The following is a 114,891-nucleotide window of genomic DNA, read 5'->3' on the forward strand; positions in this document are numbered from 1 at the left end:
CAGCAAGAGTGGCAAATATTAATACCACACCTCAAACGCAGAGCAAGACTGGACCTCTAAAGTTCTGCGAAGCCGTACTTGGCGGTGATATCACAGCCCCTCCATCGGAATACGAAACTTATGATTGCTGCTGGGTTGATGATTGAGTCGGGAGTTATGCATTTTGTTTAAAGATGACACCGCGGAAGCAATCGGGACACGTGCATCTTGGCGATGGCGATGAAAGTTGTATAAGAATGATTCGGGCAAATTTTACTCCATTGGATTTGCATTGTTTGCATGACAAGCTACGAATAAACCATAAAGTTTAAGTACCGTAAACTGGGGTCAATCGGGACACATGGGGCGAATTGGGACAGCATTTTTAATCATGTTTGAGCACAATATTGTGATTTTTCTGGTTGGTTTCGGTTAGAACAGACTCAGACCAACAAAATGTGTACATCCATTTCCATATTTAAAAGCTTTAAGTGCTCTAAAAACTGCTGTCCCTATTCAGACTGTAGTCCCAATTCGCCCCAGATTACGGTAACTGATTCTAAATGTATTACGAAATGAAAATTGTTTCTAATTTCCTAATATCAAAATATAATCAATTTCACAACAGTCAAATACTATTTTTATCGTTTAAAAAAGTGACTGGGGCTTGGGGATTTAAACGCAACTCATTAATTACAACCTCAACTTAATTGAGAGCATATCGATCAGATACTGGCCAATTTCAATTGAATAATAATACATTTAAATTCCTTGTTTGTCTTAACTTTCATGCGACCGATGGAATAAGGTTTGTTCTTACAAACCTTCTGGCAGCTGTATTACAAAAATAGTATGTACAAAATTAACTTAACCTAACTAAAATAGGTCTAGCAAAGCTACGGATACACAGCGATTTCCCACAAAAACAGCATGATTCGAAAAAAAAAATAATATAATTGATATCTGATATCAACATAACCCCTGTTTAGCAGGTCATTTTGAGCTTGTTTTATTCTACGTGTTACTTCGTGTGCTTTATGTTTTTCATTTTAAGTATTTTTAAATTTTCAATTCGGTTTTATTGGTGAATAATCAAGACACAATAATTTCTTTGTTATGTACCTCCATAACAGAGTTTTTTTTTACTAAAATTGCAAGGGAAAGGGGATAGAAATAAAGAAAGCTTAAAACAATATCACAGTTTTTTATCCTTTATAGATGTGCTTGATCATCAGCTCCCCAAGGGCCAGGAATTGCTCCGCCTTGTTACGGCAGGTCCGAAACCGCGTCATCATCCCCCTTGCGAGAGCAAAGAACTCTGACAGGGTAAAGCGATCTTCCCCGGTAACTACTTGCTGGGCCGTTTTGCACTGCCGACAGCGACCACGCTGGCGAACGATCGCCCCCATCCAGGAGGGAACGCTTAGTTGTCCGCTGGAACCGTACGATGACCAGCTGCCGACACGGTTACTCTCGTACTTCGCTGAGGAGGGTGAGACGCTGCTGCTTTCTTCTTCCTCTTTTCCTGCTCCTCGATGTAGTTTTTCCGTGCGCTGCATCCACGGTAGTTGCTGGTATGGTTACCTCGACAGTTGGCGCACTTAATGCGCGCCTTGGTTTGCTCTGTCTTGTCCCCCAAGTCCGCCTTGCACGGCAGTGCACACGCCTCAGAGAGGTGTGATTCACCGCACTTCACACAGCGGGGCGGGTGGTTGCAGTTCCGCGAGCCGTGGCCGAATGTCTGGCAACGGTGGCATTGTGCTGCGTTCGTCGGGTTCTTTGAGAAGAACCGCCAGTTTACCCAAAAACCAACGCCTTAGTTCGCCGCAGGTCTTGATTTTGACGGTGCCGCGGTCAAAGTACAGCAGGTAGACGGTGTGTGTACCTGTGACTGTTGTCATCCGCGAGAGGACTTCTATGTTACGCGGTGTTATGCCAGCACCCGCGAGGTCCTTCTTGAGGTCGGAGATCGGGCGGTCTTGGTACCCCTGCAAGACGACCCTAACGGCTGTCTTCTGCACGGGGTCGAATGTGTAGAACTTGAAGTTTTGACGCTTCAATTTATCCACAACCAGGTCGAAGATCTTTTCGTCAAATGTGTAAACTTGCACTGACGACATACCGATTTTCAGACAATATCCGAGGCCTTCCAGTAACTCATCAACATCGTCCGCCAACGCGTCCAAAACAAAAATTGGAGGTGGTCTACGTTCCTTTGAAGAATTGTTCTTTTTTGGCGTCGACACTTTTTTCCGTGCACGCCCGACGTCGTCGTCGTCGTCGGTGTTGTTGTTGTTGTTTTCATCGTCGCTTGGCGGATGTTGAAGTGCCACTGACTGTGGCACCAGAAGTACCTGAGCGGGTCCTCACTGGTGATCTCGGAACATATCCGGGATGTAGTAACTTTTTGTTGATTCCATCTGCGCTCACGCTCCCCTGCGCGATGGCGGCCGACACGGCGTTGGTTTGTTTACTTTTTTGCACACGGCCGGTAGTCGAACTTCGCGGGTTTTTCGAGGCCGCACTCGAACTGCCACGGCCACGGCCGGCCTTTGGCATGCAGGAGAAGCAAACTCGCGGTTAGTCACAATAAATTACGGCGAAAAAATCCAAAAAAAAACGATAGAGCACTGAGCACTTCACTGCTGGTTGTTCTCGTGCGTACACGGAGGTGTTTTTAAGTATTTTCATTTATATTAATCTTGTTTAGTTTATGTTTGTTTCTGATAGTATTTAGCTTATTCTACCAGCTCCTATCATTACCTTTTGTCTATTTAGTTTGTTTTCGTTTTACAGTCACTTTCTATTTATTTTTTTTGTTTTTACATTTTCTACTATAGAAGGATACCATTACCATTTAAATTGTAAGAAAGCTTATAGGCATAGTCTGGTACATGACAAAGATTACTGCTTTTTTCTCATAATATATAGTAAATGTTAGTAAGAAACACAACCAAAGTTGACCCCAACAAATATTAAACTTTTTTTAACATTGGCAAAAACAAATAATACAAGTCAAACTTCCAAACATCAAATTTCCTAAAAAAAATTGGGTCTTCTTTAAAATGTTTGAACATTGATTCAAAAAATTGTTTTTTTGGTAAATTTTTAGATCGAAGCCTACCTAGAGGCGGGGTTAAGTTGGGTTGTGGTCCAAAGCTCCAGCTATCAAAATACATAAATATCACGTAAGTGGCCATATCATGAGGTAGGGTTGCCAGATCTTCGGACTTTTAGACTCTATTGGACGGTCTAGCAATCAACTATCCAACGAAAGGTTTGATTGTGGATTGGGACAGAGCTTTGATACAGATAAGTATGATCCGATTTAAAAAAAAGTACATAAATATCACTTAAGTGGTTATAACTTGAGACAGGATTGCCAGATCTTTGAATTTATAGACTCAGTTGGAAGGCCTCTCGATTATCTATCTAACGATAAGTCGGATGATGGATCCGGATATTGTTAAGTTACAGATAATTGAGATCGTGCTTCAAAAAGTACTTAAATATCACTTAAATGGTCATAACTTGAAAAAGGGTTCCCAGATCCTGAACAAATTGACTGTTTGAAAAAGAAGTCTAAAATAGATATCGGGAAGAGATTTTTTGATTGATTTAGTGTTTTCAGCAAAGTTGCAGGTTATGATGAGGGCAATTCAGAAAAAAATAGTTGCATTCTTAAAAAACGATCAGCTTTGTTTTTTTTTCAATCTAAGCTAAGCATTTTTGGTGCAGGTACAATTATTCGAAAAAAATAAGTAAAAAAAACAAGTTTACAATTAAAAAAATAACAGTTTGCTTTGATATAACAGCACAGTTTCCAAGTTACAGTCACTAGAGGGTTAATTTTAAGGTAGTTAATTTCAAGTAAATAAATAAGCAATACTCTGAGACTCATGGCCTATCTACAATCACTTAGCTTAGAACATCTAAGTAAAGTAGTTACTTAGGAAAGTCTGCAACTTACGTTCGTCATCCACAATCAACTTAGAAAACTTGCTGGGCTGATATACGTTGCTATGCAGTTGTTTGTTTACCTTTGATATGGAAACGTCAACTTACCGTAGATTTTGAAATTTTCCAAACCAAACGTCAGTTTCTAATTTGATTACTTTTCCATTGTAGAAACTCAGATTCATTTCCATTGATTCAAATTCCTAAGCTATGTGAAATTTTCTAAGCTAAGTGATTGTAGATAGGCCATCATGTGCAAAGAAGACATTTTCCAGCACTGGTTCGTCCATACAAGTCTCTATACAATGTTGAAAGCTGTCCACACAAAAGGCTACTTACAGTATGTAAAAAAAGTATTTACACCCCTTGGGCACTATGCATATTTTGTGATGAAATATGTAAACAATTTAAAGTTTGACAGAAACCTAGTACTACGTTTTGTTCAGAAACTCATGCCATTTTGCTACAAAAAGCTGCAAAAAAAGTTTGTACACCTTTCGAAAAATTAACAAAAGTAAAGTTATTTGTTGACAAATCACCATGAATCCAGTCTTCCAACTCCAAATAGGCATCCTAGACTAATTAAAAAAATAATTTGGATTGAATATAAAGTTTACTAACTACTTAGTATAAAAGTTTATAAAACTCTAGAAATTCTATATAAAACTTATCTAAACTCAATTTTGCAATTTTTCAATTGAACTAAATGTCAATATATTACCACAGAATTGCTAAATAAATATTTTGAAGTGGGTATAACACCATTTTGTGGGTTTTTGTATCGATAGAATAGATTTTTCGTTGGAATTTCGTACCAACCCGGAATTACGTCGTCGGAAAATCCGCCGTCATCCGAACCGGTCCACGAATCACAAATCAACCTGTGTGGCATCGGAAATGGCATAAAATTTCCGATCTTTTGATACCCAAACATCTAGGTTTTCTATAAAACCCACGTTTTTAAATACCTAGGCAAAAAATAAGTTTGATCCGCGAGAACAAGGAAAGAGTTTTATCCTACCGCGGTCCAAACTGCTATGCTGTAGCTATCTTGAAGAGCTCTTGAAGAACTCCTGGAAAAAATGTTACTTGGGCAATTTCTATCTTTGCAAGGTTTCAGATAAAAATGACTCCAGACCTACAAGAAAGGTATCAGAAAGTTTGTTTCATGAGTCCTACATTTTGAAGATCTGTCAACTCTGCCTTAAAATATCGTCTCTTAGGTGGGATTGGTAGCAAACGATGCCACATCCCTATTGAGTTTGCTAAATTCAAAAGTTCACTTTCAGAATTAGGTTATTAAAACATGCTAAGCGAATTGATTCATATTTTCCTGCCAAACATTGCGTGTGTTTTACTCAAGTTCATTTGCGGCACGAGGAAACCCTCAAAGATCCAACAACAAAAACATCATTCCGAACAATCGAACGAACCAAAACAGTTGTGAACAATTTGTACAAAATGCATTATATGCATATTATTTATTTTGCCATTCAATTCCCTTGCACGAACGGCGGTGGTGCGTTTTGGGAGGGCGTCCGTTGCATATAAACCGATTTCAGTTTTTTTTTGTATTATTATTATTTCGCAAGCTTCATCCCAATGCAATGCAAATCGCCGTTGCCGGCTAATAAAAAATCAATAAATTCCCAGTGGGACAGAAAACGTGCAAAATTGTTAGCATAACTCTCTCGAGTCAGTTTGTCGTTCACATTTTATGGAATTTATTATTGTTTTCCAGTGAACTGAACCGGCCAAATCTCTAGTGTACGAATTTGTTCTGTTTCGAAAGAAAAACTCCGAGTTGCATAAATATTTAGCCATCGATTTGTCCGTCAAAATGTGCATACAAACATTTATTAAAACAAATTCCTCCGAAATCCTCCCCGACTGGGGCAACTCATCCGGTCCGGCCAGACTTTCTTCCCAGAAGTGGTTGTTTTGATTAGTGGCTCAAAACTGACAAATGTCCGTCCAATTTTGCATGCCCCGCTTGATAAGTTTGGTGACACTTCCGACACTCGAAAGGCATCAAATCCTAAAGAAGTGGCGTCAAAGCGTCCATCATGTAGCGCAACAAAAAATAAGGAGGAAACTTGCCTTGCGGCTTGCGATTGATGTTTGATTCATCAAAGTGGTGGGATGTTCACTGCAAGCAAATGCATCGGCTGCATTAGAATTGGCTAATTTGATTAATTTGGTGACACAAAAGCATCAAACGAACGTGGACGGACGCGCTGCAGTTTAGCCACTTTGTCAAGTGTGGGCGGCAGTGCTTTGATGTTTTGCAAGCAACTTGCATGCGATTGAGCAGGTTTGAGTGAGCAATATTTAACTATACACAATAACGTGCTATGACATCTTTTGTTGTTTGTTGTTTGTTGTTTGTTGTTTGTTGTTTGTTGTTTGTTGTTTGTTGTTTGTTGTTTGTTGTTTGTTGTTTGTTGTTTGTTGTTTGTTGTTTGTTGTTTGTTGTTTGTTGTTTGTTGTTTGTTGTTTGTTGTTTGTTGTTTGTTGTTTGTTGTTTGTTGTTTGTTGTTTGTTGTTTGTTGTTTGTTGTTTGTTGTTTGTTGTTTGTTGTTTGTTGTTTGTTGTTTGTTGTTTGTTGTTTGTTGTTTGTTGTTTGTTGTTTGTTGTTTGTTGTTTGTTGTTTGTTGTTTGTTGTTTGTTGTTTGTTGTTTGTTGTTTGTTGTTTGTTGTTTGTTGTTTGTTGTTTGTTGTTTGTTGTTTGTTGTTTGTTGTTTGTTGTTTGTTGTTTGTTGTTTGTTGTTTGTTGTTTGTTGTTTGTTGTTTGTTGTTTGTTGTTTGTTGTTTGTTGTTTGTTGTTTGTTGTTTGTTGTTTGTTGTTTGTTGTTTGTTGTTTGTTGTTTGTTGTTTGTTGTTTGTTGTTTGTTGTTTGTTGTTTGTTGTTTGTTGTTTGTTGTTTGTTGTTTGTTGTTTGTTGTTTGTTGTTTGTTGTTTGTTGTTTGTTGTTTGTTGTTTGTTGTTTGTTGTTTGTTGTTTGTTGTTTGTTGTTTGTTGTTTGTTGTTTGTTGTTTGTTGTTTGTTGTTTGTTGTTTGTTGTTTGTTGTTTGTTGTTTGTTGTTTGTTGTTTGTTGTTTGTTGTTTGTTGTTTGTTGTTTGTTGTTTGTTGTTTGTTGTTTGTTGTTTGTTGTTTGTTGTTTGTTGTTTGTTGTTTGTTGTTTGTTGTTTGTTGTTTGTTGTTTGTTGTTTGTTGTTTGTTGTTTGTTGTTTGTTGTTTGTTGTTTGTTGTTTGTTGTTTGTTGTTTGTTGTTTGTTGTTTGTTGTTTGTTGCTTTTTGCTTTTTGTTTTTATCTTTTTGCTTTTTGCTTTTTGCTTTTTGCTTTTTGCTTTTTGCTTTTTGCTTTTTGCTTTTTGCTTTTTGCTTTTTGCTTTTTGCTTTTTGCTTTTTGCTTTTTGCTTTTTGCTTTTTGCTTTTTGCTTTTTGCTTTTGCTTTTTGCTTTTGCTTTTGCTTTTGCTTTTTGCTTTTGCTTTTGCTTTTTGCTTTTTGCTTTTGCTTTTTGCTTTTGCTTTTGCTTTTGCTTTTTGCTTTTGCTTTTTGCTTTTGCTTTTGCTTTTTGCTTTTTGCTTTTGCTTTTTGCTTTTGCTTTTTGCTTTTTGCTTTTGCTTTTGCTTTTTGCTTTTTGCTTTTGCTTTTGCTTTTTGCTTTTGCTTTTGCTTTTGCTTTTGCTTTTGCTTTTTGCTTTTGCTTTTGCTTTTGCTTTTGCTTTTTGCTTTTGCTTTTTGCTTTTGCTTTTTGCTTTTTGCTTTTGCTTTTTGCTTTTGCTTTTGCTTTTGCTTTTTGCTTTTGCTTTTGCTTTTTGCTTTTTGCTTTTGCTTTTGCTTTTTGCTTTTGCTTTTGCTTTTTGCTTTTGCTTTTGCTTTTGCTTTTTGCTTTTGCTTTTGCTTTTGCTTTTGCTTTTGCTTTTGCTTTTTGCTTTTGCTTTTGCTTTTGCTTTTGCTTTTGCTTTTGCTTTTTGCTTTTTGCTTTTTGCTTTTTGCTTTTTGCTTTTTGCTTTTTGCTTTTTGCTTTTTGCTTTTTGCTTTTTGCTTTTTGCTTTTTGCTTTTTGCTTTTTTGTATGGAGCTTGGACAACCGTATTTTTTTTTTTAAATTCGAGCTTTTAAACCTGGTCAAAACTATGCCAGATTAGGAAACAGGGTTGTACCGAACAAGTATGATTCTGATTGAGTCTGCTTATACCTATGTCAACCCTATCTCTTATCTGCATTCCACCTGTATTGAGAAGGTACTCGACAAAATGAAGAAATTACTGCAACCATGCCTATAATTAGCCCCAATCCTGCACCATATCGCCAACAACACGTCTTTTGTCACCTCTCGCCGTCCGTCACAGAATGTGCGTTTCCACAGCTAAGCCACGTAACTTCCCGGAATGTGCCCCTCGCCTTCCACAAATGGACAATTGGAATTAATTGAAAACAGCTCCGGAGAGGTCCGGAGCACACAGCCAACACAGATCATATCACAGACACATCATCGCAGCATCGAGCTTTTTATGACATCGACTGCTGGGCCCAGTCAAAACTTCGTCCCAATGTCCCCCGTCCGGCATCCGCCCTTTGGACCATCGCAAGTCAGTCAGACAGACCCCAAGCTGTCTGCGAAGGTGACTTCTGGAGAAATGAAAACATGGCCCAAAGAATGTTTCGCGCTGGAACTTGGGGAACCTGGAGAACTAAGGGGCGAGGGACAGTTTATACGTTCCGTTTTCTTCAAATTCGAGTCCAGGCGCAACGGTTTTGAATAAATGTGTACATACATAAAAGACGAAATATTATTATTCATATCGGTCCGAATGTGACCATTTGCGAATCGATGAGCGGGAATAATAACGAGGAAGGTGGTATCGTGGAATTATAATCGAATCGTTATGTAGACGAATAATATACGTTTTAAGGATGCATGCCGATTTCTGCGGGACCAGACATGGTGGCTGGCTGGAGCTGAAGATGTTTTAGATGTTTTTTTTTTTTGCTCTTTTCATTCTCATTACATATTGGGAAGTGTAAAAGGTACCAAATAACAAGATACTGATAACACGATCGAAGAAATGCTCGTATAAAATTCTTTGTTCCTTTCTTGCTCATTGAATTACACCGTTCTACACGATAACCATAAATAAGAGTCCAATCACTATGAGCTAAACATTTTTCCATCATCTTGAAAACGAAATCATCCCTAGAACTAAGACCCTGTGTGTTTTGTATATCCTATACAGAGCTTTAGAAGCCACCCAAAATCAACTTTTAAAAGAAAACATTCCATCGGATGGGGAAGTAAAACGTCGGTCCGGGCCTTAGGCTTCATCCATAAAGTACGTCACGCTAAAATCAGCAAAAATTTACCCCCCCCCCCTCCCCTCCCTTTATCACGCTTCTCCTATACTTATAACATGCAATGTCTCCCTTGCTCAGACCCCCCTCCCCCCCTAGAGCGTGACATTCTTTATGGATGACGCCTTAGTTGTTTTAAGGCCGTTTGTTATGAATGCTCGCAAAAAAGTCATTCTTGTTACACTCTAGTAAATCTGTTTTTAATTCAACATCGGTCTGAAAAATCTAGAAGAAAAATTGTAGTTTATGAAATAAGGTGCAAACATGTAGATTTTTTCAGCATGAATCGTACATTTATCCAACGAGGCTCTGCCGAGTGGACAAGTCGTCGCAAATGGTCGTCAATCGCCCTTCCCATCGGCGGAACCAGGAAGTTTCCGCGAGCAGCTCGTCCATCTCGGATCGACGCCGCCCAAGGAGGTCGGTGATCAACAGTGCATCTGGCGCAGAAGACCAGACTGCCGCAGCTAGGAACAAAAGGCCGCCACATCCGGCAGCTACAACAATACACCCTCCCCTTGGGGCAGTTTCCGCTACAGAGTGAAAGTTGGACAAACTCCTCTGCCGGCCCACAATCGCCGGAGTCGAAACATCAGCTGAGCGGATCACGGTAAGTTAGCCCCCGAAAAACATACACTAAACACACTTACACCCACACGAATCAAGAACCCCAAAAATAAAGTGCTGTTGAGAAGTTGAGTTGAAAAGTAGTTTGCTGACTACTAGGTGATTCAAGGGAGGATTGGTTACAACAGAAAAACACGGAAGGATTTCCACTTCTCAAGCGTCTTATCAACAAAAACAGTTAGAAATGCATTTTTTGCGTTGAAATTCATAATAAGCATTACGAAATCGGCCGATTTCGACCATTTTTATTTTTTGTATATTTTAATTTGGCTTGTGAGCTTTGTGAGGGCCTTCCCAATGACCAAAGAAGCTATTTTGTGTCATTGGTTCACCCATACAAGTCTCCATACAATTTTGGCAGCTGTCCATACAAAAATGGTACGTAAATATTCGAATATCTGTAACTTTTGAATGAATTTTCTGATCAATTTGGTGTCTTCGGCAAAGTTGTAGGTATTGTTGAGGACTATTGAGAAAAAAATAGGTACACGGAAAAAACATTTGCCGATTATCTCTGAAAATGTGTATTATTACAACTTTGTTGGAGTAATGTCACTTTTTCAGTCTCAATTGAGATAAAATTACATCATTATAGAGGAATATTCAACCTCCCAAAATTTCACAAATTTTTACTGTGTAGCACTGAAGTTAGTTTTTTTTTTTTGAAAATATGGTTTAAATTAGTGTAAAATTCATATGAAGATATAAAATCAGTTATGTAATCGAATAAAGCTTTCCAATTTTAAGTTATAGGGACGTTCAGGCTGAAATTTTCGAAAATTGTTATTTTCTAAAACATTGTAGGGTCCCTGAACAATTTTCCAACATTTTTATTTTTTATGTTGTTCTTGCAACTTTAAAATATGACCAATTCTTTAGAATTTCGCTAATCAACTTTTCATTGTATTTTTTATATATGAGCAATTCTCTGAGATTTCGGTCAATCGATTTTTTTTTTGTATTTTTTAATCCGGCTAAAACTTTTTTGGTGCCTTCGGTATGCCTAAGGCTACCAACTCTTGCTGAGCAAAAATTGCCGATATGACACCATGGTACAGTAGTTGTTCGGTAACTGGGCTGAGAACGTAGCCCAGTCACCAAATGTTGCTCGTTAACTGGGCTGAACAAAAATTAACCAGATGAAATTTAAAAATAAAAGTTACATATGAATTATTTACAATATTTCATATTTCTTTAATTGTAAGGCCGTTGCAAATATTTTTCAAAGTTTATGTAGCCCCCCCCCCCATTCAGAATTGGTCCGAAAAAACAGGGGGCAAAAAAATATTTTTTGCAATTCCGTCAAAATTCCGTCGTAAAACTACTTACTTTTCCTGTCATTCTTGAACGACGAAATAGCCTACTTTTCTGTACCAAAAATAACAGAATCGAATAGCAACACTTTTCAAAATAAATGCTGAAAAGTTCTACTTTTCAGCACTCAATTGGGTGCTGAAAAGTTGAACTTTTCAGCACTTGTTTTGAAAAGTAACACTTTTCAACATTTTTTTGATTCAAACGATTTATTAACAAAATGTGGACAAAATACATAAAAATTTGACATAAAATTTCACTCAGTGTGTGTTTTTTGGAATTGGAAAAAATGTTGTATGGAACTCGTTGCAAAACTTGATTTTTCAGCACTCTTCGTATTTATCCAACTCGGTGAACCTCGTTGGATAAATGTACGACTCGTGCTGAAAAAATCCTCTTTTTGCAACTTTTTGCATAAACTACTATTTTTCAAAAAATATCAAAATTTTAATGGAAATAGAAGTCAAATCAACTGAGAACAATCTAAAATGCCTTTTTCTGCATTGGTTATCATATTTAACATGTTTGGACTCGTTTAAAAATATTTTGAACTTTTATGAAATTACAATGTACAGCACCGCAAAAACTTTTTTTTTCTCGCAAAAATAAAATTTTCGTCAGTATTTTGAAATTTTGGAAATGAATGATTGCAAAACAACTGGACAGGTGTATGATGCATTTTAAAACACTTTTTTCATTCAAATATTGACACCGTGGCCTGTCATTTCAATTTTTAGCTTTTTTATTTTTTTTAGTTTTGCTTTTACGAATGATATCGTTCTCAGTGTTTTCACTTTTCCAGAGTTTTTTTTATTGAAAAGGTCCTTTAACATGTGAAAAACAACAGTTTATAGGACCTTTATGCATGTTTCTGTTGCGAAATTGTCTCAGGAATAGGAATAGGACACTTATATGTACAAACAACCAATAAAATTTCAGGCCGATTGGTGAGGTCAGGGGTATGCCCTGACGGACATTTTGTTTGGCCAAGATATGATTGTTGAAAAATTAATATTGTATATCCTTGTCCATCTTTGAAAACAAAGTATTCAAATGGCTGTGAATTTTTTCTACAATTTTCCATTTTGGACATTGTTAGAATTTAATGAGAAATCAACCAGCTCTTCAACAAAATCCAAAAGAATAAAAATTACCTTCACCATTATTGATCGGATATGACAGATAGCTGTCCAAAGTTATGAATGAATTTTGTTTTCTCTCTCACACACACACACACACACACACGCGAGCTAAGCCACCATTCACACCGGGCCTTATCTGTTCCAGTCAGTGGCAAAGTTAGTTTTACAAGATCGATTGAATTGTACGACGACGTGGTACGAATATTTCCCGGAATCCGTACCAGCAGCAGCACCTTCACCACCAATTCAGTTAATCTCCGGAACGGAACGGCCACCTTCTCTATCTTCGTCCATCTTGGAGTTGGTCGCGGCAGGGATGATAAATTGGGCTGCCTGTCCCGTTCATTAATAATGAAATTCGATACGATTTGGTGGTTGGGGGTGCAGCGTTTTTTTTTCGGGGTCTCCGTTTTGGGGAAGGATTGATGATGGTCCACGGGAGACACCCATATGATCGCACGGGGTAATTGCGTTGGAAGGCGTGGAAATGGGCAAAAAATGGATTTAATTGATTAAAAGATAACACCATCAACATGGTAGTTGGTCGGGTTCTGTGTACCTGGAGATGATGAGCATCAGAAGTTGTCAGCCAACAATGACGGTATTTGGTTAAACATTGTCCGAACGCTGGTAAAACATGGGGATATCTGTACCATTAGCATCATCATCATCAGGCCGTCGTGACCCGTGGCAGGCCAACCGCCATCACTCAGATCTGATTAATTTCAATTGTTGCGCTTGGGGGAAGCTTGTCCTGCACAGAAGCAAACCGGGGTTGGATTTCAAATATCTTCACCTTTTGCTTTACTGCCAGGGAAAGAAGAATGCTCTCAACCACAATCTGCTTACCTCGGAAGAAATTGTCATCCAAGTACGACTTGTGTTTGAAATTTGCATATAAATTTGAATGCCCAACCCATTAGTTATTATCTCTCCTGCGTGCACTAAATAATTAATTAACCTATCAAGTGATATGCAAGAGCTGGACCCGAAATTGAAACAAAAGGCAATATTTCGCATCAGCAGTTAATCTCCATATCATAATCGGAAAAGATTTAGCATGCCCTACTCCAAAATTTGCCTCCCTTCACAAATCATAGCTGGGTAAGGTTGGCTATAACAAGCTGTAAATCTAAGCAGAAGCACATTATAATGAAATTTATTCGTTTCCAGATTCAGATTCGGAGAAGCTTCGGGCTGGAGGTTTCAGAAGTGCATGTCTAACTTGTATGCAAATGCATGCATTAAATTGTGCCTGACTTATCAAGCATTAAAATTTTTCATTGAGCTCTCTGTTTAGTTATATACCATAACCAACGTAAACAGAATTTTTAAAAAAAAATACTTAACAGTATCTTCAATTCAATAAAGAACAATTAATATCTGTCATGTAACGCGCTTTGTAATTCAAACAAATCCGTAATCAAAGGGTAATTTTCATCGCATTTAAACAGCAATTGGCATCTACGCATGTTATCACCAGCGCAATTAACTTGCCATTTCCCCAATCTGAGATCGTGATAACTCCTTATCGGACAGTATAAATATGTATCCTTACACCACCTCCCTCGCGGTTTCCTCCCAATCTTCTGCAACTACGTGTCCCGTTTTGGCGCGCAAATGTCATTCGCACCCCATTCCACCCACCACCACCCACTAATCGAAATCCATCGATATGCAACCCCGCGCGGAAAATGAATGCAGTGGACTCTCTCCACAATTATTGGCCCTGCAATCTCTATTGATTGATAATAATTATTTAATTATATTACTGCCACTCACACCCAACCTCTCGCGCAAAACCCGGGGATGACCCGACGAACCCGTGCAAAGTTGAGGGACACAACTAAATTTTCCCTCGGAAAGAGCGATTCGATATGCAAATTAGCCGATAGTGATCGTTAATTGGATGGGCTGTGACTTGCGGAATATTTACGCGTCTAATTAGCTGTCGAAGAGTTTTGGGAGTGTTTGAGCAATTTAATGTGCGTTGAAGTTGGTTAGTGGAATTTTTAAGTTCAATAATCATTAAATAATATTTAAGTTATTCCTCCCTAACTCACATAGCTGTTGCCCCGACCATTCTAAGATGTTTGGCAATTTTGTCAATTTTGTCCCTGTCAAATCCTATTCAGGCGTTTTTCGGAATTGCAAAAAAAAATGTGACTTGTGGCAAAATAAATTTAGCTTCATGCACAAACTACTACTTTCTAGCTGTCGATCATCTCGATATCGGGCAGTTTTGCAAAAGTTGGTCGTCATCGATCATGGCTGTTCATGGTCACCCGCAACAGACACGGACGACGAAACAAAGAGAAACGCAAAAAGAAACTTTTTCAAAACTTTTTTTTCGTAAAATCGCGATAATTCGTGACGTTTACAAGCAAACCCCTTATGTCTATAAATCAAAATTTTTGTAATTGTCTGCTCTACAGCTTTGTAGAACATTGTTACACTCTAAAAAATAACCCTACAAAGTTAGAAAAAATACGAAATTTTAAAATGAAAAATTTTGTTCTAAATGAAAAAATGACCCTTCTGGGTCAATGTAGATTCGAAAAGTACATTAAATTTCCCATAAAATAACATGTTTCAAAATTTTTTAAAATCGAGCAACGGAAAATGGGAGAATTTTTAAAACTTTTTTAGTGTTTTTTCGATGAAAAATACGTTTTTTCGGAATTCTGAGTACGCCATCAAATCGGGCGTCTAATTTTACATAAAAGTCCCTTTGACACCAAATTTCTATCTCATCACCGTTTCAGGCTGCAAATTATTGAAAAACACCTCTTTTTTCGCATGTTCAAAAATGGAAGGGGTCGTACCACCCCTTCGTCACGAGATATCAAAAAACGGACCTCGGATTCATGATCAGGGACAAAAGTTACCCCATAGGACAAAATTTCACGCAAATCGAAGAGGGGTCGGGGCAACTTTTCCCGATTTCGTGTGAGTTGGTAGAGAATTACCCATATGTTATGTAAAAATTACAAGGAACCAGAATAAAATATTTTCAGATGTGAGCTCTTTGGTCCCGAGACCTTCATATTAGAAAATTAAATTTTCATAGGACATTTTCAAATATTCAGCTAGCTTTTTCGAACCTCCACAAATTTCTCCTTAAAAGCCCAACTAATAATCTTTCTTTTTTAATTGTGGCGCTCTAAAATTGGCTCAGCCGTTCTTGAGATATGATTTTTTGAAAAATGTGCTTTTTGCGAAAATCAACGAAAAATTCCATTTTTTTGACCACCCTATTTTGGAGAGGAGCACCCTAATCGCCAAACAAAAAAATACGGGTCTAATAATTTGGGTCACAAAACTCCCACTCCAAATTTGAGCCAAATCGGAGCACTTTTGATTTGGAGACTTCATGTTTGACGTGGAATGGCTGTATATATTTTCGATTTTTTTGGTTTTTTTATTTATTATTTTTGGTTATTTAAAAAAACTTCTAGGGGATTGTTCAAATATTACGTCACCCCCTCCTCCCCTGTCACGCACTCTTCCTATACCTTTAACATGGGTTGTCACAAACCCCGCCAATTTGAAATGTTAGTCTTGATTCCAAAATTTTCAAAACATTTTTTTCGAAAAAATACAATCATTTCTTAAAATTGAAAATTGGACCATTATTTGCCGAGATATTGGCATTAGAAAATGTGAGAACGTTTGGATGAGACTTGAAAACTTCCATTTTTCTCATTTATTTTTCATTTATTTGCCGTATTTCAGCAACCAGGTGTTCAATCATTCAATGTCTCTTAAGCAATTTTATTGGAAATTTTCTGAATTTTTCGAAAAAAATATTATTCTGGAATGGACACTATTTCAAAAGATCGAAAGATTGGAATTTTCAGTTAAAAAAAAACTTTTAGATGCTATACCCTGAAAACGGGACACTTTATCAAAAAATCTGTAGGATACTTTTCGATTGCAAATCTGATTTAACATTAAAACTAAAGTCAAAAAATTGTATTGGCTAAGATTTCTTTTTTTTTAAAGACACATTTAAAAAAACACATAACTCGTCGGCATTTTTTTTCTATGGCTCAAAAGTTTAAGTTTGGCCCCTGAAACATATCAAAAAATTTCAAAAGCTGAAAAATATGGATTTTGGGAAAATTTATCATTTTTGTATGGACAGCTGCAAAAATTTAATGGAGACTTGTATGGGAGAACCAACGACACAAAATGGCTTCTCTGATCATAGGGAAGGACCCTACAAAGTTTGAACCAAATAAAATTTATTTCCGGTTTTAGTGGAGAGTTGCTCAAATTCAAAATCTTCTGATTGTAAATATTGATGTCTAGGCAGGCTCAAAGGACCAAAGTTTGACCAAGTTTAACGAAAAAGTGAGCAATTATGGGGTTTTGTTTTTCTTCACAACTTATTTTTATTACAGTATGTAAAAAACATTTACACCCCTTGGGCACTATGCACATATTGTGATGAAACATCTAAACAATTTAATGTTGACAGAAACCTAGTACTACGTTTTGTTCAGAAACCCATACCAGACATTTTGCTACAAAAAGCTCATGAAAAGATGATTTCTATAAAAAGTTATATAACAAATACTATTACAAAAATAAAAAAGATGCAAAAAAAGTTTGTATACCTTTCGAAAAATTTACATAAATAATGTTATTTGTTAACAAATCACCATAAATCCAGTCTTCCAACTCCAAATAGGCATCCTTGACTGATTAAAAAAATAATTTGGATTGAATATAAAGTTTACTAACTACTTAGCATAAAAGTATATATAACTCTGGAAGTTCTATACAAAACTTATCTAAACTAAATTTTGCAAACTTTCAATTTAACTAAATGTCAATATATTACCATAGCATTGCTAAATAAACATTCTAGACTGGGTAGAACACCGTATCGCTAGAATAGATTTTTCATTGCAATTTCGTACCAACCCGGAATTACGTCGTCGGAAAATCCGCCGGCATCTGAACCGGTCCACAATTCACAAGTCAACCTATGTGGCATCAGAAAGGGCATAGAATTTCCGATCTTTTGATACCCATACATCCAGGTTTTCTATGAAACCCACGTTTTTAAATACCTAAGCAAAAACGTTGTTATGGTTTCGTTTGAGCAACCTGCCAAAAATGTATGGAATTTCGTAATTTTTGTTCTCGTGGATCAAACTTACTTTTTGCCCAGGTATTTAAAAACGTAGGTTTTAAAGAAAACCTAGATGTTTGGATATCAAAAGATCGGAAATGTTATGCCCTTTCCGATTCCACAAAGGTTGACTTGTGAATCGTGTACCGATTCGGATGCCGGCGGATTTTCCTACGACGTAATTCCGGGTTGGTACGAAATTCCAACGAAAAATCTATTCTATCGATACAAATACCCCCAAAACGGTGTTATACCCACTCCAAAATGTTTCTAGCAATTCTATGGTTTAGTTGAATTAAAAGTTTGCAAAATTAAGTTTAGATAAGTTTTATATAGGGGTAATTCTCTACCAACTCACACGAAATCGGGAAAAGTTGCCCCGACCCCTCTTCGATTTGCGTGAAACTTTGTCCTAAGGGGTAACTTTTGTCCCTGATCACGAATCCGAGGTCCGTTTTTTGATATCTCGTGACGGAGGGCAGTACGACCCCTTCCATTTTTGAACATGCGAAAAAAGAGGTGTTTTTCAATAATTTGCAGCCTGAAACGGTGATGAGATAGAAATTTGGTGTCAAAGAGACTTTTATGTAAAATTAGACGCCCGATTTGATGGCGTACTCAGAATTCCGAAAAAACGTATTTTCATCGAAAAAACACTAAAAAGTTTTAAAAATTCTCCCATTTTCCGTTACTCGACTGTAAAAATTTTGGAACATGTCATTTTATGGGAAATTTAATGTACTTTTCGAATCTACATTGACCCAGAAGGGTCATTTTTCATTAGAACATAAATTTTCATTTTAAAATTTCGTGTTTTTCTAACTTTGCAGGGTTATTTTTGAGAGTGTAACAATGTTCTACAAAGTTGTAGAGCAGACAATCACAAAATTTTGATATATAGACATAAGGGTTTGCTTATAAACATCACGAGTTATCGTGATTTTACGAAAAAAGTTTTGAAAAAGTTACTTTTGCGTTTCTCTTTATTTCGTCGTCCGTGTCTGTCGCGGGTGACCATGAACGGCCATGATCGATGACGACCAACTTTTTCAAAACTTTTTTTCGTAAAATCGCGATAACTCGTGATGTTTATAAGCAAACCCCTTATGTCTATATATCAAAATTTTTGTAATTGTCTGCTCTACAACTTTGTAGAACATTATTACACTCTAAAAAATAACCCTGCAAAGTTAGAAAAAACACGAAATTTTAAAATGAAAATTTATGTTCTAAATGAAAAAATGACCCTTCTGGGTCAATGTAGATTCGAAAAGTACATTAAATTTCCCATAAAATGACATGCTCCAAAATTTTTTACAGTCGAGTAACGGAAAATGGGAGAATTTTTAAAACTTTTTTAGTGTTTTTTTCGATGAAAAATACGTTTTTTCGGAATTCTGAGTACGCCATCAAATCGGGCGTCTAATTTTACATAAAAGTCCCTTTGACACCAAAATTCTATCGCATCACCGTTTCAGGCTGCAAATTATTGAAAAACACCTCTTTTTTCGCATGTTCAAAAATGAAAGGGGTCGTACCGCCCCTCCGTCACGAGATATCAAAAAACGGACCTTGGATTCGTGATCAGGGACAAAAGTTACCCCTTAGGACAAAGTTTCACGCAAATCGAAGAGGGGTCGGGGCAACTGCTGTGTGAGTTGGCGGAGAATTACCCATAGAATTTCCAGAGTTATATAAACTTTTATACTAAGTAGTTAGTAAAACATTATATTCAATCCAAATTATTTTTTTAATCAGTCAAGAATGCCTATTTGGAGTTGGGAGACTGGATTTATGGTGATTTGTCAACAAATAACATTATTTTTGTTAATTTTTCGAAAGGTGTACAAACTTTTTTTGCACCTTTTTTATTTTCGTAATAGTATTTGTTATATAACTTTTTATAGAAATCATCTTTTCATGAGCTTTTTGTAGCAAAATGTTTGACATGAGTTTCTGAACAAAATGTAGTACTAGGTTCCTGTCAAACTTTAAATTTTTTACATGTTTCATCACAAAATGTGCATAGTGCCCAAGGGGTGTAAATACTTTTTTTACATACTGTAGGTCCTTTTAGGAGCTGCGACCAGGTTAGGACCGATGATCAAGAGTACAACAAATAATAAATAATAAAATAAAATGAAACCGTAACTGAATTAGATGATCATTTTCTAGATGATCGTGCTGACACATGGCAAGTGTGCGATCACGTCAATCTGTTCCACTGCCTCAAGTGAACTCTGTAAATTATGGGTTTTGAGCTGTTTTTTTACCTCTTATTTTAAGGATCGATTCGAGAATTGTTTTTTTCGTGTATTTGTATCCTCTCCTCCTTGTTGTTTAGCAGGATTATAAAAAGCTTTTCCTCAGTGAGCAAGCAAAATAAAGAGAAACAAAGCGGAAGAGCAAATTAAAAATGGGGAAATAGATTTTACGATCGTCGACGTTACTATTTGGTTACGAAAAATACACACATTAGCATCATGTTCAAAGTTTCCATAGAATGTGCAAAAATTGGAAAACAATGTCTAATTCCCAATTCGAACCACGGCACGACGTAATTGACGTTGGGCAGTGAGTGTTAAAGTACCATTTCGCCGACCAAGTCGGCACGATCTAACGGAATAGTTCGAAACTATAGGAATCAACACGTTGAAGACCTAAATTTGCCGTTCAGATCACCCACAACCCACAACTGCAACCCGGGTGTGGTACGACAACGTTGTCCAACTTTACGATCGTTGCGCCGCGCTGCCTAACAATTAGTTCCCGATTTCGGGCGGGGTTCACACCCCGGGGTTGAGGCCGCACGAGACGAGTACGTCTACGACTAAGTACTTTGGAAGAAGCCTCAGTGCACTTGTGCATGCCAAGTGTATTTGTCTCTCTCTCTGATTGGGGAGACTCACTGCACAGTATGTGGTAACCTTGTGATGGCCATCTGCCGACAAATAAATGGCCATTTGAGGAACCGCCAAATCTTTACATTCTTTTCGGACAATTAATGGTCGTAAATGCTTCTAAACAGCTGCTGTGCCGGGTTCAATGCGGTGGTGGTTTAATTTCTCGTGAACTTTTAAATTTTACGACACGGTAAATTGTTGTCAATGTTTGGCACCTGTTCGGAATTGGAAATTGTGCGGCCCAGTGGGGTATGGGTACGATTCGTGAAATGCAATTGTTTGATTTATTTGAGCTTTTACTTTAATAATTTACATAAATAAATAAATATAGAATTTAAAGAAGAAACAAGATTGCCAAAGTAGGCCTGTCACGTGTAAAGGTTCCAGAATGACATCGCACAGAACCGGAAACCCATCCAAACAGCGCAAAAAATGGGCCAACCGAACTCTTATCCTGCTGTTCATCTTCAAGATCATCAGTCTGTACTTTATGTTCCGGCAGCAGTTCAATTTCTCCCCCCGGACCTCGTGCGTGCTCTCCATCCTGCTGGGAGCACTGTTCACCGGCTTGTCCTTCGTCAGCACCGGCTTCCAGTGCATAACCCTGCTGATGGTTCCGCAAATGCTGAGCAAACGGGGCCGCATCGCCCTGATCGCGTACGTGTTCGTCCTGGCCCTGTCCGGTCCGGCCCGGAATACCGTTGAAAACATTGGACTCATGTCGGAATCGCTCATCTGTAGCCAAGCCCAGCTCAAGGTGTCGATTCATGAGACGCTGAAGGCGCTCAACATCCCGTTTGCGACGCTCAAGGAAACCGTACAGAAGTTGGTCGCCGAGGTCGAGCGGGGGTTCATGAAGATTCAACGGGTGCTGGATGGCATTATGGATGGGTTGCTGAGCACTTGTAGATTGATGGTGTTGGAAGTGTTGGCAGAGTGTCTGATTTTGTTGCACTTTCAGTAGAGACCATTCGAGCCGGATATCGATGGCTAGCCGAGCTTGTGACCATCTGTAACGGGGATGGTAAAACGTCGTTCGAAAGGTGTATTGCGACGCTGGAGACGTCCGTGTTGGATTGTCAGCGAAGATTACGATTTTTGGGATTTATGTGTAACGTTAAAAGATCCGCCAAGCTGATATGCTTCAGTGCCAAGGTCATCGATTGGTTCTGTGAATCGATAAGCTTTCTGAACAATGTCGTGATTGATTCCGTTAAAGCCAGTTGAGTTTTGTATTAGGTTAGGGTGTGGATTTGGAGATAATGCAGATGTGTTACAATTTCAGATCTGCAGAATTATATCGATGATATGTTTGTAATGTTCCACGTCAATGTAACAATCGATCACGGATACTACTACAAAATGACAATCTCGAAGACATTTAAAGAGTTATCGGAAGAAATCAAGCATGAAATCCAAAACCAAACCATTTTCAAAATATTCGGCGTTCTTGGAGTCATTTCGAGCATGTGTGTGTTTTTCGTAATCCTTAGGTAATTCTGATGTGGGTGTATTCCCTTACAAATCTTTAATAATACCTAAATCTCTCCAAGGTCAATACACTACAAGACAAACTATCTCTCCCGGAACGATTACGACAACTGTTACATCGGCCAAGAGTTCTACGCTGTTGACAAGCGCCGTGAATCCATGCAGCTCCCAAGAGTTCTCCCTCTTACCCGAAGGGAACAAAACTGCTACATACCGCTCACCTCTCTGTACCTTCTCCGCCAGGAGCGACTCCGGATCGCTCGGAATGCCTTCTTCCTGTTCCTTTCGACGATCCAAATCGCCGGCATTGTCAGTGCCGATTACTGCCTGTACTGGCTGCTCACCATAGTCGGCCAAGCTTCGCGAAAGCAAACCGATATCCACCTGCCTACTATGTTTAAAATACATGTCATCGGAAACGGAACCATAGCCGACATGTACCGAAGGATTGTCGCGGTCATCGAAACCAGCGCCAGATTGGCTGACTATCTGCGTCCGGCCAAGTGCGCTCCGGACCCGCCGGATCCCGACTACGTACGGTACTACCAGATTGGATTCCTCCTGATCAGCGCTTGGGCGTTCATCGTGCTGGAACCGTACGGACTGCGAGTTCGCCAGCTCATAATGGCCGGATACTACCCGGAAAGGGCACGCGAACGAGCCACCTGGCTGTACAACGATATCATGCTCAAGCGGGAGACGTTTGTGAAGCTGGTTTTGAAGCAGATGGCCGCGGACCTGGGCGATCCTACCGGGAAGCCGACTTGGCTGGACGTGATCCGGGCCAAGACCAATCACTACTGGCTTAGCCGTATGGTACTTGGGTCGCATCATCCGGTTCGGTGCATCCTGTGTGGGTCCGACTTGGCACGGGATGACTACGTCCGATGCTTTAGGCCGCGATGTTCCGGGATGTATTGCTACGAGTGCTTCTTGGAGATCCAGCACGTGTGCTGGATGTGTGGAGATCCGATTTTGACGGGGGATTCGAGTGACGAGTCGTTGGAACGGTAAGAAATGAGTGAAGTTGAAAATACAGTCGACTCTTTGGTTGTCGGTCTTCTAGATCTCAATATTGCTCCATCTATCGATGATTTGGTCAATTCCTACAAACTGCATGCTTAGATGCTCTTCCTTCCACGATATTTTCTTTTGCTTGAAGATTCTCTTCCGGTTGTCAATATTTTCACTTTCTCATGGACATTTTTCTGCGCGAAACTAAAATTTGAAGGGTGTTTGAGATTTTTGTTTGCTGTACGTTACCATAATTCTCTCCCATAGCTGGATATAAGCAAACAAATATTTTCAAACTAGATTTTGCATCATGTTGTAAACTGATGCTTCTCTTGCTCTTGTCCCTTCAATATTGACAACCAGAGAGTCGACTATAGTATGATTAATTTATGTCGTATTTCGCAGAGACTCCTCCGAAGAAGACGGATTTTAACAAAGGATTTTTGTATCTAAGTCAACCAAGTTAATAAATTTCTTATAAAAACGCCAAAGCATGATTACAGAGATAACAGAACTAAAAAGATGGAAAACACAAAGTGAACTTCTGGAGCCCGGGAAGAAATTCGATCACAAAAAACTCAGTCTTGATTTTGTTTCTTCTATCACGCGGTTTCCACCCCTTTTTAAGCTATCCATGAAAGCGAAAATATCTGCGTAACAGTCACGTAATTCAATGTTATGCCCCCTGTGGTACTTATGGCGCCACTGTGCTGCGAGTTTTATGACAATCAGCGGTGCCCGCCATGTACAAATGTAGATAACGGAGCATCGTCACTAGATGAAGGATGCAGTTCTGATTTTTTTTCACATTTCAATTATTAAATCTAATAGCCAGTTGAGATTATTGTTTCCTACCGATATAAAAATCAGTCATAAACATGGTTAGTGATTTGGAAAATTGTCCCTTTTATGTTGGCTAGCGTCCAACCAGAGCGATCCAATCCATGCACCGTGCACTCTCGAAAACCTCTCAACGCGCAAACGTGAAGATCTGCTCCCGACAGTTCCCAACAAGGACGACACGATCCGGAAAACACAAACGCTTTTATGATGAACAGAAAGGCAGAACCAAAACATAGCTACTTGATGCGGGTCGTATGATGTTAAGCCATGCACGTGATATTTCCTCTTTTGTGCTGTCCACTTGCCGCATTAACTGATAACGATAGAGAGTGAAAATAAATAAAAATAGCTGCAAGTTTTCCTTTGATTTGTTTGACCCTCCACTGATCTGCTGAAATTGATTAGTTTCCATATCCAGATGTAAAGATTAAGAACCAAATTGGGGATTTATGAAACGAAAGCGATTCGATCAATGACGCCAGTTTGCATCTTCTTTCCCGTTAAGAAAAATGCTATAAATTACCCTTGATCCCTCGATTCAAAAAGTAGCACTAGAGCCGTTGTCCAAACTTTTACGACGTCTAATTCAATCAGCGCGTGTGGGGGTTTGCGAGCTGAGAAAAGGGGTTTTTCTTTTATAGTGGCACTTTTCCTCCAAATCCTCAATTTCACGGTTGACCAGCGGTGTCGATGATGTCCAGAATAGAATCTTAAGGGTATGGGGCTTCGGGGTAGCTTAGAAATTTAGATTGGCTGCAGTATCGATGCAACGCATTGTCTCTGCTGGCAACCATACAAAAACAGAAGAAGTTAGTTTAATAATAGTTGGACGAAATTCTTTAAACTAAAGCTGTTTCGTTCAATCATTTTATTGGTAAATCTTAAAACATTATCATAGCTAATCTTGGAGAAAAATGTTTTATCAAATTAAAGTTGAGATTTTCGTGAATCTTCGGAGCAAAACTGCTCCCTGATCATGAGTTCGAGTCAATTTTTGATATCTCGTGACGGAGGATGGAACAACTCTTTATTTTACGTAGTTATCATAAAACCAAGTTACACGGAGATAAAAGAGTTCCCAAAATCGTGAAAATACGTTACGTTTTTGGAAATTCTACCATGGGATTTGAACACTTTGTTCGTGGTTCCCATTTTCATGAACGCTTGTTCACGGGAACTCTTTTTTGCCTTCCTCACCTCACTGAGGCAAGGCTATAAAATCACTCGAAAAATGAACTTCTTAAATACACCTTTTAGATATACCTTCACGTATACCTATCGACTCAGAATCAAATTCTGAACAAATGTCTGTGGGGATGTGGGTGGACATGATTTTTTTTTCCACACGATTATCTCAGAACTGGCTGAATCGATTTTGGCCGGATCTGCCTTATTCGTTCGTTTTGAATTCCCCTAAGACCCTATTAAATTTTATTTTGTTTCGTGAAGTACTTTTAAAGTTATGCCATGTAGCTAAAAAAAGGGTGATTATTGCATAACCTCAAAGGCCGGGTCTTTTTGCTTACGCGCGAGAGTCGCGCAGCATGCGTATCGCCTGGTTACCACATTGCTTAAGCAGTGTCTGCGTCTCTCCTGGAAAAAGTCTGTATTAATTATGTTGCTGAATACATCATTTTGTCTCGACAAAGATTTACACAAACTTTTAACTGAAATATGGGTAATTCTCCGCCAACTCACACGAAATCGGGAAAAGTTGCCCCGACCCCTCTTCGATTTGCGTGAAACTTTGTCCTTAGGGGTAACTTTTGTCCCTGATCACGAATCCAAGGTCCGTTTTTGATATCTCGTGACGGAGGGGCGGTACGACCCCTTCCATTTTTGAACATGCGAAAAAAGAGGTGTTTTTCAATAATTTGCAGCCTGAAACGGTGATGAGATAGAAATTTGGTGTCAAAGGGACTTTTATGTAAAATTAGACGCCCGATTTGATGGCGTACTCAGAATTCCGAAAAAACGCATTTTTCATCGAAAAAAAACACTAAAAAAGTTTTAAAAATTCTCCCATTTTCCGTTACTTGACTGTAAAAAATTTTGGAACATGTCATTTTATGGGAAATTTAATGTACTTTTCGAATCTACATTGACTCAGAAGGGTCATTTTTTCATTTAGAACAAAATTTTTCATTTTAAAATTTCGTGTTTTTTCTAACTTTGCAGGGTTATTTTTTAGAGTGTAACAATGCTCTACAAAGTTGTAGAGCAGACAATTACAAAAAATTCGATATATAGACATAAGGGGTTTGCTTATAAACATCACGAGTTATCCTGATTTTACGAAAAAAAGTTTTGAAAAAGTTGGTCGTCATCGATCATGGCCGTTCATGGTCACCCGCGACAGACACGGACGACAAAACAAAGAGAAACGCAAAAAGTAACTTTTTCAAAACTTTTTTTCGTAAAATCGTGATAACTCGTGATGTTTATAAGCAAACCCCTTATGTCTATATATCAAATTTTTTGTAATTGTCTGCTCTACAACTTTATAGAACATTGTTACACTTTAAAAAATAACCCTGCAAAGTTAGAAAAAACACGAAATTTTAAAATGAAAAATTTTGTTCTAAATGAAAAAATGACCCTTCTGAGTAAATGTAGATTCGAAAAGTACATTAAATTTCCCATAAAATGACATGTTCCAAAAATTTTTACAGTCGAGTAACGGAAAATGGGAGAATTTTTAAAACTTTTTTAGTGTTTTTTTCGATGAAAAATACGTTTTTTCGGGATTCTGAGTACGCCATCAAATCGGGCGTCTAGTTTTACATAAAAGTCCCTTTGATACCAAATTTTTATCTCATCACCGTTTCAGGCTGCAAATTATTGAAAAACACCTCTTTTTTCGCATGTTCAAAAATGAAAGGGGTCGTACCACCCCTCCGTCACGAGATATCAAAAAACGGACCTCGGTTTCGTGATCAGGGACAAAATTTACCCCTTAGGACAAAGTTTCACGCAAATCGAAGAGGGGTCGGGGCAACTTTTCCCGATTTCGTGTGAGTTGGTAGAGAATTACCCATATACAACTCATAAAGCATTGTTTACTAAGACTAGGGGGAAGCATGCAATTCCATCGTGCACCTAATGCTGGCATATTAGCACTTTTAAATTCAATTACAGCCTTCCTTTTCTCCTTTATTTTGGAGAGTTGGTAAAAAAAGTACTGAAAATTGCTGTTCTGGTAAAAACAATAATCATAAAAATCTTAAATTAATTTGTAAATTCTTACAACCTAAAATACAACATGAATGTGAGGAAGGCACCAACCACCTTAAGGTGGATTAAGTAACGTTTTTCTCCGTGTAGACTAGTTAGTTTCATGGTTTTGCAAAAGAAAATAATTCAAAATTAATTCAATTAAATATTAATTTGTAATTAATTTACTTTTAGAATCTGCAATCAAGACAAGACTGATTTTTCGCTTGGTACATTTTTTTAAAAATTTTAATTAAGTGATGTTGTTAATATCATTCGAAGAAGAGTAACGACATTGTAATACTTCTTCATAAATTAAGAATATGCAGAAAAATTGTTGATTGGCGTTTTTTCATGCTTTTTATAATTTTTTTTTTTTTGCAATAACCACAATTTTACAAATGTTCTATACCGCTGGGCAAAATAAAACGATTACTCATCCACACCGCTCTATTGTGCCACTGGTCACGACTCATTAAAAAACACGACTATCAAAGGTGCAATAAAAATTAAAAGTATGGAAAATTATATTTTTATCAGCTCGTTTTGGCTTTTTTTGTGTGCTGCTGCTGCTCCTAGGATGAGGTAGGATTTCGCGGGATCCTTAAAACAGGAACCAGGACAACGAATAGCGCGAATAAAAAATGAATAGGAGGAAAATGTCTCCTCCACATTCGTGCGATGGGGGGATCCCATAATGAGAGGGTAAAAATTTCGCTCGCCGCTTAATTTTATTGTTTGCAAGTCGTATATCACCACTGATAGGCCGGAAGGGCCAACGACGAGAGAAAAAAAAATCCAGCTCAAAACTGGCTCTAGTGGACATTTGAATGGGAAAAATAGCAAATTCGTTATAATTATCTGATAATTTCTCCACTAATTATACACATTCAATGGCCCCGCGTGGCACACCTTGGTGAACTTGTGGCGAACGAACACAAAAAGTGCCCTTACTGATAGGGCAAATTGATTTACGGATTCAAACGGGATCAGGTGAACCATTTCCGGCGAAAGATTAACCAGAAATGACTTTCAGAAGCCTCGCTAATTCGCTTACTAATGATATATTTGCTTTTCCCTAAATCACAACCCTGCCGCTGCACAAACTGTAAAGTCAAGGGTGGAAAAATGACGATTGCACCCCTCTCCAAAAATCCTATGATGATTCGTGGCGTAAAGCATAAGTTAACTGCCAGAGAGAGGCTATGTCCTAGGCAATAAAAAAGTGAGCAGTTCACTCGGCAGGATTTCCCCCAAACTTCTTCACCCCTCTAAAACTGGTCACGTGTTGGCGGTTTAGGAAGAACAATTGGGAAAATCTTAACCTCTCGCTCCTGCACTCACTCATAGAGGAGTACGTGCTTTCTGATGCAGTTATGAATGAAGAGAGGGTGTCACTTTGAGTTGTTGAATTATGTCACGACTGGTGTTACATATCCTCGTGGGAGCGCTTGTTTGAAGTTCATCAATCTTTTTTTATGGTGAAATTGTGTGAATTTTCGGTGTGACTATCGTTTAAATAAAACTCTTTTCCGACAATATGTTTGTAAGGAAAACGAAGCAGAGTGGTTCTCTACGATTTCAAAAATCGACATTTCATTGTATTTTTTGATTCGGATGAAACTTTGTCAACAAAATCCATCCATTTCTATGTCAAAAGAAGCATCAGTAATGTTTCCATACAAATCTTCATACAATTTGGGGGAGCGGTCATACAAAATGGGTATATAAATATGAAATTCTGTAGGTTTCGTAAAGTTGTAGGTTATTATAAGGACTCTTTAGAAAAAAAGTCTCTCTGAAATGGTTAAACCCCTGTTATTTTCAACATTTTTATTTTTAAAACCTCTGTATCTTCACAAGGATTGGACTTAGGACTATGGTCAATACGCAAACATTTATGTAAAATTGTCTGCAGTATCGATTCCCGTTATCGGTTTATGAAAATGTTTACCTTAAGACAGTTTTAAAAACCGTAGGGTTGTTATTGTGGTACAATACAGGAAGTTTAAAAAATATATTATATATATTAAATTATACGCGTTAAATCCATGCAGACCTAAACCTCAATCAGCGCCATAATTTGACCAAATATTGTACGATCAGTTCCTAACTGGAATCGGTCGTTGGAAACGGCCGTCGGCTCACCGACCGTCGAAATAGGCGGCGGGTCAGATGCGGGCATAAAAATGTCAAAACCTCTCCCCCCTCACTTCGTCTCACCATTCAGCTGCAGCTTTGTTGACAAACAAATGGAGCACGTGGTCGCAAAGTGGCAGCATTGAGCCAGAATTAGGTGAAATCATGTGCCGTAAACTGGGGTGACTTTGATAGCCCGGGGTGACTTTGATAGGTTTTTCAAATGCCCGTCAAATTAATATTTAAACATTTTTGAGAATTTTGAGTATGTAAGCATTAAGGGAAAGCTTATTATCGAACATATATGCAAAAATGTGACTGTTACATTGGATGTATCAAAAATAGTGGCCAAATCAAATTTCTATCAATGTCACCCCGGGCTATCAAAGTCACCCCAGTTTACGGTGATTAAAAATGAAACTCTTCTCGAAAAAAAAAAAATCCGACAGGATAAAAAAAAATTGCGAACATGTTCAAACAATGTCGGAAAAGTGATTTAAAATCAAAGTTTTAATCCATATTTTGTCAATGAATTGAACTTTTTCACACCGTGAAAAGACCGACAAAAGATGCCAGAAAATTCATCTACCAGCTAAATCCACAATTATTTGCGAGAGTTTAATAATAATATTTTTTTATCAAAAAAAAAATATAAAGAAAGTATTTGACAAAAAAAATCAACTCGTTTTATGTTTGAAGTACGGAGTTTGAAAGTAACGCAAAACTCCATATAAAACGCTCAAAAAACGAAATTGAAATAATAAAATTTTAAAATCTAGAATTGCCTTATGAGGCATAATCTTAAAACATGGAATTTCGTTTTTTTTTTGCTAGAAAAAAGTTGACCAGAGGGAAAAGTCATAATAATTCACATTAAATGTTGACAAAAAATAAAAATTAGGAAATTAAAAATAGAAATAGAAATCAACAATTCACACAATTATTTCATAAAATTCTAACATTATTAAATTTATAACACAAATATTCCATGATTCAAAAAACTTAAGATTTGAAAAATGTTAATACAGTTCGTACTCGTTTATCCCAAATCCTTGTCAAAGTTTTCCTTTGGAAAATTTAATCACGAAATTTAAACTTCTTATTTTTCTCAAAATGTATGCTCCAAAGAATTTAAGAATTTAAGAAAAAAAATATTCGAAAAATTATAAAATTTTGGAATTTTTTAATTTTTTAGAATTGCTGCAAATTGAAATTTTTTAAATTTTTAAATCTTCAAATTCTGAGAATTTTTAAATTATAGAAATCATTGATTTTTTTAAATTTTTCAGTTTTTGAATGTTTAAATATCTGATATTTTTTTAGGTTTTCATCTTAGGCCGATGCAAATATTTGACAATGTTTTTGTTCCTCGGCTCTGGCCGGGGTCGAGTGGGGGACAAAAAAATAAAAAATAACAAGCAATAGTTTCAACATTTGCATGGAAAAAGTGTTTTTAAATGTTTTTTTTACACTAGTTCAGTGATTTTGCCAGCATTAGTGTTAAAAAAATATAAAATTTGCCGAAAACAAAAATTTCAACGAAAAACGCCTATTTGCGATAATAAACACCGAGAATTTTCTAAAATTCAATAGATATTAAAATTTACCCAAACATGTTTAAAATGATTCGAACCGCAAGGTAATGCATTTTAAATTGATTTCAGCTGATTGCACGCATATTTTAATTGAAATTTGAAAGATTTTGAAACACCCCCGATTTTCAGGCCCACTTTGAAGGAGGGAGACAAAAGAGCAGTTCTCTAGGATTTCGGTCATTCGATTTTTTTTGTATTTTTTAATCCGACTGAAACTTTTTTGGTGCCTTCGGTATGCCCAAAGAAGCCATTTTGCATCATTAGTTTGTCCATATAATTTTCCATACAAATTCGGCAGCTGTCCATACAAAAATGATGTATGAAAATTCAAAAATCTGTATCTTTTGAAGGAATTTTTGATCGATTTGGTGTCTTCGGCAAAGTTGTAGGTATGGATACGGACTACACTGGAAAAAATAATACACGGTAAAAAAATTGGTGATTTTTTATTTAACTTTATCACTAAAACTTGATTTACAAAAAAACACTATTTTTAATTTTTTTATTTTTGATATGTTTTAGAAGGCATAAAATGCCAACTTTTCAGAAATTTCAGGTTGTGCAAAAATCACTGACCGAGTTATGAATTTTTAATCAATACTGATTTTTCAAAAATCGAAATTTTGGTCGTAAAATTTTCAACTTCATTTTTCGATGTAAAATCAAATTTGCAATCAAAAAGTACTTTACTGAAATTTTGATAAAGTGCACCGTTTTCAAGTTATAGCCATATTTAAGTGACTTTTTGAAAATAGTCGCAGTTTTCATTTTTAAATTAGTGCACATGTTTGCCCAGTTTTGAAAAATATTTTTGAAAAGCTGAGAAAATTCTCTATATTTTGCTTATTTGGACTTTGTTGATACGACCTTTAGTTGCTGAGATATTGCAATGCAAAGGTTTAAAAACAGGAAAATTGATGTTTTCTAAGTTTCACCCAAACAACCCACCATTTTCTATCGTCAATATCTCAGCAACTAATGGTCCGATTTTCAATGTTAATATATGAAACATTTGTGAAATTTTCCGATCTCTTCGAAAAAATATTTTTGAATTTTCAAATCAAGACTAACATTTCACAAAGGCCAAACATTCAATATTACGCCCTTTTAAAATGTTTGTCTTGATTTGAAAATTCCAAAAATATTTTTTTCGAAGAGATCGGAAAATTTCACAATTGTTTCATATATTAACATTGAAAATCGGACCATTAGTTGCTGAGATATTGACGATAGAAAATGGTGGGTTGTTTGGGTGAAACTTAGAAAACATCAATTTTCCTGTTTTTAAACCTTTGCATTGCAATATCTCAGCAACTAAAGGTCGTATCAACATAGTCCGAATAAGCAAAATATAGAGAATTTTCTCAGCTTTTCAAAAATATTTTTTCAAAACTGGGCAAACATGTGCACTAATTTAAAAATGAAAAACTGCGACTATTTTCAAAAAGTCACTTAAATATGGCTATAACTTGAAAACGGTGCACTTTATCAAAATTTTAGTAAAGTACTTTTGATTGCAAATTTGATTTTACATCGAAAAATGAAGTTGAAAAATTTTACGACCAAAATTTCGATTTTTGAAAAATCAGTATTGATTAAAAATTCATAACTCGGTCAGTGATTTTTGCACAACCTGGATATTTCTGAAAAGTTGGCATTTTATGTCTTCTAAAACATATCAAAAATAAAAAAATTAAAAATAGTGTTTTTTGTAAATCAAGTTTTAGTGATAAAGTTAAATAAAAAATCACCAAATTTTTTTACCGTGTATTATTTTTTCCAGTGTAGTCCGTATCCATACCTACAACTTTGCCGAAGACACCAAATCGATCAAAAATTCCTTCAAAAGATACAGATTTTGAATTTTCATACATCATTTTTGTATGGACAGCTGCCGAATTTGTATGGAAAATTATATGGACAAACTAATGATGCAAAATGGCTTCTTTGGGCATACCGAAGGCACCAAAAAAGTTTCAGCCGGATTAAAAAATACAAAAATTAAAATTGAAGAAAAAAGACCGATTTCGTAGAGAATTGCTCAAAAGCTTTAACGTGAAGACTTCCATCATTGTCATGATTTTTTGTTCAAAGATATAAATTTTGCGTCGCTTTCAATACTTTGACAAAATTCCTTCAACAATTTGTTTAGAATAGTTCCCTACACATGCTGATTCCTTTTGGTAACGATTATACTATTCCTTGTAAAGTTATGGAAATCGTCATTCTCATTAATCAATGATTGTCAACTAGGACGTCAATGACTGCGCCACAAATTATATAAATTTTGAAGCACAATTGATTTAGATAAAAAATTCCTTCAGTGGCTTCAAGAAGGCAACAACCGGCACATGCTGAATCCTTTTGGTGCTGAATTTCGTTAAATTGAATTTAATATATTAAATATACAGATACAGTACACAGAATATTTTATAGTGATGATCAATTTTCTTCGAAAATGTTCAACGGCTTCACCTTAGACAAAATTTGTACCAGCCTTATTAAACAAAAATCTTTATTCTTTCAATTTTTTCGTTATTCTTTCAATTTTGATATTTCCAGTATGACTAATTGTTAGGCAATGCAAATAGTTGGTTCTTCTACCACTAGATTGATTGGAGTTTGTTCAAATCCTTTTTTTTTCTTATAATCTTTGGAAAGTACGAAATAAAGCTTGGGGTTCGTTTTTAGGCCAAATATAGTGCTATTATGCAAATTTACCATTTAGGACTTTCATGCAGTTTGATGTGTAACATGATGGGTTTTCACCAAAAAACTCAAATCCTGATTGGTTGAAATTTGCCGGAGATGCTGTAACAGGTCGTCAAAGTTAGGGTCTCAAAAAGGTCTTTTTTTCGGTTGTAGCCGATTCCCGGTGATCAAATCAGGTTTTCCAGGTCAGTTTTGGAAAGGGCACGTCCGAAGCTTTCATTTGTGACTAAAAGAACCGGAATCGGTCAAAAAATGGATTTTTGACGATTTTTTTAATGTTTGGGGTCAAAAAGGACCCCAATACCTTTAAAGTAACTTTTTTATGGACGATCCCCTAGGGATCGTCCGGGGTTTATCTGTTTTGTGAAATGTGTATTTATACTATAAATTTAATGTCAAAAAATTTCAAGGCTCTAGGGGCCGAAAAGGACCCCAATACCGTAGGAAGGTTAATATCTAGAGTTTTTTTAAAAAAGGTCCAATAAACCAAATTTCCAGTTTTTGCTTTTTGGGTGTTTTTGAAACTGCCTTGAGTCAGGGGTATTGAAAAACACCCAAAAAGCAAAAACTGAAAATTTGGTTTATTGGACCTTTTCAAAAAAAAACTCCAGATATACTGACCAATTCTGAGGGACAAAAACCTTAAATCTGGAGGTTTTTTTTTTTAAGTCCAATAAACCAAATTTTCAGTTTTTGCTTTTTGGGTGTTTTTTTATACCCCTGACTCAAGGCGGTTTCAAAAAAACCCAAAAAGCAAAAATTGTAAATTTGGTTTATTGGACCTTTAAAAAAATACTCCAGAATTTAAAATTTGTTCCAGCCTTATTTGCAATTTAAGTATTTTTAAAATATTTTCATAGTTTAAAAGAGGTTTTTTTTTCATGCACAACAAAAAACGTTTGATTTATTTTCGATATTTAAGGGGTTACATACATGTAAATCGACAAAAATGTCAGAGGTTTGTGTGAGTACACACTTAATTTTATTTAAAATCTGATTTCAGGGTATTAAAATATACATTTTTATCTATTATCAAAACAAATTTGAAGACATTTGGTTGTATCATTGCCGAGATATAGCTATTTGAAGTTGGAAGTTTCAAAAAACGGGTGCCACGATATCTCAACACTGCCTTGACCAAATCGGCTAAAATTTCGGTGAAGACTCGTTAAACCAGTCCTGTGTGCATGACGAAGGCCGATTTTCAAAAAACTTATTTTAAAAAAAGATAAAAAAAAATCTATTTTTCATATAAAAAATAGTCAGTTTTTGATTTTCTGTATTTTTTTAAAAAGTAAAATTTCAAAATCGGGCTTCGTCATGCACACGAGATATGTTACCCCAAATTTCAGCCAATTTGGTTCATCCCATTTCGAGATATCGTGGCACCCGTAAATCAACTCGGTGTTTCGAGAAAAACACTCAGAAAGTTTGACAGTCCGCTTTGCGCACGGCAAAATGTGGAATATCTTCATGAATGTTTCAGAAGTGATTGAAAATCATCTTTTTAATGGTTTCAATATATTTTTGTAATATGAAATTTTTTGATTTTCTACATGTATGTAAACCCTTAAGTTTTCCCTTAACTGAAAATCAAACTTTAAGGATAGTTAGCCGGTGCAAATATTTTTCAAAGTTTATGTCAACCTCCCATTTTTTCCCACCCTGCGAAAAAGTGCGAGTTTGTTTGCGGTAGTGTAATAGCTCCTTGATATTGAAGTCGGTGTTTAGGAAATCTAGACTTGTTTCAAACAAAAATGAAAAACAGCACTATTTTGATAGTCATATATATAATATTTTTATTATTATTATCATATGTTGTCATTATATACAGTATAAGTTTCATTAATCAATTTATTATTAATCATATTCATTCTTAGTTACCACTTGTTTTACTTTTTTTATTCTTTCCATTTCTTCTAGTTTCATTATTCATCTACTAACTAGAATTTTGTTTTTAGTTTTTCTTCTTCTGACTTCTTACTGCTGCTGCTGTCATAATCGATTAATTTATTCGTCTTAATTTTTTGTAGTTGTGTTTTTGGTTGTTTTTTTTTTATTCTCTGTAACACACTAAACGGAAACATCGCGCGGGAAAAGGAAGTGTGTGCATTCTGAAATGGGTTAGAATGTTGAGAAGGAACAAGAAGCTAACGGTTACTTGCAGTATGATAAAGGTAAAAACGGGAACGGAACTTTTCCTGCTGCTGCTGCTGCTAATTTCTCTCTCTAAATTTCCTACCCGAGAACGTGCTAAACGCCAAACTACTACGACAGAATACGGTTGATTTTAGAAGGGATGATGGTCAAGTGAGAAAAGCGTTATTTTTTTCAATTTTCAACAAATGGCAACTAACGTGTGTGTTGGCCCAGCGGAAGATGGTTTGCTCGTTTACTTTACTTATTATTTCTTGTTTGCTTTTCTATCATTATTCAACATATCACTTCGCGAAACCTACACAATCGATTTATTTTATTGGGTTGGAACTTAACTTAAATAAAAGTGTTTTTATGTTTTCTTTTGATGATGCTCTTAAAAATGACAACCGGAAAGTGTAAAATATGATCGGAAAAACGTACACAAAATAAAAATATGAATAAAAAGCTTTTGATTAAAATTTTCATAAAAAATAAAGAATTAGTTTCGTGTGATTTCCTTGTTTACCTGCGATTAACATTGAAAATATCAGTAACGCTATAATTACGGTTGTTTTGTTGAAAGATTTAACTGTGTTTTGTTTTTCTTTTTGGGATATTTTATATACTATCAATTGAAGGTCAATTCACTCGCTCGCACAATCCACAATTACACTCGCGCGGTGCGAAATAAAAAAAACCGCGTTAAAAATCAACATTGCAACGAAAAAAAAACCCGGAAATCGTGTCACAATTGTGTCCCTAAAACCAAAAAAACGTAAAACAAACGCGACCGCTCACTCACTCACATGTTTCACACTTTTATAACAAACTGTTTGTTTTTTTCTTTTTTACTAAAAGCAGACTTTTTCGTCTATTTTTTTTCTGCCAGTGTTTTCGCGCGCGATTTGTGGAGGCTTCTGTTTAAGGTTTTTCTTTTGTTGTGATGGGGCTTGTTTTTGGCGTTTCTTGATTGGGTTTAACTCTGTATTTCACTTTCACATGATATTCAAATTCGTGTACTTTGTTAATGCATTAAAATGAACGTAAAACTTAAAACAAACTTCTTTTCGCTCCTAGCTTAATCTGCGCGCGCACTCACTTCTTCTTTCATCCGGTGTGATCCCCAAAAGTTATGTTGCTCATGTTCTTTCCTGCCTTAAAAGTTCGTTCGATTTGCTCGCCTGCTAAAATCTACGCGAATCGCACTTTCCCGCTGAGATTCGGAATCGGCCTTTCCGAGATATTTTGTGTGTGAGGGTTTGCTCTTCTGGTGGATTCCTTGGTTGGTTTGAATGATTTGGGGATATTTTTTCTCTCTCTTGTCAGTCCGATCAGTCGCACGTATGCCCACCCTTCTTTACAATTGTTTGTTTTGTTTCCAAAAAAAAGTTAACGACTTTGGCTCTTGGAGTGAGCAATCAGCCACTGCAACGTGATGTCAATGTTGTCCTTCTCCTTGCACGAGATGCTGTAGCAGCAAATCTCCCGGTCCTGTATGCTGGACAGGTTCCTAAAAATGCCCAAAACACAACATTATTTCAGTTCAATTTGATGCAAATTTCCTCAAAAAAAATCTCACATTCTCTCAATCAGTCCAGTTTCATCCAACGCTCCGGAAATGTCCCGCTTGTTGCCGAGCACCAGCACCGGAATGCCGACCAGCTGGGGCTTGTCCAGCAGCGAGTGCAGCTCGTTCCGGGACGCTTCCATCTTGTCCAAATCGGCCGCATCCACCATGTAGCTGTTGTTTCAACAAAAACCTCGAAATCATCATCTTGAACCTTCTCGAAAGAACCACTAAAGAACTTACACGATGGCGTTCACCCCGCGGCAGTACCGCTCCCACATCGACCGGAAGCGCGGCTGGCCGCCGATGTCCCACACCTTGATCGTGACGTTGCCCTTCGTCACCTTGCGCATGTTGAAGCCCACCGTCGGGATCATGTCCTCGCAGAATTGGCCCGACTGGTCGGAAGAGAACGAAAACAAAAAAAAAACAAAATATGTAAGTCAGTCTGTGAGTTTCCCAAACACCGACTTCACACTAGAGTAGCACTAAGCGATCCAAGATTTGACAGTTTTGAATAATTTGACTAAAATCTGGAATAATGAAATGATTAGGATGCCCATAACTGACGGCATTTACTGTAGCTACTTTTGTTTTGACAGATTTCATCGTTGTTGTTTATTTACGTCGTTTTTGTTTGTTTATATACAAACAAGCGTTCGTGAGAAGTATTTTACTGAATATAGTACTTGTTCGGTAATTAGGCGATGTTAAACCGTCCGAAATAAACGTCAAACTTGTCAAATGCGGCGAGGAGCGTGAATAAAACAAAACATTTTATAGAATTCAACATTTTAATTAATTTATTTCAGCTTTGTCCGCCTAGATTCCTCGCTTTTGCAGTTCCACGAACAAATATTCGGCTTTTGCCCGCAGAACGTTCGTCTGAACGATGATATTTGCTTCACGTTGCTGGAGAAGCCCGACAAATAAAGCTTCCTCCAAAAGCGGGAAACTTTGGGCTTTCATCGCCTTCCGGTTCGTCACGCCGTGCTCAGAAAACCGTGCCAATTTTTCACTCAGCTCATCTGTTTGTTGTAGGAACCAAGAATGGGAACACTGTATTTCCGTGAGAGCATTTTTGGATGAACTCAAAAATGCGTCCATTAATGATGGGATCAAGCAATCGACTGAATCTTTCATTGGACTCTCTCTTACAATTTCTCTCTTTCTTTCCTCTTTCTCGCTCTTCTTATTGAGTTCTACATATGGGAATCTCTCTCTCATGCTTTTTATCTTTCTCACCACATCCAATACAGGTTCCTCCGTTACTTTCGAAGTCATCAACAATCCAGACTTTTGCATTGTGATATGATAATCACAGTTTATAATAGTTAAACAATCGAATTATTCAAACACATATCTGGTTGCTGAATGAATTGAATTAACTGCAATGTATTGTCAACACAAACAAAACAAATCATGTGACTTGTGTAATGATTACAGGGTGACCACTCAAATTCCATTTTCAAATTCCCGACTTTTTCCCGACTTTTTTCCAGACTTTTCCAGAATGCTCAAATAATAGGCATTTCTTATCTAAAGAATGATTTCAAACAAAAAACTTTCTATAAGAACAGTCAATATTAACCAGCGAAAAAAAAATCACAATGAATTTAAAAAAAATCCAAATAAAGGCATTTTTTGTAAATACAAAAACTAAACAATAAATAAAAAAAACACTTCAAAAATGGAATTTCATTATTATGATTCAGAGTAGAAACACAAACAATTAGTCTGTTAACGCACATAAGAGCGTCTGTTGCTTGGGTCGTGGCATAATCGGATCTGGACAGAACTGAAACTCGCGGTTTAACTAGTGCACAATAATTTGTAATCAAAACTTTATTGCTCTTCGTTTCTGTCGGTTTATTGAACTGTACTGGACGGTAATTAGACGAGAAAACTGTAACTTTCTAGCTGTATTTGCTGTATTTCAGAACAGGACGGTTCTGTTCTGTCTGATCTGTTCTGTACTGTGTCTCGCGGAGCAATGACCACTTCTAGAGAAGATGCTTTTGACCAAAGCTGGTAGTTCTAGCGGGAAATTCTATAACAATGCCAAGAACTCATTTGAAGATGCTGAGAATTATTCTGTAGTACTAGATCTAGCTGAACTGATACAAATTTACAATCTGACATAACGGAAAAATAATCGAAAGTTTAACAATACTTATAACTTCCATGTTATTTTTTAAATTGGCAAACGTATAGTTTTTGATACTTCGTTTCAATTGAAAATGACAAAAAGTTAAAGATAACTGAACTTAAAATAGCGTTCCTATTTTTTCAAAACTTCATCATTATTTAAATCAAAGAATGATTGAAACATAATTGCTGTTATTATTCATTCAAAGGATTGAGAAAAATGTCAAGGAATTAATAAAAAAAATGTTTTTGACAAGTTCCCTTTTTGATTTTGTAATTTTGATATTAAATTTTCTAATCAATTTTAATTTATCTAGTGGTCAGTATTAAACGGTTTTTTTTTTTTTTTCAAAGAAAATTAAGTTTGATATGATTTTATGTTTTCCCACTTATTTTAAGCAAAATAATTGAAGAAACCATTTTTTAAACAATTTTGCAATAACTAAAAATTTCTTGGATTTTTTTTTGCAATTTCAATAGTTTCTTTACGTTTCCAAAACGTAAAAAAGTTTTTCAATTTTGGATTTAATTCGATATTTAAGTTTTCCGAAAACTGAAAATCAAGCTTTATCTACACACTAAAAAATTTGGAATTTCACATTTGACGTAATCTTTTATCAAACTGATTATCAAGTCATGTAAACGTCTTTTCCACGTAAGATTAGGTGTTTTTAAATGTAAATCGATCATATTCCCATTGGCATTCCTTTACATCGAGCGAACTCTAAAATTACATCTAAAATAACCCAACTTCACGCCTAATTAGATGCACATATCTGGAGCATCAAATTTGATGTAATGTTACATCTAATAAAACCCAATATCACGCACCTTAGCCACTACACGTTTGTCAGAATGATGAAACGTCAAAACGGCAGCAAGGGTTCACGTCGCAGCGGGAATCAATTTTTCGTTTAGATTTTTTTGCAATTTTGTCCTTTACTGACCGGAACCTACTACAGTTTTAGATAAAAGCAACCAAATCGCTGTTGGAGGTGAGTTTAATCGATCTTGAGGTGATAAGAACAGATTGCTAATATGTTATGCCGAATTTCTTTCGTTTTTTTAGATCGCGGACATCATAAAACGTGAGGGAAAATTACGGTTCAAACCAAGTTCAAGCCGCTGTTCCGATGTAGCTGGCTGGACACTTTTTGAAAACGTTTCCACATACAAAGATATTCCCGAAGTGAACCGAAACTGTAACCTGCTTGAGAGTTGGCCAACACGCTACAAATGGCTAGTGGAACAAAAACAAAAGCAGTAATTGAAATGGAGCAATTCTGGTGATTAATCGTAGCTGAAAACACAAAAAAGACAATTTTGGGCCAAGAGCAAAGATTTTTAAAATTTGTTAACATGTGATGAGTGATGTGTGCAATAAAAACGTATTGTTTTAAGAAAATTTAAACACGTGTTTTCTCGTCTAATAAGAATGATACGATTCCAGTGAGAATCATTTCCGACCAATATTGCGATTAATGTAATTTTACACGATCTTTGAAGCTCTTTGGAACGTGTAATATTACGTTTAATTTTACCCAGCTTTGCATTTTATTTGATACTCCAGTTATGTGCATCTAATTTGACCGAAAATTACACGTTTTTTCGTAGTGTATGACGAATAACACCTAGTCGTGACAATTTGAGAATAAAGTTTATTCTTAGCAGTCTTATTCGTGAGGTGTAACAGGCAGCGATTAATCGCAAAATTAATCATAGTCGTCAGATTTACAACACTGAATTTAGTTAAACAATTAAAAATATTCACCAAAAAAAAACCATTGCCAAACTCAAGTTGGAATCTGTTACCAAATATCCAATTATGTGACAAAATGAAATAGAATCATAATTCTAAGCTGGCCATTAGGCTCTATTTTTATATTAGTTTTTCATTAACTTTACCTCTTGTTTGATGAACAAAAATTAAAGCGATCATTTGATTCATAAAAAAATATTATGAAAATCTGTGTCAAAGACTCCAATATTCATTAAAATTTTGAATGCCTTTACCAGCTTTTCTATACTCAAATATATTTAAATAGTGAAAAGAACCTTAAATATAAATAAAAAGAGACGAGTTATTTCTCGACTGTCGAGAACAGAACACTGATGAAGTCTGCAAGTAGTAGACGAAATACGTATCTGTCAAGATATTAAAAATATATAGCGGAATTAAAAGGAACCACTCACCTCTTTGTATTCACAGTAATGCATTCTGCTAAAACGCTCAATCAAACCACAATTAAATATAAAGTAAGTTACTAAAGCAGAAATGAGTGAATTCAATTTGAAAATTTTACAAAATATTACAAAATTATTCAAGAGTTAAAAAATAATTTTCAATCAAGTATGCTCAGAATTCCCGACTTTTCCCGACTTTTTGGCGGATTTTTGGCGAATTCCCGATTTCCCGACATGAGTGGCCACCCTGGTGTAATTTCACAAGCATGACCAAAATGACGAAGAACGAACGAAGAAGAATCTAAAAATCCTTACTTATACAGGGAAGCCTAGTTCCCCAAGCCACCACTAGGTAGTGCATGCGAGCTTTCCAATGAGTTCAAGAGATTGGAGATCTGACAACCCTATCAATAGTTGTAAGCACATACGTGCCATGAATTATGAAGATCTGACTACCTAATCTGATGTTACACGGCGTAGTTGGAGCTAAATATTATAAACCGAGATACCCCATCCGAGATTTACACTTAGAAAGTTGTATTTTACGGGCCTGAATAAGAATCTGTATAAATCAAAAAAATCTAGAGGTGCAAATCGCGTTTTTTTATTTAAGGTTTCTGATTTTAAAAACGGAATTTTAACTGACCTGGCCTTATAGTTGGATCGATCTTTAAAAAAAAAATAAACAGATTTGTGATTTTCTCTTACCTTTAAAACCCTTTGTGAACTATGTAAATCCGTTTTGGTTGTCAACAGATATTTTAATGTTAACACAACTATATTTTGGTCGTCCTTTGAGTGACATACGCGATCCCAGAGGTTCAAGAGCTAACGAAGTTCGCAATAAAACAGAATGCTGGTTCGGAATTTGCCTAAGTCGGACCAACTTGACCATTCAGCAGGAAGTGTTTCGGGAAACTCCAAAGAAAAATTTGTTACGTGAATTTGGTGTCGGCTTCGGATAAAGCTGAAAGATTCGCTCATCGAACCGAGCGAGCACGATCGCGCTGAAATTGAGAGGTGAGCACGATGAGTTCCTGAAGGTCCAATTGTTTTTGAATCAAGAAGGAGTTCGAGAGTAAACGCTGTTAGAGTTGAATTGGAGGCAGCAAGCAACTGGCGTATACAACCTAGCGTTTGACGACCCGTGGACACAGTGTGATCAATTATCTGAATACAACCGTCGCTGTACAAGAAAACGATATCATGCAACTTCCGAAAAACCATCGAAGCCTTTATAAAGGGAAAGTGTACCAATTTTTTTTAAAAAAAAAGGCACCAATCACAAAAAAACATTAAAAGGATTCGTTTCAGACACCGCCAACGTTTTGAAGGACAAGGACAATTCTGTAGTGGCTTTATTGAATAAAAAAAGCTATCCCGATCCAAAAGTTAGTATGAATTCGTACCGTACGGCGTTGTGCACAAGTTACGCTTGTAGAGCCATCCTCGAGTACTGCGAAAATGTACTCCGAGACATCTACAGCTACATCGATATTAGTCCTCAAAGGACTATGGAATTCTAACTCATCCAGGAAAGTGTTGAGCTCAAACCAATGCGGATGTTACATCCATGCGCAACGCGCTTTCTGTCTCTAGGAAAGTGTTTGTTCAGCGTGTATTCTTGATTCCACATTCGTCAGCCTGCGTTGAGAAAGTTTTCTTTCAAAACAACAACAATAAAACCAAATTGCACCACTTTATTACAAAAACGATGCAGGTCATCCTCAAAGCTATGAACTGTGTGAAAGATCAGGATGGTTGTTCGAAAATTTTAGAAACAGATCAATTAGCGCTTTACACTTAGCTTGTAAAAACATCACAGTTCCGCCAACTAGAATTAAAATATTTTGAAAAACTACATACTTTGTCTTCCATCCTATCAAATTTTTATGCCTCCTACTTTTAGGCACTTGAAGTTCCCGTCCGTGTTTGGGAAGTGGTGTGAAGATAAATTCTTAAGTTTTTTTTTTTTTTGAAAAGGTCCTATAAACCAAATTTTCAGTTTTTGCTCTTTGGGTGTTTTTGAAACCGCCTTGAGTCAGGGGTAATAAAAAACACCCAAAAAGCAAAAACTGAAAATTTGGTTTATTGGAACTTTTCAAAAAAAAAATCCAGAATTGAAATAAAAAAATAATCCAATTACTTTTTGATTTTATCTGAAGCATGTTAAACGAAAATTACTTATTTTTTAGAGCTTTTTTGCAAAGTTCTCTGTTGATCCTATGTAGCACACAGTGGACTGTTTGTCCAGTGCGCAGTCTGATTGATCCACATCGGTAGACGATTAAGCGATGGCCTTTATTAAAGCATTGTAACAAAGGTGGTCTTCCCGGAGTCAGAGGAATTGACGACTTCGCTGACAATCCACAACAAAAATTGTGCTTGCATGCGCTTCCCTAACACGGACTTGATTGTTAAAGTACCTAAAATGTTTGTCGTTCACAGTTAAACTCATTGTTCCCAAACACCAAGTTCTTTAACTTAGTGATGATTTGGCAAGTTCCGATGGATTTTGATGCCCTTCGTGGGAAATAAAACTTGACTTTTTTTCAAAATGTATCGATTAACGGGCGGACTAGACAATACGAAAACGTAGGACGACACTGATTCCACTGATCACCTGCCGTAAATTTTTTTTTTTTTTTGAATTAAATATACTTTATTGAATCTTTCTTATAATAATTACATTTGGTTTACATAATAAGTGGTCAGCTGTGGCTCTTCAGCTTTAGTTTGCCTTTCGTGATTTAAGCACTGTTCATTTTCATAACTTTAAAAGTATATGATTTATCATTTTTGTAACTCTAGGTACAATGAGGAAAAAAAAATTAAGAAAACATAACCTAACCTAAAACTAACTTAAACTTACAATAAACTAAACCAATCCTTGAATCAAGGGGTATTCAGAAATAGCACATTTTTCCCTGAATTTCAAACATTTTTCTTGAATCTTCTGATCCAACATTTTTACTTCTGCTAATTCATGAACCTCACTTGATCTTGTCCAGCCAGGAACATTCAAAACCATTTTGAGTACCTTGTTTTGGACACGCTGGAGCTTCAACTTATGAGTTCTAGCGCAACACTCCCAAACAGGTACTGCATACTCAATAACGGGGTAAATTATTTGTTTGTAAACTGCTAGCTTATTTTTCAAAGATAGCTTTGATTTTCTGTTAATTAAAGGATACAAACACCTGATGAGAATGCTGCACTTGTTCAATATTTTATCTACATGTTGCCGAAACAATAGTTTCGAGTCAAGTATGAGACCTAAATAGACAACTTCCTTTGACCAGGGTATTGAAACATCATTCATTTTAATCAAAACATCATCCTTTGGGGCAAATCTGGCCGATTTGGAAAGTGGAAAAATGATGGTTTGAGTTTTGGCTGCATTTATGCGAATTTTCCAGTCGCCAAAGTATTCGGAAAGAACGTCAAGACCCTTCTGAAGACGGCCAACTAAATATCTGGTTATTTTACCCTTATAAATAACGGCAGTGTCATCAGCAAAAAGTGACAACACACCATTACCAGGAAGAGTAGGCAAATCAGATGTAAAAATATTGTACAGAAGTGGGCCAAGAATACTTCCTTGGGGAACCCCAGCATCAATGTTGAATAATCCAGAAGCAATCCCATTCAGAAAAACCCTGAACGATCTCTCCGAAAGATAGTGCTGGATAATTTTGATAAGATACATTGGAAAACCGTATAAATACAGTTTATGTATCAAACCATCATGCCAAACATTGTCAAAAGCCTTCTCAACATCCAACAAAGCCATAGCAGTTGATTTAGACTCAAGCTTGTTCTGCTTGATGATTTTAGTTACTCTCGTAAGCTGATGAGCAGTATTATGTCCCTTGCGGAAGCCAAACTGCTCGTTCAAAATTATATTATTATCGTTGGTAAAATCCAAAAGCCTTGAATAGATGACCTTCTCAAAGAGTTTGGACAGACTACTCAAAAGACTAATGGGACGATAACTTGTTGGCGATGTTGGATCTTTTTGAGGCTTCAAAATTGGTATGACTTTGCCCAGTTTCCAATTGGTGGGGAAGTAACCAAGTTGCAAACATTTATTGAAAATATTGGCTAGATGTTGAAAGAACTGATCACTCTGTTTTTCAACACTAGATTAAAATGTTATCAAAGCCTGGAGCTTTCATATTTTTCATTTGTTTAACTGCAACTTTGACTTCCTCACCAGAAACATGGGAATCTGCAGGAAATTCAAAGGTAGAGTCATTGATTGTTGAAATACTATTGGCAACTGATGTTTCTTTACGGCTGGTCATGGAAGCGCCAAGATTATGTGAACTAACAAAATGAAGCCCAAGTGCATTTGCCTTTTCCTCGGATGTAATCAAACGAGAATCCTCAACAATAAGAGGAGGAATAGGCTTTGGTTTGTTTTTAAGAACTTTTGAAAGTTTCCAAAATGGTTTTGAATAATTCCCAAGCTGGCTTACATGTTTTGAAAATTCTTGATTTCTGATATTGTCAAGTCGGTCTTGTATGATTTTGTTCAAATTGTTAACTGAAATCTTTTGTCATAGTCCCCAGTCCGTTGATATTGTCTCCTATAAACATTCCTAAGTCTAATCAAGTGTTTAGTATCTACGTCAATATCAGTTACCTTAAAATTAACAGGAACCTCCCGAACGTTGGCAGCCTCTGCTTGGTTGATAGCCTGCTGGATCACCTCCAGCGAACGATCAATATCAGCAGAAGTTTCCGGGTGTTGATCATAGTCGATGTTGCTGTCGACCACTTGCTGAAACTGCTGCCAGTCAACGTTGTGATAATCTTTCCGGGTTGGTTGCCGCTGCGGAGTAACGGAAGCTCCAACCTCCACAACCACCGGATAGTGATCAGAACTCAACTCTTCAAACACCTCAGGATGAGCCACGTTCTCAGCCATATTGGTAATGAAGAAGTCGATGATTGAGTGATTCCCAGACCGAGCCACCCTCGTTGGACGATCCGGACTCACAACGTTGTAGTATCCGTTTTGCAGATCGTTGTGCAGAATCACTCCGTTCCGATTCCTCCTGCTGTTGCCCCAAACTTCATGCTTCGCGTTGAGGTCACCAGCGATGATGTACTTTGCGCTCCGCCGTGTCAGCTTCTGGATATCGCTCTTCAGTTTTGCTGCTGAACCATCTCTGGCATTCACCTGACGTGGGCAGTATGCAGCAATGAAGAGTACTGGGCCAACCGAAGTGGGAATTTCCACTCCAACGGCCTCGATGATGTCCAGCTTAAAGTGTGGCAGCCGGCGTGGCTTGAGATCACGATGAACAGCGACAAGCACACCTCCTCCTCCAGAGGTGGTCCTATCGAGCTGCGTCGCGATCTTGTAGTTTTGCAGATAAACTTTTTCACCGGGCTTCAGATGAGTTTCCGTGATGGCAGCTACGTCGATCTCCTTCTCGCGAAGAAAATCCACCAGCTCTAAATTCTTCCTCCTAATGGAGCAAGCGTTCCAATTCAGCAGCTTGAGGGACCTACGATCCATACTGGATGACGAACGAGGTCAGCACTTCAATCTGCTGGGTCTTGGTTTTGCATCCACGCAGTGCAGCGGACATCTGTTTGAAAATATTGAGGAGTTCGGTTGAGGTGTAAAGATCATTACCATTTTCCTCAACTGCTGGTTCTTGGGTTGGTCTTGGCTCCTGGCTGAAGCCCGGTGGTGGCGGTCTCGGCTCCTGGCTGGAACCCGGCCGTGGATGATTCATCTCAGCTCTCTTCCTGGGATCCAACGGCAACGGTGCCAAGTTTGGGACCTGGCGTCGCGGTTGAAGAGGTGGAAAATTTTCCTCCACCAGGGCTGGAGGAGTTCTACGACGCTGAGGCTGATTCTTCGTCGATGCTTGCTGCCGAATTTTCACGAACTCAGCTCTCTTGGGGCACTTTCGGTCGGTTGACGAGTGCTCACCGTTGCAGTTGAGGCACTTCACCAGCGAATCTTGGATGCACTGGGATGTGATGTGCGCATCGGTACCACATTTGGCACAACGACGCTTCAGGTGGCAGTTCTTACCTCCGTGCCCGAAACCCAGGCAGTTGAAGCATTGTGTGACGTCACGATGCACTGGTCGGTATCGCTCCCACGACACGATAATGTTGAAAACCGCTCGAATTGCCTTCAGCTCAGGAAGCGTCGTCGATCCCTTAGCCAAATGCAGCAGGTAGAGCTGGTCACGGTACTTGATGTCTTTGTTGCGTCGGCTCATTTTGTGCACGGCCAACACATCCAGTTTCAAAACTTTTAGCTCGGCAGCTAATTCCTCCACTGGCATGTCGTACAGACCTCTGACGACGATTTTGAACGGCTTATCCATGACGACATCATGGGTAAAGTACTCCGCCTCGTTTTCGGTCAAGTAATCCTTGACCAGTTGATAGTGCTGCCTGGATTGCACCAGCACCTTAAATCCGTCCTGACACAGACGAATGTTGCCTAGGACTTTCCCAGACTAATCACCTGCCGTGATTTTCTTCTCTCCACTAGTTCTCTCAACCAAAAAACCCAGTTTCAATACTTTTGTATCGCTTGAGACTAATGACAGACTGATCAATTTCCATTCACCGCACATTGGATCGTTGTCAAAGATTTCAAATTCGTTTGATTGCTGCCTGTCAATCCGGTCGTGAGGAAACAAGAAAGCCAACCAACAAGCTCATCCGCTGTAAACAATTTGAATGTTACATGCCGCACTGCCACTGCTTCCGAGTCGGTGAATGTTACAAGAAGCTGTTACAATTCTGCGTCAAAGAATTCCAAGAATGCACCCTTCGGCCTACGGATCTACGCAGGATCGAGTCTCGATCGATGTCTCAATCCGCTTAGTTGATTAGTAGTTAGAGCTTCATCCGATAGTTCCGATATTGTTCTAATCAAAAAAGGTGGTTCTGCATTGCTTTCGTTATTCTCATTTTCAAGTTCGAAAGACAGAGGCTCGTCAATTTCATTTTTAATTTCGTACTCAATATAGCTCTACGCTCAACTACTTGCCGTCATACGAGTTATGTGAAACAGTGTATTTCAACTGGGTTCCGGATATTCCAGGGTAATATGCTTAAATCTTGCAGATCTACAAAAGACCAATGGCCTGTGATGATATAGTTACTCTTTCAAAAATCATTAGTCTTTCCAGTTCCTTATCAATCTTGTTCCACAATCGATCCAGATTAGTGCTTTTGGCCTCCAGATAGCAATCATGCTCTGTTAACACCGTAATCGCAAAGAGAACAATTTATTTCCCCAACAAAATATTTATTAACTTTTCCTCCTAGAGTTTCGGCTATTGTATTCCAACGCCGTTATCGCCGCTGTCGCTAGAACTGATAACACGCACAAACACCCAGCCTCATTTGCTGCGCTCCAAGATTAGCCTTAATTTTCAAAGCCATGCTGAAATGCACTCAACCAACAAAAAGAAGAAAAATCTAAATTCTTGCTTCAAGAACGAAGGAAACATGTTATACGGGGCATGAATCACTAGCTTTGGTGTCGCCCCCTTCCCCCTTCTAGTTGACCACCCAACACCCCTCTCGTCTTCCCCTCCCTCTACTTACGGCAATAACGTTAACAAAGGTGGTCTTCCCAGAGTACTGCAGCCCGACCAGGGTCAATTCCATCTCCTCCTTCCAGAACAGGCTCTTGAACCAGTCCAGGATCCGGTTGATGAGGGCCAACATTCCGCCGCGCTCGGTTTCTCCTAGCGCAGGTTCCCAAGGCAAATCGACGAAAAAGTGGGGTCCTTTTCTCCGCACAGACTCCTCCCAGGTAAAAAAAAAGAAGTCGGAAATCGAAAAGCTCGTTTTTTGTTTACGCCAAGCAAATCGAACGGAATCACTTGGCCCCGAAACTGCAAGCCGACGCGAACGAAGCTGGGCCCCACGGAACGGCCGGAACAGACGGGATCGAGCCGGAGAAAGGTGGTGAAAAATAGAAATTACTGCAACCAGACTGCGTTTTTCGTGACTTTTTTTTTCTTCAGCTCAGACGACGACGACGATCAGCACTTTTTTCTCTTCCTCCCTGACACTATCACTTTTCTTTGCGGACTGACTGACAGCGACGTTGACGTTTGTTGGTGGATGTAAGGTTGTGTGCGTGAGATTGCGAGCTGGCAGTATAACAGTTTGATTATTCGAACAGTTTTTGATTGCCGAGGGGTGCAACAATTAAAATATATTCATTATTAAATAATATAAAAAAACGTTACTTAATCCACCTTAAGGTGGTTGGTGCCTTCCTCACATTCATGTTGTATTTTAGGTTGGTTTTACAAATTAATTGAAGAGTTTTTTTTTTTGATATTATTAAAAAAAAAATTTCATTTAATATTTTTTTATAATTATTGTTTTTACCAGAACAGCAATTTTCAATTGGGTCCTAAAATGAAGCTTAGATTGCTTATATTATTGTTTACATCGATAAAGCTTATTTTTCTAAGTACAATGACCCTTTGTACGACCACAAAGAGTTTAAAATGGATTTTTAAAACAATTTTGAAAAATTAACCTCGCGGTCCTTTTTGACAGAAAATGTCCTACTTGACAGCTCTTTCCAAGGGGACCAAAGTTGATCCATCGAAAAAATGTTGTCTTGTCATCTTTTTTTTGCACTTAAACAGGCCTAGGGGTCGGACAACTCCGTCAATAGGCTAACAATAAATGGTTAACATGTTTATATTTCGTCAATATATTAACGCGACCTTACATTGTATTTAGGAATCTTGATCCAAGAACGTTGTCAGGTTGAAATGTCAAAATAAACGTAAACACAACACAAGCACCAGACACAGGGAGTGAATTATTTACAGTCATCCTTCATATTCGGAACAGTTTACAGATCAACCAATGTTCAAAAAATCATAGCAAATCGGTAATTGCACTTAATGATTCGCTTTTACCTTCATTTGAAAGATTTTCATGCGATCTTTCGAATGCTGTATCGAACAACTGCAAATTTTAACTTTAATATCAAGTTTTTGAAGATAAACTTTGACCCTTGAAATCCACAAATTCGGAACACTTTTTTCTTACGGATGTAAACAAATTTGGATCTCTTCAGGAGTACATATTTGTAACAAAATAAGAACTTCACTCACTGCAACCAGTGAAACTCAAGCTTAGTCTTTTTTTGTTAAAATATCAGTTAAATTCAGGTGTTCCACAATTGTGGGAGGCACAATAACATCCTACAATCATGGAACAGGCAATTTGGAGGCAGTGTTTTGTTGCTCTGGATAAAATAGTCTTGAAGTGAAGTTTTTTGTTCAAAAAGTACTACTTTTACTAGTTAAATAACCAGAAAATGTCCAAAGAAAGGTCCTAAAAATCGTAGGGTCGAGAGAAAAAGCTGCATTTGGCATGCTATTGACAAATTATCACAAAAGTGTTCCGAATTGGTGGGTGTTCCGAATATGTGGGATGACTGTTCTTCCACCTGAATCTACGGAAATTTTTACCATCCACGATGCTCGGGAACGACCTGGAATGTTCCAGCGGTGCTGGTTTGCCGTAAAATACACACCGAGGACCGAACATTGCGACACAAAATAGCAAACCGGAGAAATTTACCCGGTAATTAAAGACTTTGTGCAAATGAATGTGATTTTCTAATAGAATTTAATAAATGTTTTTTTTTCAAAAGCACGTTTCAATGAGCAGCTATCTGAAAGAATCTTGGGTAGAAATTGACAAGAAATACACAAGAAGTCTTATTTTGATTAAAAATCGTTTATTTTGCAAATTTACAACAAAAGGCCAAACTTGGTTTCGATTTTTGTTTTGAACAACATTGTGTTTGTCCCTGAGACAATCACGTGTTCGAAATCAAAACAACTCAATTTCCACATTATACCTTTGAAGCAAAGGGCCCTTATTAAGGGTCTTATTTAACATACTGTTTAAAACTTTTAAAAATTAATAAAAAAGCCTAGAATCAAGCACATTTTTCTTAATTTAACACTGTAGTATTAAATGTTGTTTATTCTTGCTATAAAAGGTTTTTTTCCAATTAAAAGTAAAACACTTTTACCGATACAACGATTTTGTTCCATAAATGCATGGTAGTATCAAAAACTTTACAACTTTTAAATTGAAAAGTTTGAACTTTCTACGAATATTCACCAATGCGAACTTTTAATCCAACGAGCGATCTTTTCAAATTCAGAGATTATTTTTTCTTTGTGTGGGTCAATGTAGAAGAAGAAAATATACAAAACGTAATAAACTTTTGCCTTTTGCAAAATTTGATTTTTTTTTTCACATAACAATATGTTTTTTATGCTTTTCTCGATATGTAGTAATAGATAAAGACCAAAGGCACCGTTTGCAGTAAAAATCCCGTTTGTTTACATTTCTTACTTTGGTCCTTTTACAATTTTTTGCTTGTTTTTCTTCTTATACAATATCTAGATCATTTTTTACATTTTTGGTACCGTCAGTGGGGGTGACATTGGGTCTGGGGGGTGAGATTGGGTCAAAGTGATTTTTTACGGATTTTACCATTTCTCAGATTCTTTTCAATGAAACTGAATTCTGTTAAAAGGGTTGTGTAGGGGACATCTTAAGATGACTTCGCTGAAAAAAATTCGTTCCTAAAACATATCCTGTTATTTTGGCAGATGTCTAAAGTTGGGGTACGTTTTTGGCCAAAAATGACCTCTCGAAAAATCATTTTTCTAATAATTTTGTTAGAATTGCTCGAAAACTACCCAAGTGTTTGAAAATCTCCACTTCAAACATTGTAGCGTGTCAATACGATTCCCTCGAACAAGAAACGCTGTTGGATGACTTGTTTTTACCATATCTTTGTATTTCAGCATCATTTTAGTTTCATTTGACCCAATGTCACCCCTCTAAGGGGTGAGATTGGGTCAATTTTCAAACAATTGGCATTTAAGGTAGTGTTCATCAAAATCGACCATATTTTGGGAAAATGTTAGTAAACTATCTAAGAACAAATCTACGTTAAAAGATTTTCGATGTTATTTAAATTGTTTTTGTTATTAAGAAATTTCGAAAGGTGTTTCGTTTTTTGACCCATAGTCACCCCCACTGACGGTATCTTCTATTCAATTGTAGAGCTTATCAAATTGAACATTTCTTTTCTTGGAAAACGAATTTTGGTCAATTCCATCAAAAGATATGGGCAAAAAACTATTTGAAAATTCTCATTTTCAGATTGCGATTAAATGAGCGAGGTCAAACTCCACCACATTTTTATGTTATTCACATTTCAAAAAGGCGTCTTTTTAGTCAACCGGTTCCGTGTTCGAACCGGTTGTTGCGTTTGAAACGGAATTCGTGTACGATTCTAATTATAATCTATAGATTCCGTTTCAGAATTCGGATTGAGTTGACTGGGCAGTCCGCTCCCCCCGCAATTGTATAACAGTTTTCTTTTCAATCCAACCTTGCTGCTGGCCCTCGACGAAACCTTGCCTTTCTTCTGTCAGCTGTCATTCAACCTTCGACAAAAAAAGGAAAACTTTTTTTCACTTCGGCCAAGTGTTTTTCGTTTTCACTTTTTTGCAACTTCAACAGGGGAGGAAGGACAATCCTCGGAACCTGGAAGTGGAGGAAAATTTTCACTTCTAAACCGTGCGTGCTGGCCATTCGCGGCGCTGTGTTGTGGACAATTGAGTGGATTAGGTGGTGAAGCTAGAATTTTGCCAGTACCGGCTGGCGCTCCAGAAAAAGTGGTTCTCTCCCCTAACGGTGCAAAGGAATTCAGCTCCGGTGGACAATGCGCGAGACAGCACAGCAATTCAGCGACGGGCGGAAGTCGTAATCAAATTGTGCAATTGAACTCCAATTTAGAGCCGAGAGGAGAAAGGAAAAGAAACAGTTTTCAGCTTGAGGTTGAATCTGAAATTTAAGCGCCGCCGTCGTCGTCGTCGATTGAAAACGGAACTTCGGAATCCATCCCGGAAGAGCGATGGCGGAAGCGACGGAAACATCCGCAAAATACCAAAAGCTGGCAGCTGAATACTCAAAGGTAAAATAAACAGCCTTTGTTTACTTGTTCACAGCAAATGAAAAAAATCTGGTTTATTATTGCACGGAGAAAGGCTGGCTTTTTGTTCCGCCTTATCAGCGCGAAAAGGGCGTTTTATTTCGTCGTGGCCGGCGTTTTCTTATCAGACGGCAGCCGGTGTTGTTGAACCGACGACGTCGGAGGTTGTGGGGGCTTTGCGAGCAGGATTACGAAACAGTGTGGTTTAGTTTGTGTGCAAGTTTATGGATAAATTTTAGCACTAAATTTGCACAATTTGAAAATATCTAATGTTTTTTTTAGGGTCATAAAAGCTATTGTGTTTTATATGTTACTCCTCACTAAGACTAAGTAGGTAGCCTGCCTCTTTCCTGAATTGCAAAAAATTGAGAAATAAATTTGAATGGATTTTTTTTTTTTAAATTTTGTTGATTCTGAAACATTTCAGTTGAAACTTTTTTCTTCTTATACAATCTCTAGATCATTTTTTTCATTTTTGGGCTTTTCTATACAATTGTAGAGCTTGTCAAATGGAAAATTTCTTTTCTTAACAAACAAATTTTGGTCAATTCCATCAAAAGATATGGGCAAAAAACTTTTTGAAAATTCTCATTTTCAGATTGCGATTAAATGAGCGAGGTCAAATTGCACCACATTTTTATGTTATTCACATTTCAAAAAGGCGTCTTTTTAGTCATATTTTGGCTAAATGTTTCGTTTACAATGTTTTAAGGCGTTTTCCGATCTCTGGGAAGAGAAATGTGTGTTTTGATAAGCTCTACAAATGTCTAGAAGACACAAACGTCGCATCCAGCGTGTCCGGCATTCTTGCCGTTCGAAAACTTCAGGCGCTTGCAGGTCCTCCTTGTGCATCGTCCACGTCTCGTACCCGTAGAGGACGACCGGTCTTATCAGCGTTTCGTACATGGTGCACTCACTCAAGGAAAGATGACCAGACCGTAGGGTCTTGTGGAGTCCATGGTAGGCACGACTACCGGTGATGATGCGGCTCCGAATTTCTCTGCTGCAGTTGTTGTCCGACGTAACCAACGATCCGAGGTACACAAACTCCTCCACGACCTCGAACTTGTCCCCGTCGATCGTCACGCGAGCCCTAAGAGACTCGGTTCCTGCTGCCAGCAGATACTTCGTTTTCGCAACATTCACCTTCAATCCAACCTTATCCGCTTCCCGCTTCAATTTGGTGTACCGCTTAGCCATCTCCTCGAACGTCCTGCCGACAATGTCCATGTCGTCGGCATAGCAGATGAACTGGCTGGACCGGTTAATAATCGTGCCCCGCATGTTGAAGCCCGCCCGTCTCATGACACCTTCAAGACCAATGTTGAAATGTCGATCGGGTCGGACATCGCTCCCGAAATCTTCACGCTGTACCGTTCTCGTGCATGATCTTCCATAGCTGTTCGCGATCGACCCAGTCGTACGCTGCTTTGAAATCGATGGACAGGTGGTGCGTCGAGATTTGGTACTCGCGACACTTTTGGAGGATTCCCACCCGCTGCTTTGTTGTTCTTCAGCTTCTTGATGGCATCCTTAACTTTTTCTCATCGTGAGTGCTGACGTCGTTTCCCCCATCGCCCTGGTACTCCGGCTCTGGGCCGTTCAGGTGCTCGTCCGTCAAGGTGTCTCCGTCCTTATCCCGGCACATTTCGGCCCGCGACATGAAGCCGTTCCGGGGTTGACTAAGTTCTTGTCGAACTTACGCGTTTCATTCGAGCGGTACAGCTGTCCTGGCACTCCAATTCTTCCAGGCGGCGCTTCTTATCCCGGAAGAGATGGGTTTGCTGGGGGTGTTGTGCAGCAGCCACTTGTCCCGCGCTGCTTTCTTCTCGTCCCAAATCGCCCGACATTCCTTGTCAAACTTGGTCCACGTACCCGATGGCGCTCCATGCCGCTGCGTTGATGGCTGCTTCCATATGGCCTCCAGAAGGGCTTCGGCGAGCTCACCCTCGTCAGGCAACGCAGCTTTGAGTTCCCGCTGCGGGCGACGGTATCGGATCGGACTGGCGCTGGCGCAGCTTCGCCAAAAAAAAAAAAATAAGAAATAAATTTTACCTGATTGTACATATTTGGTCTGCTTTGTTGCCGACGTCTTCGGTATCATGTTGTGTATTTGCTTTGGTTTCACACCTTCCAGCACTTCTAGAAAAAGGCCCGTCGATTAAGGGCATCTCCACCGCAGAGATCTAATTGCGTGGCAAACCTATCGGTTGGATCCCCAGTTTTAGCTTTGCTCCGTAGCTAATACACGTTTCCGCACCGCTGGGAGCTAATTTGGCTACTGAATCAAGCCCACCGCGGGGATCTAATTTATTCATTTTCCAATTTTAGCCGTTTTGTTGATCAAAATCAATGAAACTATGTTCTATTATGATAGAACATGCTTCCAATTGAATTATATGTCCTAATTGTTTGCTTACATCAATAAAATATCATTTTCAATTTTTTAAAAGAGTTCATCCGATTTGCTCCCGACATGTTTGCACCCCAACTTTCGCACCGCAGGTAGCGAAGCTAAAGCTAAATTAGCCTTCGAGTTCATTCAGCGAAGAAAAAGTTCATCGGGGATCCGACGAGTAGCGTAAGCGACTTTATTTAATTGAAAAATTGTGGAGTTTATCGTTTTTCGTATTTTTAAATAAAAAATAATCAGCCACCTAGGTATGTTTAATATAAGCAAACAGTCACAGAAAATTTAAACATGAAAGTTCAAAATTTAAAAATAACTTAACCGATTTGAACATTTTTAAATTTTGTATTAAAATTTAAATATATATGTAATTGGGCCAATTTGAATTTGTAAACAAAGGGTGTATCTTGCTCACGTCAGTGAGATAAAATTACGAATACGTTTTTTTTATTATTATTTTTTTATTTCATTTAAAACATATTTTGGATAGTTTTACCGTAAAGGCTGATACGCAAAACTCCATACGCGCGTGCAGGCCAAGGATTGATACCTAAGAGCATGCAATGGCACTGACCTTGTTGCGTGCTCTTCGGTTGACGTCCACGTAAGGAACATCCTGGAAGGAGCGTAACTAACTACATCCGTAGTTCTGTTAGATCATCCGAATTATCTTGATCAGAACAGTATAGCTCTGGTTCCTTGCGAGTGTCCTATTTTCTTACCTCCACGTTGGCTTGGTTTTCATGATGACCTAGCTGGTGGCCTGTGGAAACGGATCGTAAACCTTTGACCACCGCGGGTCAGAGTCGAGACGGCTAAAAGAAAAGGGCGCGACAATGTGGGAAAGGGAAGTAATTTGTGATTGTAGACGGTATTGTTTTGATTCGCAGTATGTTGAGTCAACTGCTGTGGATGTACCTGAAACATCGCACAACGGGGTTTCTCTTCTCTTCATTCTCGGCTACCACCTATCTCCTATTTTTATTTTGCTCTTCTGATTCCCAATTCTTCACTGATTCTTTTATTTAATATCCAACATTTGATTTTAATTTTACTAACTTTTGATTCTCTTATCTCTCAAAGATTTTCCACTCTTTTCTATCAATTGATACTGCTGTAACAAACTTTGTTTTGTTTTTTTTTTCCTTAAAAATATACTTTTCCTTTATGTACTAGTAATATCAAGTCTATTTATCATTCGCCTAATCTTTTTTGATTTTATTGCGAATTTATTTATTTGAATAATTCTTTATCTTTCCTATAAATTATCATTACTATAATCTAAGCTTGTTTTGTATCTCTTTTTATTAACTATTGTCTAATTTTACATCTAATACATCTAGCTTCTCATTTTTATTCTTCAAAATACTCTCATCATTCTCTTACTATTGATACTTAATTTTTATAAAATAAATTATCTTTTACTGTCAATTGTTTTCAATCTTCACCCTTTTTTTCAAACAAGTGAGGTTTGAGCCCTTACTCAATTTATGGAATGGTTAAAGGATTAACACAAATATTACTATTGTATTTTTGGTAAACTTTTATAACATGCTTAGGACCTAAAATTGTAACAAAACACCGCGACAAAAGAAATAGCAACAGATAAACAGACTCAACAATAGGGAAGATTTCAGGAGAAAATAATACACAGTAAATAACAATAAGTTTTTAAATTCAAACTAAAAACAAAACAGTTTTTGCTTTAATGGAAGTTGTTAGGCACACTATAAATGGTTAGGCGCTTATACTTACATCAAACCCTACGTAATGTACCACCCCCGGCCGAGTTAAAATGCGTAACCGGAAAAGAAGGTGTGCATGCCTGGCACGAACACTCAAAGCGTGTTCTAGCGTGCTGCTCGTACTGACTCAGAGCAAGGGTGAGATGTAGGTGTAAGGGCAGTGCGTGTTCGTCGGGAACCTAGTGCATAAGATCGGTCAAGGCCCGTTCTTACACTGAAAATTGCGAATTGCGAAAGGCTGATACGCAAAACTCCATATAAAAAAAACGCCCAAGAAACGGTCAGGGAAAGGGCCACGAAACGAAAAGTGGCGTTTGACGTTTCTTCACGCGGCGCTTGTTTGCAATATGTTCTGATGAAAAATCGAAGAATTGGAATTTTCCTTTTTGAATGCGACTGAAAATCACAAACATTTTAATAATCTTGTATTCGATATAGAGCAATTCCAGCTCAAATCAGGTTTTTTTCTGGTACTTTTGTACCCGACCCTCTTCGATTTCAATGAAACTTTGTAGACATGTTATCCTAGGCCTATATAAGTCATTTTTGTGTATATGGAGCCAATAATATTTGAGAAGGGCGTAAGGTATTTAAATATTTTTGTATTCTGTAATTTAAAAATTACTGTATCTCGAAGCCGTTGCGTCGTATCAAAAAGTGGTCAAAGACAAACTTGTAGGAAATTGGACGGGCTTTCTGAAAAAAATACACCGAAACAAAAATACACGCCACATCTATGAGATTTTTTGATTTTTAAGTCTAAAACTTAAATTTGAAGGTGATTTCACGATTTTTTTTTCGTTCAAAATTTTTGAGGAAATAGCCTAAAATGTTACTAAAAGACTGACGAAAAATGCAGGATGGTATATCTCCTAAAAAAATACTAAAATCATTTACTAAAACTGTTTTTTTGAAAAGTGGTCTAAATGTCAAAATTTTTAAAAACCGGTAGTGGGGATCGATTCCCCATATAATTTTACATAAAAGTCTCCATATTGACCATTGTCCTATGTCCAATCCTTGGGAAGATACAGCGGTTTTGAAAATAAAAATGTTGAAAAAAACGGTTTTAAAAATAAAAATGTTGAAAAAACGGGATTTTTGGTGGTTTTTGACAATTTCTATATGACAGACTTGGTTTTTCAGTCTCGTAAATATTTTTACCGGAAAGCTCCAATTTCCCATAAGTTTGCCTTTGACAGCTTTTTGATTTATATCGTTTTTATATTTACGTAATCAAATTTACTATCCTGGTTTCTACCACACTGAAAAAATTATTCTATTTTCAGTTAGAAGCAATGTAATTAAGCTTATATCTGTTAAGGGCATCCAATTGAAATGCTGTCAAAGGCAAACTTATGGGAAATTGGACGAGCTTTCCGTTAAAAATATTTACGAGACTGAAAAACCAAGCCTGTCATATAGAAATTGTCAAAAACCACCAAAAATCCCGTTTTTTAATATTTTTATTTTTAAAACCGCTGTATCTTCCCAAGGATTGGTCATAGGACAATGGTCAATACGGAGACTTTTGTGTAAAATTGTCTGGAGAATCGATTCCCACTACCGGTTTTTAAAAATTTTGACGTTTAGACCACTTTTCAAAACAATAGTTTTAGTAAATGATTTTTGTATTTTTTTAGGAGAGACATACCATCCTGCATTTTTCGTCAGTCTTTTAGTAACATTTTAGGCTATTTCCTCAAAAATTTTGAACGAAAAAAAAATCGTAAAATCACCTTCAAATTTAAGTTTTAGACTTAAAAATCAAAAAACTCATAGATGTGGCGTGTATTTTTGTTTCAGTGTATTTTTTTCAGAAAGCCCGTCCAATTTCCTACAAGTTTGTCTTTGACCACTTTTTGATACGACGCAACGGCTTCGAGATACAGTAATTTTTAAATTACAGAATACAAAAATATTTAAATACCTTACGCCCTTCTCAAATGTTATTCTCGAGTACTATTTGCTCCATATGCACAAAAATGGCTTATATAGGCCTAGGATAACATATCTACAAAGTTTCATTGAAATCGGAGAGGGTCGGGTACAAAAGTATCAGAAAAATTTCTGATTTGGGCTGGAATTGCTCTATAATAATATTGAAAATCCCCACCGAATCTCAAAATGCAGAATTTTGAAATTAAAAGGACAGATATCTTGACAGATATAGTTTTTTGGTCGAAATGGAGTAAAAAAAGAAGTTGTCTTTATAGCTGTCGGCCACCAACCAGTAACCTCTGGATTGTGAGTCCAGTGCACTGTCCAATTGATCTACACGGACGGGATCGAAATGAAGTAAACCAGAGTGAAAAAAAAATGACAATTATCACACAAATATCTATTTTCTGACTAAAAAACTCAATAATTAAAAATCTTCAATTTGGAAATTTCAAAATAAAAAAATATGCAGAATTAAATAATAGTTTTAATATTGAAGTATTTATAAATTCAAGAGCTCAACAATTAAAAAAAATCAGAAATTATAAATCAAATTCCAAAAGCTAAAAACTCTGAAATTAAGAATTTAAGAATCTAAGAATTTAAGAATTTAAGAATTCAAGAATTTAAGAATTTAAGAATTTAAGAATTTAAGAATTTAAGTATTTAAGAATTTAAGAATTTAAGAATTTAAGAATTTATGAATTTAAGAATTTAAGAATTTTGAGAATTTAAGAATTTAAGAATTGCAGAATTTTAGAATTTTAGAATTTTAGAATTTAAGAATTCAAGAAGTTAACAAGTTATGAATTTAAGAATTTAAGAATTTTAGAATTTAAAAATTAAAGAATTTAAGAATTTTAGAACTTAAGAATTTAAAAATTTAAGAATTTTAGAATTTAAGAATTTTCGAATTTAAAAATTAAAGAATTTAAGAATTTTATAATTTAAAAATTTTAGAATTAAAGAATTTAAGAATTTAAGAATTTAAGAATTTAAGAATTTAAGAATTTAAGAATTTAAGAATTTAAGAATTTAAGAATTTAAGAATTTAAGAATTTAAGAATTTAAGAATTTAAGAATTTAAGAATATAAGAATTTAAGAATTTAAGAATTTAAGAATTTAAGAATTTAAGAATTTAAGAATTTAAGAATTTAAGAATTTAAGAGTTTAAGAGTTTAAGAGTTTAAGAATTTAAGAATTTAAGAATTTAAGAATTTAAGAATTTAAGAATTTAAGAATTTAAGAATTTAAGAATTTAAGAATTTAAGAATTCAAGAATTTAAGAATTCAAGAATTTAAGAATTTAAGAATTTAAGAATTTAAGAATTTAAGAATTTAAGAATTTAAGAATTTAAGAATTTAAGAATTTAAGAATTTAAGAATTTAAGAATTGAAGAATTTAAGAATTTAAGAATTTAAGAATTTAGGAATTTAAGAATTTAAGAATTTAAGAATTTAAGAATTTAAGAATTTAAGAATTTAAGAATTTAAGAATTTAAGAATTTAAGAATTTAAGAATTTAAGAATTTAAGAATTTAAGAATTTAAGAATTTAAGAATTTAAGAATTTAAGAATTTAAGAATTTAAGAATTGAAGAATTTAAGAAATTAAAAATTTAATAATTTAATAATTTAAGAATTTAAGAATTTAAGAATTTAAGAATTTAAGAATATAAGAATTTTAGAATTTTAGAATTTGAGAATTGAGGAATTTAAGAATTTAAGAATTTAAGAATTTAAGAATTTAATAATTTAAGAATTTAAGAATTTAAGAATTTAAGAATTTAAGAATTTAAGAATTTAAAAATTTAAGAATTTAAGAATTTAAGAATTTTAGAATTTGAGAATTGAGGAATTTAAGAATTTAAGAATTTTAGAATTTTAGAATTTAAGAATTTAAGAATTTAAGAATTTAAGAATTTAAGAATTTAAGAATTTAAGAATTTATGAATTTATGAATTTATGAATTTAGAATTTTAGAATTTTAGAATTTAAGAATTTTATAATTTAAGAATCAAAGAATTTAAGATCAAAATTGCATGTTTTCAAATTCGCATTGGCTTATTTAAAAATTTTTGCTTGAATTTTGCTTTTTACTCAATACAAATGACTGTCTCTTGCATGTCCGGCCGTTGATCGACAATGCATCAAACACAGCCCCAATCTGACCTAAAAAACTTAACTGCATCACCCCACATTGTCAAAAGTAATTTTTCATGCGTAACTTGCACAGGAGGGAAAATACCTCCAAACTCGAAGAATTGGCCTAATTACATTGTTTTGCTTGAAAAAACCATCCGTCAGACGATTTGCTCCCGGTAGAACTCGGAGCTAACCTGAATTTTGTTTAGATTCGGATGAACACGGATGAACTCGAACCTAAATTAGCTCTCGCACAAGTACCGCGGTGGGCTTGACGCGGGTGCAAAATTAGCTTTGAAACGCAATTGGGTCCCTGCAGTGGAGATGCCCTTACTCCTGCAAAACGGTCAATGCTGATATCAAGGCAGTATCTAGACTGCATTGGTCAGCTTCCTGCTTCGCCGCGTTTGTCGTTATTGTGCGTCCAGACTGTTTTGGTACAATTTGCGAAGCTTTCCGAAATTTTGAGGTTGATTTCACCGCCAAGATTTATCTCAATTATTAACCGGAGTTCATAGATCGATAATCCTGTCTTCCCCGCTAATAACATTCCCCTTTTTTATCCACCACACACAGCTCCGCGCCCAGGCCAGCGTCCTCAAGAAGGCCGTCCTGGAGGAGCAAAACAAGAGCTCCTCGCTGCGGGAAAACCTCCGCGTCAAGGAAGCCACCCTGCGCAAAACCGAACAGGAGGTCGACAGTCTGGGCTTCCGGAACAAACAGCTCGAGCGGACGGTGGCCAAACTGCAGGAAGATCTGGAGCTGGAATTCAAGCGGGCCTCCGCGAAGGGTGGTGCCAAGTCAAAGTCTTCGACGGGAGGTGGAGCGGGAGCGGCGGCGGATCCTTCCGGGGTCGATGCCCAGCTGTTGACCGAGGAGCTGCAGAAGAAGATTCTGGAGAATGCCCAGCTGGTTACGCAACTTGACGACAGAGGAGCCGAGGTTGGTCAGTGCCAGCTGCGGCTGGACGGGCTAAATCGGGAACTTCAGCACCAGGCCTCGCTGGAGCAGAAGCTGCGCAAGGAGATGGAGGCGCTGGCGCTGAGAAACACGGAACTGGAGGCCAAGATTAGCGAAGCTGCCAGCACGGTGAGTTAGAGGCGGGGTTTCAGTTGAGGTTTGTAGTTACAAACGTTTTCTTTTCTACGACAGATTGGCAGCGAGGACGGGCTGAGCGTGACGGCCGACATGGAGAACCACTACAACAATCACTTTAGCAGCAATTCCAGCCAGGCCGGCGCCGTTGGTGGCAGTAGCAACAACAATAACAACAACAACAACGCCAGCTCCGGAACGAACAACAACTGTGATGATAGGATAGTGTTCCTGGAGAAGGAACTGAGCCACTGGCGGGCGCAGTACGAGCTGCTCAAGGTCGAGAGCGCTAGTCACCGTGAAGTGGGAGTGGCCGCGTCGGCAAGCAGTGTGGTGAGGGGCGACGAGGTGTCCCAAGAGAGTGAAAAGTAAGAATCTGAATTGGTTATTGTTTGAATGTTTTATGACACTCTTCTGTTTCTTCCAGGAACTCCGAGGACAATCAAACCCAAAGTGAGTTTGAATCGCGGGAGGAAAAGCTAACGCAGCGGTTCACCAAGAGTATAGGGGATCTCTTCCATGACAAGTGCCGGGCCGAGTCGAAGCTGGCGTCGCATTTACTAGAGGTGAGTTGGGTGGAGATCTAAGTGCGAGGGATGTTCCGATGCATGGAAATTTACCGAAACAAACGAGTTTTGGCAATCTGGTTGAAATTGATATTGATCTCCTCTTTTTCGTCCCATTTCACAGTCTCAAAGGCTGCAATCTCATCTGGACATTATGAAGAACCGACTGAAAGAGTGCGAGGACGCCAAGCGTGACGAGGAGCACCGGTACCGGATCATCGAGGATGAACTTGTAAGACAGTCCTACCTCAACCTTGTATAAACAACTCAAGCAGTTTTTTTGTGTGTGTGTTTCAGGCCCGCACCCGGCTCAACTACGAGGAGCAAATCAGCGTGCTCACGGAGCAGGTGATAAGTTTGAGCGACCAGCTGGCCAACTGCAAGTGAATCGTTTTAGATTTAAGTTACAATCGAGGAAGTCAAGTCTGCCGTTTCTGTTGACGCCGTTTTCGAAGCCCGAACGAACAATATTGCAAAGCTCTGAAAGCGAAGGAAGCCAGCATTCCTTTGAATGGCGCGGAGAAAGTGGTTAAATTAGAGAGTATTAAAGGATATTTTTTGTTTGTTTTCTGGAGCAGTCCGCAAAGCTGCTTTGTGTGTGTGTATAAAAATAAGATATAGAAGCCCCTCCTAATATATCAAAAGAAAAAAAAACAAACTTTGTGAATGAAATTATTGAATGACGAATAAGACATTGAGCTACCTATTGTGTTACTAAAAAAATATCAACTTGCGTTTCAATGGCTTTCGGAACAATCACAAATCCCTGCACGGCTTAGCTTTAAAAAAATAACTTGTTTTATTTACCCTACATGTCCTCGTCGTCCTCGATGCCGTACTTTTTCATCAGTTCCAGCTTCCGCTTACGCAGCAACGCCGCCTCGATGTCCTTCTGGCTCGGAACGGGCACGTGCGCGGTAAATCTCGGCCCGAGCAGTCCCATCGGATCGTCCTTCTGCTGTTCGCTCTGCTTCGCCAGATCATCCGACGCGATCTTCGCGTCCGAACCGTAAATGTCCTCCTCGTCCGGCTCGACCTCCTTCCCTGCCTCCCCACCCGCGCGCTGCTGCTTCCACTCCTCCACCGCCCGCTGAATCGCCTGCCGCTCGGCCTTCTCCTCCAGCGGAAGCAAAATCCCATCGTCATCGTCCCGATATCCGTAATAATCCGCGTCAATGTCCTTCATCAGCTCCGCCCGCGTCTTCTTCGGCGGTGGCGGCGGTTCCTGCTCGAACAGCTCCCGCACCCCCGGCAAATCCTTCGCCGCACCAAAGTACTTGTACCCACGATTGCCCGGAACTTCCCGCCCCTCGGCGTCGAACATCTTCGGCCCATACCGCCGGTAGTGTGGCCCTCCCAAGTCCGAAATCTGATTCTCCCAGTGGCGCTTCTCGCGCAGCAACTTGTTAATCTCGTCGTTCAAGTCCCGAATCCGAAACTCCCCCAAACCGGCGTTCTGAATCTGGGCCACCTTCTTGGAAATCTCCCGGATGATTTCCAGCCGCCACTTTTCGCACTTTTGCAAATCTTTGCACTCCGAAGCGAGATACGGCCGCCTTTCGTTCTTGCCCGTTTCCGCCTCCTTCGCGGCACGCCACCGGGCCAGCGTGGTCCTGAAAAAAAATCCGGAGTTGGAACCAAAACAAAATCGACATTACCAAGTAAAATACTCACATGGCCTTTTCCGCGTTTCGTGCCTGTTGATGGGAAAGAAATTGAAGGAATACATTAGTAACTCAGTGCTAAATTAGAAGCACAACAAAAACATACCATTTCTTCTTAAAAACTGCTAGTTTTACTGGAATAATTCGAAATAATCACTAAAAACATGCAGAAAACGTTGTGCTGATGGCGACGGGAGACGCGAGCGACAACGTTTGTAAACATCTCTTGAGAACTCAAATTATGAGAACTGTCAAATTTTGTTTTTGTTCGGTCAGCAGGGGTGAGCTCGATGCTTTTTATTTCGACGGCAACATTTCAAAAGGCATCATGTACATTTTGACACTTTCTGGGTTATTCCCCGTAAAAAAAAATCCGACAATTCGCATAACTTAGTCGGGTCTAGTCGGGTGGTTTCGGCCGATTCGTTGGCCAACTAATCGGCCGAACGGGCAACAGACTTCTGTGTAATCTTTACATAAGCGTCTGGTGGAAAATCGGTTGTCGTAATCGGCCGACGGAATCGGTTATAAAAACAACCGATTTTTTACCGATTTAGTCTGTGAAAAAAAGAAAATCTGACTCAACCCAATTTAGTCGGTCTATTCGTAGGGCAACTAAAAATCTTACTCCTGACGCATCCCGACTAAATCGGCTACTGATTGGTTGTTTTTGATTACCCGATTTCGTAGGGTGTTTCGTCAGGTCGAGAACTGTCAATTTTTTTACGGGGTTGCAAATGGAGCACCCGCAGTCGAGCAGTTTTTGACAGTTCGCTCCATAATACCCCGTTCGCACGGGCGAGCTATAACCGGTTATACCCCGTTCGCACGGGCGAGTTATAGCCGGTTATAACGAAATGGTTTTAAGTTATAACCAAGTTAAAACCAAACCGTTCGCACGGGCGCTGGAGGTTTTAACGGTTTTAACTATTTTGACAGATTACAGCAGGCTATGATTATTTAGTGTTGTCATTTATTTTCGTTTTTTTCTTGTGATGCGGATCGAACTTCACTATCGTGGCCACTATCCGGTAAGGAGCGGGTTTTTTTCCGTTGTTTTTTTTTTTGGTTCCGGTTTGAGGCAGGATTGTAGGTATTTTAAAATAATTTTCAAGTTCGATGTGTTTTGACTGAGTTTTTGTTTTACAGAATTTGGAGCTGGTTTGCTGACTCCGGAGGTTCGAAGTTGGAATTTCGTTACTCAGGGAACCGCATTGCGTTGAAGTTGGACAATCTGGTCTATTCAGAACTGCTTTAGATGCCCGTTGTATGTGCTCTGAAATCGATAAGCACGGGAGGACGTGGTTGCACCGAGATTACTTCAGCGTTACCTACCGTAACATACCATCAAATCTCTTGAAAACGTTGCGGAACTGAGGCGCACCTTCCCGAGCCTTACCACGCTGGACATCCGTTCGTACAAGCGGAGTGAACTTAATTTGATTCCTTTCGCTGGTTTGAGCCTAGCTGAAATTCTTGATGGATGGAATTGACGAAAACAACCTGCTTGTTGCTGTGCATAATCCTTTCAAGCAAACCAATTATTACATCAGCGTAACGGTAACACAACTCACGATCCAACCCGTATTTTAAATAACACGTAATTCAATTTTAGGAAATCTTCTGTGCTAGACATGTTGCCATGGGATTCTTGGGGAAACTCTTTTCTGGTTGTAAAGATGCTTCCGGAAAACTATTTCTTCTGAGTTCTCCAGAACGGTCGTGCCTCGATGCTAAAGTCTGACTGGACGTCGCGATGTCTGATGCGTCATTTACCGTCATGTTAAGCAAAACCCGGGAAGTGGCCCGTGGGTTGCTAACGGTCAAGGGGAATCTTAAAAATCTTCTGTTCCTGGGTATCGCCCTGCTAGGAAGAGTTGGACAAGTCCTGTTTTATGTGCTTGGCCTCAAGATCGACGACTATCGGAGGTCGCCTGAAGATCCAGGTGTTCAAGCTAGAACTGGCCACTCACCCGCTGATCATTATTCGCCTGCGAAAACTCGGTGTGTGCCAGCAGATAATTAACTTTCGTTCAAGTCGTCTTCGGAGATGGCCGACCAGGTCGCGTCAAGAGAAGAAACATAGAATAGCGTCCATTAAGTCGATTAAACATTTCAACAAGCCACCAAACCCCCTCCCCCAACCCCCCCCTCTCCTACATCCCCATTCCTCCCGCTTTTGTTTCAATTGAAAAGGAAGAAAAAAGATTTGAAAAAAAACTGCAAACGACCCGTCCAAGATGCTGACTCACGAGCATGGAGACATCTGATACGGTAGTAACATTTCTAATATATTAACATTTAGCCACTTGCCTGGGCCAACGTTGCACTCGGCGTTCATGCGCCCATGTTCTCTCTGTCGCGAAGTTGGAGGGCGAAACGCATACCATCAAGAGAGCGCCTGCTTTGGACTCCTGTAGACGATGAACTTGTGATATATTCACCTGGCCGAAACTCTCTCGATTTTTCGGGTAGGGCACCCTGCGAGCCTTAGCCTTAGCCAATCAGAGCCGACCACGAGTTATCCATTTTTCGCGGTCAAGGTCTCAACCTAGCGTCGTCAAGGGCTCTCTGCCATTTTATCCTAGACCCCTCCCCGCGGGCGTGTAGTATCTAAGCGCCGTTTCGCCTGTAGAACTTAAGGCGTAGGTTCTTTTGATAGGTTCTACATCGCACCTGTTGGTTACTGGTCAATCATAGTCTGAAAACTGCCCCCAAGCGAGATAATTCCGTGCTCCGGGTCAACAAGTTTCAGAAGTCCCACGCCGAGGAGCGAAAGGTAGACCAGGTGTACCGGTGTTGGTTACGAAGAGCCTGCTGTGCTGTACACTGAAGTGTTCACGGACTTCTGCCACACTTTGTCGGGGGATGTCTGACGGAACGCTGTTACCGAGACTGCAACCATACCCAAAACGAATGCGATAAGAAAAGGCACGAAACAGTAGCTGCTCAACCGGGACTGCAAACGTTATACACTAAACCGCGTGCTTCACATCAGAGCAGACCAAACATGCTCGCGGAGCTAACGATCCGTGCACGTCCGTCAGGGTACACCGAGAGTCCTCAGGATGCCATAACTTCACCTCCGAACCTCAGGACGCGATCGTTGACTAGAAACCAGTCTCGCTGGTTCGCTGAGCCATCCCCACGGCCACGTGGTTTCATCCGTAGAGGTCTTCGTCTTTGATCTTGAGCCACTGGAGATACTGGATACGGCGATCGACTCGCGACACGTAGCCAGCTACTATAGATTCCGTAGCGTGCCCGAAAATGCACGTGAGCCATTGGACCCAGACGTTTAAAACCAGCATCGCAGGCGAGCTGTCCGACATTGATCGGCAGTTGAGTCGTCCATAGGAGACGCGTCAAATCTCCTAGCTGGTGGCGTCTGGAAGTGCCAAGTTCGAGTGCCACGTGTCCCAACGTGGTACCATCGTATGTACCAGGTGGCCCAAGAGCCCGCCCAGAAGTCACAGCAGCAGATAAGCATACGTGATCGCGAGAATCGGCCGGTGGCGCAGTCTGCGTTGGCGTCTATCCGCCGAGCAACAGCAACAGCACCACGTATCGTCAGCAATAGCAGCAGAGCATTGATTACTTTACGTAGCGTGCCCCGCTAAAGCGCGTGAGCCAGAGGCCAGTCATATCCTCGAGTCATTGGACCACGTCGATGACCAATCTGCATCCGGGTAGCAAACGAATCTCGATCAAGGAGAACTACGTGAGCAAACAGCTAAATCCGGGGTTTGGTAAGTGCTTCGAGATCTAGGCTACCTCCCCGCAAGACTCGACGCTGACAGATTATCGATAGGGATCTTGTTGGTGCGGATGTCCGATAGGCCTACGAAGATAGACTGGGAAAACCAGTTCTACAGCAAGCACCGAACGAAGTGCGGAACCGAATTTCTTCTGAATCATTTGTTGCGTTTTGTCGGAATCTAACGGACGGAAATCTCGCAAACGTCCAAGTGTATGTCCGCTCAGGTTTTTGGGCATTGGGCGGCACTGGATCCGCGGGCAATGGTGATGAACTCCAGGGTGAAATCTGCAAGGGCGTATCGAATCAATAAAATGCTTCCAAACTGATAATCTCACATCTAAAAAAAAGAAACCAAGCTCTTTCGATAGCAAGTTCCTTGCCACGGTGCACTGTCCACTCTGGAACTGGGACGTGCTGGTGTAGTTATGTCAGCAAAGAAACAGAGAAAAAAGCAAGTTTGTTCCTGTGGAAAAAAGTTGATTTCTCGGTTCCTGTCAATATTGGCCGTTTTCAAATGATTCCATAGGTTACTATGAGTTTTCAAGAAGTCGAGTTACATTTTCGAGCAGTTTTAACTTGGTTATAACTCTTATAACCAGTTTTAATTTGACAGCTCGTTGTATGGGCAAAACCAGAGTTATAGCCGGTTTTAAGAGTTATAACCACTTTTGGTCTTATAACCGGCTATAACTCGCCCGTGCGAACGGGGTATTATAAGACCAAAAGTGGTTTTAACTTTTAAAACCGGCTATAACTCTGGTTTTGCCCATACAACGAGCTGTCAGATTAAAACTGGTTTTGAAAGTTATAACCAAGTTATAACTGCTCGAAAAGGGAACTCGAGTACTTGAAAACTCATAGTAGCCTTTGGAAACATTTGCGAAACGTCCGACATTGACAGAAACAAAACAATTTTTTTCTGATTCTTCGCTAAAATACGCCATCGTATCGGAACTTCCCAGTGCCATGGGGCGGACAGAGCTTCGTTGCAAGGAACTTGGTATCGGAAGAACAGTGCCGCCCAATGCCCAACAACCTGCTGAGCGGACATACACTTGGACGTGTTCAAAATGTAGATTTTCGTTTCACCTATCAGAACGTTTGCACCAACAAGTTCCCTATCGATAATTTTTCAGAGTCTTGCGGGAAGGTGGCCTAGATCTCGGAGCACTTGCCAAACCATCAAAGTATTCATCGGATGCAGATCGTCACCACGCGCGGTCCAATGATCCGAGGATTTGGCGCGTCCTGGCGGGAACGACTGGCTCACGTGCTTTAGCGGGGCATGCTACGGACTCGATGCTCTGCTGCTGTTGCTGGTGACTCGCGATGCTGCTGCTGTTCCTCGGCGGATGGACGCTGACGCAGACTACGCTCCTGGACGATTCTCGCGATCAAGTGTGCTGCTTTTGGTCGGACTCTCGGGCCACCTGGCAAAAATTCTGGCCGTGGGCAGAACTCCTACGCTGGTGGTACTTCGCTGGGACACGTGGCACTCGAGCTTGGTACTTCCAGACGCCGGTGAGGTCCACTAGCTAGGAGATTTGATCCGTCTCCTACGAACGACACCTGCCGATCACTATCGCAGTGCTCGACAGCGATACTGGTTGGTAGCGGTATGGTCCAATGGCTCACGTGCGTTGGCGGGCAGTCTACAGTTACGTGTCGCGAGTCGATCGCTGGATGGAACTCTTGTGGATGCTGACGAACGTCGATGGTGTTCAAGATCAAAAAGACCTCTACGGACCTCACGTGGCCGTAGGGACGGCTCAGCCGAGCAGCGAGGCAGGTTCCTCGTCGACGTTCGCGTCCTGTGGCTTGGAGGGGATGGTGTGCCGTGTTTCGTTGATGTTCTTTTAAAGTTCTATAATAAAAATTATGCTTTTGGGGGTGGGGTCTGAGCCACTTTGCAGGAACGCAGTCGTCTCCTCCTGTTGATCACGGTGGTACTGCTGGTGAGGTGCATTGTCTTGCCTAGATCTCGCAAGCATCCATTCGCATCATCTTCAAGGATTTTTTGGTTTGGCGCAGTACTTTGATGGACACCCCGATCGGGGTTAGGGAATATAGCGGTCTTCCGGTAATCCTAACAAATTAGAAAGCCAGTTCTAATTTACTATAAGCACATAGTTCGTTCCAATGATTCTTGGCTATTTCCATCCGGTAGGGTCGACGTAGAACCGTGTTTGTTGTTGTCTCACGCGCCCCACATCTATGTAGATGCTCTCAACGATGTCCTGCGAAGGACTTGGAATCTGGCTCTAGCATACTAAAAATCTTGAATAACATCCATGACGGAACCAGGTACTAAAAAAATTGACCGGAAGAAAATTTACAAATAATGAAAATGACGCCTTTACGCAAATACCCCGTTCCCCCATCTTTCTTGTATGAAGCGTAGATATCAACTACCCTCCCCCAATAGACTTTATTAAACTTTATTATTATTGCTTCAACTCAGTCTCAAGTTTCATCACCAGAAGCAAGACCTTTTCCAATTCTTCATCGTAATTCTTCCTGACGGATCATTACCCGGGCGCGATGGTAGAACTTGACCTTTTCCAGCCTGAACTTTTGGATCTTCACACACGGACACGGACACACCGCAAAACACGACGGGACTGTGCGCGCTCGCTTCGGCTTCGGACGATTGCTATCCGGCATATCAAGGCAGTGCGAACGTTGGGGAAGTGCCGATCTTCAATGCCGTTAAAATGAATGCCAAGCCGAATCTCCGTTGGTGGCGATTGCGTTCAGTTAATTGGGCACGAAAGTGACAAAGGAGACAAAGGCAAGCGAGAAGAGCACGGTGATTCGGGGTTTTCGGTGAACAATGGTTCGAAGCTGTTCGAGTTCCGCCGGCGCTTGAAACGGTGCGTATCGGTTGCGTCACTTGCGTGGAGCATCTGCTCCAAGTATCTGTGCTGCAGTTCGAGTTGGAACGCAACTCGCAAGCGAGCGGCAACAAAACCGAGGGTAGTAAGAACAACCACTGGATGAGCTATATCAGCAAGGCCGTACGTGCGAGCTCCTTGCCGCTGGCGTTGCCTTCGCAGTAAATGACCACGCGCCGTACCGGAAGTGATCTCGGCGCAACAATGCTTTCCCGTGTATATGTGCGTATGTATTGCGAGCACAGACAATCTATTTAACGGCGATCCAGTTGGTGGCTGCGGTGACCATCTTCGAACCTTCAGAGTCAGCAGCCCAGCTTCTACCGGCTGACAATAAAAGAATCTTTTAAAGAACTTATTCAAAATTATGGAAATATGATTTTAAAATACCTACCATCTTGCCCAAATCCGGTATCGGAAAATGCCAAAAAAAACCCGCCCCTTAACGGATAGAATGCCCAAACCTGGTCAAGGATCCGTATCACCGCAAAAAAAAAAACGAAAATAGATGACACTAAATAATCATAGCCTGCTGAAATCTGTCAAAGTACTTAAAACTCTTAAAACCATTCGCACCCGTGCGAACGGTTTGGATATAACTTGGTTTTAACTTAAAACCATTTCGTTAAAACCAGCTATAACTCGCCCGTGCGAACGGGGTATAAGAAATCAAGTATGAAATACATTGTAGAAAAAAGCAAAAACTGCTCGAATGGAAGTGCTCCATTCTGAAAGGACTCCTAATAAGCTACTTCTCTATTAAAACGTTACTTAATCCACCTTAAGGTGATTGGTGCCTTCCTCACATTCATGTTGTATTTTAGGTTGTATTCTCAAATTAATTTAAGAGTTTTTTTTCATATTTTTTTGTTTAATTTTTTTTCTTTAATTTTTTTACCAGAACAGCAATTTTCAATTCTTTATTAACCAAATCTCCAAAATAAAGGAAAGGGGGGCTGTAATTAAATTTAAAAGTGCTGATATGTCAACATTAGGTGCACGATGGAATAGCACGCTGTCCCCCTAGTCTTAGTAAACAATGTCTTAAGAGTTGTATATTTCAGTAAACAGTTCGTGTACATCTTTGACGAGACAAAATGATGGTTTTCAGCAGGGGGTAGCGAAGAAGCCGCCATCTTGGAAGTTCAGATAACAAACACTCAGAATCAGTATTATTCATATTACTTTGGTAACACGAAGTGTGTTATCCTGGTTAAACTCAAAAGTCCCATGCAAATGTGTAAAACCAAACTGAAAAATGTGTAATGCCGATTCACAGTGTACGGGCGCACTGTTTGATCGACCAAAAGAAAAAAAGCAAAAAAAGGTAAACATAAAAATCACTTTTTTCGACATGAATTTTCAGCCAATATTGGGATGGAATCTCCAAGGATATGATAGAATTTGCCATCAGCACCACAATTCACGTGTTTTTTTCTGGTATTTATCGTTTGAATTGCGGGAAATTTGAAAATCAAAAACCCAAACAATGATTTGTTATGGGCTACCATTTGACAGCTAGTGCTTTTGTTGTGGGCTCTCATTTGACAACCGAGCTAATGTCGACTGTTGTCAGTTTGCTTTGGTCGGAATAGGGTTGCCATCCCCCCGGTTTTCAGCAACATAATTTATACAGACTTTTTCCAGAAGAGACACAGACACTGCTTAAGCCGTGGCTTAAGCAATGTGGCAACCGGGCGATATGCATGCTGCGCGACTCTCGCGCGTAAAGGCTAGTATGCAGATCGGAAGGAAAGGGTTCAAGAAACAGCTTTACGAACAGCAGAACAAAGGAGAGAGAGCGATTTCTTGGGGCTTTTCTTCACCCTCTCTGACTTGCTTGCGCTGCCACTGCTGCCCATTTGATTTTTTTTCTTGACAGGTTCCTTCCGAAGTGCGTATACCGCTTAAGCAAAAAATCCGGCCTACGAGGTTAGGCAAAAATCGCCCTTTTTAGCAGCTACAAAAAAAAACTTTTTCATGGCATAACTTTAAAAGTCACACAAAGAAAAATTACTCTAAATTTAAAAAGATCGTTCGTTGAATTAAAAGTTAGCGTTGGTGAATATTCGTAGAAAGTTCAAACTTTTCAATTTAAAAGTTGGAAAGTTTTTTATACTACCATGCATTTATGGGACAAAATCGTTGTATTGGTAAAAGTATTTTACTTTTAAGGCTAGTATGCAGATCGGAAGGAAAGGGGTCAAGAAACAGCTTTACGAACAGCAGAACAAAGGAGAGGGAGCGATTTCTTGGGGCTTTTCTTCACCCTCTCTGACTTGCTTGCGCTGCCGCTGCTGTCCATTTGAAATTTTTCTTGACCGGTTTCTTCCGAAGTGCATACCTTACATTAATTGGAAAAGAAACCTTTTATGGCAAGAATACACAACATTTAGCACTACAGGGATAATATCAGAAAAATGTGCTTGGTTTTTTACATTTATTTAAAAAAAATTAAACAGTATGTTAGAAAAACACTTTTTTTGTATTTAACGCTTCACCACTAGCTTCTGCTTCATACGGTACGCCACCGGTCACTTCCGAATACCCCAGGCTGGACGGTTCCGGATGGAGACTTCGACGCGTGACAGCAGTGTAACACGATGGTCACGTTTCCGGCCTCAATCAGGACAGTCTTGGAGGAGTTGGCCATTGATTCGGGAAGGGTAGTCAACGTTTCCCGGCTGGAAAGTAAAGTGCCCGAACGGGGAGTTCCCGATCCCGGAAGCGCATCCGGAACATGGAGTTGATGAGGCCCTCGGAACGGAGTTCGATTTTGAGCACGTAATCCTACTTTAAGAATTACACAGATTTTTTTTGCTCACTGTCCAGATTCATTCGGATGAAGCTGCGCCGTCGCGACGTGAGTGTTTGTGGGCGGGAAGTTGCTAAAAGAGATGGAAGTAAGTGAAGTTGGCTAACCACTGCACACATTCTCAATACTCACCGGTGTTGTAAACCGCCTGTACCGAGTGCAACATTTGCGCTGACCTATGCCGCTAGTCATCCTCCTCTTCGTCGGAGGCCCATCGTGAAAATAAACTTTCGCGTACTTGTCCAAAAACCAGAAGTTAATCTTCTTCAACGCAATCTCGTTGTTCACGCAACGCTTTGGCAGCGCCATCTCCTCGATGATCTCGCCCCAGTCCACACGCCAATTGACCTTCAACCACCAATCCCGGGCCACTACCACCCAATACAACCGGTGCGAATCCACATTCCTACCTCTCATCCTACAAAAAACAAACAAAATCAATCACAAACCCCACAAAACACCCAAGCTTCCTTCTTACACATTCCGGCCGTGGAACAGCTGCAGTTCCTGCAGGAAGCTGGCCTTGTCCTTTTCGAGCACTCGACCTCGTCCCGCTCCTGCACCACCCTCCTTCGAAGGCGTTCCGCTACTGCTGTTTGGCTCACGAAGGTTTCCGCGTCCGAGTCCTGGTTGCTGCCGCGGTCGGCTTTGCTTTGCTTCCTAGACTCACCAGCACCACCGGACCCACCAAAGTGTTTGTTTACATTTGCGACTTAGGCGTACACGGTTACAGGAGAACGTCAAAATGAAAGAAATTTTACAGTCGAATTAAAAGTAAAAACTTTTAAATCAGTGAGCAATGAGATTTTCAAAAACTGTAGCAGTAAAAGTTTTCATTTTCAAAACTAGAAAAAAACTTTTAATGTAGCAAATTTTAACAACTTTTTAATGCAAAAGTAAGTTCTTTTGTCATTACCGTAATATTTTTTTGTGTGATACTTCACTTGTGGTGGTAAACATATTTCGCATGCGTCTTGACTAAAATCACTTCGGAGTATAAAAGCCTAAGTTAGATTTAAAATTAAGAGAGTTGTAATTGGGAGTTGCAGTTGGGATTTGGCAGTTGATTATTCGGTGTAAGTGCTACGATGCACAGATGCAAATCTATACCACGGGGCACATCTCAGAAGCACAGTAAATGGAGCCTAACATTTCAAAAGGCCACATAACTTTTGTAAACAATAGTGTATCCCTTTCACTCAAATGATAGTTTACATAAGGTGTGAAAGGGACACACTCTTGGTTAAAAAAAGTTATGTGCCCTTATGAAATGGCAAGCACGAAATGTTAATATAGTTTAAGCTAAATCTCAGAATACATATTTTTGGAGTTAAACTGAAAATTGTGTCGAACTGTGCTCACAGACAAACAGACATGAAAGTCGGGATCCCAACTTGTCCCAAAAATGTAACGGTTTTATTTTAAATTTGTAAAGCATGGTCAATACTTTTCGGATTCGCCACTAGAGGCGCCCTTGTGCACTGACATTTCTTTCCAATGACAGCTTAAAATTTGTTGTTTGGGTTTGAGTTGACCTTGCCGCGTGCAACGTTTGTGGCGAGGTTTTTAGTCAGAAATGGAAAAAAAACTTTTCATGTCCAAATAGAGCTGTTGCAAGAATACTTTATGGAGGTGGAATGCGATGCTGGTAACATCAGCCGGCCGTTGGTGGGTGTGCCTCTGTTGGGCTAACAGGAAGTTGAGCAATGCAATGGGTTAAGCTGGAGTATAGGATTTCTTTCGTTGAGGATGTTACATCGGAAGAACGCTGGCCACAGCGGCAAGTTGGCAACAGCAGTTCGTCAACGTTGGTGGTGAGCGAGGGGGATGACACTTCCGCGTTGACCGAGCGATAAAGATTCCTTTGCTTACCTTTTCAGCGTTCACTTTTACCTTTCCGCTTTTTTATGCTTTAACTTGCGATAACCGCGTTAACTCGCGTTTTCGTTTACCTTTTCTTGCGTTTTCGCATCACACTGCTCGATTTTTTTGACAGCGAGAACTGTCAAGAGCAAATGACAGTTCTCGATGTCAAATCAGTCGAGCAGTTTGTTTTGCCAATTTTTTCTGCGTCACTGGACTAGATCGTCGATTTAAAAAAAAACTGGGGCACCCGGACAGGAGTAAGCAGGACACAGCGGCCCGGCTTCCGGACAGAACGGCAGCAACTGCAACCTGAAAGATCGGCATTGTTTACCGTCCGCTAAAAAAAATAAGAAATACTAATTCACGCGTTTAGTCTTGTGTTTTGCATAAATCCGGTCGCTGGAGTACGTTGCGGACCCGGGAGAAGTGGAGTTCCGGCCCTGTGGTCGCATTTCGGTGAAATTGATCGTGTCGCAGATTGAGGTTAGGATGAACGGATCCGACCGACGCTCGATCAATTCCAAAGGTGGAATGAACGGAAGGTCGACGAACTCCGAAACGGCGAATTCCAGCGTCTCACAGCAGTTGCAGGAGATTTACGCAAAGCTGCAAAAGCTGGACGACCTGGAAAAGCTAAGCAAGGACCTCCTTGGGAAGCTGCTGCTGCTTGCGCATCGGATCGACGTCGTCTCCGCTGAAAACCTGCTGAAATGGGGAATCTAGGAACTGCAGCAAGATCGGTTGCAGGAGGAAGTCCTTATCAAGGGAAAAATGTTGGAACGTCCGAATCAACACCTGGAGGTGTTCCGTGGTGTCTGTGGGCGCGCTGGGTTCAACGCGCCGGACGACGTGAAAGAGGTGCGCCTTCAAGAACAACAAACGTACTCACGCCGTGCTGGTGAAGTTCTGGAGGGTCGAGGACAAAGGTCGGTTCATTCGGTGCATCCTCAAGAACCCATTGCGCCATGAGACGGACCAGATGGATTCGGTTGGAAATAAACTGTTGTTGAACGAACTTCACGTGACCTCAACCACTTTCCGGACGAGAGTGTTAGCGGAAACAACCTTGAAAGCGGAATTGAAGCCACCTCACTGGAACATCCTGAAGGTGCGATCCTGAGCTAGTGTGATGTTCAACTTTGCCAATGTCTACTTCTAGAAAAAAAGTTGTATGCGTACTTGATTGCTCAGTCGCTGCAATTGATTGCACGAGTCGGAAGTCTACCATGCAACTGTTCTACCGGCTGAAACACAAATCTGTCTGCTGTGGAGGAAGCGTCTACAGCAAGAGTGTCGGTAGCGCTATGAGAGTTTTCCCAGAACGCGGTTGGATTTCTTTTGAAACAAGTTCTATTTTTAAGTATATTTATAAGTAGCATTACAGTCTCTTTTACAGTTCATGATAATAAAGTATTTTAACTATATTTAAAACTCATCTGACTAGTAGTTTTGTTCATCTTCATAGAAACAATCATCTTTTCGTTAAATTTTTGCTCCAGCAGCATAATCCGGCTGTCCAGGATGTCCAGGTCCGGCCATCGCTGCAGCGTCCTTCGATGGGCATGTTGATTACACGTGCACCTGCAAAGAAAATAATCATTAACATAAAAAAGTCCTGCAAAACCCTCTCCAACATTCTTACTCTTCGTTTAGATAAGCGTTACAAACGGTACTCTTCGTTGTCGGCGATCGTCGTCGTCGTCGTCAGCTAGAGCAGAGCGAGACCGAACGCTTCCATGGCTATCGATTCCTCACCGGACGTTTCCGCGGCCAACACGCAAAGAGCGTCGTGCAGCGAACGATCCGCTTCGTCGGTAAAGGCCTCTCCGAGGGGAACTCCGCTGAAGCGCAGTAGCGTGTCCTCGGCGATCATGACCTGTTCGATCAGATCGCAACGACCGAGACGAACCTGGTCCGGGTTATCACCTTTTCCTTCATCTTCTCCTTCTCGACAATCTTCGCCATCGAGTCCATCTTGATGCTCGATCCAAAAACCTTGATTTCAATTCCCCGGATCACTTCAACCGCATCACGGCATCGACGGCCAACTTGGCAAAGTAGTTTTGCTGAGACAGAATCTTCGACCTGTTCATTAAATCCTCTAGAAACTTTTCCACCTCCTTCGAATTGTCCTGAGCCGCGGTAATCAGCGCCGAAGGTGTCGCCTTTGTGGTAGCTCTTCACCCGGCGATAATCGTCTTTGGGTGCAACTTTTGCTCGATCAACTTTTCCGCCTCTCGCAGCAACTCTGACGCCAGCACCGTCACGGAAGTCGTTCCATCGCCAACCTCCATTCCATTCCCATTCCCTTTGGACCGAGTGTGCCCTTGACCAGATCGCCGATCGCGATGGCCCCCTCAAACGAGGACAGCCGGGCGAATTCGCCCTTCTCCTCGGCAAACGTTTCGACGCTTCGCTGGAGGAGGGTCACAATCAGGGCAAAAGCTAGTGATGCAGCGTGGTGGTGCGCCTTTCAGCGGTCAGGCTGATCTACATCCAAGCGACTCGATTATCTGGCAACAAAAAACAATAAAAATCACAACTAAAATCACTTAATCGCACTGCCAAAAAAATTACCCAAAAACCCTCCTTGAGTTTGCGTCAGGATTTTCCGCCAAAGTCCGTCTTAAGCACTTGATGTTAGAGCCGCCTATCACACCCAACACACCGGGAGTAAAATTAACTTTTCCGGTCGTCAAAATGTGCGCCGTGCTGTGAACGGTGGAGCCGGCGATCACACAGGAGCAAACTTTTCCGGCCGTTGACAAAAATCGCAATTTTTGCATTGTTTTTTCTTTCTGTCAAAACTGCTTGAAAACAAACCAAAACAAATACCGAGTTGCCAAACATGACCAAAAACTGCTCGACGGCAAGGTTGCAAGATAGATTTCCCTGGCTCAAAAGTCGAGCAGACGCTGGTCGCTTTAACTCGCTTTAACGCGCGTTAACTTGCGATAACTTGCTTTAAGGTGGCGTTATGTGAAAACTCGGCACGATGAGTAGCGTTGATGCTTTTCGAGCTCGTTTTTGTGCGTTTTAGTGTGTTATCGCGGAGTGACGTCCCCCTCGGTGGTGAGCCAAGATCAAGAAAATTTTGATTACATGGAGGTGGAGTTTATCGATTATGTTCCCCAGGAGGAACACGCAGAAAAATCCGATTGTGAATCTGGCAAAATGTTGGGTGTAGCCCACAAACATGTTTGTCATCTCAAGGCTGGCTAACATGTTTGCCAAATTCAACCTAACATGTTTGCGGGTTCAACAAACGAGATTGTTGTCATCAAAGTGAAGGATGTTTGTAATCCCAATAATCATTATTATTAAATTGACAAACATGATTGTTGACGTAATAAACGTTCAAGGTTGGTTTGAAAATCAAGATTGTAGTTCCAATAAATTATTTTATCGTGTTAATTTTCTCCAACCCCTTAATGTTTTCTTTTGTTTAACGATCAAAACAAGGTTTTGCATATTTTCAATATTTTTAGTCATACATTCTGTGTGCAAAATATAAACTTGCTGCTACACTGCTCTCTAGCGATAGAATAATCCGGCATCAGCTCCGGATCATTCGCGTGAAACATTGCTTTTGTTTCCAGCTTCAGAATCCCTGTGAATAAATTTAGTATTATTTGTTTTGGAAAAGAGAAAACCCTTTTTCTTACCTGTTTGATCTGCCCACCCATCTGTAGAGAGAGTCCAAAAATCATGTTCCAGCCAATCGATGATTTGAAATGCCTTTTCTGCAAAGGTTAAGCGATGTCTTCAAATCAGTTTACCCAAAAATAATTAATACTTACTGATATTTTTTCTCAAATTTAACCCATAATCCATTCCACTCTGTAAATTATAAGCTTCGATTCAGGACTGCGAGATTAATAATTATACAAGGAATTCTCGATCTTTTAATGTTTATTTTTGGCTTCGCCATCTTGAAAGCAGAATATTTCAAGAGATGTTACACTATAAATTTTGTCTACACGTTTATGAAAAGAAACTTGCAAATGCTAAATCAGTTTATCAAACGAAATAACATCATGGTTGTTTTGCTAAAATATGATTATTGGACCGATAAAATACGTTTGTTAAGCCAATAAAACAGGATAGTAGGTTTCAATAAACCTGTTGGTAAATTCAAACTCACAACATTTCTGTGCGTGAAAGGTCGCAGAAAGTCAACTGCAAACCAAGCTCGGAATGAGCAACTGGCCGCTGGAGTTGAAAGACAGCCGTTCCTTCTTCGGTGGCGTTCTCTAGGCCGCAGGTCGATCTAGGTGAGATCAACTCGTCGGTAGAGTGGGAGGGCAACCTTTCTGTCTATGATGGTGTTGCTCCGGAAGGACGATAGCCGCTGGTGGAAACAAGCGAGAGCAATCCTTCCCTGGAGTGAGGGGACAGTCGTTTCTTATACGATTTCGTTTTTCCGGGAAAACGGCGGCTGCAGCCGCAGGTCAAAGCAGGTGAGAGCAATTCATCGCTCGCTCGAATGGGAGGACAGCCTTTTGATCCACGATGTTGTTTCTCCGGAAGAACGGCGGTCTCAGGTTAAACCAGGTGCGAGCAACTCGTTGGTGGAGTAAAAGGGCTGCCGTTAAATATCCGATAGTTCGCCCCCGAAAGAAGTCTCCACTTCCATATCACACTTTTGGCAAATAAATGCATTATCATTAACTGCTCTTAATAATTATTAGCATTTTAATTTCATTTATACAAAAAAAATATGTTTTGTTTTGGTAGAATTCCAATCTGTCACCATTTACTCACTCACACATACACACACACTTACATAACTTGCTGTCAAGCAGAAGATGAGCTTTATGGATCCGCAAGTAGATGTCGCTAGTGTGCGGACAAAATTTAAATTTGAACTGATTCGAACTGGTCCCACATTCTGAACACAAATTTGTCCTAACTTTCATGTCTGTTTGTCTGTGCTGTGCTAAAGGAATGGACATGAAAGAAATCCCAGTGTTAAATTAGAGACTAAGCTTATCCAGCTTTTTAAGCGAAGATGGCGTTCGAATGTTGAACGCCCGAAATGTCAAAATCGCGCAGTGGTACCAACATTCCCAAAAAAGTGTGCCATGGCATGACAGCCACATTTTTTGTCTAATGTTGGTGCTACTGCGCGATTTTGACATATCGGACGTTCAACATTCGAACGCCATCTTCGCTTAAAAACCTGGATACACCGTAATGTAACTAGAGATCCTAAATAGGGAGACTGGACGAAGTGAATTTGACGTACCCAAACAGACGTGAGTTTGACGTATCCAAACGAGCATTTGCCTTTACGCCCAGCAAAATTTATCAGTGTTGCCAAGCTCAAAACATACGTTGCCAGATCGATTTAGGAAGCTTAGACCAGTCTCCCTATTTAGGGTCTCTAGATGTAACCCCTCCCACCGGCGGTCGCGTACGTGGTCTTTGTACACACTTTGTAACGACCGAGGTAACGATGGAATTTAAAAATTAAAAAAAATCAAAAAAAAAATTAAAAGCTGAAAAAAAAATCAACAATTAAAAAAATTAAAAACAAAATTTAAAAAAAAAAATCATCCCACCCCTGCGTACCTGATTCCGCAAGCACCAAAACATCCAAAAGTGAGAACTGTCACCAGAATCACAAAAGAAAAACGTCAGATTTGTTTTCATCACCCTTTTTGCTTTTTGCTCGTTCGACTTTTTTTTCCTCCCAGCAGCTGTGCAAGTGCCCGTACATCTCCGCTATTGACTCATACGATTTTTGTTATTTTGCTGCTTTCCTTCGCGTTGTTCCGTCCCTGCCTTCGTCGGTCGTGTGGTCAATTTATTATAATTAAATTTGATTATATTAGAATTGCGTGTGCGCTCGTTCGCTGGTTCGCGACTGTTGGAAGAGCGAAAAATTTGCCTAGCGGGAGGTGTTCCGGGAACCATGTTCCAGCAGGTCGTCGCCGTCATCGCGGTTTGGCCACTATCGATTCGAGGAGCGTCGATTATTCGATAAGCAGCAATAAATCTAGGGGAGAGTTGATAACGCGCGGAGAGATAAGGACGGACGGAGTGAGCGCGCTAATCATGGGCACCGAAAACTCGGATAAACCCGGTGGCGGTTCAGTCGACGGCACGATGGCACCGATGGCGGGGGTGAGCAAGATTTGCAGCGTCTGCGGGGACAAGGCGCTCGGGTACAACTTTAACGCGATGACCTGCGAGAGCTGCAAGGCGTTCTTCCGGCGGAACGCGCTCTCGACGAAGGGTTTTACGTGTCCGTTCAGCGAGAGTTGCGAAATTACGGTGGTCACGCGGCGGTTCTGCCAAAAGTGTCGGCTGGACAAGTGCTTCGGAATTGGGATGAAGAAGGAGTATATCATGTCGGAGGAGGACAAGGCGTTGAAGCGGAAGAAGATTGAGCAGAATCGGGCGCGGAAGCGGATGTTGAACGCGGACGGGAGTGTCGTGGGGGAGGTGGGAACGGTGGGGGGTGGACTGCTGGAGTCGGCGGATCTTCCGATGAAGATTAAGCGCGAGGGTAGCGAATCCGCGGATTGTTGGAGCAATTCTCCGTCGGAGTTTATGACGGCCACGGCGACCATTCTGCAGCAGCAGCAGCAACTGACGGTTCCAAATGTGGCCATGTTCAACGGAGGGGTGCCTTCATCGCCGAACGATATAAGCAATTCATCAACTTCATCGTCGCACAATCTAACGATGATGACTTCAACGACGGCGTCCGGGTTGGATGGTTCGGGAGGAGGAGGAGGTGGAGGAGGAGCGGCAGAGCTCTTATCAGCAATGACTGCCGCGTTGCCACCTCAGATGGGCAGCGGCGATTCGCCTGTGAAATCAAACTCTGTTCCGTCGTCGTCTTCGTCGACTTCGCTAAACGGGGAACCGCCGCTCACGATCGATTCCAGCGCCGAGGAGATCGTCCACCGGATCGTCACCTACCCGACCCAGGCCAGCCAAACGATTGCCTCTCTCATGAAGACGCCCCAGGACGCCGTGTTTGTCATGTCCAAAGTGATCAGCTCGCAGTGCGACGCCCTCAAGCTGATCTCGCACTTTATAACCGCTCCCGGTGACGCCCTCCAAATCATCAGCAAGATCATGAACTCCCCGCTGGACGCCCTCACCGTCTTTGCCCAGTTTATGTCCTCCCCAACGGACGCGCTTCAAATCATCGGCAAAATCATGTCCTCTCCCGCTGACGTGCTCCAGTTTATCCAACAGCTCATGAACCAACCCGAAGACGCCGTCCAAATCATGAACAAATTTATGAACACCCCCGCGGAAGCCCTCCAACTCATCAACAAAATGATGAACCACCCGGAAATAACGGAAACAATCAAGGAAGCGGCCGCCGACACGTCCCAACGGGACGAAGACGACGACGACGATGAAGACGAAGACCCCAACCTTCACCCATCTATCCCGCAACCCCCGGCCGACATCAAACAGTTCATCCTGAACGCCACCCAACCCGCATCCCCCTCGTCAACCTCCCTCTGCTACGACGCATTCCCACTACCGGAACCACTCCAACCGCCCCCGTCTGATCCGCCAACGCCAACCGACGACCTCTTCGCGGACATCGAGAGCAAGTCGATCCTCCCGAACACGCTGGAGTCGATCCTCGTGCAAGCGATCCGGCTCGAGTACGAAGGGTACAACGGGTCGACGTCGTCGGGATCGAGCTCCGGCGGAAGTGGTGGAAGTTCGGGGGGAAGTCAGACGCAGCAGCATCTGCACGGGATTGGCAACAGCATCGAGCTGAACGACGCCGAGCGGGCCAAGCTGAACGAGCTGATTGTGGCGAATAAGGCGCTGTACGCGCCCGTGGACGAGGATCTGGGTTCGCTCATATCGGAGGATTGCCGGATAAAGGTGAGTGAAGGCAAATTGCTGCAGGTGGTTTGTGTCTTAGCAATGTTAACTTAAGCTGCGGGTTGGTGTCCCAGCTTAAAAGAGACAATAATAACAGTACGTTTAGTACCAACCCAAAAGGGATTCAATGCAAGCATATTTCTATTGGATGTCCACGAAATGTCTCGATGTTATGGTGGCTTCAACCCTGCCGGATGTTCAATTGGTAGTCTGCATAGAATAATCTTAGTGGCTGCTTGTTTGACTATTTCAAACAAGTTAATGTCTCCAATTTGTCGGGGAGACCAACATTGTAGCCCGCACTCAAGAGTGCTGCGAACCAGGAAAACATATAGACATTTCAACGTTTGCGTGTCAGTGAACTCCGACAATCGTTGCTCGCAGATGTTTTTCAAAAGACAGTGTTTTGTCGATGATGAAGCCAAGATCCTTGATCAAGTTGACGAGCTCCAAATCCGTTATAGCGGGAACTTGTTAGTGAGTTTCCTCCTCTTAGATAGAAAGACACGATTTTGTATTTGCTTGCGATGATTGGCATTCCGTTGATTTGAGGTCGCAAAATGCCGTCCTCGGCGCAGGTTCCGTTCTACGGCACTGGTTACTCATACTCAGTCTGCTGGGGGGAGTCTAGAAACCGGTGAAAGTTGTGGAATTTCGCGATCCGGACGGTGGTCCTGGTGGTGATTGAGCTTCTAGGGCTTCGGCGCTGAAAAACAAATGAAAAAAGTCAAAACTAAACAGCAGTTTTTTCGGTGAATATAAAATTGAAATATTTCCAGCAAGATTTGGGTCGGCTTGAGCCTTAACTCAGAGATACCTGCCAAGACGAAATTGCTTCAGCACCGGCACGATCCTTTTGCATTGGACTCAAAAGCTTCTCTCTCAGTTCAGAGTCCATCGTTTTTTGCTCGTAACCGATGCAGATGACTTAAACAGGATCACAGGCACATCTTTACCCTTCCAGCTTGTTGGGGACATCGCGACGTCGGAAGAGTGAAGTTCACAGCCGCGTTCAGCGCAAAACCTTGACGAATAGAACAGAACTGTAGTCCAAGGGCGCAAATTCGTTCTTCTCTTTCATTCCTCCATTCGATGTTGTTGTCTAGTGAAAGATTTACCAACACATTCAAAGAATGTTTACGTGGCAGCTGCGGTTTTGTTCGAATAAGATTTGCCATCTCTTTCTAGTAAAATTCAACTCAATCGGAATTCGAATCGTATACGAATTACGTTTCAACAACCGGTACGTACACGATCCGATTGAGTTTACTGGTTTATTGGGTGTCGGGGGCCCATCTCCGATTTACGATCTTATTCCGTTAATGTATTTCAAGTATCTAGCTAGTTCTGCAAAATTAAGCAATCGAAAACTCTATGTCCACATATCAAAACTTTACGTAGTCTACGCCATTCCGGTTATGTCTGTGACATAACTACTTTGAATTTTTCACAGCACGTTTCACTACAGTCGACTCTCTGGCTGTCGATCTTCTCGATATCAATATTGCTCCATCTATCGATGTATTCTTCAGTCCCTTCAAACTGCATACTTCGATTGGCTTTATTACTCGATATTTTCTCTTGCTTGAAGGATCTCTTCCTCGACAATCCCTTGGATTCTGTTTGCTTTAAAAATCTCTTCCGGTTGTCAATATTGTCACTATCTCATGGCTTGCATAGACATTTTTCTTTGCAAAACGAAGCTTTGAAGGGTGTTTGACATTAGTTTGTTTTTGTTTGCTGGACGTTGTCATGATTCTCTCTGACAACCAGAGAGTCGACTGTATTTCCAAGTGAAACTAAATCGAAGAAAAATCATACAATGTTTGTAAACAAAACATCAACCAAAGGTAAAAAAAAGTCATCCGTATTAGTGACGTATAAATGGAAATGAAATGTTCTGGGAGAAATTTCAAACATCCAAAGTCATTCCAATTAAAGGCTGGTATGCAGATCGGAAGGAACGCAAAACTCCATACAAAAAAAATCGCCCAAGAAACGGTCAAGGAAAGGGTCACGAAAAGATTTTTCTTAATGGCCTATCTACAATCACTTAGCTTAGGAATTTGAATCAATGGAAATAAATCTGAGTTTCTACAATGGAAAAGTAATCAAATTAGAAACTGACGTTTGGTTTGGAAAATTTCAAAATCTACGGTAAGTTGACGTTTCCATATCAAAGGTAAACAAACAACTGCATAGCAACGTATATCAGCCCAGCAAGTTTTCTAAGTTGATTGTGGATGACGAACGTAAGTTGCAGACTTTCCTAAGTAACTACTTTACTTAGATGTTCTAAGCTAAGTGATTGTAGATAGGCGGTACGCGGTACGCAGCTGAAAAGTATTGCGCGTATTCCCGAAAAAGACACGCGGCATATCAGCCTCGAAACGACGCGCCGCGCTTTCGGCAAATGCTCGCTGTCAAATCCCATACTGCGCTTTTTGTTTTTGTTGATCTTCTTTTTCGAATCGCTTGCCATCGTTGCCAGGTACGTTTTTAATTGCACTAAAAGTGCAGAAAATCGCTGGCAACAATGTCTATGGCACATTCTGAAAAGCCACGCGGCGTGTATCTTTGAAAGAAACGGACAATAACAGAAACGGACAATAACAGAAACGGAAAGTGGCGTTTGACGACATTTCGTCGCGTGGTGCTTGTTTGCAATATCCCAGTCAAATCAATCCGAATTCTGAAACGGAATCTATTTAGAATCGTACACAAATTCCGTTTCAAACGCAACAACCGGTTCGAACACGGAACCGGTTGTTGCGTTTGAAACGGAATTTGTATACGATTCTAATTAAATTCCGTTTCAGAATTCGGATTGAGTTAAGTGGGATGTTTTGATGAAAAAATCATAGAATTTGAATTAAACTTTTTGAATGCGATCGAAAGTTACAATCGTTTTAATGATTTTGTATTCGGTAGAATAATATTGAAAATACCGGCGTATCTCAGAATGCAGAATCTTGCAATTAAAAGGCAGATTTAGTTTTGTGGTCGAAATGGAGTGAAAAAAAGAAGTTGACAGCATCCTTTGGATTGTGAGTTCACTGCGCTGTCCGATTAATCCACCATGGCGGGACCGAAATAAAAAAAAACCAGAGTGAAAATAAACTTGACAATAATCATACAAATATTTTTTTACTGAAAAATTCAATAATAATGTGATATACAATAATACAAATGATTCAAAAATAAAAATTCGAAAATATAGAAAAACAAACTCTCGGCCTCGTGGCGCGGTGGTTAGCGGCTTCGGCTGCCGATCCCTAAGTTGCTATGGGGCGTGGGTTCGATTCCTGCCTTATCCTCCTGGCCTTCTATCGGATGGGGAAGTAAAACGTCAGTCCATTTGCGTAAAAGAGGTTTTGGGTGACTCACCACACATAGCCTTCGGATGCCTAGAAATGAGCAGAAACTTGCAACAGAGCCCACAAAAGACCCGGGGGTCGTTAAAGTAGATTGCTTTGCTTTTTTTTTAGAAAAACAAACATTTCAGAAATTTCAAATAACAAAAGATCTGTAATTTGAAAATTCAAAATAAAAATTATGCAGAAATTCTAAAGTACATATTTACGAAAAAACCCGAAATTCTTGCAATCAAAAACTCTATTTCTTCAAAACTTCAAAAAACTCTAAATTCCAGAATTAAAAATGTGATGTTCAGGAATTAAAAAAATTTAGTATTTGAAAATAAAAAAAAAACAATAAAATTTGAAAATACAAAAACTAGGGAATTAAAGAATTCATGAATTTATGATCGCTCAGGAAGTCGGCTACGATCAAGGAGCAGTTGTGGCTGAATGGTTATGATGTTCGCTTTGTAAGCGAATGGTCTTGGGTTCGATTCCCACCTGTTCCCAACGAGAAAGTTCTGGACTCATTGAATGAAAAACATTGATGTTCTCGGCAGAGTTCGATCTCCTGCCCTTTGGATTGGCAAGCAAAAATGCTTTCCACTTGACCGTGAAGCATTGGTAGCTTGAAGAGGACTTCGACAGATATAGTTGAATCCAAGAAACGGACGAGAACGGAAAGAATTTAAGAAGAAAAATTTTAACATTTGTACCAGCCTTTTTTAAATTTCCTTAATTCCTAATATCTTATCTTACTAATTTCCTAATGTCCTAACTTCCTTATTTCATGGTTTCCTAATTTCCTAGTTTCCTTATTTCCTGATTTCCTAGTTAACTAATTTCCTAACTTCCTAATGTCCTAACTTTGTAATTTCCTAATTTCCCAATTTCCTTATTTCATAACTTCATTATTTATTTCTTCCAAAGTTTCATAATTTCAAATTTTTATAATTGCATGATTTCATGATTTCCTAATTTGCTAATATCCTACTTTCCTAATTTACTTATTTCATAATTTGATTATTTAATTATTTCATAGTTTCATAATTTCCTAATATCCTATTTTACTATTTTCCTAATATTTCAATTTCCCTTTTTCATAACTTCATTATTTCTTCTTTCATAATTTCCTAATTTCCTAACTTCTTAATTTCCTGGATTACTAATTTCCAAACTTCTTTATTTCCTAACTTCCTTATTTCCTAATTTCCTAACTTCCTTACTTCTTAATTTCCTTGTTTCCTAACATATTAATTTTCTTAATTTCCATTTTTTTTCTCGATTTCATTATTTTACTAATTTGCTAATATCCTAATTTCCTAATTCCCTAATTCCTTAATTTCCTCATTTCATAATTTCAAAGTTTCATCATTTCATAAATTTCTAATTTTCAAATTTCCAAACTTCCAAACTTCCTAACTTCCTAATTTCCAAATTTCCTAATTTCCAAATTTCCTAATTTATTAATTTCCTAATTTCCTTATTTCACAATTTCATTATTTCATAGTTTCATAATTTCCTAACTTCCTAATTTCCAAATAACCTAATATCCTAATTTCTTAATTTCTTTATTTCCTTATTTCATAATTTCATTATTTCTTAATTTCATAGTTTCATGATTTCATAGTTTCATTATTTAAAGTTTTCCTAATTTCTTAATTTTCTTTTTTGTTAATTTGCTAATATCCTAATCTCCTAATTTCTTAATTACCTAATTTCCTAATTTCCTAATTTTCTGATTTCCTTATTTCCTAATTTCCTTATTTCCTAATTTCCTTATTTCATTATTCCATTATTTCATAATTTCATTATTTCATAAATTCATAATTTCATAGTTTCATAATTTTATATTTTTTTAATTTTAGTTTTTCTAGTTTAAGGATTTAAGAATTTCTATTTTCTGTTTTTTTTTTTAAAGAAATTTTCAATAATTGTTTTTTTTTTTAATTTTGTTTATAAATAATAATTGTTGTTAAAAGTTAATGAATAAACATTTTTAATGTATTCAATTTTATCTTTTGAAATTTTTTAATATTTTTATTTTTCCCCCAAAGATCCTCAACACCGTCAAACGCGCTCATACCGAACTGTCAAATGGATTCCGACCTTGTTCTTGTATGGTCTTCCCGAGCAGACGGAAATATCTTGGGAAGGTCAGTTTTTGATATTGTGAGAAGATCGAAATATGTTACTGGGATGATCGGATTAGTTGTTAAAATAACAAAAATAAGCAACAAAGATTTGTTCGAAGAATAACTTAAACTGTTATTATGTTGTTATTGCAATAACAAACCAATAACACAGAAGGAGTCATGAAGGAATAACAAGATTTGTTATTTTGTGCGGAGAGGTGGAGCAGCATAATAACAAAAAATGTTATTGAACTTGTATGTCTCCATAACAAAAAAAAAGTTATTGTTTTGGTGTATTTGCCATTTGCAAATAAACCTGCAGTTGCCATCACTCTTCTGTATTAGTCAGGGCTGCAGAGTCGGGTACCTCCAAGCGACTTTGAATCCATACTTTGAAGACAACTCCGACTCTGGATGCAGGATATGACGTCAACGACGACTTCAGCTCTCCAAAAATACCCGACTTCACAGATTCCGACTCCAAGTAAAAGTTGCTGAAAATTAGCTGAATCCGATGCCGTCTCCGAGGTCTCACTCCAGCTCGAACTTCAACGTCAGCTCCGACTTCCTGGCTCTGTGAAAATAATAACAATTTTTGTTTTTCACACTTCAAAAATTCTCAATAAATAAATCAATTCCGTTAGGGAATATAACAAAATAAAAAAAAAATTGAACTCTCAAAAGTTAATTTTATCGGATTGATTTTAGCATGAAACCCCATTTCATGGTGAAATAAATGACCTCGATGAAATTGGTCAAAATTATTTCATAGTTCTAGCCAAATTTAGCAAAGTCCCTTAAGGGGTATATCAAATAATTAAAAAAATCAACTTTCAATATTTCAACTTTTTAGAATAATTTTAGCTTAAGGACCCCATTTCATGGCCAAAATAATGACCCTGATGAAATTGGTCGAACTTATCTCATTGTTCTAACCATTTTCAACAAAGTCCTTTAGGGGGTATATCAAATAATTTACAAAAATCAGCTTTCAAAATTTCAACTTTTTAGAATAATTTTAGCTTAAGGACCCCATTTCATGGCCAAAATAATGACCCCGACGAAATTGGTCAAAATTATCCCATAGTTCTAACCATTTTAAACAAAGTCCTTTAGGGGGTATATCAAATAATTAAAAAAATCAACTTTCAATATTTCAACTTTTTAGAATAATTTTAGCTTAAGGACCCCATTTCATAGCCAAAATAATGACCCTGATGAAATTGGTCAAAATTATCTCATTGTTCTAATCATTTTCAACAAAGTCCTTTAGGGGGTATATCAAATAATTTGAAAAATCAGCTTTCAAAATTTCAACTTTTTAGAATAATTTTAGCTTAAGGACCCCATTTCATGGCCAAAATAATGACCCCGACGAAATTGGTCAAAATTATCCCAAAGATGTAAACATATTTAACAAAAGAAAAAATAATAACAGATTGTGTTATGGACACTTAGAAACTTTTCCATTTGTGCGATTTATGGTAATTTTATTTCTAAGTCAGTATACCAAACGAATAACAAATTTTGTTATTAGGAGAGTTTTTGAAATGTATAACATTTCCTCTTATTAGCGTGTTATTAAACATTTTCAATATAATATCACTTCAATACCAAATTTTGTTATTTTATCAGAAACTGTTATTATGTTTTCTTCTTGAAGTTGAATTTCAGGATAAAATAATAACACTTTTTGTTATGTTAACAGGATTTGTTATTGAAATATTATTAATTACGTTATTACCGTCTGCCCGGGTAAGTCTTTTGACGTTTCAATTTTGAATATCCATTCCAATTGAAGGCTGAAGAAAACCGAGCGATGAGCGAAGGCAAATAAAGAACAAAGGGTGGCCACCAACACCACCGGGGGGATGGCAACCCTATTCCGACCAAAGCAAACTGACAACAGTCGACATTAGCACGGTTGTCAAATGAGAGCCCACAACAAAAGCACTAGCTGTCAAATGGTAGCCCATAACAAACCATTGTTTGGGTTTTTGATTTTCAATTTTCCCGCAATTCAAACGATAAATACCTGAAAAAACGCGTGAATTGTGTTGCTGATGACAAATTCTATCATATCCTTGGAGATTCCATCCCAATATTGGCTGAAAATTCATATCGAAAAAAGTGATTTTTCTGTTTACCTTTTTTTTGCTTTTTTTCTTTTGGTCGATCAAACAGTGCGCCCGTACACTGTGAATCGGCATTACACATTTTTCGATTTGGTTTTACACATTTGCATGGGACTTTTGAGTTTAACCAGGATAACACACTTCGTGTTACCAAAATAATATGAATTATACTAATTCTGAGTGTTTGTTTTCTGAACTTCCAAGATGGCGGCTTCTTCGCTATCCCCTGAACACCACCAACATGCTGGTGCAGCGCCTGTTGGAGTGAGCAAGTGCTGCCAGGAAAGTTTCGCTATGAATGCTACTTTTCGTGAGTGTTCGCTTAACATTTCATCAATTTTGGCAGCACTAAGCAGACCAAAAAGAGCGCTGGAAGAAAAAAAGAACTAAGCTGAAAATAGAAAAATGGGCGTGGCCCAATGCACCCGACTGATAAGAATGAATTTTTGATTTTTTTTAAATGCTTGTAAAAGGAATAGCAATAAAAGTGAAAATAAACAGAAATGTTCACAAAAGTTGCTCTACTCGTTGGTGTACACTCAAACCCCGATGGTTTGACACCAACTGTTGTCAAACGAACGGGGTCACTTTTTAGTTTGAAACCCCTTTTACACGGAGTTCACACACACTACCAAACGTTTGTTTTGATAGTGTGAGTGAGCGCCGTGTAAAAAGTGACAGTTCGTCACTTTTTAGTTTGACTTTGTCAAACCAACGGGGTACAAACTAAAAAGTGTCAAACGAAAAAGTGACCAACCACCGGGGGTTGAGTGTTCTTGGTTTTAGTGAATTTCAAGGAACAATCCAGATTATCCAGCATCATTCAAACACGACCGCTTATTAGGCTTAAAATGGGCATATTTCCCCTATGTGTTCTGCAGATGAAAAATAGGACGATAGCTAGCAATCTGTCGAGTCCAGAAATAGATTTTAGTTAGTTGACAGAGAGTTTGGTAGGAATGAAAATCCCCAAAATGTCCTATTTTATTTAGAATAAGTTATTTTGATATTAGCTCGCTGCATCATCATACTTCATTCTATCTGAATCACCCAACGACCAGCGGTCAGTCGCAATCTAATCTATCATTTTTTTTTGCTCTTCGTCGTCGTCGGCAAAAGTGGCACCTGTTCAAGCAAGTACATCTGTTAATGACCTTTTTTACCGACAATCCGACAACGTTACGTCGCGAGCAAGAAGTAAACAAAATAATTCTGCACTTGCAAGTTCGTTTGTTCGGCGCCGTTATCGCACCGGACTGTCCAATCCATTCAATTTGCTTTGTGTACGAAATTACAAACAAAAAGTTGGTGCGTGCCTGGAGATAGCTTTCGGCAGCACGTTTCTCCAGGACATTTTCGATAATGTTCGTTCACCGCGTCAGCGCTCTGTCTGCTTATCTGGACTCAACATTATTATTTTTCTTTTTTTTCCCAGTCCAATCAAAACCAGCACGACCCGCTGCTGCTGAAGGTGATAAATCTGACGGCAATCGCGATCCGGCGGCTCATCAAGATGTCCAAGAAGATTAGCGCCTTCAAGAACATGTGCCAGGAGGACCAGCTGGCGCTGCTGAAAGCCGGCTGCACGGAGATGATGATCCTGCGGTCGGCCATGCAGTACGACTGCGACCGGGCCAGCTGGAAGGTAAGCGACTGCAACATTAATGTTAATAAAATTATATAAAATTTGAGGAGAGTCTCTCCTCTACAATCCATTTTAGTTATGTTGTACAAATCTTGTCTTAAGATGCATTTTGGCTTTTTGTAAATAAAACATTTGAATAAACAAAAATTAGGGACGCAATGAAAACAATAGCAAACAAGTTTTGTTTGGCTGATCATTCTGTTCTTGTCTCAAAATTTGGTAGAATTGGTTTGCCAGAATCCCGAGCTATATTAAATAAAATATAAACAGTAGACGTGCATTAGGGTGTTCCAAATCCGGGCTTTCTCAGGGCTACCCCCTGAAATACCCCCTGAAATCAAAGCTCGGGATTCTGGCAAGTTGTCGCACTTGCGAGGTGTGTCGAGAAAGTACGATTCGCTCGAAAACTTTGTTTGTAGTTTTTAAGATTTTTGTTGAATATCTCATGGTTGAAATCAAATTTTGGGAATACGTGAACTCAAAAAAATGGATTCAAAATCGTCTTAATTGTCCGTACCCCTAATAAAAGTACAAAATCTGATCGATTTAAGTGAATTCATTTACGAAATGTTGTTTCCGTGTCAAATACTAGTACCTCTAGCCAGTTTGTGACAACTTTGAACTTTTGATAACTTTGTTTAGATAGTTTATAACCAATTCTTAGGTTTAAATTTAGTTTTTTTAAGTAAAACTTATCAAAACATCAGTTTGTGAACAACTATTTTTTATAAAATTGCTATTTTATGTTGTAAGAGTCTCTATTGAACAAGTTTCAACAATATTTGTTCAAAATATACACTGTTTTCATCTTTTTGCCTTTCTTACTAAAGAAAGGTATAGGTTTTACTTTAAGCCAGGACGTCATTTCCATCTTCGTAATTATGTCGATTCAGCATGAATTTGAATCGGAAAAATCGTCAAAAAATCACACTGCATCGATTTTCGACGCTCTATCGATTCACCTTGACAGAACTCGTCTATCTCCAACCCTCGAATTTTGAGAATATAAATTCCGTGGAGGTCGAGTGATGTTCGCATGTGGTAAATTTTTGCAAAATTTTGTGTCGCGTCGTTCTCAGCTCCCATATATCCGATTTCGATTCTTCTGAATGCAGATGAAAGCTAGTGTGCTGAACCTGGGCGAGTTGCCACGCAAATTTCGAAATATCCATCTGTTTTCGGATGCGGCCAGACTTTTTAACAAAATACACAGTTTTCAAATGAAAATATGGTATTTTTTTTTTTTCATTTTCATATCTTTTATTGATCTCGAAAATTGCATTTTTCGAGCTCTACAACCTCCCAAATTTTCATCCAGATTCATAATATGGTTCTGGAGTTAGAGCCGTTTGATTAACCTACCATAAGAAAAAAAAAAAACCCTAGAAAAAGGTAAAAGCCCACCTGGTGACCTTCGCCAACATTTTCCATTTCTGATTTTATTCGAAATTTCTTTCTACATTCATAGTACACACCATGAGTGAGCATCTGAAACAAATTCGACATCTATCGGCAATCCCGATCAATTTTTAGAACGATTTACTTTTTGCCTTTCTTACTAAAGAAAGGTATAGGTTTTACTTTAAGGCTGGGCGTCATTTTCATCTTCATAAATATGTCGATTCAGCATGAATTTTAATTGGAAAAATCGTCAAAAAATCACACTGCATCGATTTTCGACGCTTCGTCGCCAAGGCGACAAGTTGTCAAGTTGAGCTTCGAATACTGGCGCGAGAATGCTGGCGCATATATTTTGTGGCTCGACTTATACTCGTTTTGTAGTAGCTTGTCTACCGATGTTTCCTACGACATGTAAGATATCGTAGCTTTTCGGTTTCTTTTGCTCTGTCCGTTTTTGTTTATGCAAAAACTTTTGTGATATAGGACATTCATCCGGCTACAATCCATTTGTTTTCCGTATGCTCCTAAAATCGCCTAAATGTAGACTTCATTTTTTCGTGATGTCGCTTTCCAAGCTTTTCATCGTTTATATCGTTTTCAATGTTTTCAATGCTGGCGACGCCAATGGGTTTTTACCTAAAGTTCTCGCGATTGAGTGTGTAGTGGTTCGGTTGTTAAAAATAGCTATTTCTGACTCTGTCACTTTCTTAGAAGCACTTATATCTCGGTTTTGCTTGGCTTGGTGCGCTGGAACGATGAACCAAAATACCAACACACACCGTACCGTACCGAAGCTAAAAAACCAAAACCGCGGTGTGCGTTGTCACTGGCGCATGGGAAGCTTGCTATGATCGCGTTTGTCATAAACGCTTGTTTGATTACAAACATATTGTACGATTGAAAATATTCTTTTGGTGATAATTGCTTTTTTATGATTTATGGATAAATGTTAATATTTTAATACACTTTATATTTTTTTAAATTTATTTTAGTGAGTCATACGACCCAAACGGCGCAAAAAAAAACAATTCTATTTAAAGTTAATGATAATTATGCCAATCTCGATTTCAACCCTCTTCTTAACATTTGTTGACTTTGAATTTTTCAAATGCCAGACGCCACCGAATTTTCATTATTGACAAACAATTAAAGGATCAATGACAATACTAGGGGAAGGTGGGGCAAGACGACCATATGGGGCAAGAGGAACAATCGCTCGTACGGCAGTAATTTTTACAATTTTGATTATTTCCAGTATGAGGAATTGTTGCTAGCAATGCACTTAGCTGATTCTACTACCACATAATCGTCAAAACGACGTAAACGCCACTGGGCATAAGATTGAATGAAGTTTTTTTCAAAACCTTCGTTTTCTTATAATATTTAGATAGTGCAAAATAAGGCTTAGGGTTCGTTTTAAGGCTCATTTTATCAAAATGCTATTTTTCCTAGATCAGTAGTGTCCCTACCAATGACATGCACCTATTACAAAGTATGATTTAACCTTTGATTATTTTTGTTGAGAGCTTTTAAAAAATCATGTTCAGGTGGGGGTGTACCATATGGATTTTTAGTGTGGAAAAAAATACGAATTGCTGCAGCAACATATTTTATTGTGAAATTAATATATAAAAGTACTTAAAAACTGATAAACAATTGTTTAAAAAATTGTCCATACAAAATATAGTGATATCATGAAAATTTACGATTTATCATCTAAGTAATTTTTTTTCGTAAAAACGATCAAATTTTTAGTAAAATATTATTATTTAATCTAAAAATTAAAGAAACGTTTCAAACACTTTCTAATCTGATGTATCTAAGAGATAACAGTTCAATTGTTAGCAAATAAACATGTTGTTTGATGCATTGTTCCTCTTGCCCCAACGGGTTGTTCGTCTTGCCCCACTAGTTGAGTATAACGTACGGAAAATCAAAAATTTAAAAATCAATTTTTTACATTAAAAAACAGGATTTTTTTAAAAACTTGTTCTATCAAAGTCTCAGTCATGACCTGAAATAAGATGATTATAAAAATCCGACAAATTTTTTAACGTTTTTAATGGGTTATAACGAGCATTTCCTTAGCTTGTTACACTTGCCCCACTTTCCCCTAAATTGGCTCCACTTCGACAGTTCAAAATTGAGGCCGCTTTGCGAACCACTCACTATTCAGCACCCAGTGAAAAACATCAATATATTTTTTTCTTTTTTTTTTAAATAAACTTTTCAAAAATTGGGATCGGTTAAACGAGGCTTCATCCAATTTTTGAGCCGATATGGTCAAAGCAGTGTTGAGATATCGTTTTTGAAACTTCCAACATTAAATAGCTATATCTCGGCAAAGGTACGACCGTATGTCTTCAAATTAGTTTTAGTGATAGATGAAAACGTATGTTTTAATGCCCTTAATAAAAACTTCAAAATAGTTTTTCACACACGATATTTTCATGAAAATCAATATTTATAAATATTTTGTCTACAGTTAAACTTTTATCATTTTTTTCCAGATCCCCCACAGCCAAGAGGAGATGTCCAACCTGCGGGCGGACGTCCTAAAGCTGGCCAAGGGAAACGTGTACCAGGAGCACGAGCGCTTCATCCGGACGTTCGACAAAAAGTGGCGCTCGGACGAGAACATCATCCTGATCATGTGTGCCATAACGCTGTTTTCGCCGGACCGGCCGAAAACGGTCCATTCCGATGTGATTAAGCTGGAACAAGTTGGTTGAAATAATTGGCTTTCTTCAAAACAATTTTATAACATAATCTATTGTTCCACTGCAGAACTCGTACTACTACCTGCTGCGGCGATACCTGGAGAGCATCTACCCGGGCTGCGAGGCGCGGTCCATCTTTCTGAAGCTGATGCAGAAGATCTCCGAGCTGCACCGGCTCAACGACGAGATCATCAGCGTGTACCTGGACGTGAACCCGGCTCAGATCGAGCCGCTGCTGAGGGAGATTTTCGACCTGAAAGTGCACTGAGCGCGTGACAACCGCGCGCTAGTAGCACATAGACATCACAAAAACGTTAGCTCTTTATCTGAAATGTTTGGTATAATCGTTATTTCATAGCTGGTTCTACTGAAAATGAAAATAAAAACAAGCTTGTTTTACGCTGTAAGTTAGCCCCTATTAAGAAGATCGCCTAGTGAATGTTGTTTGTTGAGAAGCTTTAATGTGGAGTTTGTAGAGTTTATTGTATTTATAGATAAATAATATATATTTTTACACCCCGAGTGAAATCGGAAAAGAAAACTACGCAGTACTAGTTGCTTAGGTTATAAGAACAATACTTTACTGTTGTAACTGGTAAACATTTGCAGTGATGTGAGAATGTATACTAAATAAATGCTATGTTTAAAACTACGTTAAAATTGCTTATTATTTATTTTTATGCTACTTGAGGTCACTTCAATTCAATTCATTTCGGGATTATTGGTAAATAATCAAGAAACAATAATTCGAAAATTTTGGTACCCTAACATGTATAGGTCATCGCTGAAATTTTGAAGTTATCGCAGTTTTAGTGAAAAAAGTCGATTTTTCCCGTATTCGTCATTTTCTCATTTTTGCGCGTGGCGCGTCAAAAAAACCAGTTTTTTTTTTTTTCAAAAAATCGTATCTCAGAGTATTGAAAACATAACTTCACCATTTTTTGATATGTCATGTAAAACTGTCCGAGGAATCTGATAAAAATATTTTCAGACATAGGCTCTTGGTCCCGAGACCTTCAAAGCAGCATTTTAAGTTTTCATACGACCCTTTCAAATGTTAAGCTAGATTTTTGGAACTTCTTACTATTTTTTACAATTAGCCAAATCGGATGAAATGGCGCGGAGATATGATTTTTTGAAAAAAGTGGTTTTTGCGAAAATCGACAAAAATTGCCATTTTTCGAACCACCCTAACACGGCGTAGGTCACTCTAGTGGTCAAACAAAAAATACGGGTCTAATTATTTTGGCCAAGGAACCCCCAGACAAAATTTGAGCCCGATCGGAGAACTTTTTTTCGCATCATGCTGTTTTCGTGGGGAATTGCTGTACTGCCGATTTACCGATTTACATCAAGACAATTTAAACACCCCAAGTAACCGTGGGACTGTATATGGTAGCTTTAAATCCCCTCTATATCAACATATAAAGTATGCATACAGAGTATCAAAACTTTATATTCACTTTATACGCATGGAGGTAAAATTGAGTGGCGACGGGTAGAGTTGATATAAAGTTATACCGCGGTAAAACGTCAAAATACTACCTTACCGACAGTACCTATTTGAAATAGAAAAAAAAACTTTGCGCGCAGCTCTCTCTCTCTTGGGAGAGTGCTTTTCACGGGATGACGGTTTTTGAAAGCTTGTTTGTGTTTATTTTGCTGTGTTGTGCTTCATTCGAGATTCTAAACTGCGTGTTGATTTGATGTTCTGAGATGTTTCACCTAGATGCCCTGCGCCAACCGTCTCGTCCGTCCTGAAATATGTTTACACGTATGATTTTTGTCGATAGAGTCTTCCTTCAATTAGTTGCATGAAAAAAGAATACACTAGCCAGGTTGAAGCAAAGTATTTATTAATCAATACACTTCAAACCTTTACAAAATATTGACAATCTTCACAATATTCATCGACGAACGGGCTAGGGCACGGAGCGCTGATTGCGCACCCGGTCCCGAGGACTTGGTGCAGTTTCCGCCGGCGGCACGCAGCTTCATGTGCAGCGCGGTGATTTTCGCCGGTGGTGCACTTTCCGCCGACGTACAAAGCGGCCACATAGCAGCGTAGGGCGAGCCTCGTCACAATCAGCCTTGACCTTCATGCCGCCGGTGCACCGCCAAAAGTTGCTTGCCCAAAAGATCCGTAACGTGGACGAAGGTTTCGTTGAAGCTGGCGTAGACGCATGCCACTCCGAACGCGATCTCGTCCGAGCAAAACATGGACCTCCTCCAGACGATTTTTCCTGCATCAACAAAAACACCACCAAATACTGCCAAACTTTCTTTGCTCTCACTAATGTTGAGTTAGTGTTTTGAAACATTTGAAGAAATGTCAAAGTGTGATGTAACTTTAAAAGCTTACTTTACATTGATATATAAAGCTTACCATTAATGCTTCGAAACATTATTGAGGTAAATGCTTTGAAACTTTAATTGACTGTTCTATATGTCATTATACAGTAGGCAATAATGTTTCAAGCTATAAATGTTTCGAAACATTTGGAAAGACTATTTAAAGTGTCATTGCATCGGGAAAGTTTTTTTTAGAGTGGATTTAGAGTTTTGATTTAGTGCTTCTGGTTACTTGGGACATTAACAGGGCAAAAATGTCTTCACATTACATTCAAAACAGAACGGCAATTCATAAGAGATTTATAAGAGACGATCTAAAGTAGAGTAGTCATCAATGAGACACGGTGAACAATGATAAAATGGCTCTAATAAATCTTAGTTTTATCCAATCAGGCTCATATTTGGGGGAAATGTGTGTCTACTGAGACTCTTTTGACACAATAGTGGCTTTGATTATGGACGCTCCCTTGCAAATTTATTTATTAATGTTTGATTCTGGGGTGTTAAAGAAAATTATGACTATAAATCACATTTTTGCTCATAGGCTGCCATTAACACAAACGAAAATATTTCTCCAAATTCCTTTCATCATTTTATAGGTCCAAGTCAAACCACCTGCAATGATACTGCACAAAACATGACGTTAAGCTCTAAAAATATTGATTCTCGTATAGTGTCTCATTATTCCCCACCTGACTCAATAGTCCTGCCATGTGCGTTGTTGAATAATTCTGCCTGTAGAGGTCGAATCCATCTCATATTTTGGCCAAAACTTTTTTAACAAAAGAAAATGCAACAAAAAGCTCATGATCAAAAAATTGTTGAATGTTGATGAATACGCTACCCTATAATGCCCATTGGAGCATTTCCATTCGAGCAGTTTTTGCTTTTTTCCACAATGTATTCATTATGGGAGAACTCGATGCCAACATTTCAAAAAGCATCATGTACAAACCATCCTTTTTGAGTAAAACGCATTTGAATGTTGAGCATCATTTTTCAATTCCCACTTTAATATAAAAGCAAAATAAGATGTTCTAATGATAACAAACGATGAAAAACGTTGCTTTAATTGATACTTGATCATCTATATTCAATAAAACATTATTTCCGTAATTTTATTTGAGAAAAACAAACATAACTTCTTTTGAAATCACCAACGTCGATATCACCCTTCTGTCATTGAGGGAGGCGCTTTGTTATGATTCGTTTTTCTTCGCCGAATGTACATGGCGCTTTTTTCATGACGCTTTTATTTTTCGTCACGAGGTTCATGTAGTCTTTTGTTTGACAGGTTGACAGGGCTATATAAACAGGGACTGTTGATGGCAGAGATTTTGTTTATGTTACTTTATTTAAAATCATGATTAAACAGACTTTACTGAAGTAACTTTTGCTCATTTTTGGTGGAGAGGTAGCTTATTAGAAGTACTTTCAGAATATACAATGTTACCGTCGAACTGTCATTTCTACCACTCGAATCGGGTGCTTCATACACTCAAAAAACCTTTCACCACATAGTTGCATGAAATTTCCGGTAGCAGCCAATTTTTGGTCCCAATCATCATTTCACATGAGTCATGCAACTATCACAATGCATTCACGTCAATCCTAGGGGAACAGCATCTAATTCCAGCGTGCCTCTAATGTTGGCAGGTCAGAACTTTGACATTCAATTAAAGCTAATTAAAAGCGTTTTCAACTGAACTCGAGTGATAAATAGCTCAATAAGAAGTGAGCAAGCAAGTTTCTATCAAAAGTTTTGTGAAATTAGTTGTTTAAATAGTGAAAATCAGCAAATTGGATGGAGTTAGGAGCGAGAGCTTAACCTGCCAAACATACCAATAGAATAGAAGAATTTCTCCTACTTGCTTCCAACGCAGCCTACACTAACACAACTAAATTTTACGTGAAATTTTTGCCTGAAAATTGGAGGCGTGGCTTGCATGTCAGCTGATTTTGCTTTGCATGAAACTCATGCCACATTCGCAAGCAAAGTAATATGGAAAATATCCACTTACCATTTCATGCAACATTGTGGTGAAAAGAGACGACGACGACCAGAGATCGAAGGCTGCATGATTTTCCTGTCTGAAAATTTTGAGCCAGCCTGCAAGTCTGAGGACAATTAGTCTGCTGGTGATTCTCAACAGCTGAACATGGTTTCAGTTTTTCGTCTGTCTCGGTGGATTATCGACACCGGAAAAATCTGCTTTCTTTCTTCATTTCTGGAGTTAGATTTATGCGAGCAACTGTAAGTATTTTTCTCATCATTTTAGCCAATTTTTGAATTAATGTATTATGTTCTTATTGTCTAGGCCATGGAACCAGAAATTTGCGCAAGGTTTGCAAGGAGGTGCGCAAGGTTTAACATCGTCAAGGGAGCAAAACAGGCTGCGAAGAAGGCGCTGGCCGCGAAAGAAAGAAGTAAAAGCAGCCAATCTGTCCCACAAGCCGCAAGTGGAGAGCCGGAAACGCAGACCAGTCGCGTGTGTGAAAAAAACTTGCTGATATTGGACAATTTAAAGCAAATGAAAATATTATGTATATTGTGCCAAGAGTGTAAAAGTGTGTTGTGACTTAATTAACAATGTGTAATGTGTGTTAGTATCAGTGAAAATAGTCAAATTATGAAAATAAAATGTGAAAATAACAAGCCCTTTTTTAAATTCTTCAGAAATCCCAGACAACAAAAAAAGCAAAAAAAAACCATCCCCCCAGCGCCCCGTACTTTCAAGTCCACTAGAAAATCATGAGATGGTAACATTCCCAGAAGGTAGAACCTGCGTGAATTTGTTGCAACTTTGACGTGAAATTCTTGTGATGGGGCATATGGTTGTATTGGTTCGCTTGGAAATTGATGGAGCTTAGTCACCTGAGTTTCACGTAGATTTGACATGAACATACAGATGGAAAAAAATCACCTATATTTTCATGCAACACTGTGGTGAACACAGCCCGGGAGCATGTTGACAGCTTCCATACAAACTGAGCGTACCCCGTTTTGTGGGCCCAGTGGGCCTAAGATGGCGGCCTTCGATATTATCTAGCCAAACTTTTGAAAATGGCGAATAGTTTAAATAAATAGAGATTTTGCCTTGTTTTGGTTTAAAACGACAAAATAAGCATTCTGGAATCATTTTCTTTAAAAACTTGTTTAGAGATACGCCACGTTCAAATATTAGTCTAGAACAGTTGAAGTGAGCGTGCCGCAAAAGCCGTCACGAAAGAAAAGTATCCTTTGCAAATTTTGAGTTGCGTATTTGATGGGCGGACTCCGACGAGTTCCACTTGCCATCTGTCGGTGACTACGCGCAACTCACGAAAACTGTCATCTTAGGGTCCGGTTGGGTGAACAATATTTTGAGTGATAGCTTATAACAAAAGAATGACGATACTGCGAGATTAAGGCTCTGAAAGGCATCATTCCCGATAGGGAAGAAAATCGTGATGTCAGAAATGAACTCAAATCACTCAAAGTTCATTTTGTGAGTGACTTTAACATTTTGGCCTAGTTTGACAGCTACATAGAGTTATCTACGTGCGCATGTATTGCGTGTACGTACACGAAAAAGATTGAGGTTAAATTTTGTACCGGCCAGCAAAACAAATGGCGTGCTAGTGTGCGTGAGATCGGGCTTAGATAACTCTATAAAGGAGAAAAGCTCGGAACTTAACCTCAAAGGTAAACAACCGAATGAACTTTTTTGACAGGTGTCAGTTCCGGCACTTAGTAATTAAAATTATAATTTTGTTCCGGATGTTCCGTTTCGCATGGACACAAACACTCCTGGTCACGGGGCAAGGACACGGCCACGGCAATGGCCAGGAACAGACACCTACACGGCCAGAGACACGAAAACGGCCAGAAGCACGGGCACGAACACGGGCAGGAGTCCGGACAAGGACACGGCCTAGAGCACGGCCACGGGAACGATCAGGAACAGGCAACTACGTGGTCAGGTGCACGTACACGAACACGGCCAGAAGCACGGACAAGCACACTAATACGAAAAAAAACTCGGATTATGACGTTTCGCGTAATCGGAAGCAAATTCAAATTCAAAAAAAATGCTAAGTCCCGATTTGACACCTGTCAAACCACTCAAATGGCACTCACAAAATGAATACTGAGTTCTTTGAGTTCATTTGCTACGTCACGGTTTTCTTGCCTATAGAGGAGAAAATCGTGACGTCAGAAATGAACTCAAATCACTCAAAGTTCATTTTGTGAGTGACTTTAACATTTTGGCCTAGTTTGACAGCTACCTCGTTCCCAGGTTTTCTGTGGGAGAGAAAAGGAGGCGAATACTTTATGAAAATCATACTTGTCAAAATTCCTAGCCTCAAAATTTTGTCGCGAGTTGCTTTTCTCCTCTATTGTCCCCAGTTTTATGATGGGAGAGAAAAGGAGGCGAATACTTTATGAAAATCATACCTGTCAAAATTCCTAGCCTCAAAATTTAGTCGCGAGTTGCTTTTCTCCTCTACACTTAAAGAAACCAACATAGCAAAATCATATGCTTTTTCCCGTGAGCTAGTCCAAAAACCAAAACGATGACTTCACATGCTTTTCCTTTGACTCTCACATGCTTTTCATGTCAGATGAATGTGGAAATCACTTAGCACCAGCTGATCGTTGGCAAAAACAAAATTCAATCTCATTTCGCACGGTGTTCATGTGAGATGCAGATGAATTGCACATCGATTGGCCCCAATCGACTTATCCTTCTATTTTGAAGTGAAAGTCACGTGAGATCCAAATTATTTGCACTTTGATTTGCCCCAATCAACATATCCTTTGGGTTTGAAGTGGAAGTCACGTTAGATTCATAAGTTGATGTTTGGAAAGCTGAATGTCGAAAAAGTCGGTGATTTCGTAAAGTGAGATGGCGGCAAAGCGAATGCTCGGTCTTTGAGCTCTAAATTAAAACTAAGTTTTTACTATAAAATCCCATCTGTATCGAAAATTTATAGAAAAAAAATCATGGTAAGCACTAACAAACTCTTATTTATAGTAACAGTAATTAATATAATACATATTTCATCACTTTTGCAGGGAATCACGATCCGGAATTGTAGGGTATTTTAACCATTAGTGGACCCCCTAGTAGAGCCGATGCACATTTTTCACAAATTTTCAATATTTTAAGCACTTTTTCATAACCCTTTGTACAAAACAATGAAATCTGAAGTCTTTTGAACAATTTTGACTATTTGTTTCATCAGTTATTTGTTTTTGAGCAGAAAAATAGCCATTTGAAAAAAAAGTTTTTTTGCCTTGTTATGGACCCCCTTTTCCTATAGTGTACCCGGGTCCATAATCCGATTGTGGACCCGGGTCCACTATAGGCAAACTGTTATTTTTATACCAAATTTAACCGATATTTGATGTTTTGATGCATGGTGTAGGTCTAATGTTAGATATAATGAATAAAAGATGGATTTTGCTCACTTTTCATTATAAACAAATATGTTTTGTTAACAAATTTAGCTTTAAACAACAAAAAACTTAACAGACATTTAAAAACATTTATTTCCGAAAAAGATCAGAGAAAACGTTTCGAAAACCACTATAAACACAAAAATAATTAAAAAAAGTTATCTTGATGCATTTTTTTCCATATTAATTACATAAATGGTTGAACGAAACTAAATAATAGATTTGTTTACAGTTCCTGATAAAATCACGCATGTTTATTTTAAAAAAATGTGTTGTTATTGATTTATTATTATAAAATATCATTTCAAACTGCATTTATGATGCTTCAGTTAAGTACAATCAACTATAGTTTTGATAAATTATAAATTTTCACGGCTTCAGCATTTTTGGTACTTTTAACATGAAAACAGCTATATTTATACTCATAATTGAAAAAAATATGCGTTTAGGTTGATAACAACAAGCATTTATTGTATGTTTTAGAGAAACTTTTGCTTGAATACACAGTTTTCTTCATTTTTGAAGATTAAATTAACAGGGGTCCACTTTTGGAAAAGTTTGGATTTCGTTGTCCTATATTGGACCCCCCTAATTTTTGCTCGAAAATGGCAGTTCTTCGCTTTATTTTAGTAAAGATCCTTAAACTTACATTATTTCGACTTGCTGAAATTAAATAATCAGTCAAAAAATGATTGGATGGTTAATTCAATCATAAAATATAAATGCAGTTTTGTTGTGAAAATGCTAGTGGCCATGGCTGATTTCAGATGTCGAACTCAAAACACTTATTTTGGTGAAAAGGACAATTCAATGTCAGTCAACATTGTTTTTAAATTATGCTGAACATGCCAAATAAAAGATTTGTAGACAAAAACACGCTTGAAATTGTGATTTTATTGAATTTTTCATCAAAAACCCTTCAGAGGGTCCACTATAGGAAAGGGGTCCACTAATGGATAACGTACCCTATTCTGAGAAAAAAAATACGGTCAGCCGAGGAAAAATGATTTTCTGGGAGCAGTTTTTGTCAATGCTACTGCTGATTCCCGCGATGGCCACAAGAAACACAACTATCCTGGCGTGGGCGGAAGGTGCTGCTTTTCCTATGCGGATTCAAAAGATTCCACACCGTCGACGTCGTCATTAAAAAGAAGACCAGTGGCGTGAATTTTTGTTCTGTTTTATTGTATTTTTGAGCTGAAGGATGTACAAATAAAATTAAAAAATAATAATACATTATTTTATTATATTTTATTACGACCGAAAAATCACTCAAAATCCAATGGAATTTCATTTAAAATTCACAAGAACATCATTGCAAATTCAAGTGTATCTCCACGTTAAGTTAACGTGATTTTCTTTTGAATTTACCGCGTCGCGGGATGAATTTTTTTCAAGTGATTTACACGTGACATTCACATGCTAAGTCGAATGGGGCAGAATCATGTGTGAAACATGTGATATTACGATGTGCCTTTCTTTCAGTGTATCGGCCATTTGGCGGCCATGTTTGTTTTAGAAAAAAAAAACAATCAAATCTTGATTCAGAACGTATCAATCAATAAACGGGTTTCTTTGTGTTTTTTTTTGTAGAAGCGTTTGACACATCGTGATTGTTTTTTCATGCCAATTTACTTTTTCTGGACCTTGAATTCAGAACCATTATTGACAGTAATTTCCTTAAGAATGGATGATCTACATCTACGACCTTAAATCGTGTAAACAGTAGATACGGTTAAAACTGTCACTGAATCCACTGAATGCCGTTCCGATACTCTTCAAAGTTCTTTGACAAAATAAGTGAAGTTTTTTTAGAGTGTCTCTTTTATTCTTAGTAATCTTAGTCAATAACAATAATTTTGTCCAAGACACCATAATGATTAGATATTTTTTTGTATGGAGACTTCAATGGACGTATCCTAACCAAGTGGCTTATTTGGTTTTATGAAGGCCACTTCGAAACATAAGCCGAATCAAACAGTATTAACACAGACAAACAGACGTAAATCATTGAACAAATATAACGAAAATCCATCAATCACAAAAAAAATGGAAAAAGGTTAGCTAGTAGCTCGATCTGGTGGCCAATACTAGCATTAAGCATCACTGTATATGAGAATTGGTTAGTGTGTGAGTGAACGCGGTCACTCTTGTTGTAGTGAGAGGAGGGAGATTTGTTTACTAACATTTACATTTGTTTACCAACATGTGAGAAGAATGCAAGAAGTTCAAATTCTTAACTCACGCAGACGGTCCACGTCCGCGTCCGATTGCGGCCATGCACTAGGTAAATCTTGCCGAGGAAACATTCGTGTAGGCTGCAGAGGTTGATGGAAACATGCACCAGTTTGAGGGTGGTTTGGGTATTACTGCGCTGTTTGTGAACAATGCCCACAAATTGGCCATGAGTTTAAATAATAAATTTCTTGGCGTGAGGTTAAGCTACCTTCTCGGCAAGCAATTTAGTCCACTTGCAAGCAACCAAATAATCGTATGAGACCAGGTTGACCTTGTTGTCGACGGTCTATACCTACATCTTCAACCTTACCGGGTCGCGCAATTGCCATCGCTGGACACCGGTTCATCCACAGACAGACAGATTTGAGGGCCACGACGGAGTCAACATTCTCGAGGTCGGCCGGGTTGTCAATACCGAGTTGCTGAAATCGTGGTAAGCGCAATCGCCATCGCTGGACACAGCGTCATTCATGACGGCCGGATTTGAGGACCACGACGGAGTTAAGATTATCACGGTCTCTTGCGTGCTCGAAGTCGGCCGGGCCGCGCAATTGCCATCGCTGGATACCGCGTCATTCACTAAGGCCGGATTTGAGGACCACGACGGAGTAAAGATTTTCGCGGACTCTTGCGTCCTCGAAGTCGGCCGGGTCGCGCAACTGACATCGCTGGACACCGCGTCATTCACGAAGGCCGGATTTGAGAACCACGACGGAGTCAAGATTCTCGCGGTCTCTTGCGTGCTCGAGGTTGGCGAGGCGATTCCGGTGGACACTGCATTGCCTAACCCATTCACCTGGTCAAGTTGGGGTACACCATCTATAATGTAGACCAAATTCAGTTTCTAATTGCATTCATTCAAGATCTAGTTGAAATTTACCAACGCCGACGGATGAAATAACAAAATCAGCTGAATGGGACGGCGTCTCGTTGTTGGAATTGCCTAAGAATCTTCCGATGTTCAGAACACCGGAATCGTTACTCGTAGCTTCCGGCATTTCTTCGTCCAGTGGCTCGTGTCGGTCTAGCAGTAGACTTCCGCAGTTCGCATCCGGCATATCTTCATCCTGTAGCTCGTGTTTTGTGATAAAACTTTCAAACCAATCCGGCGTCTCTTCTTCTAACGGTTCGGCCGGGAAGGATTGAGGATTATCTAAATGCTCAACAGACCATTCAGCGGAATCCACACCCGGAGGCGGGTCCGAATCCAAAAATTCCACCGACCAATCTTCTTCAAACTGGTCCATCCTCACACTCAAGTAACAGCAGAAAAAAACAAAACTTTTGGCGCGCTAGCTTAAACGTCATTTGAAAGTGTGCCTTGATTGCAGCGCCATCCTATTCTGGTGGATAATCCGAGAACTAAGTTTAAATTCAAATCAGCCGTTATATTCCTGATTGTTGGAATTAAAAAGAGATTTACGTCTGTTTGTCTGTGGTATTAATTAAATCCTCATCGATTTATTAAAAAAGAAAAACAATTTCAACCTGATATACATATTTGCACATAGTATATCAAATAGACATATATGTTTCCACCTATATTCCACAAACAAACATTACTTTCACCAATTAAAACCAAATGCGCAGCAATTACCTGCCCGAGTCAATTACAACTTTTAGGATCTGCTCACTAATGACGATGATTGAGTTGGATGATACTTTTTGGGGTGGAAATTCTCAATTTCACTTTAACTCGTTTTTTCCAACCCCAGCACCCGTAAAACCCATCCATTTCAAATGAAAATAAAAAACTTTCCACTCCCCTCCGAAACCCAGCCAGCTCCACCAGTTATGATAAGCGCCCGCCCTAAAATTGATATCCCAAAAACAGCCCCCAGCAAAACGGGCAATCGCATAATCAAAACGAATTCATTTCGTAACGGTCCTTGATCCTTTTTACGGCACTTTCTAGGAGTCCCGAATTGGTGTTGTTTTACGCACAATAGCAGGAGGAGAAAAAATATATAAAAAAATCCTACTTGGGATGGATGATCCATTCGAGGAGCCCACAACGTAAAGCAGCATCTTGCTGGGGGGAGTGCGGGAAAATGAATTTAATCATTAATAAAAAGGTAAAACTTTTTATCCTTTTTTTCGGCGTCAGCGGTAGCAGTATTTGGACGTGCTTCCTGAAAAGTTTTCGGTGATGGAAAAATATAGAGTGGAACTCCTATAAGAATGAATTAGAATTGTCTCAAACTTAGTGGAGTCTTCCCTATGACCAGAGATGCCATTTGTTGTCTTTGGTTCACCCATTTATGGTTCCATACATTTTTGGCAACTGTCCAAACGAAATTTGAACCTTTTGATGGAAATTTTTGATCGGTTTGCTATTTCTGGCAAAGTTTGTTTTTTTTTTGTTTTAGGGGACAACAATCTGCAACTTTTAGGCCATAGAAAAGTAGATATTATTAAAAAAAAATGTGGAAAAAGCAAGTTTACTCGTACATTGTCCATTCCTAAAAATGTTTGTCTCGAAAAGTTGAGAAAATTTCCAATAAATTAGCCTATAAGAGAGCTCGTAAACCACGGCAATGAATATTGTTTCAACGCGATATTTCAAGTCCTATTTATAACATCGTAACTTGTCAGTCATTTACTGGTCGCGTATCTTATAATAATGCAAAAGTTTGATGTCTACTCTATGTTTAAAATGCTATGATGAGTGTAATATTTCACGATTTAATTCGATGTTATTTTGGTTTTTCTGTCTACAACCGGATGACTGAAAATAATTGATTTTTGTTAAATTTATCAACAGCCAATAGTCTCAACAGCAGCGTCCGATTGCTTGCCTTGGGAATAATACATTTAGCAAAACTTATCTGCACACGATTGGGGTATCTTATAGAACTAACCCTTCGAAGCAACCTGTGTTAACTAACATTCCCGCCCCAACCTCCCGAGATCTACAAACTGACATGGCGGGCGCCGTTGGAGTCCAACCGGCTGTTACCTACTCGCACCAGTGTTTTATCTGTTCAGCGCATTCATGCATGTTGTTGATAAGAGAAATATCACTACATCGTTGAAGCTATGACTGGCAGTGCTGTCAGGACATTACAACCCTGTTCAGCAACGGAGAAGGACAACTTTGGGTGGTCTCTCATGATCATGATTATGCTCAATAAATTTGCCTAAGAGACATTGAAGACTGGGCCTCTGGTTGCCTGGAGCATCCTAAACATGCTAGATTTTTTTTTAAATATGGGAATTCAACTGAAAGTAAAAAATACAGTGTATCAAAAAAAATGTCCGTACAGCCCTGTACGGAAACATCATTCGCTGTTATAATCCCTAATTTTTTAGCAAATTTCCAACTTATACACTCAACCCCCGGTGGTTGGTCACTTTTTCGTTTGACACTTTTTTAGTTTGTACCCCGTTGGTTGGTCAAAGTCAAACTAAAAAGTGACGAACTGTCAATTTTTATAAGGCGCTCACGCACACTACCAAAACAAACGTTCAGTAGTGTGTGTGAACTCCGTGTAAAAGGGGTGTCAAACTAAAAAGTGACCCCGTTCGTTTGACAACAATTGGTGTCAAACCACCGGGGTTTGAGTGTATATATCAACAAACGCGGGAGAATGTCTTTATTACGACCCTGACATTGGTTTGCCAAGAAATTGTGATAAAAAAATACAAATTAAGGCCAAACACCTCATTAATATACTAAGTTTGGTTGATTTTTGATAAAGTAATTAGTTGAAAGTTGTTCGTTTGTCATTTTGAAGTGCCTTCAACTCACTTGAAGCGATTTGGAACTTTTGATAACTCTGTTTGGTAAGTTTATTTGTAAATTTAGCACTTATTTATGTGAAACTTTACGAAACATTAGTATTGAGCAATTCTCTATGAAATCGGTCTGTTTTTTAGAATTTTAATTTTTATAATTTTTAATCCGACTGAAACTTTTTTGGTGCCTTCGGTATGCCCAAAGAAGCCATTTTGCATCTTTAGTTTGTCCATATGATTTTCCATGCAAATTTGGCAGCTGTCCATACAAAAATGATGTATGAAAATTAAAAAATCTGTATCTTTTGAAGGAATTTTTTGATCGATTTGGTGTCTTCGACAAAGTTGTAGGCATGGATACGGACTACACTGAAAAAAATGATACACGGTAATTTTTTTTGGTGATTTTTTGTTTAACTTTTCAGAAATTGTGGTAGAATGTGCAAAAAATTTTTGACCGAGTTATGAATTTTAGAATCAATACTGATTTTTTTTATCGAAATATTGTTCGCAAACATTTTTCGACTTCATTTTTCGGTGTTAAATCAAATTTGCAATCAAAAAGTATTTAAGTGAAATTTTGATGAAGTGCACCGTTTTCAAGTTAAAGCCATTTTTAGGTGACTTTTTTGAAAATAGTCACTGTTTTTCATTTTTGAAAATTAGTGCACATGTTGGCGCACTTTTCAAAAAAATATTTTTGAAAAGCTGAGAAAATTCTCTATATTTTGCTTTTTTGAACTTTGTTGATACGACCCCGACCTCCGTGTACACACGAGAGCAAGCAGCAGTAAAGTGCTCAGTGCTCTAACGTTTTTTTTTCGAAATTTTTCGCCGTAATTGATTGTGATTAACCGCGAGTTTGCTTATCCAGCATGCCAAAGGCTGGCCGTGGCCGTGGCAGTTCGAGTGCGGCCTCGAAAAACCCGCGAAGTTCGTCTACCGGCCTTGTGCAAAAAGGTAAACAAACCAACGCCGTGTCGACCGCCATCGGGCAGGGGAGCGTGAGCGCAGAAGGCATCGACAAAAAATTACTGCATCTCGGATATGTTCCAAGATCACCAGTGCGAACCCGTTCCGGTACTTCCGGTGCCACAACCAGTGGCACATCAACATCCGCCAACATCCCCATCAGGAACGAGTTCCAGATGCTGAGCGACGATAAAGAAAACAACAACAACAACACCGACGGTAGCACTACCGACGACGATGACGCGGACGATGTTGACGAGTTGCTGGAAGGCCTCGGATATTGTCTGAAAATCGGTAAGTCGGCAGTGCAAGTGATCACACTGAACAGAAAAGATTTCGACCTGGTGCTTGAAGAACTGAAGCGTAGCAACTTCAACTTTTACACATACGACCCCGAGAAGCCCCCTGTCAAGGTCGTCTTGCAGGGTTAACATGACAGTCCGGTTTCCGACCTAAAGAAACACCTTTCGGACGCCGGAATAAAACCGCGGGAGATAAAAGTGCTCTCGCGCAAAACAACGGTAACAGGTACACACGAAAGGCGGACTCGTGGGACAAGACAGAACAAACCAAGCCGCGCTAAAGTGCGCGAACTGTGACGGTAACCATGCCGGCGATTACCGCCGATGCGTCGCGCGCAAGGTCTACCTCGAGGAGCAGGAAAAGAGGAAGAAGAAAGCAGCAGCGTCCCTCTCTCCTCAGCGAAGTACGAGCGCAGCCGTTCCTGCAGTTGGACAGCGTACGGTTCCAGCGGAAAACTCAGCGTTCCCTCCTGGTTGGGGGCGTTCGTTCGCCAGCGTGGTCGCTGCCGGTAACGGCAATGCGGCCCAGCAAGAAGTCACCGGGGAAGATTTCATTACCCTGCCGGAGTTCTTCGCTCTCGCGGGGGAGATGATGACGCGGTTTCGGAGCGATTCCTGGCCCTTGGGGAGCTGATGATCAAGCACATCTATAATTGATATTTTCTCTGTGATCTAGTGTTAAGCTTTCTCTTTATCTATCCTTTTCCCATTGCACTTTCTGTAGGTTTTTTGAAAACTTTTTCTTAGTCTTGCCTTCTATTTAATATTTATAAGTAATAATACTTTCGATTGAATCACGATGTAACACACAGCTGAAAGGAACTCCAAAACTCTGTTATGTACTTTAATTAACTCATTGAATCTTAATTATTCACAAATAAACCGAATTGAAAATTGAATTGATACGACCCTTAGTTGCTGAGATATTTCATAAAAAATCTAGAATAAATTTGCGCAATTGTAGAGAACTTTTCATTGTTTTAGTAAAAAAAACGCTGAATTAGCTGAATTCGTATTCGCCGGCCCCGACAGAATTATTGTTTTGTTCTGCTGAGTTGAGTTGATACGACAAGTGTAGAAATAACCGAATTTAGCAACGAGCAACTTTTTATGCGTTTGTCGTTTTTAAATTCGTGTACACTGCATGTACAATTTTTGCAAAAAAAAAAAGTTGCAGCTGATGGGAATCAAACCCAGCACTAACAGTAAGGACTGGCGCCTTAGCCCACTTGGCCATCAGACCGATGAAAAAATGAAAGAATAAACGCATATATGAGCTTGACATTTCGGTCAAGTAGGTTTCCCATACTGACGGGCTACATATTTTAGGGTGTAAAATTACATAAAATTTCATAAAATAATGCAATATTTATTTTACACCCAGGCCATTTACACGCAGCTGGATTACTACTTTTTTAGTTGTGAAGCTTTTCTGTTAATTTCAATTGTATGGAGACTTGTATGGATGCACAAATATCGTTCTTAGGGAAAGTATCAGTCAAATCCAAAACATACTTGGCAACATTTTCCATCAAAAACATGACAGAAATCTGCACGATTAATATATTTTTCCTACAAAAAAAAGCAACTCCATCTCGCAAAAGCTCCCTAGCGGATGAAGACAAGAAAAGATATTGACGAAATACCTTATTTCCAAGTTTTGTCTGATAACAAAGACCCGACCCATCCCCGGCCGGCACTTTGACGGGTACTTTTGTTCTTTATTCACTTTTGATGGATATATCAAGGAGAAGGAAGAGGTATCCGAGATCTTCTCTTCGTGCGGAATGACAAGCGATTGAGACGCCGGGTGTTTTTTTTTTGGGAAGGGGCGACGAAAAGGGATTTCCTTCTGCCCGTGGAAAGTCAAGCGTGCAACCTCCTTCACCGAAGCTGGATGTGGGTGGGAGGAGGTGAGATCGATGAAAACTTGTTGGATTCTTTGAGCGTATGAAATTGTTGCCTTTTGATTTATGAAAATCAGGTAACTTTTTATTAGTACATTATATTTATAGACCTAGCTGGGGACGTTGGTGGTGGGCGTCGTTGAAGGGAAGAAGTGACATTTTTGGAAAATTATGTTTTTTGACAAAAAGATACATGTTGTCGAAAAACATTGAAATAAAAAAAATCACGGTTTCTTGAGAGCAACTTGAGTCTA

At 39.1% G+C, this 114,891-nt stretch overlaps 7 protein-coding genes and 2 pseudogenes across 8 annotated transcripts; 4 read left to right on the forward strand and 5 right to left on the reverse strand.

Annotated features, from left to right (window-relative positions):
• Positions 1-20,811: 20,811 nt before the first annotated feature.
• On the forward strand, positions 20,812-22,928 carry LOC6049261 (DC-STAMP domain-containing protein 2). The gene is made up of 3 exons (XM_001866011.2): positions 20,812-21,328; positions 21,385-21,589; positions 21,977-22,928. The coding sequence occupies exons 1-3, from the start codon at positions 20,812-20,814 to the stop codon at positions 22,926-22,928; spliced, it is 1,674 nt and encodes a 557-aa protein (XP_001866046.2).
• Positions 22,929-35,268: 12,340 nt separating this feature from the next.
• LOC6049256 (ADP-ribosylation factor-like protein 8) lies at positions 35,269-49,555 on the reverse strand. The gene is made up of 4 exons (XM_001866012.2): positions 49,065-49,555; positions 37,380-37,534; positions 37,149-37,310; positions 35,269-37,079 (listed from the first exon to the last, which is right to left on the reverse strand). The coding sequence occupies exons 1-4, from the start codon at positions 49,185-49,187 to the stop codon at positions 36,959-36,961; spliced, it is 561 nt and encodes a 186-aa protein (XP_001866047.1). The 5' UTR covers positions 49,188-49,555; the 3' UTR covers positions 35,269-36,958.
• Positions 49,556-52,968: 3,413 nt separating this feature from the next.
• LOC6049257 (kinetochore protein SLK19) lies at positions 52,969-64,138 on the forward strand. Its single transcript, XM_038266967.1, has 6 exons — positions 52,969-53,502; positions 62,338-62,850; positions 62,914-63,224; positions 63,284-63,422; positions 63,547-63,654; positions 63,720-64,138. The coding sequence occupies exons 1-6, from the start codon at positions 53,443-53,445 to the stop codon at positions 63,807-63,809; spliced, it is 1,221 nt and encodes a 406-aa protein (XP_038122895.1). The 5' UTR covers positions 52,969-53,442; the 3' UTR covers positions 63,810-64,138.
• A 59-nt stretch (positions 64,139-64,197) lies between these two features.
• On the reverse strand, positions 64,198-65,304 carry LOC6049258 (pre-mRNA-splicing factor ISY1 homolog). Its single transcript, XM_001866014.2, has 3 exons — positions 65,193-65,304; positions 65,097-65,119; positions 64,198-65,035 (listed from the first exon to the last, which is right to left on the reverse strand). Exons 1-3 carry the CDS (start codon positions 65,193-65,195, stop codon positions 64,231-64,233), a joined length of 831 nt encoding a protein of 276 aa, XP_001866049.2. The 5' UTR covers positions 65,196-65,304; the 3' UTR covers positions 64,198-64,230.
• Positions 65,305-71,416: 6,112 nt separating this feature from the next.
• LOC119769573 lies at positions 71,417-71,905 on the forward strand (annotated as a pseudogene).
• Positions 71,906-74,099: 2,194 nt separating this feature from the next.
• On the reverse strand, positions 74,100-75,280 carry LOC119765106 (AT-rich interactive domain-containing protein 2-like). Of its 2 annotated transcripts, none has more exons than XM_038248264.1 (3): positions 75,101-75,280; positions 74,688-74,973; positions 74,100-74,628 (listed from the first exon to the last, which is right to left on the reverse strand). In XM_038248264.1, exons 2-3 carry the CDS (start codon positions 74,970-74,972, stop codon positions 74,575-74,577), a joined length of 339 nt encoding a protein of 112 aa, XP_038104192.1. In that variant the 5' UTR covers position 74,973; positions 75,101-75,280; the 3' UTR covers positions 74,100-74,574. The 2 variants fall into 2 exon arrangements, with proteins under 2 accessions (XP_038104192.1, XP_038104191.1); XM_038248263.1 differs by having other exon boundaries at positions 75,034-75,280.
• Positions 75,281-82,069: 6,789 nt separating this feature from the next.
• LOC6049259 (nuclear hormone receptor HR96) lies at positions 82,070-98,345 on the forward strand. The gene is made up of 4 exons (XM_038266941.1): positions 82,070-84,290; positions 93,355-93,564; positions 97,476-97,688; positions 97,753-98,345. Exons 1-4 carry the CDS (start codon positions 82,482-82,484, stop codon positions 97,951-97,953), a joined length of 2,433 nt encoding a protein of 810 aa, XP_038122869.1. The 5' UTR covers positions 82,070-82,481; the 3' UTR covers positions 97,954-98,345.
• A 1,218-nt stretch (positions 98,346-99,563) lies between these two features.
• On the reverse strand, positions 99,564-100,074 carry LOC119769578 (annotated as a pseudogene).
• A 7,642-nt stretch (positions 100,075-107,716) lies between these two features.
• Positions 107,717-108,965, reverse strand: LOC119769581. Its single transcript, XM_038262541.1, has 3 exons — positions 108,599-108,965; positions 108,134-108,537; positions 107,717-107,854 (listed from the first exon to the last, which is right to left on the reverse strand). The coding sequence occupies exons 1-3, from the start codon at positions 108,963-108,965 to the stop codon at positions 107,717-107,719; spliced, it is 909 nt and encodes a 302-aa protein (XP_038118469.1).
• Between the last annotated feature and the right edge of the window lie 5,926 nt (positions 108,966-114,891).

Source organism: Culex quinquefasciatus, chromosome 1 (assembly GCF_015732765.1).
Source record: "Culex quinquefasciatus strain JHB chromosome 1, VPISU_Cqui_1.0_pri_paternal, whole genome shotgun sequence".
Lineage (NCBI taxonomy): Eukaryota > Metazoa > Arthropoda > Insecta > Diptera > Culicidae > Culex > Culex quinquefasciatus.

What these genes read in the sequence shown, in the direction of transcription:
- LOC6049261 (XM_001866011.2), top strand. Translation starts at nt 20,812, where the DNA reads ATGACATCGCACAGAACCGGAAACCCATCCAAACAGCGCAAAAAATGG. An exon ending in GGATGGGTTGCTGAGCACTT is followed by an intron (nt 21,329 to 21,384) that starts GTAGATTGATGG and finishes TTGCACTTTCAG; the next exon opens with TAGAGACCATTCGAGCCGGA. An exon ending in AGTGCCAAGGTCATCGATTG is followed by an intron (nt 21,590 to 21,976) that starts GTTCTGTGAATC and finishes AATCTCTCCAAG; the next exon opens with GTCAATACACTACAAGACAA.
- LOC6049256 (XM_001866012.2), bottom strand. Translation starts at nt 49,187, where the DNA reads ATGTTGGCCCTCATCAACCGGATCCTGGACTGGTTCAAGAGCCTGTTC. An exon ending in CCTTTGTTAACGTTATTGCC is followed by an intron (nt 37,535 to 49,064) that starts GTAAGTAGAGGG and finishes TCTTCCGACCAG; the next exon opens with TCGGGCCAATTCTGCGAGGA. An exon ending in CGCGGGGTGAACGCCATCGT is followed by an intron (nt 37,311 to 37,379) that starts GTAAGTTCTTTA and finishes TTGAAACAACAG; the next exon opens with CTACATGGTGGATGCGGCCG.
- LOC6049257 (XM_038266967.1), top strand. Translation starts at nt 53,443, where the DNA reads ATGGCGGAAGCGACGGAAACATCCGCAAAATACCAAAAGCTGGCAGCT. An exon ending in TTAGCGAAGCTGCCAGCACG is followed by an intron (nt 62,851 to 62,913) that starts GTGAGTTAGAGG and finishes TTTCTACGACAG; the next exon opens with ATTGGCAGCGAGGACGGGCT. An exon ending in GTGTCCCAAGAGAGTGAAAA is followed by an intron (nt 63,225 to 63,283) that starts GTAAGAATCTGA and finishes TGTTTCTTCCAG; the next exon opens with GAACTCCGAGGACAATCAAA.
- LOC6049258 (XM_001866014.2), bottom strand. An exon ending in CGAAACGCGGAAAAGGCCAT is followed by an intron (nt 65,036 to 65,096) that starts GTGAGTATTTTA and finishes ATTTTTTTTCAG; the next exon opens with GACCACGCTGGCCCGGTGGC.
- LOC119765106 (XM_038248264.1), bottom strand. Translation starts at nt 74,972, where the DNA reads ATGAGAGGTAGGAATGTGGATTCGCACCGGTTGTATTGGGTGGTAGTG. An exon ending in ACAGGCGGTTTACAACACCG is followed by an intron (nt 74,629 to 74,687) that starts GTGAGTATTGAG and finishes CATCTCTTTTAG; the next exon opens with CAACTTCCCGCCCACAAACA.
- LOC6049259 (XM_038266941.1), top strand. Translation starts at nt 82,482, where the DNA reads ATGGGCACCGAAAACTCGGATAAACCCGGTGGCGGTTCAGTCGACGGC. An exon ending in CGGAGGATTGCCGGATAAAG is followed by an intron (nt 84,291 to 93,354) that starts GTGAGTGAAGGC and finishes TTTTTTTCCCAG; the next exon opens with TCCAATCAAAACCAGCACGA. An exon ending in ATGTGATTAAGCTGGAACAA is followed by an intron (nt 97,689 to 97,752) that starts GTTGGTTGAAAT and finishes GTTCCACTGCAG; the next exon opens with AACTCGTACTACTACCTGCT.
- LOC119769581 (XM_038262541.1), bottom strand. Translation starts at nt 108,965, where the DNA reads ATGGACCAGTTTGAAGAAGATTGGTCGGTGGAATTTTTGGATTCGGAC. An exon ending in TATTTCATCCGTCGGCGTTG is followed by an intron (nt 108,538 to 108,598) that starts GTAAATTTCAAC and finishes TCTACATTATAG; the next exon opens with ATGGTGTACCCCAACTTGAC. An exon ending in ACCACGATTTCAGCAACTCG is followed by an intron (nt 107,855 to 108,133) that starts GTATTGACAACC and finishes GTTCACAAACAG; the next exon opens with CGCAGTAATACCCAAACCAC.